The sequence below is a fragment of the Sorex araneus genome, chromosome 11, assembly GCF_027595985.1.
Source record: "Sorex araneus isolate mSorAra2 chromosome 11, mSorAra2.pri, whole genome shotgun sequence".
NCBI lineage: Eukaryota > Metazoa > Chordata > Mammalia > Eulipotyphla > Soricidae > Sorex > Sorex araneus.
Window position 1 is genome coordinate 46,034,534 of NC_073312.1, and position 126,123 is coordinate 46,160,656.

Genomic DNA, 126,123 nt, shown 5'->3' on the forward strand with positions numbered 1-126,123 from the left:
TAATTTTTTTTATCTTCCACATCCAAGTGGAATCATAAAATATTTGTCTTTCTCCATCCAACTTATTCCACTTTCTATCCACAATTTCTGTCTATATTGTCACAAATGGCAAGATTACATTTATTACAGTTGAATAGTAGTCTTGTGAATGCGCACGTCTTCTTTATCCATTCATTTGTTGATGGGTATTTGATTGTTTTCAAATCTTGGCTATTGTGAATAATGCTACAGGGAACATTGTGTTTGTATATCTCTTCAAGTTAGTGTAGCTTAACAAACTTTTGATGCCAGAGTAAAGTTGATGGCTGTCTATTCTAATCAGATCCCAGGCAAAGGGTTAGATCACTTAAGAGGAAAATTGACAAACTAGAGCTTTCCCAGAAGGGAAAAAAAGACATCAAGTTAACTCAAAATAATAATATCGGATATCATGTTTAAAACCCAGGAGAAGCTTCTTTTCACAGAAGACTAAGTACATATTGTATCTGACCTCCAATATAATATGAAATTGTTCTGGGTAATTTTAGAAAACAAAACAGATTCCGTGGTGAATCTTCAGTGGAAAAGAAAAATGAAAAATCTTTTAATCACTAAAACTTTATAAAGACAATATAAATCCAGAGAGATAGCACAAGTGTTAAAGCACTTATCTTGCTTGTGGCTAATCCCAGTTCAATCCCTGGTCCCCTGAGTACCACCTGCACTGATCCCTGAATACAGAATCAGAAGTAAGCTCTTAGCACTGCTAAAAATAATAATAAATAAATAAATAAATAAACCACAAAAATTATCATGTTAAGCAATGAGATCATCATTTCAGGCATTAAAAAAGATGGTAAAAAATGAGAGGACTTTCTCTGTGTGCCCTAGAAGGAATACAGGCAGCACCCAAGGTGAGCAGGAGCAAGGTTATCCTACATACAGATAAACTCTTTAGCCCTTACTATGAAGTTAAAGTGAAGGGAGAAGAGAAGAGATGAGGAGAGCAAAGCTGAACTGTAAAAAACTAAAGAACGCCGAGGGGGCGCGTGCACTCGTGGGCTCTCCGGGCGGCTCTGTCTCACCACCCGCGTTCGGTGCTCTGGAACCGCAGTGTGTGGACTGGATCGGGACGGCCGGTGGTCAAGGACAGGCGAAGGAAGAACGAGGACTAAGCTGGTTGCTGATTAGTTACCGTTTATTCAATCTTCAAACTTTCTCATCTCCCGCACTCCCAGCTCCGGCCTCTCTCTGGATCTACTGCTCAACTGCTGCCTCTCTCTGGCTTCTCTCTCTCCTCCTACTTGTCTCTCCCACCTTGCCCTCTAGGCTACAACCAGCCAAGTAGCCAAATCAACATAAGAAAGCCCTTCCTGAGGGCAGGGCACTCCAAAGCCCTTCCTCACTCTTAAGGTTTTTTTTCTTTTCCTTAGTCCAGGAACTTATTAACATCTCAATACTAGTTATTTTTGTATGGACATAGCAAGGGATACATTGAGGCTTGCAAGGCAGCTCTCCTGGCAACATCTTGCCACAGGCTCAGACCACAGCACTCAGGCCAGATTAATCATTTCTCACCTAGCAGGGTCCAAATCTAGTATCACTGTTTGGATCATGACATCATTTGTCCATGATCAAGCTCTTAACTTATAGTTAAGCATTAGGCACTTTGGCCAGGCCCATCTCGATGCCAGGGTAGCACACAACTCACCGCTTGCCCTGGGTCCTTCTTGTCCCACGTCGGGACCGTGCTTTGGGGGTGCTAGGAAGTAAGGGCAGCTGAGGCTTAGGTCAAGAGAACAGATGCCCTGGAGGAAAATATCATGTAGCGTCAAATGACTCCCAGGTTACAAAAGCATAACATTTGTTAAGTCTTCCTGTGTCCATACAAAAAGGACTTGCTCTGAATAAACTATGCAAAGGACTCAAGGAGAAGAGAAAAACAATATTTACAAGTCAACAGAACACTAAGAAAGAAGCTACAAATAAACAAAGAGGAATAGGAGCAGTGTAAAGGGAGTAACCCAATAAACCTAAACTACTGAGGCTGTGTTATCCTACACTGAACCTTCTTACAGACCTGACCAGTCTGCACACCTATATCAATAGAATGGTGCCTGTCAATTGTCTCACAATATTCAGAACGATTCTTTTTGTACATTGCAGGAACTCGTGTGTCTTTAGGCAAAATGGTGAAGATTTTTATTATAAGCACATGAAAGTTTTGTGAAAAGTGAGATGCGGGGAGGCATTTCTCCATCTCTCTAGTCTCTACCTTTCCCAGACATCTCTCTTTCTTTCTGAAGACCATTTGATAATATTCTCCTGAACCATCAGTTTGTGAGTTTCAAATTTATCCTGCAGTTTTATCAAGTTTTCTTGAGGTTCATAATCATCTGGAGAAGGGGGGAAAGAGATAGTACAGTGCATAAGACACATGCCTTGCACACAGTGGGCCAAGGCTCAGTGTCTAACACCTCATGTCCCTGAAGACCCACCAGGAGTATTCCTGAGTACAGAGCTAGCAGTAAGCCCTGAGCACCGCCGGGTGTGGCTCCTGCCCCCAAAGCAAAGGATCACCTGAAGAGTTTGTTAAACAGACTCAACATGAGACTCAACATATAGACTGGTTTGGAATTTCTGTGGGAAAGTCCTGGCAGTCCGATGATTTGAGTCAGGAGAGGAATTGTAAGATTTTTCAAAGGTCGCTGGGAGTTGAATGTCGAATGTTGTGTATCAAGGTCATGGCATAATCAGTCTTATTTCTGAAATGCTAAATGACTCTCTGGAAGTTTTACTGTCAGCATGAAGCTTTAAGAGTCTTTAGGAAGGAAACCTAGAGTGGTATCTATGACGTGAGTTTTAAAAGGAATAAGAAGACATGGGCCCCCACAGCTATGTCTTTCTCTTATGATGCCCCATCCCCAATGACAACTAATAGATACAAAATGTGTAAGGGACAGAGGTGGCAACAATCAGGAACTCTCCCACAGGAATCCAGAACTGAGCGTCTCCCAGGTCCAACCCTGCCCCAAGAAGAACCCACTGCACTGACACCCTGAGCAGACAATAACAACCTGTGAAAACTCGTGTCATCTGTCTGCGACCTATTCGTGTCATCCCACCGCACCTCTAATTACTGCCTCCAACCCTTCATCAGGCCTTTATGAGTCTACTTTACCATTAGACAACAAATTCTATGGAGAATTGAGAATCTACCTCATTTGTCTTTGTATCAATCCAAGAGTCCATGACATATTCTACAATGCATTAGCCTAGGCAAACAAAAGTATTTCCTCGACTGTTACAGAAAAGGTACCATGGGAAAACTACTGAAAGAAACAAAAAGGCCTATCTCCTGTTTCTAAAGAGCACGGGGGCCTTGAGACTCCAGTCCAGGCAGCCTTGCAGTTATTTACTCCCTGATAAAGAAAGGACTTAGGAAAACCAATTCCAGCAAGCTGCTAAAATAGACTCAGTGGCTATAATCCTGACCCTATTTCACTCTTCTCCTCATAAAACCCAAGATATAGGGGCTGTAGAGATAGTATAGTGGGTAGGGTGCTTACCTTGAACGTGGCTGACCCAGGTTTAATGCCAGTTCCCCATATGGTCTGGTCAGAATGGCACACAAATAAATACAAAAATAACCAGTGTTGGCAGGGTCATGGTGAGAAAAGACCACTCACACACTGTTGTGGGGGATGTCATCTGTTTTAGCTTCTGTGGGGAACAATATGAATAGAAATAAGATAGAACTCCAGAAAATAAGAATAGAACTCCCGTATGACCCAGAGATACTACTCCTTGATATCTGTCTCCCAAACTCAAAATCATTCATTCTAAAGGATGTGTTCCCAACTGTGTTTATCGCTGCACTGAGTACAATAGCCAAGATATGAAAACAACCCTAACACCCAACTCCAGATGAACAGATCAAGAAGCTGTGGTATATATAAACAATGGTATATATAGACAATAGAATACTGAGAAAGAACAACAATTATATAATTCACAGCAACATTGATGGAACTAGGGGAAATCATACTGAGAGAATTCAGTCATAAGGAAAGGGATAGATACAGAATTATCTCTCTTATGTGGGACTTAAAGGAGGCAATAAAAGGCCAACATAATTGATCAACTGTGTTGGTTGGGGGTTGAGAGGGAAGGGCTTAGGGGTTCTTAGGGGAGAGAAGGGATACAATGGAGATGAATGTGGTGTCAAAATTAAGTGCATGAGGAATCATCATTAATTGCATTATAAACTACAGAATGTCCATTAAAAAAGTAATAAAGCTCTTTCTAGATAATGCTTAAAGTGGTCAAGAGTTTTCCCACACGAGCCTTGAGATGAGACCTCTTAGCTTCCATTAAACATCTGCAATTTTTTTTTGTCATTGGTAGCTTTTACAGCAGTATCTCAAAAAAAGTGGAGCCCATGTCTCAATATCCAACAAAACCCTGTCACTGCCCAGTAAGCACCAAAGCTCTTAGCCAATGTTATTCAAAGTCTCTATTCCTAACACTCCCAATTTCAAATGTAGCTTTGTCTTTTCTTTGACCCACAAAGATACACTCAACGCATTCATTCATTCAGACTAAATGATTCTGCTTTATACCAGATGTACAGCTAAAGAGTAGGTGGTCATAAAAATATATGCACATGCAGATTCACTAACTTTAGGGCTAAGACATCTGCTGAAAGGATCTGAAGTGAAGAACATGTTTCTTGTAATCCCACCTAACTCCACCCACAGGGTCTCTTGGCCTGAAGCCAGGCACAGTGCGCATGATGCTCTCTACCCACACACTTCGCTTCCCAACGAATTGATGTCCAAAGAGATCCTAATGCCTCTCTCTCTGAAATATCCAGGGCCAAACCCCACCTCCAGACAATCCTCCATAGCTTAAGACTGTACTAGCAAACACGGAATGAATATCTCCCCACACACATAGTACACAGACAAAACCCTCCACAATCCTTCTTGACCTTATATATACACCCTAGGGAAGTAACAAGAGAGTTGTTAAAGGACTTTCAACAGCATGAGTTGGGGATCTCAGAGCATTCATGAGAAGTAATTAGATTGTGCAATAACATTAATCCTATTTTATGAAGGAGGCAAATGAGACTCAGTGAGGTCAAGAGCTACTCAGAACTGAAGGAATTGGATGTAGCTTTTGAACACAAGTCCTCTGCTCCTATCTGTAGCACTATAGCACTGTCATCCCGTTGCTTATCAATTTGCTCGAGCAGGCACCAGTAATGTCTCCATTGTGAGACTCTCTACTATACTTTTTCCCATCCATCCTCTCTGGGAAAGAAGAATATCACTGAGATCAAGCATCTGCTACATTCTGTTATTTTATTAGCTTGACCTCACCTAATCCCTACAGCAGTTCCATTAAGTAGATGCCATCACCCCAGTTTTATAAATGAAGTGGCTGAGTTACAGAGAGAAGCCAAGGAACTTGCCAAGGCCACCCAGCATAAAAGGGATAGGTTCACTATTCAAATTCCGATCACCCACACCTTTGCCTCTCACGACAAGGCCTTGCCTTGTAGAAACTCCATATTCTGTGACTGTCTCATTAGAATCCAGCCCTCATACTGCTGTAGCTGAAGCAATTGTCATAAATTAATTACCTCCCTAATCAATTAAATAATGAGCAGCAAAGTGTGCTTTAATTCTCAGGCTTCCAACCCAGCACTGTGGGTAGTTGGTTGATTGGAACTGTCTCTGTGCAACACCACACCAATTCCCAGCTGAATGACCACAACATTGAAAAACTGTAGCAAGTACATTTTCCCAAGCAAGGACATCTTGATGCATATACTGAATGCCTCTTCCATATCATGAAAACATTTAAATCATCAAAATTCCAGCAGGTTGGCTGAAAGTGGAAAGGTCCAATGTGAAATCCTTTCTTTAGCATCTGTATTACAACACACGTTGTAATACAGATTCTAGCCCAACAGGGCTTCTGGCTCATTCTTCAGATGAGCAATGAGGCATAGTTTGATCTTCCTTCCTGCCATCTGACTTTCCCTACCAATGTCACGGCTTTCCCATGGGAAGAGAATCAAGGGTGAGGAAGTGAAAGTGAGGTAGACTTGAGATCAACATGGGGTCCACAGTGGCTAGAGTGTACTCAGGGAGTACATAAATCCAGCTCTAATTTGGGGGTCACAGGTGCACCTCCTGATAGCTCCAAACACACTCTCCCTTGCCTTTCTCCTCCAACTTCCTCTTCTCATTCACCATCCCCCATCCCACCCCCAGAGGTTAGTACCCTTGCCTAGTGGGGACAGTGGGTAGACTTTGGGGACACCAGTCAACCTGGATGCCCTCTTGAAGAAATTACCCTCCTCCAGGAGTGGGACACAGGCCAGAGTTCCCCCATTTCTCAGTTCTTTCCTCCAAAGTTTTGACTGTGATTTCCGCTGTCCATAAGATCTTCCTTGTCTTGTGATTTGGAGACTCCTCAGGTCCTATCTTCTGAAAGTCCATTTAATTTCCTGAGGATTTGAGCAGACAAATGCTCCCAGGCTGCCTTCTCTAGCAGCTCCCTAGCTCCAGGCACTCTTCTAGATCAGGAAATGTTTGAAACTAAGCTGCTAGGATGAGCCAACAGTAGAGGCAGGTAAGAGACCATTGTCGTCTAGACCGGTCCTATCCAAACCAGGACAAGATGTGAGTAGTTAACAAAAGACACTGTCAGCTTGGCAAGCCCCAAATTAAATTCACTGTTTTTCCCCACTGCTTTGTCCTGATTAATGGCCTCATCATTCATTCAGTCACCCTAGAAAGCTGGAGTTGACCCTGAAGTCCTATACCCAATCACCAATCAAGTGCTGTCAGTTGTGTCTCCTCAATGTGCCTCTAGCCTACCCTCTTCTCTCCATCCCTCAATGATGTTACCTGAATCCAGCCCTTATTATCTGTCACATGGATGATTACAGCAGATTCCTGGTTGGCTCGCTTGTCTGATTCCCCTTGAATAGCCCAATTTCCCTTCAACTCTGATGCCCCACTCTGATAGCTTTAGATAATTAAGATGAAAATCTCTGAAAACACTGCATTTACTAATGTCCACTTGTGGTAGTAGATTGACATGACCCCAGAATTGCCCAAACTGTTGACATTTCCAAACCGTTTCACACTTATATTCTTCAGCATAAGTTCTTCTCTCCATATAAATTTCCCTTCCCACATCTATTGGGGCTGGAGTGATAGTGCAGTGGGTAGGGCATTTGCCTTGCACGCGGCTGGCCCGGGTTTGATTCCTCCGCCCCTCTCGGAGAGCCTGGCAAGCTACCGAGAGTATCTCACCCACACGGCAGAGACTGGCAAGCTACCCATGGCGTATTCGATATGCCAAAAACAGTAGCAAGTCTCACAATGGAGATATTACTGGTGCCCGCTCGAGCAAATCAATGAGCAATAGGATGACCGCGACAGTAACAGTGATGTCTACTTAGAACAATTCCACTCATCAACCAAAAAAATCCCTGTTCCTACTTCCTGTACAGTCTGATGCACAAACACTAAATCATAGCACAAAATAATCTCACATAGCACTAATTAGTTCTTCCCCGGTGTGTTTTACCTACTTCAGCAAACTTCTTTATTTGCTTCAGGTCTGACCTCTCCCTACACCACTCAGAAACTGAGGCCTTGCTTTGCTTTCCATGGGCCCCAAAGGCCTATTCCATCAGAATGAAGGGAACTAAATTCAACCAGCTCATTCCCTGCAGGAAAATTGAAACTCATCATTTTGTTTACAAATCATGAGTATGCATATTCTCCTTGAAAATGGTACTTAAAGTGAAGCCCGAGAGATAGCATGGAGGTTAAGGTGGTTGCCATACAAGAGGCTGACCCAGGTTACATCTCACCAGCACTGTATTTGTACCCCCGCATAGTACCACCAGGAGTGATCCCTGAGGATGCAACCAGGAATAAGCCCTGAGCATAACTGGATGGGGCGAAAAACCATCTAAAAAAGTAAAGAAAGGGCCTGACTGATAGAACAGAGAGTAGAGCATTTGCCTTGCACTCAGCAGGTATCCCATATGGTCCCCTGAGCACTACTGGGAGTGATTCTTGAGCCCAGAGCCAAGAATAACACTAATTATCATCAGGTATGTCCCAAAAAAAAAAAAAAGAGGAAAGAAATGATACTTCACTGTCATACAGTAAATTAAGTTAAGATAATTCACTTCCATCCTAGATAGTGGCAAATGGCACATGGTACCCTGAGACTAATAAGAAAGGGAAAAAATTAAGGAAAGTAGGGGGCTGGAGCGATAGAGTAGTAGGTAGGGCGTTCGCCATGCACTCGGCGGACCTGGGTTGGATTCTTCTGCCCCTCTTGGAAAGCCCGGCAAGCCACAGAGAGTATCTCACCTGCACGGCAGAGCTTGGCAAGCTACCCGTGGCATATTCGATATGCCAAAAACAGTAACAACAAGTCTCACAATGGAGATGTTACTGGTGCCCGCTCGAGCAAATCGATGAGCAACGGGATGACAGTGACAGGGAACTTTTAAAAAGATAAAGGATAGGGGCTGGAGTGATAGCACACCGGGTAAGGCGTTTGCCTTGCACACGGCCGACCCAGGTTCAAATCCCAGCATCCCATATGGTCCCCTGAGCACCGCCAGGGGTGATTCCTGAGTGCATGAGCCAGGAGTGACCCCTGTGCATTGCTGGGTGTGACCCAAAAAGCAAAAAAAAAAAAAAAATAGATAAAGGATAAAGGAAAGAGAGCTCAGTGGCATAGCATCTGCCTTGCAGGTATAAAGTCAAGAGTCTGATCCCTGGCATGACCCCAGATGCACTGAGTTCCATCTTAGCAGCACTATCATTTGGGATCTCCAGCGCAATGTGGCACATCACAACCAAGTATGTACAATGAACTCAACCAAACAGTGTGACCCTTGGTGTCACAGCTAAAGTGTTCAAGTTCAGCATGTTAATAAGCACCCCAACCAATATGTAATCCCACAACCAAGTGTGTGAGCACCATATCTAAGTGTATTGCATCTCTGATTAACACCATACAATACAAAACAAAAAATTGGGAAGGAAGAAGAATGTTTTAAACAATTTTTTAAGATAAAGGAACATGATTGAGAGGCCAGAAATCTTGTAAACGTCACCTGGTGCCTAAATATAATAAGTTTATGAGAAATATTGTGGATGATTATTCTACAAAGCTGAGTATTATTTCTCAACACAGGAAATAAAGGAAAAGGGTTAACAGCATATCAAATGTATTTTATACAACAAGCATATTGTTTAACACTTTTCAAACTGTCTCACAATAGTAATGCAAAATTCATATAGTTTGCCATTTTCCAATAAAGAAATTGGTGTAAAACTAAAAGAATTCTTATTTTATGCTAATATGCAGAAAACTGGAATTCAAACTCAAATCTAACTAACCTTTAAAACCAAATCAAAATAAAGACCATAAAAGTCAGAAACTAAAATGATTGAAAAAAAGAAATGAATATCCCAAGGTATGGGGTGATAGCACAGCGGTAAGGCATTCACCTTACATGTGGCTGACCGGGTTCGATTCCTCTGCGCCTCTCGGAGAGCCCAGCAAGCTACCGAGAGTATCTCGCCTGCACAGTAGAGCCTGGCAAGCTACCCGTGGAGTATTCGATACGCCAAAAAACAGTAACAAGTCTCATGATGGAGATGTTACTGGTGCCCACTAGAACAAATCGATGAGCAATGGGATGACAGTGACAGTGACAGTGACAGAATATCCCAAAATCCTAAAGAGAGCAGTTAAGATTAAACTCAACTGTAATGAACAGCAACACAAACCCATGTAGGTCATTCTTTGTCTCATTTCAAAAGCTGAAGATAACAAGACTCGGTCTGGGTTTGTTTCTGTAGAATCACCAATCTTTATCTTTCCTACAGCACATAAAATTCCAGCCATTGCACCCATATTCTAAGACACAAAGGAAGAAGAAATGACAGAAAGGAGAAGCCACTCTATAAGATATTGTACATCAATGTTATTTAGTTCTATATCCTAGTCCCTAACTGCACCTAAAAGCAAAGCAATATGCAAAATGTAGTCTTTAGTCAATAGACTCATCTGCCCAATAAAAAATCAAGAATTTTACAAAACAGAAATGAATATTAGCTTAAGCAACTCTGTCTGTGCCATAAATGATAGAGTTACTATAAAATATATATGAATACATTTTCATTTTATTATACAAATATACCACTGTTCCTATGAAAGAAAATGTATATATTTACATTCTAAACTGTGTCTATTCAGGAGAACTCCACCAGCCTACCAAGTAAGAAATTATGAACATGAATCACTATTCAATTTCATATGCATTGGGATAAAGAAAGGAGAAAGAAAATTAGTTTTATCTTTAACATAGATATGTTGTTATTCATAGAATATATCACATTTAATGGGGGGAATTGTTGAAGACATTTGCTCCACTCACATATGAGAACATTCATTTTTACTATTCTTACCTAATTCTACTGGAGAAGACAGACAATTCAATTATTCAAGTGTGGGAAATCACAGTAAAAAAAAAAATGGCTTCTTAGTTCATACAAAAGTCAATGACAGGGGCTGGAGCGATAGTACAATGGATAGGGTGTTGCCTTGCACGCAGTTGACCCGAGTTTAATCCCCAGCATCCCATATGGTCCCCCCAAGCACTGCCAGGAGTAATTCCTGAGTGCAGAGTCAGGAGTAATCCCCGAGCATCACTGAGTGTGACCCAAAAAGCAAAAAGCAAAAATTTTAAAAAGTCAATGACAAAGTTAAAATAAAAATACATGCAACAAATGGAAAATATGACAAGGTGATAGAAACAAGTTCTAATATAAAATTTAAAAATCAAAATGGGCTAAATTTACTAATCTAACATGTGGAACCTATATTTGGATTAAATAAACCAATATCCACCAGTATGTTGTCTTGAACACATTTCAATCATAAAATAAAAGTTTAATCCAAAAAATAAAGTATAAAGGAACCAGAAATGGTTTGGGGGCTGGAATGATAGTGCAGTGAGTAGGGCATTTGCCTTGCACAGGGCCGACTTGGGTTCAATCCCCGACATCCCATATGGTCTCCCAAGCACCACCAGGAGTAATGCCTGAGCATTGCTGGGTGTGACCCAAAAAACAAACAAAAACTATGGTGTGGGATTAAGGCACTTGCTTTACATGCAGCAAAACCCCCTTAGGTTTCTGGGACCACATATGGTTGCCTGAGCACACCAGAAGTGATCCCTGGGTGAGCAAAAGTAAGCCTTGGGTACCACTGGGGATGGCCCAAAAATGAAAAAATAAGTTTAAAAATCCACAAAAGCATTCAGTAAGTGTGAGACACAGTCACAGTCAAGGTAACCTTAGAGGACAATGAAATGCAATGTGATAGCCTTGATGGGACCCTGGAACAAAAACTGGACAGTGTTAAAAACTCAGGAGGGGATGGAGTGTTAGTACAGTGGGTAAGGTGCTTGCCTTGAATACAGCAGGCCCAGGTTGGATCCCTGGTACCCCAGATGGTCTCCTGAGCACTGTGAACAGTGTCCCCTGAATGCAGTCAGGAGTAACCCATTAACACCACTGGATGTGACCCCAAAAAAATAAAAATAAAAAATTTTGACAAATAAAGGCTAAGGAAATCTGAGTGAAGTATAGGCACAGTCAATAATAATGCATAGGTATTGGCCATGCATAGCATACATCCACATGTATATAAGACATGAACAACGGAGGAAAATGGAGATTTGGTCATCCTTGGCTCCATCTTAACCATTTTTCTGCACATCTAAAACTATTCTAAGAATTAAAAGTGATTGTCACTGTCACTGTCATCCCGTTGCTCATCGATTTGTTTGAGCGGGCACCAATAACGTTTCTCATTGTGAGATTCATTGTTACTGTGTTTGGCATATCCAATATGCCACGGGTAGCTTGCCAGGCTCTGCCGTGTGGGCTAGATACTCTCGGTAGCTTGCCGGCCTCTTCAAGAGGGGCGGAGGAATCGAACACGGGTCGACTGCGTGAAAGGCGAACGCCCTACCACTGTGGAGGATGGAACCCCATTCAAATGACACATTGCCCACCCCATTTTTCTAGATTCAAGTCTCTTACTTGGGAAATGCAACCCTTTACAAGGTGCCTTCCTAGGGGGCAGAGACCAGGACCATGTCAAGAAAAAAGATATGGAGGGCCAGAATGATAGTTCAGTGAGGAGAGCATTTGCCCAGCATATGTCCTGTCCAGATTCAATCCCTGGCACTCCGTTTGGTCCCCCAAGTAAAATCAGGAATGATCCTTGAGTGCAAAGCAAGTAGGAAACCCAGAATACCACGCAGAATGCCTCCCCCTGTACCCCCTCCCCGCCCCCTCAAAAAAAAGGTAATCAATGAAGCTGCTTTTTATCTTGTCCCAGAACTAAGGAACAGAATGTCTGGTGGAAACATTTAGGTAGACAAAGCCCAGCCAAGAAAGAAAAGAGAATTCTGGGAAATGGTTTAGGCTTTGAAAGAGCCCTGATTTCGATCAACAAAAATAGTCTAAAAGTTTCCCCCAAATAGAATTTTGGCACAACTGGGAACACATTCCCTCCATATCCAGGAAACCCCTGCTGCTCTTCCCTAAGGGAGATATTTGGGCCAAAATTTACCTAAATTTTGAACCTCAAAATTTACCTTAATAAGGGGTCCCTCTACAAGACACGGTCTGTGGGCATGGTATGTCATGATCATTTGAATCTAAATATCTCTGGACCAGATGACACTCCCCATCCCTTCGTCCAAAGATAATTTTCAGGTACCACCCCCAATCCTTGGGCCAGGCCTAGCCCTGGGCAACAGCCCCATGGGTCTGGGCCCAACCTTGTCTTTACATTCAGGTTCCCAGAGCTCTGTCCATACAAATTCAGAAACGGCTGCAATTTTATAAGGTGGTACTAGACCAAATAGATGCCTTTTAAGAACTTCTTTGTCAAAAATGGTGAAGTGGACTACAAATTTCCTACTTCCTCCTACATACTCGTTTTCAATTTCTCACTAGTCCTACTGAATGTGCATGAAACCCCCACCACAGCCTCCAAGAACCTCCAGCTTTTGCTCCACCTGAGCCCAGGAGAAGACCACATCTATGCCTGAAGACCCAACATGTGTCATCAGGGAAGTGCCAGTGGGGCCACACAGAAGCTACTTTGCAAGTGAGAGATTGCATTTCCACCTGTATACCCCCCCCCCCCAACACACACACACACACTCATGGCAAAGAGAAGAGAGAAGATTAAAAATGAGGAGGACTCCATAAAGTCAGGCAAAATTAATTAGCTGCAATTTCACCGCTAAGCTGCCAGACAAATTTCACAGTGTGATCACTCTGAGCTCCTGCATTAACACGGCAATAACGCCTTACAAGCATTCAAGATCCCATTTTCTTCCATGCCTGGGCGAGCCTAAGAATTAGGTACTTGCCCAGCTGCCATGGTTGATTTGAAATCTGTGGGTAATCAAACTTTGCAAAATGTTTCTCCTAGAGAAACACAAGAGCTGCTGTCTCCATCCACCCCCCGACCCCCACCCCCACCACACACACACACATCTGCCCAGCAGGAGATGTTGAGCCAGGAGTTAATAGATAGATTATTTATCCAAAGCTGTGACAGACCAGAAAGCTCATGGGATTTCTCATTCGTCAACTACATAACTTGAGCAGTTTAGTCAAACTCTTAGGGTTTTAGTATCCTTGCATGTAAAGAACAGATTTCTTGGTCCTGAGACTGTAGTTCAGTGGTCAGAGCACCTTGAGAGAATATGGTCATGAGTTCAAATCCCCAAGGCTCCACATGAGCCAAGAAAGATCCCAACAGCTCTGCTGTCTGCAATTCCTGATGCTGGCTACAATTTCTGGTTACACTGCAGCCAAGTGTGAGTAAATACAAAACCCAGTGAGCACAATAAAAATCATTGTTTTAAGAGTGCAATGATGTACACCGCCCCCCCCCCGCCTGCCATCCCCCTGCAAGCACACGTGCAAACCTCAGTGAGCAATGAGGCGACATGTGCAAGCATCACAACCTGATGTGCCACCCCACAGAGCGCCACAACTTAAAACTACGCATGTATCAAAGACAGGCATGTGTAAGATGCCTGGTCATCACATCAACAACAAACAAACAGGAAATGAAGCAGGAGAGGGTGCACAGAGAGAAGAAGAGAGGAGAGGGGCAGGGAGAGGAAAGGAGAGAAGGGAAGAGGGAGAATGAAAAGTAAGGGGAGGAGACCACAGGGAGGGCATGGGCACTGGATAGGGACCAGAGAAAAGGGAGAAAAGTGTTGGGGAGAGTTGGAGAGGGGAGGGAAAGGACGAAAGAGCTGGGGAGGGGAGAGGAGAGGAGAGAGAAATGTGGGGGCTATTTCTGGCTCTGCTCAACAGTGACCCCTCGTAGCACTCAGGGAACCACTTGTGTGCTGAGATTTCAAATCAGTGTTGAGGCTGATGCCTCATGGCCAGAAAGAGCTTTACCTCCTGCACTATCTCTCCTACCCAAGAAAAGAACAATTTTTAGCATGGCTAGTAGAAGCATAGGAAATCTAACTCTGCACAGTCTTTTCTTCCTCCCAGACTGCTGGGAGGATCCCATAGATTTAGGGGTAGTTTTTACCACTTTGCCAGTTGAACAGTGCTCTAGCCACCAAAAAAAAAAAAAAGCATTAACTAAAATGAAAGCAAAAGCAGAGACTGGATTATTTAGAAATGAGTGTTCACTCACTCATTCCTCACATCTGCCTTGCATCCTGAAACCTGGATGAATGTCAAGGTCAGCACAAATACCACTGGCCATGGACGTGGTATTGCCCACAGTTGACGTCCAGGGAATAGCCACAATACTTCTCAGCTGCTGTTCCTCAGAAACATCTAAGCTCTGTGTTGTTGAGCCATCATCAAAAGATCAATACCTAGTTGTTTATCTCTAATGGCTAACAGGGGATGAAAGACAGCAACCCCATAATTAGCCAATGAAGTTGACAGGACAGCTTCACAGCCTCAAGTAATGTAGCCTAGACACCCTCAAGGAATGTAGCCCCAAGTTCTGGTTTGTTACACACAGGAGTTTAGTGGATATGCTTTGGGGCAAGGCCAGCTGGACTCTTGAGACCTCCTTCTACAACTTCGCCTTCCTGAAGTTTCCCCCACACTTCAATGAAAAAGATCATTACAATCTCATTGGGATAGTACCACACACCCACCCCAACACCTAGCACATAATTAGTGCACAATGCAAATCAGTATAGCAACGACCTTGTGTAGAGACCCAACTTCAGTTTATTGATTGATTGCTTGCTTTCCCTGTAAGAAAAGAGAAGAAAGCAAGAAGTCATGAGGGGAGGGGGTTATTTTGTTTTTTGTTTTTTTTTTAATTTATTTATATTTAATTAGAGAATCACCGTGAGGGTACAGTTACAGATTTATACACTTTTGTGCTTATACTTCCCTCATACAAAGTTCGGGAACCCATGCCTTCACCAGTGCCCATTCTCCACCACCAGTAAGCCCAGCCTCCCTCCCATCCTCCCCAATCCCATCTCCCCCCACCCCACCCTGCCACTGTGGCAGGGCATTCCCTTCTGTTCTCTCTCTCTAATTAGCTGTTGTGGTTTGCAATAAAGGTGTTGAGTGGCCGCTGTGCTCAGTCTCTAGCCCTCATTCAGCCCGAAACTCGGGAGGGGGTTATTTTGATACCTGAACTATATTTCTGGGCTGTTTACAGCCCAGAAACCACAGCAAGAAGCAACGCTAAGATTCTCCCCACCCCCATAGCTGGTTTCATTATGAGGAGTAGTAGGGTGAATTGGGAGCCATGGCTCTGTGGCCCAAACAGCTCGTACACCATTTGGGCCGAGCCTGAGAGCTCTAGCTCCTAGGAAGCCTTCCCTGTGCCAAATGAGCTCTCAGCAGACCAGAAGCCCCACCACCATGCCGGTCTGTCCCTGCTGTTTGAGAGAGCTGTCCCACATCTGCTTCTAGATGGTGGCCCTGCAGGAAGCACCTCTGTCTCCTCTAAGAACATCCCGTTCCTTCCTAGTACCCACTACCCAGCAGGCCTCGGGCACTTAGACTTAGCACTTACTTGCAAGGTTCTCTGGAATGAACACTGTAGCACTGTAGTACTGTAGCACTGTCGTCCTGTTGTTCATCGATTTGCTTGAGCAGGCACAAGTAACGTCTCCATTGTGAGACTTGTTTTTACTGGTTTTTGCATATCGAATATGCCACGGGTAGCTTGCCAGGCTCTGCAGTAAGGGCGGGATACTCTTGGTAGCTTGCTGGGCTCTCTGAGAGGGACAGAGGAGTCAAACCCAGGTCGGCCACGTGCAAGGCAAATGCCCTACCCACTATGCTATCTCGTTCCAGTCCTAATATGAAGTCATTAGGACTGGAGTCAACAGTATGAAGTAAATCTATGTCTGTACTCTTTACTAACTTCCCTCTCCAAAGACTTAATGCCTCCTCTATAAAAAGGAGAATGTAATAGAGAGGGCAGCTCTTGAATTTTTTGCATAAACACCAGTCTTAACACATATAAAACACTCATTAAATAGCATTTTTCATATAGAATGTAAGAACAAGGCTCATCGTGTTTTATATGCAACATGTATTACTTTCTTTGGATAGATCGGAGGTATACTGGTAGTGCTCAGGCTCAGTGGGGGTCACCAGGGCCATACTCAACAGTGTTCAGGGGTCAACAAAGCTACACCTCAGGGGTGCTAAGAGGATTATGAGGTGCTGGGCCTTCAACTCAGGTTCTTGCACATGTACGGGATGTGTGCTACCCATTTCCATTATTGTCTGGGTAGCAATTAATGGGTGCATTATACCCATTTACATCATTAAATGTTCTATAAGAACTTGTGGGACCAGGAAAATAGCATAAAATTCTTGAGTACAAGCTTCACATGTTGAATCCCCAGATTCAGCTCTCTACACTTCCTGGTCTCCCTAAGCACCACCAAGATCAACCCTGGAGCACTGATGCAGCAGCAGCACCTGAACAGAGTGGTGACAAAACATAACAATTATTAGAAATATGATAATTACTTTTCCTTCGAACTCCTGTTTTTATTATTCTGATACCTTTAGTCATTTGAGAGAAATATATATGTATGGTGTGTGTATGTGTGTGTGTGTGTGTGTGTGTGTGTGTGTGTGTGTGTGTGTTTGAGAGGGAAGAATGGAGCAGTCTCCAAAAGTGTGCAGCTTTCTCCCACCTGACTGCTTGATAACTGTTCAGGTTCTTGCTTGATTCCGTCTATTTGGACGCCACCACATGGTGGGCTTTGTCTTGGTTCTTATGCTTTCTTCCTCTGTACCTGGCTTTGAGCGACTTCCCTCAGCGTACAACCTCAATCATTTTAGTGCTAGTTCAGACATTTGCGTTGCACTCCAGACTCATATATATCAACAGCTTCACATTTCCTTTTGGATATTGTGCAGTAAAGAATTTAACCTTGCCAGAAAGAGGTCTACTTTTTGCCCTTGGCTCCTGGGAGATTATCTCTAAGCCCTTGGAATGACATGCCTGATTGGAATGTCTTTATTTGCTGGAGGGGCCTTGGATCACCACAAATAGTCTAACAAAGTGATTTAGGGTGGGGGATTTGAGTTAGTGGTATCAGCACCACCAGAGAGATTGGAAATTAAGATCAGCCACATGAGCAATCAATCATTCCTACATGATGGTGCCCCAATAAAAACTCCAAAGAGAGGCCAGGCTGCGTTTCCTCTGCTGGCAGTATTCCAGATGTGTGGTCACACTCTGATGCCCAGGGAACAATGGAATCCAGGCCACAGGAGGAAAGGATCATGCAAGCTCTCGGCTTGGTGCTTCCGGTCTCCTCCAAGCTTCCCTTCACTGGTTTTAAACAGTATCCTTCCCTGGCAGAAAGCCATCCACAGGAGAAAAACAGGTTTTGAATTCCGTGAGTCCTTCTAATGAATCATCAGGCATGAAGATGGTTTAAAGCTTGTAGTTGATTCTAACTTGCAGCCTATGTCACAGGCGAGGGTGGTCTTGTCAGCCTCCACCTTCTGACTTCACAAGGAACTTTGGTGGAGTCACAAATTGATCAGATCCAAAACAGGAATCTTGAGCTGTCCTTCAAAAATTTGAATGGCATTTTGTATCACTGTCACTGCCATCCCATTGCTCATCGATATGCTCGAGTGGGCACCAGTAACGCCTCCATTGTGAGACTTGTTGTTACTGTTTTTGGCATATCAAATATGCCACGGGTAGCTTGCCAGGCTCTGTCATGAGGGTGAGATACTCTCGGTAGCTTGCCGTGCTCTCCGAGAGGGGCAGAGGAATTGGACCCAGGTCAACTGTGTGCGAGGCAAACGCCCTACTCACTGGGCTATCGCTCCAGCCCCTAAACACAATTGTCATTTGTCATCCCATTGATTTTTTATTTGCTCGAGCAGGCGCCAGTAACGTCTCCATTCATCCCTGTCGCGTGCTAGTGTAGCCCAATGGTACCTGCTCACTCCGGGAACAGAAAGAGCCTCAAACTGTTCGTTCAGGGTTTTGACAAAGAAGTCTGACCATCTCGTAGGTGGGCGGCCATGCGGTCTTTTGACCTCCCATTGAATCCAGTTGGTAACAGCTCTAGTCCAGCGGTTCTCTCTAAAACGCATTACGTGTCTGGCCCATCTGATTTTCGACACCTTGGCAAACAAGACAGTGTCCCTGATTTTTGACCGTCAACGGAGGTTGGAACTCCAGATTCCTTCTCTCACTTGAGTGAAATGTGATACTCCAAGCATAGCTCTTTCGATTCCTCTTTGGGATACCCAAATAGCATTCTCATCCTGTTTTCATAGGGTCCAGGTCTCTGAGGTGTATGTTAGTGCAGGAAGAACAGTGAAGTTGAAAAGATGTGCCTGGAGCCAGAGGTTCCTCATCCTCTTAACAACTTCTTCGAAGCTCTTGAAGGGGTTCCACACTGCTCTCTTCCTCCTGCGCAGTTCTGGCACCAAGTCATTCCTCATGTTGAGTTCTCGATCCAGATACACATAGCTGCTGCATTTGGAAATGTTCGTTCCGTTGAGAGCAAATGGAACTTCAGGGACTAGTTCGTTTTTCATGAATATTGTCTTCGTGAGATTCAGCTGCAGTCCGACCTGACATTTTTTAAATCTTCCAAATACAGTACCTATTGCAGGAGCAGATAATACAGGGAGTAGGTGGCCCTGAGGAATGACTGCATGGCAGAAGTGAGCCTTGATGTGGTTTGAGGTGGAAATCTCAATCCCCAGTGCAGCCCATCTGTGCCAAGCAGGGTTGCAGCAGCTCTGAGGCTCAGGATCCCGACACTGCAACAGAGCAGGTGATTTCTAGAGCCCCTGGGCCAAGTGTGTGCCAGCACTGCACTGCAACAGAGGTGCCTACAACTCCCATCCCCCTGAAATGAAAGATGTAGGAGCCCAGGGGCTGAGATAGAGACCATAGCGTCACCACAGCCAGAACCTGAGAGAGCACCACAGCTTAGAGAGTGATTCCCAGTGAGCACGACAGCAGGTGTGTGACCCCACTCCATGCCATCCTCACGACAGTAACAGCAAAGGAAAAGGAGGTCTCATCGAGTCAGTACATAATAAAATACAGGGAGGTTATTACACAGGGATTAAGGCACATGCTTTGCATGCAGCCATCCTCGGTTCAATTCCCAGCATCAACATGGGAATCAACATGCTCGCCCCCCCCCACCCCCACACACACACAACCAGGCATCAGCACATGCAGCCTTGGAGGCTTGCTGCTCACCACCAGGTAAAGCCTAGCATTGCTGGGCCCAGAAACACCGCACTCTCGGACTCTCCTGTGCAGCTGTCGGCCCCGTTAGCCCAGGTGGCCTCAGAGCCCCTGAGCACCTCCCGAGCTAATTTATTAATCAAAATTTTAAAAATAACTGTATAGAATGCATCCACATAACATATAATACTACTCATCATCATCCCGTTGATCGTCAAATTTCTCAAGCAGTCTCAGTAACGTCTCCATTCGTCCTCACCCTGAGATTTTAGAAACCTCTCTCTACTCATCCTTCCCAACGATGCCGCATTGAAGGCTCTTTCAGGGTCAGGAGAGTGAGACCCAACTTGTTATGGTTTTGGCATATTTGGCATGTATATTATATAACATATATAGTAATATTATATTATTTTTAATATTAATATGATATTACTATAGATGTTATATGATAACTGTTTATATGCATATAGAATGTTAATTAACTCATTTCCTCAAAGCAACAAGAGCAAAGTGGACTCAAATACACAGACATGGTGGATTTTGACAGACCGGGACTAGATGTCACACTGATTTCCTGTACTCACATTCCATCAGCTGACTCGGTGCATCAAACACCCAGAGTGGCTAGAAAGTATATACGACTTGGGTGTCGGAGGCAGCATAAAGCTGGTGGGTAGTTAACCATGCTCGCCTCGCTACCATCAACCTAGAAGCAAGGCCCAGTGCCTTATTTTGTGCCGTCTCCTACGGCTCCCTTTGCCCGCACTGTGGCAGGGCTGAATCCTTCACATCATCTCAACTTCAGCTCACAAATTTTCTGGCCATCCAAAGGCACCTTCACTTACAAATCACTTTCTGAGAACCTGTTTCTGTTGCTTCACATATTTACTCAGCATCTAAGTGGGTCTTACTGTTTCTGCTCTGGTTTAGTATCAGGCTCAACATTAGATGAGGAAATGCAGGAAGGCCTGGGCTTGGTGCTCACAACTATACCACTGAAATAAGAAGTAAATGAGGGGCCAGGGAGATAGCACAATGGTGAGCACTTATTCTCCACAGACAGGTGGGAGAGAGCTGTCTGTTGGAATATCTAGCACCTCATGGTGCTAGAGATGGATACGGGAAGACATTTAAATGTATTTAAATGTATCCTGCATCCTGCACAGTAGAATACAGCCCCTGAGCACCACTGTGATGCCACCTCCCCCACCCCAAAATAAAGATTGATTATAAATGAATGAGTGCTTTCTGTGCAAACGCTGGCCAGACATCTGACCAGTCAACCCCAGATGAAATCTCTGTAGAGCAAATGCTGCTTCCACCTTTCTTCTGTTTCTGCAGTTTCTCCTAGCAGCGGCCTCCTCAGACAGTTCTCAGCCCTGCTGATGGGACAGACCTAATAGTCAGTTGCGAAAATACATTTCGGCGGACCCAGGTGCTAGAGTTTGCCTCTGAGGGTCTTTTCATCAATGCATTGTTTCACTTTTCCCATTCAATGGGTTAATACATAAATTGACCCACTCCACCCAGAGAATGGGAAAGCAAAACACACTTGTTCTTAGTAAAATGGGGTTAGAGATGCTGATCACTGCCACACACACACACAAACACACACATACGCACAGCTGGGGGGGACGGGGAAAGAGGGGGAGGGAGGGAGAGAGGGAGGGAGGGAGGGAGAAAGAGAGAGAGAGAGAGAGAGAGAGAGAGAGAGAGAGAGTTGAAAATCTTATATAAATTTTAACTCCACGAACACAAAACCAGAGTCAACTTTTGGTATTTATGGATGGTTGTGAACACCCCTCTGGTGGAGCTGTGTAAATTCCTTCGCTCAGGGGTTACACGTTAATAGGTGTTCGTGGGCTCCCTGGGCAGCTCTGTCTCGCAGCCAGCATTCAGTGCTCTCTGGCTGCTTCCCCACTCCAGACGCCTGTTGCCTTGGACGGATGAAGGAAGAATGAGAGCCAACCTGGTTGCTGATTAGGCGCCATTTACTCAGCCTCTCATCTCTCCCAGCTCTCTCCAACTCTCTCTCTAACTCGCTCTACAACACTCTCCATGACTCCTCTCCAATCTCCCCACCCACTCTTACTCTCTCCTCTCAGCCTTCTCTAACTCACAACCTTCTCTAACTCTGTGTCTCTTCTCTCTGTCTCTGTCTCTGTCTCTTCCTCAATCTTCCTTGAATTCTGTCTCACTCAATCTATCCTTCTGCCTCTCTCTGTGTCCATCCTCAATCTCCTGTCCTCTTCTCTCTCTGTGTGTGTCTATATCCCTGTCACCGCAGCCGTTCCTTTTCTTCTCTCTCACCACACCTCCCCAACCATGCCTCCCCATGGGAAGCAAACAAAATGTTTTCCCAGTCTTCCGACCACCTACAGCTCACAAGGGCAAAACAGCCCTTAAAGTGTATTTCTCCTCTCCTTAGACCAGCAACTTAATTAGCATCTTTAATTCTACTTCCTAATATGTACCATTCTGTATGGGCACAGTAATAGATACTTTTAAGCTTATAGGGTGACTCTCCTGGGGACATCTCACCACAGACTCAGACTTAGTGCTCAGGCCGGATCAATCACTCCTAACCCTAGCAGGATCCAAATCTAGTTATTACTTTTTGGATCATGACAGACAGAATTTGTCCATGACGATGCTCTTAACTTATAGTTAAACATTATGGCCCCTTGGCCAGGCCCATTTCCATGCCAGGGTAGCTTGCTCACCGCTTGCCCTGGGTCCATCCAGTCCCTCGTCGGGACCCTGCTTTGGGGGATCTAGGAAGTAAGGGCAACTGAGGCTTAAGTTGACAGAGCAGATGTCCAGGAGGTATATTATCTGGAGTCAATCATCTCCCAAACCACAGACTTGTCTTTTTAACTCTCTTCCTGTATCCATACAAAAAGCAACTGCTCTGAAATAGTGAACCATGCAAAGGACAGTAAGGAGGAGAGAAAGACAATATTTACAAGTCAGAGTCTGATCAGGAGACAAAGGTAATTGACAGGTTGAGGGAGAAATCAACAAACACAAGCTCCCAGAGGCCAGGGAGTAAGGGCAAACCAATATTATCCTACAGGGGATTGTTTCAGGACCTCCCTGTGGATACCAAACTCCAGGGCTGTTCGTATCCTTTATATACAGTGCTCCAGAGTATACACACCCAAAGGTGCCACAAATAAAGAGTCAGAAGATAAGCAAAAAGGTCCATGTGTAAGTGGACCTGTATAATTCAAACCCTAATTGTCCAGAGTCAACTGTTGCATTTCTTCCATCAGTCTTGCCCCAAACAACAGGCCAACCCCACTCTTACTCAACTAACTGTAAACTGACCCCGTCCTGATCTAGAAGTCACAGCAAGTCTCTGACCTGGGGGCTCCATCCTCCTGACACCACCTGGCAGGTCCTGCCTACATGATTCCCCTCTCCCACCTCTGCCTCATACGCTCTTCGAGCCACTGGGTTTTGCCCTGGATGAACTTTGCAGTAAACATATCAAGATTGTGATCTTGGCCCCTTCCCTTGCTTATTGTCTGACTCAGGCCTTATTTCCCCTTCTCGAAGATGGGGTGATCATACTCAGCCACCAGCCACACATCTCTGATGGGACACCAAGACACACACACACACACACACACACACACACACACACACACACACACACACACACATCTGACCCCAGTCTACCAAATCCTTTATGGTGCACTGGAGCCCTGGATGGAGTCAGGGAGATGGTATAGCAGCGGGGAAGACATTTACCTTACACACAGCCAAACTGGGCTCCATCCCAGTATCCCATGTAGTCCCTAAACCAACCAGGATTGATCCCTGAGCATAGCACAGAATAATCCCTGAGCACCCCCAGGTATGAAAAAAAATTTTTTTAAACTATATCTTCTTGTATTGTCCCTCCAACAGACATGATGGAGGGTGTTAGGAGACCCTCTTATCACCTCTAACACATCGTGGGGTTCAGTCCTGCCTAGGTAAGGGCCCTCGGAGCTGGGAGATGAGAACCAATAAAACTATAAAGCCAACCCAACTCACCGGACCTTTCTCCCCTCTGACCTATAGACCTGCCCCACATCCAGTTCCACAGAGCGAGCAGAATGACCAGCTGCCTGACCATGGTCCTGTAGGTAGTCCTGGAGCCGCGTTCTGGAAGGGGGAACAGCTGCCAGAAGCCGGCTGTCCACTCTCTCACTCAAGAGCCTGCAGGCCTGCGTGTTGGTTCGGCTCAGCGGGCAGGAAACCTGCCCCTCTGCCCTGAGGGATCCCCTTCTGCTCAGGTGGAACAAAGGGCAGCTCAGATACTTCCTCCAGGAATAAAGAAGCAGGAAGCCAAAGAGGGAAATCCTATTCTTTCCACTGCCTCCATTCTCCCTTCTCTTATAAGTCACTGTCTCTGAAAGGTCACTGTGAGGCAGTGGCTTTCTGAGGGATGCACTTTCCACCTCATCCTCAGTCACGGGGTCTGCCTGTCACAGACAGGCTGATGCAGTGGCTACTCTCCTGAAATCCTACCCGGCCAACACGGGAAGAGCAGAACTGAAGCCTCCCAAGGCTCTGAGGCTTTGGCCTTTTTGAGAAATGGATTTATGGGCTGTTCTGCTTTCAGAGGTCCCTCGCCAATTCTGCTTTGGAAAAGATCCATCAGAAGACAGAGGTTCTATCTCCACCACCAGTCCCCTCCTGCAACCCCTACCCATACCATGCAAGCAACCAGGCACACAACGATACACGCAGTCATCCACACAGCCACACACACAGTCATCCACACAGCCACACACACAGAGGCATCCACACAGCCACACACACAACCATCCACACAGCCACACACACAGCCATCCACACAGTCACACACACAGCCGTTCACACAGCCACAGATGCAGCCACACACACAGAGCCATCTACACAGCCACACACGCAGCCATCCACATAGCCACACACGCAGGCATCCACACAGTCACACACAACCATCCACACAGCCACACACAACCATCCACACAACCACACACGCAGCCATCCACACAGTCACACACAACCATCCACACAGCCACACACGCAGGTATCCACACAGTCACACACAACCATCCACACAGCCACACACGCAGCCATCTACACAGCCACACACGCAGCCATCCACACAGCCACACACGCAGCCATCCACACAGCCACACACACAGCCATCCACATAGCCACACACACAGTCATCCACACAGCCACACACACAGAGGCATCCACACAGCCACACACACAACCATCCACACAGCCACACACACAGCCATCCACACAGTCACACACACAGCCGTTCACACAGCCACAGATGCAGCCACACACACAGAGCCATCCACACAGCCACACACGCAGCCATCCACATAGCCACACACGCAAGCATCCACACAGTCACACACAACCATCCACACAACCACACACGCAGCCATCCACACAGTCACACACAACCATCCACACAGCCACACACGCAGCCATCTACACAGCCACACACGCAGGCATCCACACAGTCACACACAACCATCCACACAACCACACACGCAGCCATCCACACAGCCACACACAACCATCCACATAGCCACACACGCAGCCATCCATACAGTCACACACACAGTCATTCACACAGCCACACACGCAGCAATCTACACAGCCACACATGCAGCCATCCACACAGCCACATACACAGCCATCCACACAGCCACACACACAGCCATCTACACAGCCACACACGCAGCCATTTACACAGCCACATACACAGCTACCTATGCACAGCCACACATGCAGTTTTCTATACCACCACACACACAGCCACACAGATATACACACAGCCATCCACATGGCCATACACACAGCTGTCTACACAGCCACATACACACACACAGCCACACATGCAGCCACCCACACAGCCACACACGCAGCCACCCACACAGCCATGCATGCAGCCATGAGCCCATCCACCCGCACCCGCAGTGGTTGGCTGGGCACTGTCTCCTTCCCGTGAGCAGGCAGACAGCAATGAATGCTCAGGTATGTTCCCTGGTCTCAGGGAACAGGCACTCAAAGTAGATATAGACAAATTAAACGTGTTGCAGCAGGATGAACTGTGAGAAACAGACTAAAGCCTGGCGGAGGAATCACACTCTGAACTCCTGCAAAGCAGGAACGCAGGCTTTTTGCACCGTAGAGGCTGGGTTTCGTCTGCCTGCAGAGTTAAGAACAGAGTTAAGGCCTTGGTGGCCCCCAGCATGGCCAAACCAGAGGTCCCTGAGCACTTCTGAGAGGACCCTAAAGGTCCACAAGCACTGCTGGGTGGCCCAGGAGGTTCCCCGGCAGCGTAGGCAGGAGCAGCTCCGCATCCTCTGGTCCTGGCACTGGGCCACCAGCCCACTTGGCCAAGGATCACTGGCTTCCTCTGAGCATCTCTTGGGAGGCATCCCCACAAAATCTGAGGTGAATGGTGCCAGTATAAACTGGCCTGGTCACCCCCACAGCCACTGTTTCTAGTCTGCAGAGGCTTTACATGGGTGGGTGGGACCCCACACCCTATGCTGATGGCAGCCAGCCCCCTCTGCCACGGGCTGCTGGGCACTCCTCTAGGTCCAGTGAGGATCAGTTGGGTCAGCAATTCCTCCCAGCCCTGGCCAGGGAAGGGAAGAGCCCATGTCATCCCCGTGAAGGGAAGCAGCTTCCCCCCGTACTCTCTCGCCAGCCTTGAATTTCTCTTCTTGACAACAAAGCCCAGTGTTCTCCTAAAGCATATGGTTTTAAGAACCTTCCCTTGTTTACTGTCGACTGTATTTTATAGAAATAAAAAAATTAAAAGAAAAACCTCTACACTGGTTTTCTCTGCTGGCGCGGCCCACACGGAACAGCTGGCAGCTTTGTAAATGACTCCATTAAATCGCAGCTCCGTGGTGGGGCGGAGATTTCCACTGCCCGGCGCCTCCCCACCTCAGCGGCAATCACAATCATCTGCTTGGATTTTTTATAACTAACACGCCAGGGTCCCCACCCCACCCCTGAGATGTTGTTTTAATTGGCTGTGTGTGAGGGTTCGCTTGAAAGGAGCAGGGAGGCGCTAATGTGGAGCCAGGCCTGAGAACCCCAAGAGCCAGCGGCCTCCTCTGCCAGGTCGCCTGCCTCATCCTGGCCCTGAGGAGCTCAGCCCACCTCTCTCCCACCCACCCCCCCAGGGGGCTTCAGGCTCCCACCTGGTGCTCCCACTTGTCAGAGGCCACCCCAGAGATGCAAACTTATTTCCCAGGATGAATTACTGTTGCCTACTGGCCTTTTCCTTTAGCAAGGCTTCTCTGAGCAGAGAATGAGAGGCGCCCAGCACACATCAGACTCCCCAAAAATGACATGAGTAAGGCCAGGGAAGCTAGCAGAGGGGTCAGGAGCATAAGCTTTGCATGCACCGTGACCTATTCACATCCCCAATACCACATAGTCCCTCCTTTTAGCATTACCAGATGTGGCCCTGGGACCCTTGAACACTATCAGGCCCCTGAGCACTGGCCCAGGGTGGCCCTGGTGGTCCCTGGCACGGCCAGGTATGAGCAGTCCAGCATCTTCAGGATTTAGCAGGGAACAAGCCAGTCTGATTGGTTACATGTTGTCAGGAATGACCCCAGATCCTCAAAGCACAGATCAAGAGATTTCCCCAAATAAAAGGGACTTGAGCTACCACTATGTGAATAGTAGCAGTGTTTACAATGGTCAAAGCAAGGAAACAACCTACGTTGTTTCATCAATAGATGACTGGATAAAGAAGCTGTGGTGTATGTACTGTGTGAAATACTACTCAGCTACAAAAATTGAAAAGATACAACCCTACCCTGTGTAACAATGACAGACCTGGGGGTATTGTGCATAGAGAAAGACAAACTGTATGATATCACCCTCGTGTGGAGAAACCAAACAAACATGCAAAACCAAGCCAGGCTTTTAGATTAAAATATCAATTATGGTTGCCAGAATAGAAGGGGGAGGAGACGTGTTATGTAACAAGGAGTGAAATCGGACTTTCAGTGGTAATTTTGTTGTTGTTGTCCTTGTTGTTTGGGGGCCACACCCCATGGTTCCCAGGGCTTACTCTTGGCTCTGTGCTCAGGGATCCCTCCTGCTAAAGCTTGGGGGGACCAAATGTGGTGTTGGGGATCAACTGGGCTCGGCTGTGTGAAATGCAGGCCTCTTCACTCCTTCATTATCTCTCCGCCACCCCTCCTTAGTGTGAATGTAATATAATAATATATACAAATGTTGGTTATAATAATGTATACTTGAAATTTAGAATATTTTAATGCAGTGTTACTCTGCCCCTCTCGGAGAGCCTGGCAAGCTACCGAGAGTATCTCGCCCCCACAGCAGAGCCTGGCAAGCTACCCATGGTGTATCCAATATGCCAAAAATAGTAACAAGTCTCACGATGGAGACGTTACTGGTGCCTGCTCGAGCAAATCGATGAGCAATGGGGTGACAGTGACAGTATTAATCCAATAAAAGATTACAATAGGCTGCCAAGATGTGATCCCAGGGGCCACACATGTGTGCGGTCTCTCCGCAGCTGCACGAGCGTGACTCCAGATGCCAGCTAAATTTTTCGGCATGGGCAGCTCCTCGCAAAATGTCTCCAAACTGAAAACTAAGCCGAGGCCCCATGCCCGCCCAGGAGGGGAAAGGTATTTCTCTCTCTCGCCTCTTCCTTGCCGGGGGTGAAGGGCGTGGTGACCGCCATATTATGACGACCACAGATGGGGTTTACAAGCTTGCAATGATCCAATATCTGGAAGAAATCTCCCTGGACCTAGTTGCTAAAGTACAGAAATACAAAACTGCGTGGCCACTACTGCGGCTGCGCAACCTCATATCTCTTCACAACAGGTCTGACTCCAGTGGGGTGCTCCTAACAATGATGGTGAGGTTTGTGTTGAAATATTGAATGTAACCAAAGTAAAGGGAAAGTAAAGTGAAATTTATAAGTTACAAGGCGGCGGGGTGTGGGGGGCGGGATGGGAGGTGTACTGTGTGTTTTTTTTTTAAGTGGTGGGATATGGGCACTGGTGAAGGGATGGTAGTTTCAGCATTGTATAACTGAGACTTAAGCCTGAAAGCATTGTAATTTTCCACATGGTGATTCAATAAAATAAAATTCTTTAAAAAAATGATTAAAATGGGGGCTGGAGAGATAGCACAGCAGGTAGGGCGTTTGCCTTGCACGCGGCCAACCCGGGTTCAAATCCCAGCATCCCATATGGTCCCCTGAGCACGGCCAGGGGTAATTCCTGAGTGCAGAGCCAGGAGTAACCACTGTGCATCGCCAGGTGTGACCCAAAAAGCAAAAAAAAAAAAAAAATGATTAAAATGATATAATGACCTGTTGGAGAAAAAAACATGGATTGTATACAATTATAAATACACCAAAACTTTTCTCTGTATTGATGAGAATTGAGCAAAATTGTCACTTTCTTGAAGTTCCTGTTTGAAAAGCATAATTCTGGAGCCAGAGAGATAGCTCAGCATTTTAGGATATATACTTTGCATGCACAAGACTCTGAGTTCAATTTCTGGCATCACATGCCTCCACTCCCCTCATCCACCCACCCACCCACTCAAGAACCACCAGGTATAGCACTGGGGGATTCCAAGTGCCATTGGGAGTGGCCCTTTTAACCCAGAACTGTTGAGTCCAAGCAACAGTGCCCTGAAGGCCAGGCTATGATAACCTGTAGTCTGGGAGGATGCCTCACTGAGTGCTCAGCATTGCTTGGGAGGCCCCTTCCCTCCTTAAAAGAAGAAACATATAATCCTATAATAATTCAACAAGCAATAATAACATGTGGTCTGAAATCATAAATATCCAAAATATCAAAACAAAACCAGTTTAAGTCTTAAAGAAAATGAATTCCATCATTTTAATTCACAAATTGTATTGAACATGTTGTAAAATTACAACTGCATAAAGAGATGATTGAGGATTATAAAATCGAATAAATGTAGGAAGATGGAAGTACTATAGAGGTGTGTTGGGCATTTATTTAATAAAAACACTATGCCATCTTTGGGGACTTGAAGATGTTTGTGGTATCTTGCACCTTAAACTTATGTTTGGTTGTATTTTTTTTTTCATATTTTCAGTATCACTTATATAAGAAGAAACCTAAGTAGAAAAAGGTGAAAGTAATAAAATAGATGTTTAAGGAGTGATAATTAGCTACGCACAGTTTGATTTAACAAAAAAGTTCTTCTAGGACTTATTCTCCAGAGGCATTTTAATTATTACTGCATAGAATGTTAGGGTTTAAAAGTCCTTTGAGATGATTTTATACGTCCTATTCCTCAGATAGCTGAGAAAGCTAAGACAGAGAAGGGATCAAGAACCAAAATTACACCCAGAAAGTGTGACTAAGGCAGATTAAGAAATCAGATCTTCCACTTCTATCCACACACATTTACCTACATGTGCAAACCTGCGGACTAGGGGTATTTGCAAAGGCTTAGTCCTAGTGTGTGTGCTCAGAAACACACACACTGACTAAAGCACACACACACACAAACACACACACACACACACACACACACACACACACACACACACACACACACACACACACACACACACAGCCCTTGCACCACATAACTGCAAAGCCAGGTACCCCGGGACAGGCAAACACAGAGCAAGGCAGTACTTGTGGCAGTATCTTGAGTTACCAAAGGTATTCCCTGCCGGGGTTTGAACTTCCCTGCCTCTTTCCTGGTACTGGAGCAACCACAGAGGCAGATGCTGCAGGTGTCCCCTGCTGGTCAACCAGAAAATCACAGTCCTGCTGACCTTCCTTTGCACTGCAGCAACTTTCAGAGCCTGCACATCAGACATGGGTCTCAAGTGAAACAGTTCTGGACACACAGGAGAAAGGAAATGTTATATGAGATTTGGTTTCTTTCATGCTCAGTTGAGACTATGGCCATCAGAATTCCATGCACAAGATCCAGCAAAGGTGGAACGCAAAGCAGTGTGCCTTGAATGTAATGTAAACAGATATCCCCTGGAGAGCTTGTTAAAATGCAAATTCTGCTGAGCTGGATGTTGGGTGGAGCCTGGGATCTCAAGTTACTAACAAACTCCCTGGCAATGCTGCAGCTGGTCCAGGCACCACACTTTGAACAGCAAAATTCTAGAAGAAAGTGCAGGACTTTGGGAGTCAGAATGGTCTGAACCCCAATTTTCCACTTAGTTGCTGAGTGAGGAGACAAAAGACAACCCAGAATCCCAATCCCCTTTATGCGCATGCCAGCATCAGCATGGGTGTGGACTGTATAAGTGCCATACGCAGTGGGATTCTCCTTGGAGGAGCACTTCCCCCCCCTCCCCACCCCCGGGAAGTTCAGGTCCTCCTAGTTCACCTCTGCAGGATTCTATAAAAGCCTTTGATTTGCAAGTGCATGTAAGTAGCTCAGACCTAAGAATGTCATCATTTGGACTGTCAGCCCCTCACTGCCCAGGTGAGACCCCCCCCTAGGGCTACGAACTACGAGGCTCTCAGTCAGTTAGGGTTGAGTCCCCCTCCGTGTCCCAGGCAGCCCTGATGAATGCTTGTCTTCTCTCACTTCCAATAGAAAGACACAAAGGAAATTAGATTGATGCCCCATCACCAGTCTGGAGGGGAGCTGTATTTCCCGTGTCCGCGAGGCAGATGCCAGAACGTGACCTGCACACAAAGCCTTCAGCTAGCACACAGGGAAAGGCTGGATGCCAGTGGCTGAAAGACTCTTGACCTCCTACAGGCCAGTGAGTTCTGTCGCTGAGTCCCTCCATAAACTTATCCTCGAAGCCTCGATTTCCTTGTCTGCGAAGTGAGGTGAGAAAAATCATACATCTGAATTCAGTATGTGTCAGGCTTGTTTCAAAATGATCCCTTGGACTGGAGTGATAGTACAGCAGGTTGGATGTCTGCTCGGCATGAGGCCAACCCAGGTTCAACCCTTGGCATCCCATATGGTCCCCCAAGCACCACCAGGAGTAAGTACAGAGAAAGGAGTAACACATGAGTGTTGCTGGATGTGACATATACACACCCAAAAACAAAAACAAAAAAAACATCAAAATGATCCCTTGCCTTAGATCTGAGACCAAGGAGCAAGAAGCTGGAGGCAACCAATGTTCAGATATCCTCATTCATACATAAGTAGACTGAAAAGTATTTTCTAGCTGAAGAAGTAAGGTCACCAAGTGTTGAAGGTCCATCCTCCCAGCTGGGTTGCATTCTGAAGCAAGACCTGTTGAACCAACCCAAGTCATTTCTCCCATAAGCTGTTTTTGCTTCTCCCCCCCCCCAAAATCTCCATGGCTCCACAATCCTGATGCCCCCTTTTGCTTCTGTGCCTTTTCGGGAGGCCCTCCATTGCCCTTTCCCACAATTTTCTAATCTTCTAAACTTCTGTCTGTCTCACAGAGAGAACTCTGTTGCAGTGGGGCAAATCAGCCTTGCCACAGGTAGTGAGGTGCTCACAGCAGGAGCAGGGAAAACTGGAGAAAGGAAAAGGAGTCAGAACTGCAATCAAGGCTGCATGCAGAACAGCCCAGGGCTGACCCCTCTGCCACCCACTGAGCCCAGGAGCTTAAGTGCAGTCTCTGCCAATGAGTGTCCTCCACCCTGCAGGCACCCCCTGCCTGCCGCCATGATGATCGGAGAATGACACTCATCAGCATTCTGAGTCCCACACAGATCTGCCACTGGAAGCAAACCTGGGGATCTGCCCTTCTTTACCAAAGGGACTAGGAATGGAAATGCTGTGTTTCCAACCTCTACAGAATGGGACACAGCCTAAATTCTAGACAGACTCACTCAGATAAGGGGACTTAGACAATGTGAGGCAGCCTGAAAGGTAACAGGCATTGCAACTCATGCCAAGGCACATCCTAGCCAAGTGGTTCCAGTTGGCCCAGTGCAATTCTCCAGGAAGAGCAGGTGCAAGCTATTGAAAGCGAAGCAGCGACAGCAGTGATGGTAAAAATGGGGTCCGAGGGGATGAACTAGGGGGTTGATGCTGTTGGCGGTAGTATCCCCACTATACTGGGGCCCCTTTTGAAAGGAGTCCCTGAGGTTGATTTGTTCTTGTGTTTCCAGCACCCAACACGGGGCAGGGGCTTAGCAAGGCATCCAAACTATGCTCAAAATGTGAACAGAGGCTGGTCAGAGGGGCCATGGTGCTTCTGGCAGAGACTATGAAGCTACTGGAACATGTGTAGATGCCCACAGGAGGCAAGTAGGAAAGGCTCCTTCATGACCTTGCTCGTCCAGGCTGCTCTGTCTCCATCAAAGGAAAAGATTCACGGGGTTTCCAGGGACAAAGGGCACCTATTGCTAGGAAGAATCTAGAGTGGAGGGAACACTTGTCTCTGGAAAATGAACAGGCGTTGGAGTTCTCAGACACCACCTGACAACAACTCTCTGTGCCCCTGGGAAGAAGACAGAAGCTGGAACAAATGCCTGTGGCTTCCAGAAGTCACATAAAATACCCGAAGGACATGGACAATTTGCTGCGGCGTCTCACTTCCCTTCACCTGCTAGCAAGGGGATGGCAGGCTTGGACAGGCTGGGGCGCCCCTGACTGATGTGCTTTCACGGCCCAGTCCCCAGAAGGATTCATCCAGACTGGCTCTGGAGAAATGGCTATTTTCAGTCCTTTGCCTTCAAATGGGCCAACCTCAAAGAAAAATGGAGTCTGAGAGACACTTTCTGCTCTTTGGGAATGAGGATACAGACGCAGAGGGGAGGGATTTCAAAGCAAACACTGGTTTGGGGTGCTAGAGAAATGCGGATCTGAAAGGGGGGAGTATCCCCTGGATTGGGGCAGACTGATGAGAGACAGCATGAAGTAAGGCCCTACCAACGGCTACCGCAGCCCAGGTACTGTGACCAGAAGCCCGATCTGTGATACCTCCTGCCTTCAGAGCACTTGTATCACTTGTATCACATCATCCCATTGATCTTCGATTTGCTGGAGCGGGCGCCAGTAATGTCTCCATTTGTCCCTGTCACATGCGAGTGTAGCCCAATGATATCTGCTCGCTCCAGGAACAGGAAGAGCCTCAAATCATTCATTCAGGGTTTTGACAAAGAAATCTGATCATCTCATTGGTGGACGGCCACTCAGTCTTTTGACGTCCTGTGGAATCCAGTCAGTAACAGCTTTAGTCCAGCAGTCATCTTTGAATCTCATTACGTGTCTGGCCCATCTGATTTTCGATGCCTTGGCAAACGAGACAGCGTCCCTGATTCTTGGCCATCAACGGAGATCGGAACTCCGGATTCCTTCTCTCACTTGAGTGAAACATGATACTCCTAGCATGGCTCTTTCGATTCCTCTTTGGGATACCCAATAGCGTTCTCATCCTGTTTTTGTAGGTCCCAGCTCTCTGAGGCATATGTTAGTGCAGGAAGAATGGTGGAGTCGAAAAGATGTGCTTTCAGAACAAGATTTAAAAAAAAAAAATACCCATTTACAGTCTCCGTGAGGACTGTAAAATATGGTGGGGTGGTTGGAATAGGGGGACAGTGGGTACTCTGGGCATTGTGAGGACCAAGTGGGGGCAAGAAGGGCAAGGGCCTGGCCACCGCTCACTGCTCAGCCCCCAGATATACCCTCACCACCCCTACCACCTCTGGGACACTAACCAGAGTTCACACACCCTGACTTTAGGCTTACTGAGCCCAGCAGAGTTTCAAAGGAGGGAGAGGAGAGTCTCTAGGGCAGAGTGTTCATTTATGGCCCTGCCTGCTCCCTACAAGATCCCACTGGCTTTGCCCCTGGACACCGTCCTGATCCTCTTGAAACAGCCAGCTCTAACATGGACTCTGTTGTTACAGGAATCAGCCAAGAGTTTTCTCAGGAAAGTAAACAGATGGGCCAGAGAGAGAGTACATTGGGGAAGACGTTTCTCTTGCATCTGGCTGAGCCAGGTTCTATCCCCAGCATCCCATATGGTCCCCTGAGCCTTCCAGGAGTAATTCCTGAGTGAAAGAGGGAGGAGCAGACCCTGAGCACCTCTGAGTGTGTCCCAAAAACAAAAAGGAAAAGGAAACAGAGACATACTATATTTGATACAGTAATGTCACTTCTGAGCATTTGTTTGAAGAATATGGAAATACAACTATAAAGCAAAAGTAAAACCAAAACAAATTAATTTAAAAACCACCATATGTGCATTTCCGTCCCTTAGTCCTTTCAGGACCCAGGGTGGGGCTAGGATTCTGCTAAGACACAATGGTACTTTCATTACCGATTGCCTGAAGCCCAGCCTTTGTAAGTGAAACCTCATCAAAATGCCCTTTCTGAGCCTCCTTCCTCTTTCTTATTAGGGACCTGACTAACATAGTTACCAGCAGCCCCAAGATATTCTTTGTCCGGCCATTCTCAGGTATATGTGAAAAAGACAAATTACATATGGAATGAGACAGAATAATGATTCCGGCTGAGAAGTAAAAGACAAAAACAAGAGAGAAAAAAAAACTTGTAAGAGCCCCTGAAATGTGTCTCTAATACTTTCTGAGACCTCACTGTACTGCTGAGAACAACTGGTTAAAATTTAGTATTGAGGGGCTTTGAAAATTGTTTCGAAGATGGTACATCCCTGAAACCCATCGCCGAATTGCTTAATTGAGAACATAAATCTCTATCGTGAATCCCGACACGGCTCCTCTTAACTGGCTCCCTGCTCCACCCCCCACCCAGCCTGGGTCCATTGTTTCCGAGATGGGGCAAGTAAGTGCTTGTCATTCCCAGCTTTCCTCCCCTAGTAATAAAAAGTGGTGCCTAAAATTATTTTGCATCTCTGCTATGAGTTAGCATCTGCTTTTTCAGGTTGAGAATGTTTCTAATGCAGAGTGTCATTAATTAGTTTCCCGATGGCCCATTTGTTCAGCCATTTCGTGTCTCTTGGACAAATTGCTAAGCTGCTAATGGAAAGCGATATTTAGTGAGGCAATGGGGGGGGAGGAAAAGGCATCTGATTTGTTCCTAAAACAATGTGTTTGAGCCAGGCTGTGGGCTACCAGCTCACAGATGTTTTTATGAATTTAGTTACTTATCCGATACTAATTTTTATGTTTCAGTATAATATTTTGATTGCTCTGTTTAGTAGTGTTTACTTGTTTGCCCCAAGTGTTCTTTCCTTTACATATTTCAATTCCTGGGAAAAAAAAGACACAGGCTTACTTATCCTACTCACTTTCTATAGTCTTGTTCACCAGCCACTCGCCAGGAGAAATAAGAGCATAAAAGGATATACATGTCATAGGGGCTTGAGTATAGGTGCCCAACCCCTAATCTAATTGCCCAGTTATTACCCAGGAGAATAAAGAGTCCTTACAGACTGAAACATGGAAGATAAGCATTCCTTCCAACTGGGACATGCCAAATGAAAAAACTGCACAAAACCCATGAAGCCATGAGACTAAAAGGGAAATTAACTGGCTTAAAAGTAGTCAGCAATAGCCAGTATCTGGGGGAGTTCTCCAAAAAAGAGTCAGATGATACACAAGAAATAAGTCAAGTTAAGGAAGCTCTAGACTAATTTTCTTTTTGGTCAGCATCCAAATTTTAGGTATAAATTACTGTCACCTTATAGGTTTGTAGAAGCTACCCAGACCCGTGACTAGCACCTAACACTGTGTGCAGACTGTGTCTCTTATGATAAATTTGTGCAAATATTTAGTTTGTGAGACTAGTCATGCAAACACAACACATGCACACACACACACACACACACACACACACACACACACATACAGCCACTGTCATACTTTCTTGTCTCCATACCTTTGCTTAATTATGCTAAATTATTTCCTCTTCATGGAAGCCTCCTCTGTTTTCCTTATGCCTTTGGTTTATTTGGATGGTATAGACTGGCAAAGGTATTTATAGTCACACCCAACAGTGCTCAGGGGCTACTTCTGGCTCTATGTTTGGGGTCATTCCCAGCGGTTCTTAGGGAACCGTGCAGTCCAGGGGATAGAATGTCGGCATGCAAGGCTTCAGTCTCTAACCTTCTTAAAGTTTAAGATTTTTTAAGAAAAGAACCTCCTTTTTGGTGACTAGAGATGAGATGAGGTGAGATGAGATTCAAATTTGATGAGAACACACCAGAAAATGCAGTTCCCTTTTAGATTTCTCTAAAGAATAAAGAGAGTTAGAACCCTGCCAACGAGTACTTTAGAAAAAGCAAGAAGTTCTTCTGAATACGTGCACCATCATTCCAAGCAAGAGTGAGCAAATTGTATCCATGAAGGATCAATAGGAGAAAGTCCAGGCTTTGCAGGCCAAATACCCACCAATGGCTATGTGCCAATAAAACTTTATTTTATGAATGTAGGCATTTGAGTCTAATCTCCACCATCCATAAAATATTGTTCTTATTTTCATTTTTTTCCAATCATGTGAAAAGGTAAAAATCACTCCTGGCTTCCAGGCTGTAGAAATACAAGCAGCAGACCAAATTTGGCCTGTGACTGTAATTCACTGGTCCCCGATTTCCTGGCTTGAATCTCATGACTAGCAGCCTAGGTCACACCCTGTGGGACTGTGAGAAGCTCAGACTCTGAAGCCTCACTCCAGACCCACAGCAAGAACACTGCAGGGAAAAGTCCCCATGGACTGATTTGCCCATCCCAATTTGAAAAGCATTGATAGAAGTGCTATCAGGAGACCAACCAGACCGCCAAGTCCCAGCTCTATACATACCTTCCCAGAGAAAGTTCTGGATTGCTCTTTCTCAGTTTCCCTATCTACAAGGTGGAGATAAAAGCGGTGTCCTTCCCAAAAGGAGAGAGAACAAAAGGGAATGCCCTGCCGCAGAAGCAGGGTGGGGTGGTGGCTGATGGGGTGGGGGGTGGTGAGAGGGATACTGGGATCATTGGAGGAGGTGAATGGGCACTGGTGGAGGGATGGGTAAACGATCACTGTATGAGTGAAATGCAAACACAAAAGTTCATAAGTTTGTAACTGTACATCACAGTGATTCTCTAATAAAAAATTAAAAACACACACACACAAAAAGCAGTATCCTTGGCTCAGTTGAAACAATGTAAGGAGAATTACACATACTCACCCCTATACATGCAGAGAGTCCAAAATAGTGGTTTCAGAAGTATTATTTTATTTTTATTATTTTATTTTCAGAATCGTCCTCTTAGACAAGCATCCTTTCTTCCACAGAAGAAAACATGGCCAGAAGAAGTAGAGAAACTTGTCTGGGATTGCAAAGCAAAGGTCGTTCTACTTTCAAGTTTAGTCTGAATGATAATGGAGGGTTCAAGAAGACAAAAGTGGGATGTGCCCCTGGGTGTCCAAGGCTTGCTGTCTACCTATGTCTGTTAAAGCAGCATTCTTCAACCTTTCTACACCTACTGACGTACACCTGTCCTGCAGCCAAGTCCTCACCTGGCAGTAGTTTTCAATCTTTCTACGCATGCACAGGTGCACTGACTGGTGATTGAAAACCATTGTTCTAAAGGTCCACTCTCAGTCACCTCTTTCCACCCCTCCGTAACTATTCTCCCAACTCCTCCACACAGATCTCCCCAAATCCGTACCCTAAGTCAACCTTACAAGCCTTGGGAATTTATCTTCTATTAAGTTGCAGTGTTTTTTTATAACTTCTTTTTGTAGCTAGAGATTGTAAATTTTCCTCTGCTGAGCCCTGTAGCTGACTGCCTGTTTTTCATTATATTTGTAGGGCTCAGGGAGGGAGAAAAAAAAGTCAATTCCTTTATTTGAGAATCCTGACATTTATTAGCATAATAAAACTCTCAAGATGAAATTGCAGTTTTCCAGACAGTAATTTCATTTGCAGGACAACTTACAAGGAATTTATTTTAAGGCCAGGTAAAACCTAAAATATATGAGACATGGAGAAAGTGCAAGTCCCAAATAAAATGAAATAAATGTGTTAGGCCTGGAACACCCAGCTGTTGTCTCTCACATGTTAATTAGGGGTGACAGGAACAATAGCCCAGAGATTGAAGTTCTCAGTGCGTCTTAGGCTACTTTCAAAGCTGTTTTGGAATGAGAAGTTTCTTCTTGTTAGTTTCTTCTAACACCTTAGGTATCATCATATGATAGGTACCTTTCCCCTCCCAATCTCACCCCACATCACTGCAGAGCACAAAATTGGTGTTGCTGTTGATGGTGGTGGTTCTGAGCAGTCTCTCATTTAGACAGGGCTTTCTGAGCCATCATTAGCTAGGGAAGGTCATCCACATGCTCCTCTCCGTTGTACTGAGCTTTAATGAGGTAAAGCAACTTGAACAAGGTCATATGGTTGGTAAGTCGCATAGTTAAGACTCAACTTCCATGATGCTGGGAAATAACAAAAGAACTGCAATAATAAACAGTTTTGGTTGTTTTGAGTGGTAGGGGGGCTCCCCCAGTAGCACTTGGGTTAGAGGCCCCTCTGTGGTTCCAAGACCTCAAGGAAAGTGCTCCAGCCCTTTTAGCATCCTCTCTAGCCCAATCAGTTAGAAATTTAAGCACTTTACAGACCCAAAAGCAGATTCTCACCTTTTCTTCATTTTATCTATTCCAGTGCCTGTGAGATAGGGTCATAAGCCAGGCTGCAAAATTGGATCTTCCTGAACATATTTGTGTGGTGGCTCCTTTCTTGGATTCCCCCAGAGGTAAAGCCTACAGCAAATGTGTATGTGCTGCTATTTTATATCAGATTGCAGGCCCATCAGAGGAGGAGAGAGGGGCAGAGGAAGGCAAGGAAGACAAACAGGAAGGTGTGGCAATGATCTGCCACTGCTTTGGCTTCACTGTGCCTGCTCCACTGGCATAAAGCATAAGAGATGCTTGACCTGATAATGTGAAGGACTGTCTTCTCAGAGAACTACATCTCAGAACTGTCCTTCCAGCAGAAAGGAAGAAGGATTGGCCTTCCAGGCTCTGTCTCCCATTGATCAAAGTTCTGCCACATGGGAAGTTAACTTCTTCACACTCCTTAATTGCCAGGTGTATTATACCTCCACAGTAATGGTGGGTGCAGAGAGGACCATAACACACATGTGGCAAGGAACACGTGGTTGGTTCTCATAGGAAAATAACCAACACAATGAAGCAGGAGAGTGTCCAGGAAAAATTGGTTATAGGGATGGCACCTGGGTGATACAAGTGGCCAAGGATCTGAAGAACAGGTGAGGCAAGGGTAAAGTAAATCGTAAGAGATGCTTCACCTACCAGTCAAGTAAGATTGTAACCCAGTTTAGTCTCACTCATCCACAAAGCCATCCATCCTTTCACTCTCACCAAATCCAGTGCTGTTCGAATTATAGTACTTATAAATTCCCATGTGGGGATTTGAACCCAAGGCTCTTAAACTTGCAATATTCCCATCGTAATATGTGTATAAGTTCATAAATATGAAATACAAGTATATGCACATAGATATCATCCCTGAATGTTGTTGAGAAGCTATTGGGAAATTTTTCTTCCTTTTATAAAGAGAATACTGAAACTAAGTAGAAAATAATCCCAAAACCAACAGCAATATGAGGGTGGTTATCATTTGACTAACCTGAATAAACAAGGAAAACCCTAGTGGAAAAAAGTCTTACTAACAAGCTACAAACCATTCTTATATTTATAATTCCTTCGCAGGTCTTAACACAGGTGTAGGATTATATAAACTCACAGCCTCAATATCACCAAGGGCAGAGGAGGCAGCAAATGAAACAAATGATTAAGGGAAGGTAGTGTCAGCTTCCTGGAGTTCAAAAATTTAAGGAATTCCATTGATGAACCAATAAAGAAAATAATGACCATCATAAATAGATACAGCATCTATATATTCCATATAAATCCTTGACAATATTTCTTCTATGATCTCCATGCCTTAAAAACAGTAACAATTAGGAAATAAGTTCCATTACTGACTGGTGTTGGAAAACGTTCAGAAGTCCATTCACTTTACCAAACACTGGCTTGACGGTCTACCTCAAGTTAACTTTAGGTTCGGCACTGGTATTATTTTTCATTATTAAAATATGATCCATGTACTCAGTTTCGGGCAGTCATGAAAAACAGACCATCTTCTTGTGTCATATCTAAATCCTTCACAAAGAACTGCATTAGCTATTAGTAATTTTGTCCTGGCTATTAGGTCAGGAAACACTAACATATATACCTGTTATTTAACATCCTTAAAATAGTCTAATCTATTTGATCCTCTTGATAGTTTAGGGTCTTCAAAAAAATCACATTGGAGCTGGGAAGTTCTTAAGTTGAGTTCAGGGCAAAGAATACTCAAGGTCATCCAATTGCTGAGGGGTAAAAGAAAATTATTCAAACAACAAATGGTAGTCTGGTGGGCTGTCCTTCTGTCCGCAGGGTTCCTGCAGCAATTCTCCTCCTGAAACAGTGATAATTTCCTCCTAAAAGGTGGAGAGAAAGGTAAAATTACTAATAATTAAAAAAGTAAATTGATATCCACCAGGGAGATTGGTTTAAAACTTAAAAACCTAAAAAGACCAAAAGGAATTATTCCCGCTTCATTCTCATTCAAATTTCATAAATGACAGAGAAGAATGGCTCTTAGAACAAAATAAACCTGCAAAATAAAAATGAAAGCTACTAAGAAAGCAAAATTTTAAAACCAAAATGGCAAAAGAGGATGAGGGGAGCCCAGAGCAATAGTACAGCGGAGAGGGTATTCGCCACGCACGCAACCAACCCAGGTTCAATCCCCTATACCACATATGGTCCCCCGAGCCCTGCCAGCAGTGATTCCTGAGCATAAAGCCAGGAGTAAGCCCTGAGCACCATTGGGAGTGCCTCCCAACTCCACAAATTAAAAAAAATAAAAGAGGATAATATCAAGGAGTCCATGTGGGGCAGTGGCACGAGCAAGCATAAGTGTTAATGTTTAGGGAGACCTCAACATCAAGGATCTTTACTCCAGAAGATAAAAACAATGAATCTTTGGGAGCCAAAAGATCCCAAAAGTTCAGACACTTGTACATCCAAAATATGCCACTCACTCTCAACTCTAATCCGATATGGAGAGAAACAGGAACTGATGGAGACAGAGGAAATTCAAAGTTTAATGATCACCATGTAGCCCAAAATTTATTTAAGGAAAACTATAACCATAAAAGAAAGACAACAAACTCAACAGTAGAACTGACTCCAAGAAAACATCAAGTTTGTAATGCAGACAGAACCTTTAAGAGATGTGTATTAATAGGCTCAGCAGAATAAGAAAATAAATCATTCATGAAACAAGAATGGGCTATTATTTCCAAAGAACCAATTATAGGCCCTAGAAATGAAAAGGATGCCCATTTAAAAGAGAAGAAAATTTTCAACACAAGAACTGAGGAACTAAACGGGCATAACTAAAGAGCAATATAGTGGCTGAAAGAATTGGTCCATCAATAAGAAAGAGACATGTAAGTAGAAAAATGGGCAAAGGAGATGAATAGACAATTCACAGGAGAGGTCCAAGTGGCTATTAAACATCTGAAAAGGTCCTCAGCTTCCGTAGTAATCAGAGAAAAGCAAGCTAAATAATGGGCGGCCTATTTGATGGGTCAATATTAAAATGACTGATAATCCCCAGCAGCGGTGTGGGACAACAGTTTCATATAGTTTTGGCAGGAGCATAACTTGGCGCTACATTTTTGGAGGGCAATTTGGCAGGGATTTTCAAATTAAAATATGCATAGTCTTCCATCCAACTATTTCCAGTTCAAGAGCTCTATCCTAGAAATATATTTACACTGTGTCCAAAGTTACATACAAAAAATTCTCTGCAGCACTATTTGTGGTCAAGAAAACCTCAAAGTGACATCAATGGCCAGCAAAGGGACAATGGATAACTAAATTATAATATATCTATCCATACCATGCCATCTCTTATGACTCTGCAAAGATGTGGTACATTGATTGGGAGAAAAAGATCTTTCAAATATATTTCAGTTACACTCAATATGTCCTGAGAACACTCCAATGTCTGCTATATTATCTCTTTTCACTGAGATCTTACAGAAGCCTCTCAGTGACCCTAAGAGTTTGGGGGCTATTTATTAAATCTTTTTTTTCTAAAGAGTAAACTGAGGCATGGAAGTTCAGTAGTTTCCTAAAGTCACTACCATGAAGCTGAGATTTTAAGTCTGGCAGCCTTGTCCCAGGGGCCATGACCTTTTTTTAATCTATTTTTAGCTATGTATGGGTTTTTTTTTAAATTAGTATCTGAGATACTGATAAAGGATTACTCAGTCTTATGAAAAATAACAAAACTATGGGGTTTGGGGAATTGTAGAGAAGTTAAACTCATGCCCGGCTCACACCTAACCCAGGCTTAATTCTTGGCACCACATGGTCCCCAGAGCATCGCTGGGTACAGCCCTAGAGGCCTATGAGCATCTCTGATGTGGCCCTGAAGGTCCCCAGAACCACAAGCAGCCTGATATACTCAAGCAATATTGCACCTGTAGGCCCTGTTGGCTGAGAGTAGCTAGTAAGGTTTCTGGATCTTCTGCATCCAGGGAGGCCCCCCAAACAAAATATAATTTATGTTTTTCCAAATAATGAGACTATGCATTTCTTAAATTTTTATGTTAATGCATAGGAAATACCCAGATACTACCAAATTAATATTTCAAGGTAGAGAGTAGCTATGAAATTTGAAACGAATGATGCTTCCATTTTATATTATATTTGACTCTTCTTAGAGTGCAAATTAATTACATAATTAAAAACCTAATTTATAAAAGCTCATCAGATCTCCACATGGGCCTTCATGAGAGCTCTCCTTGGTGCTAGAAACTATATTGACAGTTTCAGACCTTAGACTGCAGAGAGAGTAAGAATCATCAAAGACATCTGGTCCATGCTGGAATCTGTCCAAAGTGCCTCAGAAACAGACAGTTACCTGTAGTTGGACACTTCCAGACAGAAGAAACTCATCACTAGTCATGTCTTGGATGGTGAAAGTAAGCCATGTGTCAGAAGAGGAAAACCACAAACTTCAGGATAACAAAGCCTGACCTTGTTGGGACCAGCCATTAAAACTTAGACAAACTATTCAAGTCCCCAGGCCCCGCTTTTCTGATCTGTGAAAAGAAACTCTCTGTCTCTTTCACAGAGCTATGACGAGGATTAAACATAGCACGTATACAAAACAATAGGCAACCGAAGGCTTAGCTGAGGCTTGAAGGCAACCCTGTGATTCAGGAAACTGTTCCTGGAGTCGTACCTCATAGCTTTACCCCTGGATATCTGTGTTACTTAGTCTGTGCTTGACCCAGAGAAGCAGCCAATATCCACACATTCCTCCACATTCTCTTCCCTGCAGTTGTGAGGCAGGAGACCTAGTAAGCTCTGTCCAACACCATGGAATCTGCCTTGATCCAGCACAATGCAGTTTTCCAGTGGCACTTTTTACTCAGTCCCATCCCACTGGACAGTTCAAGCCCTTCTGAGTGACTTGCTCCCTCACTGCTTGTGGGATCTGAACTGAACATTGGCTCCAAGTCCCCCTTTGGAAATCAGATGAGGGGCTCTTCAGGGAGATGAGGTGTGAAAGTCACACACATGCTAAAGCTGCAGTATTGTTAAATGGTCCCCTTCTCTGTGCTTGACTTATAAAGCCAGATCAAAAACACTCCCTAGGAACCCATGAGAAAGTACAGAGGTTAAGGCATGGGCCTTGCATGTGGCCAACTGTGGTGAGATCCCTGGCACCTCAGGACCTGAGCAACACCAACTCCTCAGGCCCTATACTGAAACATTGGCCATGTTAGGAGTACCATGCTATGTGAAATGAGTCAGAAAGAGAGGGACAGATATAGAAGGACTGCACTCATTTGTGGAGTATAAAACAACATAACACAAGACCAACACCCAAAGACAGTAGATAGAAGGGTCAGGAAGATTGCTCCATAGTTGGAAGCCTGCCTCATGAGCAGGCGGGGAGAAGGACAGCTGGAATAGAGAAGGGATAACTAAAAAAATGATGGTTGGAGGAATCGGTCAGGATGGGAGATGTGTGCTGAAAGTAGATAAAGGTCCAAACATGATAACCTCTCAGTATCTGCATTACAAGCCATAATGCCCAAAAGTAGAGACATAGTATGGGGAATATTGAAGGCAGTGGTAGGGTGGGAAGGGAGTGTGTGTATACTGAGGATATTGGTGGTGGGGAATGTGCACTGGTGAAGGGATGGGTGTTTGATCATTGTGTGATTGTAACTCAGACATGAAAGCTTGTAACTATCTCACAGTGATTCAATAAAATTAAAAAAAAGAAAGAAAGAAAAATTGGCCATGTTGGGTGACAATAGCCAGGACTGGCCCCCAGGTCCCATGAGCACTGCTTGGGAGACCTGTACCCCCTCCCCCCAAAAAAGAGTTTTCTCTAAAACCCTGAGTATAATTATAAACATAAATCCATACAAACCCAAGTTTCCCTATAAGAAGAGCCAAAGTCCACTGAGACAGTCCCATAATTCACCAAATCTCCCTCCCCCTGCTGACCTCAGTTTAACCCTCAACTACCACCACTGTGGGACTCCCCAGGTCCTGAACTCCTGGACGAGTGAGTTTTACACTTGGCTTTCTCCTGGTTTTAATCTGCCATAGTCCCATGAACACAGAAGACGCCTCTCTCTTTCTTTTTATTTTTTTGGGGTCACACCTGGTGATGCACAGGGGTTACTCCTGGTTCTGCACTCAGGACTTACTCCTGGTGGTGCTCAGGGAACCATACGGGATGCTGGGAATTGAACCCGGGTTGGCCACAAGCAAGGCAAACGCCCTACCCTCTGTGCTATCGCTCCAGCCCCAGAAGACGCCTCTCTCGATGTATGCTGTTCAAAAGGTACTATGTCTCTCTCCATGTGAGGTGCACAGAAGAAGAACAAACAATCAAGTTCTGAGAAAGAAGCACTGCCATCCCACAGGGCAGCTCAAGCCCTGCTGGGAGACTTGCTCCATCACTGCTTGCAGGGTCTGAGCTGAACATTAGCTCCAAGTGCCCCTCTGGAAACCAGACGAGGGGCTCTTCAGGGAGAGAAGGTGTGAAAGTCACACACATGCTAAATCTGCAGTTGGCGACACAACAAGAATGTGTCTCTGGCCATGAGTCTCCTGCTGAACTCCAACTGAATTTACTGAGTCTTGAGAGTAAATGGGGATATGAAATGTGGACCTGGACAGAAGGCCACTCAAACAGTCCCTAAAGACTGAGAGTAGGGAGAAGGCAGGCACTCCGTGGAGAGAGAACTGGGGGCCAAAGTAAAATCTTCATGTGAGCCAGAGAGGAAGTCAGAGAGCATGAGAGCAAAACCCAGAACCTGGTCCCACAATCTTTCATGTCTATATTCCGTGACTAAGTTCTGGGACCCTAAAGCCCTTCTGGGCTGTCACTCTGCCTCCTCCAATCCCCTTCCTTACAGTGACCACAGCCTGATTCACCCCCAACTCAAGTCTCTACCGTCTCCTGCCCCCAACACCCCAAAGAGGGCTACCTTGTGGAAATCAATGAGGTCTGTGAGCGTGGCATGGCGATTGGGGTCCACTCCTAGGAAGCTGTAAAAGTCCCCAGAGGCATCCACCAGAAAGTGCTTGAACCCCTTCTGCAGGCGGTAGGAGAGGGTGTAACCCCAGATTTTCTCACTGACCCGGACCAGAAAGGCTCCCTCAGTCATGTTCTCCAGGAGATCTTCTGCATCTTCTCGGCTGATAATTCCTGATTTAAATAGAAAAGGGAGATGTCAACAGCTCCTGTATGTTCTCCTCTCCCCCACTCACCCCTACCCCTGAACGCTCGGGGAGCCATGGGGAAAAAAGGGGCCTCAGTGTGCCCTGCGCTTGCCTCCTCCCCACTGTGTGTTTGCCTGGTGAGGCCCCTCAGAGCCCAGACTGAATGAGGCCAGGACGACTCTGGTGTCACCTCTGTTGTCACTCAGGTCTCTGTGAACACCACTTCCTCTCAGGAAGTCAAAGTTGTCCTCCATCTGCCTGTGCACACCAGGCCAAGGGTTTTCTTCAGAAGGGCACATAACCAAGCTTCATTTCAGCTCAAAGGACACACACAATTCTCAGGTCCTGTGGTCCAATACAAGTGGGGTCTCCATGGTGTGTCAGTCAGTTCTTGTTTTTTAATAAATTTATTTTTTACTGAATCGCCTTGAGAACAGTTACAACACCTTTGGGTTTAAGTCTCGGTCATACAATGATCAAACACTCATCCCTTCACCAGTGCACATTTTCCACCACCAAAACCCCCCATTCCACCTACTCCCCCTACTTGTGTGGCAGATAATTTCCACATTACTCTCTCTCTCCACTTTGATTACGTTCAATATTTCGACACCAGTCCCACCATTATTATTTGGACTTTTCCCCCAATGCTCAGACGTGCTGAAAGGCAACATTAGACAATTTGTTTTCTATTGCTGGTTATGAATAGCATATGATGTCACGCTTAGAATTCTGAAATTTTAATAATTAAGTCTGGAGAGATTTCTGCCAAAGCTGCTGGGTTCTGAGATTCATTTGTGTATCTCTGGGATCATGACCATTAAGGAGCTTAAGAAGCAGCTGGAAGGGCCATCCATAGGCATATCTCGGGGTCTTGTCAGGGTAGGGGAGAAGAAGGAGGGGCTCCACCCCTATCCCGTGAGGCCCCTCATGTCTTGTCACTGCTGGTCCATACCTGACTGTCCAATGGGGTGACAGTCAGTTCTGGCCTTGAAGTTATTTATGTGTCTGTGGGACTTCCCCTGAAGTCACTGGGGGAGCTGATGTGTTTGCTGGCCCATGCTGGGGAGACAGGGTGGTAGGGAGAGCAGAATGGTGGGAAGATAAGAATATCAGACCCTCTCTGTCTCGCCTGGCTATGTAATCCTCAGCTAAGTCCCTAACATTGCCCATTGTTCTTTGCCAGTTAAGTGATCATCTTAGAAGCTAGAAACATGACCTAAATGGTCGAGCATGTGCCCATCATAGGGGAGCCCTTAGATTTGATCTCTAGCATGCTTCCTCCCACCAACTTCCAGTACTATCCAGTATGGCCCCATCACAAAAACATTAACAGCAAAAGCAACAGAAAGTTATCCCCTGAGCTTTAAACTGCTTCTTATGGCTTTCATGTCACATCAAGAATCTTGGGAGCTGGAGCAATAGTACAGCGGGTAGGGCATTTGCCTTGCACGTGACCGACCGGGGTTCGATTCCCAGCATCCCATATGGTCTCCCGAGCACCACCAGGAGTGATTTCTGAGTGCACAGCCAGGAGTAAGCCCTGAGAATCACTGGGTGTGACTCAAAAAGAAAAAAAAATCTAAAATCACCTGGTACCTGGGAAAGAGTTGGGGATCCAAGACTAACAGGTTGTCTTCACATGGGGAAGAGTGCTAAGTTGCAACACCTCAAGCCTGTACACAGTGGCTTATTTACCCTTCTTGAACTCTGTAAAGTTGTTACCTGCTGCCCAGGTAGATGGGTGGAGGCAGCAGGAGGAGTTTGGGTTGAGAGAGTCACGTGTGACTTCTACCTGCATGCAGAAGCACCCCGCAGCTTCCCAGGGGAGTCACATCCCTCCCTTCCCTTCCCTCCATGATGGACCTCACTCTAAGACAAAGCAGGAAGATGAGGTGACCTTCAGGATCACAAATGTGCCAAAGCAGCAGTTGGTGATATGACTAGAAGGCGTCTGCAGCCATGGGTGGCCTGCTGGACTTCAGCTAAGTCTAAGAACAGGAGCATTTCTTCAAGCGAGTTCTTCTGGGGATGAGTTGAGAGGTGAAACGTGGACTTGTATATTTGTCCCTACCTTTCCAAACAGCCAGCAGGCACTCCTTTTTAGAACCCCCTGCATCCAAACTCCAGTGTATAGTTTATGTTCTTCCTTCTTTCTCTTCTCTCCTCTCCTCTCTCCTTTCTCTCACTCTTTCTCTCTCTCCTCTCTCTCTTTTTCTCCCACCCTCCCTTTTTCTCTCTCCTCTCACTTTTCACTTGCTCTCCTAGTTCTTAAATAAAATATTTTACTACACAAAATAAAATTGAATTAAAGATGTTTGCCAACAGACTGGGGGCACTTCTTCCCACTCTGCCCAGGACACATGAGAAGGCTACTGAGGCAGGCATTCCCACCCCAAGTAGGATGTGTAAGAAGAAATGAGAGGAGACAGAGGAGGGAAGGAAGTGGGGCATCGACCTAGCACACAGCACCTGGGGAATAGCAATTATGTCTCCTTGGGGAGGGAGGATACATCCTGGCCTGGTGATTTTAGCCAAAAAGACTGTTGACATGACATGCCTAAGGCCCATACAGTGATAGAGTCAGAATTTGTACTGAGGTTCTGGGTCTTCCAGATAAGTGCTGTTTGCTCTATAGGCATTCCTCATGCAGAGGACAGTGAGTGCTGGGAAAGAGACAGTGAGAGGCAGACTAAAATGAGACTCTTAGGGATCTGAGCATTGTATCGAGGTGAAGAAAGGGGGTGTAAAGACAATCCTGTATAAGTGGAGTGGTGAAAATTAAAAGAGGAGAAGGGACAAAGTGAGTATAGAGTCAGAATGAAATGCTAAGAATGACGTGTATACAAAAGGAACATCAGAGAAGTTTAGTCTAAGTCTCAGGAGATTAGGACAGGGAGAGGAGGCAGGAGAGGTCTAACATATGTGTAATCTAAATATTAAAGAGCAGAGAAGGTATAGGATAAGAGGCAATATCAGAGTGACTGGTACAGAATTAATTAGACACAAAACAGTGAAACTCTACAAAACCATTCTATGTCTCATTTTGTTGATCAAAGTATAATCAAATGACTGATGGAGGAATAACTTCTCCATTGCAACAACAGAAGTCAGAGACTAGTATGGTAATATCCTCATGTATGCTGAAATATAATTAGGTTTTCCAAAACTCTCTTTTAAGGAGAGAGCAAATTAAAGTTTTCTTCCCCCCCCCCGACCCCCGCCAAAAAAAAAAAATGAGGGCTGTCTATTAAGGAAACTCTAAGAGATTTACTTCAGGAAGATAAAGGCTGATCCTGGATAGAGAATCTGGAATTCTAGAAGTCCTGGTGAGTACATACAGAGTTGGACAATTGAAAAATATATATTGACTTATGGCCCAGAGGACTAGAGAACATCTGCTATGAAAGGATATGGTCATGAGTTCTATCCCCAGGGACCCACATATACCAAACATGGTCCAGGCAAGCTGTGTGACTAAAAACTGGCTGTCCTGCCCAGCACTTTCCAGCTACATCACAGGCAGTGGGTGTGGAATGTAGGGGAGGTGGAGGGGTGTGTGCATGCACACACACATATATGTGCACAAATGTGCACACCACAGAAAAGGACTCAATCCCTGCTGAGCACCACAATTGAAAACAGATGTGCAAGTGCTTCATCAGAAAATTCGACTTTGGAGAGTGCTGTGTGAGCACCACAATGACCCCGGGCAAACATGACTTTAATATATCTCTCAACTAAAAGCATGGCCCTTAGCAAACACACATGTGGGCATGCCTCAGTGAGCAGTCCACAGTCTGATGGCAAGCCTGGCTATCATCATGGTGAGAAAGGTGAGTGCACCACAGTAAGGCTTGTGTGTGACCCAAAGTCATTACAAACAGCATCACCAACATCGGTGAAGGGGAGAGAAGAGAATAAAGAGGTGTAATAGTTAATAAATTTTTTTAAAAAAACAGTAATGAAGGAAACTTTGAGGATTTTGAAAAATGATAGACCTATAATATTATTCAACATCTAGTCAAGGGGAAGTAAGATGATTAAGGTTTAAAAACTCAATATAGAGGGCCTTGGATGTAGCTCAGTGGTAGACTATTTGCCTAACAACATATGTGAGACCCTAAATTCAATCCCAGCACCAACATAAAAGGATTTTTTCATTTTTGAAGAAAAATTCGGGGCTGATGAGATAGTACAGTGGGTAAAGTGCTTGTCTTGCACTCACATGACCCGAACTTGATCCCCAGCATCCCACATGGTTCCCCAGGCAGTGCTAGGAGTAATTCCTGAGTGCAGAGTCAGGATTAAACACTAAGCAATGCCAGTTGTGATCAGGAAGGAAGGAAGGAAGGAAGGAAGGAAGGAAGGAAGGAAGGAAGGAAGGAAGGAAGGAAGGAAGGAAGGAAGGAAGGAAGGAAGGAAGGAAGGAAGGAAGGAAGGAAGGGAGGGAGGGAGGGAGGGAGGGAGGAAGGAAGGGAGGGAGGGAGGGAGGGAGGGAGGGAGGGAGGGAGGGAGGGAGGGAGGGAGGGAGGGAGGGAGGGAGGGAGGGAGGGAGAGAGAGGAAGGAAGGAAGGAAGGAAGGAAGGAAGGAAGGAAGGAAGGAAGGAAGGAAGGAAGGAAGAAAGAAAGAAAGAAAGAAAGAAAGAAAGAAAGAAAGAAAGAAAGAAAGAAAGAAAGAAAGAAAGAAAGAAAGAAAGAAAGAAAGAAAGAAAGAAAGAAAGAAAGAAAGTTAGAACTGGGGATGTAGCTCAGTAGTTGAGCTTTATGAACCTCATTATGTTCATTTTTTCATCGCTGGCACTAAAAACTTCAGCATATGCCACATCTACCAGCCCTGCAGTGTGACAAGGTCCACACATGGTGAAGGACATTCAAGGAATGTTTCTTCTTGGAACAAGACACCGATCTCTCATCCCCCCAGTTCTTGGAATCATTGTACTTATACATGTGCAATGTGGTTGATCTGTATGTTTAGTCCTGGGAGTTCCAGAAAAATGATGATTGGAGACTTGGCTCTTGCAAAATATGTGACAGGATATAAACTAGATGGATCAGTAAGGAAATTTATGGTGGCTTACAGAAATATGAATTAACATTTACACAAACACCTAAAAATGTGTTAGGCACCCAGAAAGGGGAAGATAAAATAACTAAAAATGCCCCCTACTGTCCCCGAATTAGAAAGAGTGTAGTGCTCACCATAATGACTAAATATATGACCCATTGAACCTTTGGCAAAGGATAAGGTGCAGTAGGCCATTGAGGTGCTTGTTAAATATAAAACAAAAGGTTGATTTCATAAGGCAAATTAGAACCTGGAATCATTGGTGGGGAAAGAGTTGGTTACAACTTAATGAGAAAGAACTAAGGGACCCGGATATCCTGAAAGCCTTATAAAGCATCCTAGGATATGGAATGAAAAATATTATTGAGAATATAGTTAGATATAAATCGATGTCTAATGAACCCATTGTGCTAATTTGATGCAATTTATGAGTTGTATTTGTGAACCCTGCATGCTATGCTTGAGCAACTTATTTTTAATTCTGTGCGACCACAACAAGCAAGACAGAAAGATTTTTGCCTAATGTCCTGCTGTAATGAAGTCATATGTTAGATGCATATGGAGAAAATGGATATAATTATAAACACAAAATGGAATAAAGCAGAGATCTCCCTCAACACCTGAAAAAGTTTGTTCGTGCTCTTTCACTAACTCTACCGGCCCACCTTCAGGGGTACTGAACCTTTGCCGCAGCTGGACTGTGGCAAGCATGACTTCAGAAATAAGGGGAAAATTGTATAGATTTTAGAATATGCTAAGTATACATGTTAAATTATTTAAATTAACCACTAAAATACTGGCTTTGAGAGTGGTATAACCTCCAAACACTGGTGGTAAAAAAAAAAATGCAATGACAAAAAATATTTTACACACACAAATTATAAAATAAAGACACAGTGGTTCCAGTTATATAAAATTTAAAAATCTCACAAAGCCAGACAGTATAATATTTACAGACTGATAGATAAACAACACATAAGGCAAGGAGATGATGGGCAGAATGTTCAGGCTGGGTATCACCTCTGGAAGAAGGAAGCCAGCTGAACCATGTGAAAGGGCACACACATTTCAGAGCCAGTGACTGCGTAAAGGTTTTCTTCAGGCCTGCACCTATGTAAGTGCATGCACTGGGTCTGTGAAATGCTTCACAGTAAACATCACTTTATACGGCTGCTCCACAGCTCCACACACATGGCTGCTATGATATTTATTCCAAACCAGTCTCTGTCCTTTGGGGCTGAGATACCGATCAGCTAGGAAAAAAGGCCACTAATGAGCTCTAAATGTCAAGGGTGGCTGTCTGGAGTCTCTGGAGCATGGTTTGCATTCCTGGCCCCTTCTGGGAGAGCCTTGTTTCATTCACTCGGGATTATACCAAGCACTGGTAATATTTAATACCTGAAGTCATTCTAATCTGTAGCCAGCTTTGAAATTCACTGAGCTGGAGAGCAAAAATCCGTTGCAGGCCACGAATGGCAGCGACAGTAAAAGTGAATCTCACATCCTGGAAACTTCTTTACTCGGAGAAACACCTTGAAGTAGGAGCCCCGAGTTTTGCCAGCTACTCCTGAGGACGCACAGCGTAAGACTTATGAGAAAACCCTGCACAGCAGCAAAAAGCAGGAGAGAGCTTTGGTGCAGAGAAAACTAAGCAGGTGCCTGCACCCATTCTTCTGTAGCCCAAGTCCCAGACAAATTAAGAAGACAACTAAAAGAAGAGAACATTCTACACCCCAAATTTTGTTAAAGACCCCGCAGGTCCCCTGCATCTGCATGTCAAGGGGAAATGGCAGTGTTTGGAGAGAAGCCTAAAGATGAGGCAGGCGAAGTCTGTATGCCCAAGTCACTGTGAGGCGTGGGTGGAGAGGTTCAGATCTACAGCCACATTCCGGGGCAGGGTGGGTCATGAGAATAGAACAACTCTCATGTGCGATTGCAGGGACAGCCACCGGATCACCCTCCTGGAGAGCCATGGGCATCCCTGGTCCAGCTGGATGTCCCTTCTGTATGTTCTCTGGCCCATCAAGTCCAAAGTGGCTGCAGCAGGGGAAGTGTCCCCGGTTGGCAGAGCAAAGTAGTCCAGGCTTGTATCTGCTCTCCCGGTACCCGCCCGTCAGGGTCACGGGGCAGATGTACTCCTTGGGCAGGGGCGTGGGGGGGTGGTCAGCAGCTCCCGCTCCCCTGCCACTGCTCCCTGAGCACAGACCCCCCCCACCACCACCCCAATCCTCCTGACACCTTCCCCACTTTGCTCCCTGCCTTCCTGGCAGATGCTCACAAACATCAACAACTTCATGTTCGCTATCAAAATATTTACTCATCGGCACTAATCGGTGGCAGCCCCAGAAAGGAAAGACACTTCAGGCAGCCTTTGCAAAGGCGCTCTGCTCTAATGGACCCATAAATCCACCCGTTAGCAAGCCGAAAGCAGCCGCAGCATCCAGTTCCGGGCAGCCCACCCCCACCCCGCTCCAACTCCATACTGCTCCCCTGAAATCATTAGCACAGAATTGAACCTGAGTAACCAAATGAGCTCCTTTTATTTGTCTGCAAGGGCTTCTCCCGACAAGAAAGAGAAGCAGGCAGGCCAGACAGGACGTGTTACTTTTTTATGGATCTCCATTTATCTGATGTGCGCATTCCTTAAAGCTTTCACTGCAGCTACGCCTTACCAGCAGACAACTCCTCCATTACCGCAGAGCGATTCCTCATTCATTTTTGTGACTTTCCTTTCTTATTGCCATACTTTCCCAACGACATCATTAAGGAGGCTGGGATTATTAAGCTCTCCATTATCCACAGTTATTCAAAGCACCTGAAAGCCGCCGAGATCATGATGAATGCATTAAAAAGTCTTCATCTTTTGGAACTCAGATGAAATCTAACCATGGTCAACGGCTGAGACCAGGTTCGCTGGACAAGCTTCTTGGTCCCAGATATATTTTTTCACAAGAGGCAACCTCCAGTGTCCGCAACAGTCTACTCCCAGCTGACCTGCCAGATTCGAATCACTAGCGCTTGCCGTTCATGATGGAGGGTTTGCACACCCAGGAAAATGACCTCGGGAACAGGCTGTGCAAGGTACCTGTGTAGCACGGGCCGCAATTGGGTGGATAAATTATTTAATTCACGCTTGTCTTGCTGGCTGCGCTGACAGCTGCATGGGGACAGCAGCAGCATCTCTGTTCCTCCGGAGACAGCGACTGCGCTTGTGTTCCCCGGGGGTGGGGGCACCTTCTGGTGATGGAACAGGGCCTTTCTTTCAGGAAGTCACCTCCTCACTCTGTGCAAGTGTTGGTGAGGCAACAGGATGGACTCAAGCCCTTCATGTGGGTTGGGGGGACTCCAGCCGAGCCTATCAGAGCGCTCATCCCGCTGGCCATGACTATTGATTGGGGTGGGCCATGTAACTACAGTAGACTCAACCAAGCAGAATGCCAGGTCTGATTCTGGAACGGTGGTTGAGGGAAAACGTGCTCTCTCATCCGCTAAATGTGAACCTAGGAGAACGCAGGCATGTGAGCACAACTGGTGCATTGCCAGAGAATCAAAACTACGTGGAGTGTAACAAAGCTGAGAGCTAGAGAGAGAGATGAGAGATTTTAAATGGAGCTAAAATCGTAAGCTCCCTGGATCCAGCAAAGCCTAAAGCTGGTCATGCCTTTGGGTTTTTCAAACCATCGTATGAGTGAAGACATTCCCTTTTTGTTTACACTCATGCATCACTTAACAAGGGGGATTTGTTCTGAGAGACACATCATTAGGTGCAGCCATTGTTGTGGGAACGCAGCATTAGCCGCGGATTTTCTACACTTGCAGGACACGAGGAACAAAACAATATGCTATGGGAAAGCGATGCTATCAAGAGACTCAGTCAACACAAGGTGGGCACGCCACCGCTGGTACTAGGCACGGAGACATTTGCAGGGCAGCACCGTCCCTAGGTACTGGGAGAACAGAGGTGTGCCAGTGCTCTGTGGCTGTTGAAAAACATGCAGGACTGGGTCTCACTGTGAACTTTGTGTTACTTCAAAGTTCATGAGAGCAGGAAAGTTCTCGGCTTTGCTCACCACCACATTCCCTGTGCTCTGTACATACAAAAGAGCTCAATCATTATAATCAACCTTTAATTATTTACACAGGGACCCTGCCTCCTAGTGCCTGTACCCCAGTAGCCCAACAATCCCCCTCAAACTGGCAAGTCCCTGTTGCGTTTGTTTGTTTTGGGTTTTGAGTCCACACCTGGCAGTGCTCATGGGGTTACTCCTGGCTCTGCTCAGGGGTCACTCCTGGTGGGGCTTGGGCACTATATGTGGTGCCCGGGATAAAACCAGGCCTGCTGCATGCAAGGCAAGCACCTTACTCCTATACTATCTCTCAAAGAATGTGCTGTTTTGGGTTTTGTGTTTGTTTGTTTGCAAGTCCCTGTTATTACTCCATTTATTACACAGAGACTCAGAGGAATTGTGTGGTGACTCAGAGGCTTTCTCAAGGAATCCTACAGAATAGTGGGGCTCGCCTCCGGAGCAGACAATTGGCCCAGCCAGAAATAAGAGCCTGATAGCTGGCCCCAGAACCCAGACCCTGCTAGGTGTCTCGGGAAGCAGTTGGCTCCAGGGAGTGTTCTGGGGTGGGAAGGAACCATCCCTCTGAGCACTATGTGGGAACACAGCATTAGCCATGGATTTTCTACTCAGTAGAAACTTAGTCTTTGCTACCTCTAGTGCCTCATGCGGCTGCTAGAGGAATTGCATCAGAGTCATGGGCGCTGGCTCTAGAGTCAGACCACCAGGATTTGGATCCCACCTCCCTTGCATTCTAACAGTGAGTAACAGGTAAGCCTCACTTCTCCAGACCTCCCTTTCCTCAATGGTAAAAGGGTGTTGGTGTTGGAACATTGCACGCCTGAAACTCAGCCATGAGTATCTTTGTAACATGATACAAATCACTTGATATAAATCCAGGGCACCGTAAATGTTCAATAAATTATTTGCTAAAAAAAATTCATTCAGCATGACCCCACAAGTGAGACCAAGGAGCCCTATCCTGTGGAAACCCACTAGCCCACACCTACAGGGCAGGACACCGCAAAATGCCCCTGCCCGAGGGTGCTACTGGCTCAGGGTGCCTCTGAGTATCCCCAGGTGGACTTAGCAGGGTGTCGGGCCTGGAAGCAGAGTGGAGATCCAGCTTCTCTTAGCCTCCCTGCCCCATTTCCTCATGCAAGACAGAGACTGTATATCTGCCTGGCAGTCTTGCTTTCACCACCTCCCCACACATGAAAGGAAGCCCCCAAACCTTCAGATGTCTTCTTGAGAAGAAGCAGTGGAGGAAATGCCAAAGACCTAGTCTCCCTAAAGGGAAGGAGTAAACTTTAAAGGGTCTATCACTGGCTAGGGTAAAGTTAAACCTAATGGATCAGAAATTAATTTTCCATGGTCTACCTAGAAGTAAAAAAGTGGGGGTTGGGGTGATAACTTCATGAGTTAGGAAATGTTGTAGAGAAGCAAAAGGACTGCATTTTCTTTGGACATTTAGGTCTGAAACGTGGTTACACCAATGTTGGTAACAGCCTACGACTGTCTGCAGGAGGCAGACTGCATTGTGATTAGAAGCAAACACAAACATTAACTGCAAATCGAGCTCCCCCCTTGCAGGAAAGTCTTTCTAGACTGCCTGGTCCCTGAGAAGGGGACACCTTCTGGCTCAGTGCATTCCTGGGGGCTGCCATGATGGGAGTGTGAATAATCCGGCATGCAAGCCAAAAGCATCATTGTGTTAAATGAAACCAAGAAGACTTTGGGTTAGGACTCTACAAAGAGCTTAATTACTAAAGAGAAGGCAATTTAAGTCTGATATGTCTTATAATTTAATACCAATATTTTATGAATTTTCCTTTTCAGAAAAAGACTTCCCAACTACTAGCCACCATATCTGGTTTCTCAGATAAATATCCCCCCACCACCACCCACCTTTCTCCACCCCTGCCAAAATGCAGCTCACTTTGGGAAGGGAAGTCATTTAATGTAACTTCATCAGACTAGACAATCCCTGCTCTCACCATATTGACTGAGGGGCTGACTGGCTTCTGCTTACACCCTTCGCAGTGGGAGCTCATTAATCCTGAAGGCACCTATTCTATCTCATAGCCAATAACTGCTAAAAAGTGTATCAGATTGGATCAAAGTTCACACTTCACAGTTTCCAACAAGTTCTAGCCTTGCATCCCTTATATTTTAAGGAACATTCATACTGTGAAGACAGCATCTGTGCCTTCCACCAGAGTCTTCCTTCCCAAATCCATGCCAACCTACCCTCATCAAATTGTGAGACCTAGGGGCCAAAGAGACAGAACAGTAGGTAGGGTGCTTGCCCTACATGAGGCCAACTGAATGCAATTCGAAGCATCCATATGGCCCCCTGAGCACTGCCAGGAATTACTCCTGAGTAATTCCTGAGCATTTCCAGATGTTCCCCAAAAGCAAACAAACAAACAAGATGTCATGAGACCCAGAGTTCCGGCATAAGTTCCTGGAAACCACATCTGGGATAATCTTGGAGCTGGAGATTGGTGGAAAACTAGCCTTCCATGTTTCAGTCAAAATTATCCAAAGGCAGCATCCCACAGTTTAAGAAGAATCTAATATTTGAGGAAAAGTTTCTATAGCAAGGAGGTAAGAAATTTTGGAAACTCTGAAAGTAGGACACAACCATCTGAAGCATATTAGCTAAATTATATCAAAGAAATTACAGTTTAGTTCATTATTACTCTGTTTTTTTAATTCAGATATAAACTTTAAATGTCAATTCTATTAAGTCCAGGTTTATCTGGTTCACCCAAACCCTGTCCCTTCCAGATATTTTAGATACCACAGCAAAGGGTCAGAAAACAAAGATGTCAGCAAAAAAAAAAAAAAAAACAGTAAAAAAGCATTGCCTACACAGGAAGCAAGAAATAGAACTATAAATAAGTAAGAGCTAAAATACTGGAGATACCATTGTAATTTAAGCTTTCTTAAAGCAAAAATAACATTATTTTCTCTTTTTTGTACTCCTTTTCTGAGACAATATAGCCAATGCACAATTTTTTAAGGAAAGAAAAGATGTCTTTATTTCTTAGTTGAAACAGCTTAAGCAAGAACTTAAGTGGAAAGTGGGTCAACTAACCTACTTTTTTTCTTCTTTAGAAATTTTTGTATTTTGGAGCAGAGTTGATGAAAATTTTCCATTCCAAATTCTGCCCAAGAAAAGTAAATCAGCCCTCACACTTGACATGGTAGAGTGTGACATGCTAATCATCTCCCAAATAACCCATGTTACAGTTCACCGCTTAAAAAAATAATAATAATTTTGAGATGAGTATGATATTCATTTTTTAAAAAAGAAAGTTGAGGGGGTTGGAGTGATAGCACAGCAGGTAGGGCGTTTGCCTTGCACGCAGCCAACCCAGGTTCGATTCCCAGCATCCCATATGGCCCCCTGAACACCGCCAGCAGTAATTCCTGAGTGCAGAGCCAGGAGTAACCCCTGTGCATCTTCAGGTGTGAAAAAAAAAGGAAAAGAAAATAAAAAGGAAGAAAGAAAGTTGAGTTGTACTTATTTTTATTTTGAAGGCTAAATAAGTATTCTCTTCCCGTGGCGCACAGTCACATGATGTCTTCTTTGTGTTTACTTCTGATAGCAGGAGATAATAGTCTAATTTTACTTTGAGGTCATAGCAGATGGTAAGAAGACTTCCTACCTTATGGGCATTTATGGGCACCAAACTCTGATATGCATCTCCCAAGGCTACCATGTTCTTAATTCCATATGACAACTAGAAGTATTTCTTGTGTGCCACTTTTTTACAAATTAAATATTCATTCCTTATAAAAGCCACCATGAAGTAGGTATTATGACTTTCTTCCCCTCTGGTTACCTCAGCTATTCCTTGTTCATTATGGATTTGATTCATTGGTGCTTGGAGATACAAATCAGGGCTTCATACACCAGAAAACCTTGAAACCAGGATTTCAGTGCATACTTGTCAGGCCCTCATTACCCTACCATGGCTGCTGCTTCTCAACAGTTTCCAAAACCTTTTTTTAAATTTTTGTTTTCTTTTTGGGTCACACCTGGCGATACACAGTGGTTACTCCTGGCTCTGCACTCAGGAATTACTCCTGGCGGTGATCAGGGAACCATATGGGATGCTGGGAATTGAACCCGGGTTGGCCACATGCAAGGCAAACACCCTACGCACTGTGCTATCGCTCCAGCCCCAGTTTCCAAAGCCTTAACGCAGTTTCTTACCCTCCTCCTCATCTTGGAATCCAAGGACCAGGACTTAGGCTCGCTCACTCACTCCTTTTCAGCCCCAGAAACTCTAGCGTCTAAGACTTCCCAACACCATCCAGGGCTTTCCCAGATCTTCCCTCAAACGGGGCCAGGAAGCAAGAAACAGCTCCACAAAGTCACGGAATGAGGAGGCGTAGGGTTTAAACAAAGAACTCGGGCTGTGAGTGAGAGTTCAACGGAGAGGCCAGAGTGACCACAGTGCAGGGGTTAAGATGCATGCCATTCACTTGCCTTTTATGCTGCCAACCCCCACACTTTGCTGGGACCGACCCCTTACCGAAGAACTGGGAGTACCCCTCAAGCACTATGGGTATGCTTGAGGGGTACTCCTCTAAAAAGAGTTTGGATGAATATACAATAACATACAATAAGGGGTTTCTAATCCAGAGGAGACACTTTTCCTGGACCGTGGAGTACTCTACGGTAGAGAAGCCCAGTGTCTGCCCATCCTGGCTGCCATGTGTACAGCTGGGTATGTTATGGTTGATGACTCAAGGATTCTGGACCTCAGTGCAGTCACACACACACACACACACACACACACACACACACACACAAAGCCAACATGACTATCTCAAGGAGCAAGTGAGATTGTCCACGAGAGGGTACACACAAACCTCTACGACTATCTCAAGGAGCAGGTAAGATTGTCCATGAGGGGATACATACAACCCACTCAGAACATCTCCATCGCCACACCCATGACCTCGGATGCTGGGATGTTCTCCAGTATGGCTTGCAGAATGGGCTCATCAGAGAGGTCAGGGCACCCCACAGAGTGGCCAACTCTATTCCCACTCAACTCCATGCTTGCAGGGCACAGACCCCAACACCTCCCTTCAGGCCGGTTTGTTGGATCCAGCCCTCTCCCCAGCAGGGAGACTAGGGAGATCCTCCCGGAGGGAATAACACCAGCAACAAAGCAAAATGAAGAAGCTGATAGTCCTTCTGGGGATGGATACCCCAAGTCTTCAATCCGTATCTAGCTTCCCTATGAAACCCTATAGGCCAGGTCAGGGCAAGGGCTGCCCTCAGAACCACACTGCACCCCTACAGGACCTTTGGTCCCCCATCTGGGGAGTTCACTAGCCTTCCAGACTTTCCAGTGGCAAATGGCAACCCTCACTGGAATCACCAGCACTCCCAGTCCTGAACCCCATTTCTGATCTGCTCAACAACCCCCATTCTCACGAGCCAGGACTCCAGAGACTGCAAGCTGTGGAAATTTCCACATCCATCCCATCCCACTTCTTGCCCTAGACAAATGTTATCTGGGGAACCCTAAAAATGGCTCCTGGGGCTTTCACTTCCTATCTGCCCCTCAGACTCACTTGCAGCTGTGGTGATCAAGATCAAGTGGAATAGGAATCCAGAGGTGGGGATGGTACTCTAGCACCCCACCACCTTCACCACCTTCCCTGCCACGCACGCTCAGGAGAGCCCATCCCACTCGGGAGCCTCACTCCCCAGGGGAGAATGACCCCCGCAGTACCGTCCACCTGGGCGAGGAGCGTTCCTCCCTGGGAGCCCGCCACTCGAGCTGAGTAGGGGTGTAACCATGCTTGTGCTCCAATCCTGGACCCTGAGCAGGTCCTGTAGGAGTTACTGTCCATGGTCCACTGCAGCACCCACATTTTTGCACCATCCCCTGCCAAGTCGTAAGCACTAGCCACAAGTGAGCTAGGGGCCAAAGCAAAAGAAAAAAAAAACAGAGCCATGCTGAGCCTGTTTTCTAGAAGCAAAGCTCAGAACGGATTCCAACCAGGCCAATGTTCAGAAGAGGTTCCTAATTTTAGCTATATGTTGAAATCCAGAAATAGATCGTTTTTCTCCTTATGTCAAACTTATATGCATCGGTTTTTCTCGGTACTATTTTTGTGTAAGAAGAAGTCTCTCTTGTAATCTTGGAACATTAAAACAAACAAAGGGAATTGAGAAATAACTCTCCCGTTACTCCAGAATGCCGTGGTATAGGGCCAAAGATAGTACAAGGGTTAAGGTACTGACCTTGACTGTGGCTGATTCTGGTTTGAGCCCTGGCATCACATATAGTTCCCTGAGCACAGGACAAGGTGTAGATCTGAGCACTGCTGAGTGTGGTCCCACAATAACAACAAAAACAGAATTCCACTATGCTAGCTGGAAGCCAGTGCGTCCGCCTCACCCACTCTGTGACCCAGAAAAATTGGGGTACCTGGTGAAGGACCAAACTCCAGAGAAAACCAAGACACTCACACCAATAGGGCTCACGCTGGTGGACAAACATGTATTTTGACTTCGTCTTGCTGCATGTCCTGTGAAGTAGACATTAGTCCCAGTTTCACAGCAGTGAATTAATAGGACACAGCCAAGGTCACAGAGCTGGTAGATTCTAGTGTGGGCCTGAGAGATCCAGACTCCTGTCCACTTTACTCCTTGGGCCACACAACATATCTAAGTTGTGTTTAGAAGGAAAGAAATGAGAAGAAAATGGGAAGAAAAGAAAAGAAAGGAGAAGTCACAGCAGACATTTCAAACCAGCTGCTTCAACAAGGAATGCTTCCCCATAGAAAAAAAAAAAAAAGACCTTGTGAGAGCTTGCACTCCTGACTCGAATTCCTCTCCCCCTCAGACCCAGGACTCCCTAATTCCTCACACAGAATGAACATAAATTTCCACCCCTCGACTCTGTGACATGTTCTAGTCAGACACATGAGGTGAAAGAGATCGTGTGCCAGTTCGAGGATGAAACTTCCATAGTCCTGCCTGCTGTGCCCAGCACTTGGGGAGCAGTGGGGCCAAAAAGCGCCCCATGGAGCACTGGGAGGTGACCCAGCTCAGGTATCCACCCAAAGCCCCAGTAGCAGCAGAGCCTCAGACAAGACTCCCCAAGAGTGAGACTGGTGGGGGGGTGCAGTGCCCCCAGCAGGCGAACCTGTACCTGTGGGGCAAGTGCATCAGCAGCCTGATGATGCCTTCAGGCTTCTGATACTCCAAAATTGCCACTGTGCCTCTGGCCGGACCGACAAGTCGGGACCAAGTTTCCCAAGCCATTAAATGGCCAAAAGTTAGGTATGTGGGAGCCACACCCACAAACCACCTCCAGCTCAGCTATACAAGCTCATTTATCGGCCTTGCTTCAGAGACCCATAGATAATCTCAAAAGAGATCAAAAGCCGCAGTTCATCTCAAACCCACGCATGGCTGTACAGACCAGGGTAAATCAGAGGGGGCAGGTCAGCCTGGTGGACCTCCCCGATGCAGAGAACCCCACCCCCGGGCAGCCACTTGCTTCCACACTCCAAAAGCACCACCATGTCTCAAGACAGACCTTATTGAGATATAATCTGCTGAAAATTCAGGCTGGAAGCATTGGATTTGGGAGCAATCAACCTCTGATTGAAAGTGACTGGATTAAATTCTAAAATGTAAATTCACACTAATAGACATCAGCTCCGTGAAGGAACAGTTTCAGTCTGTTTTGTTCCCTGCTATAACAGACCCATAGTCAGGGTGCAAATAGCTGCTGCATGAATAAATAGGCTACTTTGCTGCAAAAAAAAATAAAAATAAGAAGAGTGAGACTGGTGGAAGCTGCCTGTGGCGTAGCGGGGTCCCCGTCCCTGTGAGGATCCGTCTAGAGAAGCCCTTCCAGGAAAGCTGTTTGGAAAGAATTAGGAGCCTACCAGGAAACTGGAGTTGGGATTCGGAGAGGAGCCAAGTGAAAGCAATAGGAAGCAACTTTGCCTTTCATGTTTCAGAGCAAAGGTGACATCAACAAAAGACTACTGCTTACTCTCCCCCTCCAGAGAGGACATCTGAGCATGCAAACCTGTGAAAGGATATCGCCTTAGAATACAACGCCATCCTTTGCACGCAGAGGTGGTCCCCTCCTCCCTCCCCGCGTGACTGTTTCCCTCTCCCCTTCTGTCACAGATCAATGAAAGCTTTGTCGCTGAAGAGCTCCAGTCTGTGAATTAGCAACCTTCCCCGTGCTTCACTGTGGAAGTGTCAGAGCAAAGGAAAGTAGTTACATAAATTGTGAGGCCTAAATCATGTTTCTGTTTGTTCTGTGACAGTATAAAAATTACATTTTTTTCAAGACAGAAGATAAAGGAGAGAAAATCAAGCTAAGAATAAATGTAAGCACTTCTGTCATCATTTCTCTTTTTGACCGCCCCCCCCCTCCACCCCACAACCAGGCAGCACAGAGCAGATAGCACCTCCTCCCGGACTCCCAGCCCCCGAGCCCCTGAGTTGCTTTCACACAGGGGCCTGCAGTGCTTGATGCGTGCCTCGGTGACTGTCAGAGTACATCAGGGGGAAGGAAAGCAGCGACTCCAACTCAAGTTCTCCTGCGGGCTGCAGGGACGCGTCAGTGGTACAAAAGTGAGAGGCAGGGAATCCCTGGAGCAGTTCCAGGGACACATGATTCTGTCGCCCAGAAATGTGTACTGTCCTCTTGCCAAGCCATCCTTCTGGAGGAGGCGTCACAGCCTGGAAGCAGTGTGAGGCCTAAATATGTATCGCGGTGATCAGACTCAGTCAGAATTCAAAACTCTGGTTTTCGTGTATGCCATGCCGGCTCTGGCCATCTGAGACCTGCCACGGAATGTGTCTGGTCCAGGCATGTGTAGGGCTAGTATGTAGCTGTCATGACCCACTTTTCTCTCTCCTCTTTCAAGGAGACCATCAAAGATTCTAGTAAAGCAGCTCCTTCAGCCTGAGATCCAGAAAAATGGCCAAAATTAACTCCCAAAAGGCTTGCAACATGGGTCAAAAGTAAATCTGTGATTGTAGAAGTCACTTGCAGGGGAATCTGACCAGCACTTGAGTGCATTTGATGAGTAGCAAAGGGGCCGAAGTGATAGTATAAAGGTAAAGCATTCGGCTTGCAGGTGGCCAGCTGCAGTTCAATTCCCAGTACCGCATATGGTACCCTGAGCACCACCAGGAGTGATCCCTGAGCACAGAGTCAGGAGGAAACCCTGAGTACCACCAGCTCTGGTCCATAATCCTCCCCCTGCCCACCCCCCAAAAGAAACTCAATGGAATCAGAGACAGACATGTCTTCGAGGTTTTCTGGGCATAGCCCCTGGGCAGATGAGAAGCAGAGGTGAGAATCAAGATATAAGACCCTGATACCCAGGAGCTCAAGGCCAGAGGGAGGCACTCTAGCTTCTCATATGTGGACCAAGGTTTCCTGTCTGCACCCAGGTTTGATCATCCTGAATCAGGCCTCTTTCTGCTCTGAGAGAATTCACACACCAACAAGGACCCGGTGCAGACCAACCAAGTGTGGGACCCAACCCCAGCTCTGACACATTGTATCCACCTTCAACTGTCATTCCCTTAGAGGTCTATTATGGCAGGGATAAGAGACACGAACAGATCTTTTACTTCATAGGCATACATCCAGGTCGAAAATAGAAAAATAAGCCGACAATAAGTTAAGTACCAATGGAGTAAGTACTCTTAAAGAAAGAAAAGGGATACCCTGAGGGAAATTGCAGAAGACTGCTATAAGAGGCTTGTGAGTGACCTTTCAGATGGGGAAATATGAGATAAAATGAAAAAATTCAAGCCGTAGAAGAGGCACAGTGGAGACTAGTTCACTTGCCAGGAGGCCAGCAGGAGGGAAACAGGCAGGGAAGGAGCATATGGGCAGGAGGGCTCAATTATGACCCAGGAACTCCTTGGGCAAACCCCAGCCCAATGCTGGTGAGGGAGGAAAGATTCAGAGATCAAGGCCATGCTTATCTGGGGAAAGTCTCGACAGACTGCTGGAGAATGAAAAGCAGAAAGGAGTCAGTGCCATACGAACCAGCCCCCAGATGGCCTGCCAGCTGCCTGGCTCAGACTGTCTGATCCTCGCCCGGTTGAACTGCCCAGTTGATTCAGAAACTCAAAATAAGTAACAAACGCTTTTCTTTCTTTAGCCACCGAGTGTTGGGGGGGCGAGGGGGGATTGGTTAGGCAGCAATAGCTGATACGCAGGGGTCTGCAATTCTCACTTCCCTGTCTCTAGCCCTGCTGAAATCACAAAGCTGTTTTCCCGTCTGAGGCCACCACAAGTTCCCCTCCTTGGACAGAGGCCGTGAGCCTTGGGACACACAAGCCTTGAACTTGACTTTGCATGTCTCTTGCTGACTTTATGAAAACGCCCTTGCCTCTCTGGGGCTGTTCTTAACTTTTGAGGGACACCCAGCCCTACCGTTGGGTGTTTGGGTGGCAATCCTGCACCTCATCTACAAGGATCTCTGCTCTGTGTCCCGTTGCTAAGGATGCAGTTCAGAGCAAACTATTTTAGAGGCCTTTGCACCAGGAGCCTGTGTCCACTGAAACTTTCGTGGCTTGGTCAGTCCAGAGAAAATGCCTCTGAGGCACCTTCAAATGCCAAGGAGACAAGGAGACGGGGAGGTGAGGGCGGTGGGCAGGAGCGGCGGCCAATGCATGTTCCGATCCCCAGTGATTTCAGCCTCCTGCTGGACCCCGCTGTGTCCGGACAGCACAGCACCCTAAGAACCTGGACAAAAGTCACCCTCCATCTTTCAGCCCTGGGGAAATCAAAACCAGTGCCTTAAACTGAACCAATCATTAAACAAGGTATCTGTGTGCTGGGGGCTGGAGCGATAGCACAGTGGTAGAGAGTTAGCCTTTCATGCAGCCCACCCGTGTTCGATTCCTACCCCCCTCTCAGAGAGCCCGGAAAGCTACCCAGAGTATCGCGCCTGCATGGCAGAGCCTGGCAAGCTACCCGTGGCGTATTGCATATGGCAAAAACAGTAACAATAAGTCTCACAATGAGAGACGTTACTGGTGCCCGCTCGAACAAATCGATGAGCAACGGGATGACAGTGACAGTGATCTGTGTGCTGGAGGGTGGTGTGTGCTGCTTCCATAATCCTGAGAGATGGCCTGAACTTTGCGGGGGGTGGAGTCCTCCACGCCCCTCGATTAGAGCGGCCTCCCAGGCCTCCTCCCTAATCCAGACACCAGCTGAGAGGGGCAGTGCACTGCCCCGTCCTACCGTGGAACCAGGGGGCAATGCATCTGGTGCTCCTCTCGAACCCGGCCCGGCGCGGCAGCTGCTCCTCCTTAAACCAGCGGACAATGACGTCTCTGGAGAGAGGCCGAAGTGGACGCTCCCATGACCTGCTGGGAAGAGAGAGGGAGGGGGGACGGGAGGGAGGGAGAGAGGAAGAGGGCCAGAGTGAGAAGAACAAGCGCCAAGCCCAGACTCCTGCCCGGGGAAGAGATGAAGCGAGCTGAGACCTGAAGGCACTTCACAGATTCGAATGTAACAACAGTTATTATCTTTCCCAAGGGAAAAACGGTTATTATTTATTTGGGGGGGAAAAGCCGCATAAGTGGGAGTGAAGAGAGAAAAGGAGCGGGTGTTTCGGAGGACAGAGGAGGCCTGTTTCCTCTCTGAAATGGCCAGCCCCTAACCCCCGACCCCCATTCGTGAAAGGTGCAAATGCAACGGGAGCAAAATGGGAGTGTTCCCTGTACCCCGCCAAAACCCCTTGAGGAAGAAGACACTGACTCTCCCCATCGCTGGCCTCCTAAGGGGACAGCTAGCTGCCTTTGTCACCAGCTTCCACACTTTCATAAGGCGGAATCTGGACTGCAGACAGGGAGAGGGGACAGAGTTGCTCAGCTTGCTCCCGAAAGGCTGAGCTGCCCCTCTCAGAGGGAGAAAGGACAAAGGAGCAGAGAGAGAGAGAGAGACAGAGACAGAGAGACAGAGAGAGACAGAGAGAGAGAGAGATGGGCCAGACACAGCCTTTGGGAGGGGCTGCCAGGGGCACTTCACGGGAGGTGTGCGGTGAGGGGTTTGAGGATCCTGAGAACGGAGATCTTGAGAATCAAGAGGGGCCCTGGAGGAGTTTCCAAGTAAGAACTGGGATACGTATCCATGTTTTCTCACAAGGAAGCCACGATTTGTACTGCTTTTGTGTCCAAACCGTGAGTTCTGACTGCACACAGACACTGGTCACGTGGGAGGCATTTGAGCTGCGCACCCAGGCAGGAGCACGTGGAAGGGTCCCCTAGCGCCTGAAGCCCAGGAGAACCCCAGCAGCTCTTACTATGTGTGGAATATGTAGCAAGAGCACATGGGGAGGGGAAGTGTGGCTGGGGGGTGGGGGCACAATTGTGGATCAAGGGACCAAGGAGCCACTCCTGGCAATCCTCAGCCTTGCAGGTGGCAGTGTGGCACTTCTCAGGCCCAGCAGTGCTGGAGCCTCCAGGGAAATGCCTGGCAATTTTCAGAGACCCCTGCAGTGCTGGGGATCAAACTCGGGGCCTTGTGCATGGAAGGCATGCACCCCTGCACTGGAGCTCAGGGTACCCCCCCTGGAGCTAGCTCCCCAGTCCCTGCATGAAAATACATCACCTGAGGAGTGAAGACCTTCAGCCCTGCTGGGTGCTGGAGCGACAGGCAACAGGGCCCCTTCCTCTGCCACGAGGTGCCAGCCTTTAGCACTCACCATCGTTGTCTTCCTCACTGATCAAGCCAGCGTCGCCTCCCCACATACGCCGCCTCCATAGGTGCCCTGCTCCCCACCCCCTCAGCGCTGAGTTCACCACTCGCTACAGACCCCCAAACTGAGTCTGTGAGCGATCTCTCACCTGCCCAGGGAAGAACCTACCTACATGCATGTACACAGGAGGGGAGACATTGGGAAAGCTGCCACGCCAAGAAGGCAGAGGGTCCACTGCCTGGCTCACCGCCACTGTCCATCCGGCCTGTTTTCCAAACCCCTTCTTCTTCCCCATCGCTTCCTCCCTACATTGTCCCTCACATCCCTCCCCCACCCCAAATCAACTCTGCTCACTACTGTCTCTGCTTTCTAGAATGCCCCCTTTGCAATAACCTGAGAGGCCATTCCCCCTTACTCAGTAGCACACAGCAGAAGCCAGAGCCATAGTACAGTGGGTAGGGCATTTGCCTTGCATGCGGCCAACCCGGGTTCGATCCCCAGCATCCCATATGGTCCCCCAAGCACCGCCAGGAGTAATTCCTGAGTGCAAAGCCAGGAGTAACCCCTGAGCACCGCTGGGTGTGACCCAAAAAGCAAAAAAAAAAAAGAAAAGAAAAGAAATGCATTCATTCCCATCCCTCTGTTTCTAAGCAGAGAGTCTGTTCTCAAAAAATACACACTAGGGCAGAATGATGTAAAGAGGGTAGGGTGACTGCCTTGGGCACAGGCAGCCTGGGTTCAATCTCCAGCACCACCAGGAGTGATCCCTGACCATGTAAACCCTGAGCACCAATGGACGGACGTGTCACCCTAGAAAAAAAAAAATACACTGGATGGGGTGCTCCAAAGAGTCATCTGGCCTCCAGACCTGTACCCAACCTGTCCTCAGATTAGCAATATGTGCTTGCCCTCAGCATACGGAGTGAAGGTGGGGATGCCCAGCAGAGGTGCTGGCAGTGAAGTTACAGGGTGTGACCTTTGCAGATGTGGCTGGCAGGAGGTTAAAGCATGGCTCCAAATGAGATGGCTTAGGGGGTCTTTGAAGAGGCATATTTTGTTTTTCTTTGGTTTTTGTTTTTGCTTTTTTTTTTTTTATTTTTAGATCACACCTGGCGATGCACAGGGGCTACTTCTGGCTTTGCACTCAGGATTATTCCTGGCAGTGCTCAGGGGACCATATAGGATGCTGGGAATCGAACCCGGGTCGGCCACGTGAAAGGCAAACGCCCTACCCGCTGTGCTATTCCTCCAGCCCCTGCAGAGGCATATTTTGGAGAGAAGAGGCAACTCAGTTTCTTAAGCTTCTGAAAAAATAATCTTGGGGACCAGGAAGGTTAAGTCTCCCAGGTTTCCAGGAATATTAGAAATTTCAGAGCCCTACTGCTCTCGGGCCCATTGTTGTCCTATTACTCAGATTGGCACACTGAGGTTCACCTAGGGGAAGTGATGGGTCATCAGTTTCATAGAAGGTCAGAGCAGAGACAGAGGGACTCTGAGCTGCCTTCCACCCCCCGCCCAGGCACTCAGGGACGCATCGTCCTCTTAACCCACCTAACAGGCAAGGCCAGCGGGGACAGTGGCCCCGGGCTGGACGGGTGCTGACTGAGTCTCGCCTCCTGCTCCTGGCTCTGTCCCAGCTCTTGGAACCTGGAGCTGAGGCCCGCGACGGTGCCCTTCTGGATGGCACGAAGCGAGTGTCTCCGGTATTCGTCCCGGGCACGCTGGGCTCGGCGGCTCCTCTCCTCATCGGCCTCCTTGGAGCGACGCACTGGAAAGGAGGAGAGGGGGGGTTTGCCCAGCCACAGCCCTGCACCTCCCGCACCCCTCTCCCGGCCCCGAGCTGACCCACATTCACCCATGGGGCCTTCAGAGAGGCTCGTGGCAGGGCCGACCCAGCCTTGGGGTCACCTGTCCCTGCACGAGAAAAAGCCTCTTGAACAGTTCCAGGCCTCCTGGCGAAGCCTGCGCTGGGTGGGAATTTACCCTGCAAACGGGTTTCTCCCTAGGAGAGCCCGGCTCAGTCCAGCTTCTTGGTCCCTGGCCCGCTGCCCCGCCTCCTGGGCACCTGACAAAGCCATCACAGCTGCACACACCACGGCCACCCCCCATGACGACGGCAGCTTCCTCCGGGCTGAGCCCCGGCTCTACGTCTTCCCTGCCAAGTTCTTGCTGCAGACTCTGGCCCGGCCACTCCGGGAAGAGGGACATCACTGTGCAGCAGAGCCCCAGCCACCAGGAATAGCTTGATCAAGGCTAAGGGACAATTCCAGGGCTGGACCGCAGGGGCATGGGACACTCAAACCGAGCTACAGACCTCGTACCAGCACAAGCAAACGTCTTTCTCAAACGTCTTTCCTTTCCCAACCAGGGGTTCATAGAGAGCTAAAGGAGCGTTGGGACCCTCCAGACCCTCCTCTCTAATCACTCATGTGTAAACTGAGGTTAGGGAAGAGCAGTGGCTTGTCCCCCAGCCCGGGTCAGGAACCAAGGAGGTCAGGCGTCACCTTTCTGTCCATTAGGGCTGTCAGAGACCCTGAGGTCCCGGTTCACCCTCACTCGGGTTTCCTGTGGCCCTGACAGCTGTGAGTGTGAGCGCTGGATGGGGCAGAGAGAGGACTGTGGTGACTCCTCTTCCTCTACAGCTAACAAAACCCCAAAATCCCGTGTCCCCCCCACCTCCCACCCTTCAGACGAGGTCCTGCCTCGCTCGGCACGTGGTTGTGGAAAGACTGCTGTGTGACGCTGCTTCTAAAATGAAAGGGAAGTTCTGGAGCTGAGAAGATGCAGAGTGAAGTAAACCAGAGAGACAGGAGGTCTGAAACAGACACTTGGACATCATCTCATTGCATCTCCTCAGGCCGTTTTCTGCCCCTTAAAGCCAGCGGGTGGGTAGAGAGCCATTGACATTGATCTAGTTCCAGCTGCACACAAACTAGCCATTGTTCTGAGCCAAACAGGTCACCTTCCCCTCCTGGAATAAAAATCTAGCCTGTTATTCTACCCCCAAACCCCTCTCAAGACACCTATAGCAACTCAAATGTCCAACATCAGACACACCTGTGTTGCAGAAGTTCCAAACGAACAGGCCAAAAGCCCCCGCCTGGAAGCATTTCTACCTCACCAGGTGCCAGAGAACACTGCCTTTGAAAACATAACAGCCCTGAGGCCTGAGTCTGTCCCTCAGAAGGTCTCCTGGGTGTGGAGTCACTGCAGGAGACTCAGTCGGCTGTGAGCTCCATGAGGAGCACAGGGTTTCTCTCTGGTCCATTTATTCCAGAACGTGGCAAGCAGGTGACAAGTGCTCCTGGGTGACTGTGCGCCTTAAAGGACTGAACTCTGTGTTGGGCCCTCAACCGGATCTAGAAATCCCAGAGAGGGGATATGACCTTGTGTCCCTGGAGGCACTCAGACTCAAGCTGGGGAAATCAAAGAAACCCATCTCTCTAACACAGTGCAAACAAGGATGACACCATCTTGTCAGGGTTTAGTGCCGGCAGCAGCCCTTGAGACCTGCAAGGGAGCAAAGCCAAGCAAAGGTCGAGAGGAAAGGCAGGAAGACGTCCTGGGGGACCAGCAACCTGTGGGTGCCCCGTGGGTGCCTTGTTAGCTCATCTGTAAGTTCCTGACACTAAGAGCACTGTGATGTATGTGCTCATCTCACTGTGATGAGCTACTGTGTGTGTGTGTCTGTGTGAGAGTGTGTGTGTGTGTGTGTGTGTGTGTGTGTGTGTTGGAGGCCAGGGTGTTGTAAGCACTGGACAGAAAACTAAACACCAGAGGCCTTGTCCTGCTTGGACAATGACCTTGCAGGGACAGCAACATTCAGTACCAGTTCCAGGAGGAAGGAAGGCAGGCCCTGAGCCATTTGTCATATAGACTAAACCGCCTACAACCCAGCTCCCGTCCTGCCATTCTCCTCCTCAAAAGCCTTCAGGGATTCCCTTTACACACGCAGATAAAGGAAAGCCCCTTAGACTGGCAGGTAAGGCCCTTCCTCAGCTCCTCCCCATAGCCTGTTCTCAGGCACCGCCACACTCCCCTCCATCTGCAAACCCAGCTCTCTGCTGCTGCCTGCCCAGTCCACCTTGATGAATGGGCAACCTGGCAGCTCAGAAATGCCAGGAAATGGCATTGAGGGTGCTCAGAGGTGAGGAAGTTGCTGCGGCTGCGAGCAGGAAGCATCTTCCTGGATCTTCCAGACACAGCACCCTAAAGGTAGCTTGGCCAACCCTGCCAGCTGACCGGGAACGGACCAAAGGCAGAGGTGGTGTCAGCCAGACGCAGGGTCAAGGGGCCGTTTCACACTAATTTTTGTCTATTTTTCTCTCTTTGCAGTTCTTATTCTATGTAATTGTGCATATTAAGGCATATACACTATGTTGATTTGATACATTTACAAACTACATTAAGATTATCACCACGGTAATAGCTAACACCTACCACATCCCATAATTAGCATTTGTTTTAATTTGGGAGAGTGGGATCATACCTGGCCCTGCACGCACGGATCACTCCGTGCTCAGGACACCATACTGCAATGCTGGGGATCAAAGCAGGGTTGGCCATGGGCAGAGTCTTATCCACTGGACTCTACCTCTGTGCCCCACCATTTATTTGTTGTGGTAAGAACAAATAAGATCTAGTCTCTTGGCAACTTTTGAAGTATATAACACATCACCACCATAATCATGAAGCTGTGCACGAGATCTTCAGAACTCATTCACATACCAACTGCTAGTACATACCCTTTGCCCAGAATCTTTCCAGACCTTCCAGGCACACAGCCTGGTCCCCAGGAGCCACCTATTTCTAAAACCTTTGTTTTACTCTGTTTCTAAAAACTCCGTTGGGTTAGAGTCCACTTATAAGTGGTATCACTTGATATACTTTTTTTTCTCTGTTTGACTTATTTCAATCAGTTTGATGCCCTCAAGCTTCAATCCATGGAGTTGCAAATGGCAGGATTTCCTTTTACTCAATGCTAAATAATTTCCATTGCACAGAGAAAGAGAGAGAGAGAGAGAGAGAGAGAGAGAGAGAGAGAGAGAGAGAGACAGACAGACAGAGAGAGAGAGTCATACCCATTCACCTTTTAATGGATCCTGGAGCTATATCTCTATCTGGATGTTGTGACTAATGAGCACAGGAATACAGTCAACGTGGGAATGTTAGTATCTCTTCAAGATCCTGTATTATTACTTGGAATATAAACTCATAAGTGGAGTCGCTGTATCATACGGTAGCACAGGTTTCACTTTTAATAACCTCCATACCATTTTCATAGTGATAACACCAATTTACACTCCCACAAAGTGGACAGGACATACTCCGATTTCTCTTCATATCACATAAATCTTTTGCCTTTTACAAAGTACACAGGGCTCCCTTTGCCCACCTCCTGTCAACAACCTACTCCAACTTCCAAAAGTCCCTAAAGGCCTGTTTCCATCTCTATCAAAATGAGGGGAGAAGGCAGCTGGGATAGAGAAGGGATCACTAAGTCAATGATGTTGGAGGGATTGCTCGGGATGGGAGATGTGTGCTGAAAGTAGATAAAGGACCAAACATGATGACCTCTCATTATCTGTAACACAAGCCATAATACCCATAAGTAGAGAGAGAATAAGAGAGAAATTGTCTGTCATAGAGGCAGGGGGAAGGTTAGGATGGGGAGGGAGGGATACTGGGGACATTGATGGTGGAACATGAACATGGTGGAGGGATGGGTGTTCAATCATTATATGGCTAAAACTCAAACATCAAAGTTTTGTAAATGTAACTCACAGTGATTCAATAAAAAAAAATAACTTTTTTAAAATGACAGTGACAAGTCTTCCATGCTGAGCTATTACAAAGGTTAAATTAAATCTAGAAAAAACACTAGAAACAGAAGAATTTTGGGAAAGCTTTATCAGATTAAAACAGGTCTCTGAGCTTGACCCTTTCTTCAGATCTCCCAACACCTGAATCTGGAGACAGGCTTCCTGGGTACCAACTCCATTTACAGCCGTGTCACCCAAATAAGTTAAGAATCACCCTAACTGGACTTCTATCTGCTCATAATAAAATGTAGATAGTGCGGGTGTTAAGGCACTTTCCTTGCATGGGTCCAACCTCAGTTTCATCCCCAGAACTGAATATGGTCACCCAAGTATAGCCGAGTATAGCACTGGCTCCAGAGAACCACTGGGCACAGCCCAAAATAAAAACACAGGGAAGAGTACCACCACGATTCCCCTCTGAGCAGTGAGTAGAAAGCACTCTTCTAATTTCTTCTTCCGCTCTCCCTCCCAAGTTCCACTCTGACTCACCCCAGCTCCAGTGTTCTCCACCATCAATCCCTTTCTATTCCGTCTTTCCCAAGCACACAGTGTCTTAGGAGCACTGGTGGCAGAGTTGGACTCCAGGGCACACAGCCCCCACCCCTGCTGGGAGGGAAGAGAATAGAGGCCCCCATGACTGGCCTCAGAACTGTGCCTTGCTGCCTGTGCCTTCCCACTGGGTTCTGACAGCAGCCTTGCGGGGCCCAGACAACCAAAGCACGGGGTTTGAAGTGGTGGTTGCGGGAAACTAGGCAGGTCAAGAAGCTGGTGGAGGCATCAACGATCGTCTGGTGACAGCTACAAGCCACTATTTCCATTTCTAACCATTGAGTTAGAGAGAAAGGGGGAGAAGAAGGTAGGCTGGGACTTAGCAGGTGCTGAGGGCTGCTGGTGGTGATGCTCAGAGCACCATGGGGAGCCAAGGATGAAAGCAGCCTCCTGCATTCAAAATATGTGCTCAGTCCTTGAAGCTATGTTTCTATTAACTGAAAAATAATAATAAAGGTCAGGGAAGGAAGAAGGTCTGTAATGCATCTGTATACCTGTGAGGCCCCAAGTTCAATCTTCGGCACAGCAGGGGACCCCAAGCACCACCAAGTTCCAAGCAGCACTGACTCACTGAGCCAGACATTGAACTGTCAGGCTCACACACCAGACTATCGCCATGATTGACTCTTGGCCAGCTGAGCACTGCTTGAGAGTCCCCTCCAAACCAACAATAATAAAGTTCCAATATTTATAAATAATAGCATCTACCAATCCATGCTGACTCATCTCTAACTCTCTGGGCAACTGAATAGTACCTAACTTCACACTCCTACAAGTTCATGGTTGTTAAATGAATTTAAATCTTTAAATGAATTTCTGCCTCATATATTCTCAGAAGCTAGAGCCCGCTTTTCTGCTCGAACTGGATAACTAACTCTGTATTCAAGTGATACTAAAGGGAACAATTCTCTTTTTTTTCTATCTTGGAGAATTTAATTTAGGTGTTTTATCAAAAACGGCTGCTTCCTGGTAGATTAATGGCCCACTATATCTTTCATATTAAATTAATTGAGTGCAGAACTGCTTTACTGGATTTGAATGACAGGCTCCTGGATTTAGCTCATCACTCTTTAAGAAAGCATAAAATGAGGAACCAAAATCATGGGAACTGAATGATCACATTTTTTCTCCGTGTTTTGGGGTTTCCATTTTCAGTTGCCACACGGTACATTAATTAGCAATCAGTCAGCACTTGGGCCAGATGATTTTCGCTCTCCATCCCGAATGAACCACCAGCCCAGCCCATCACAGGGAGAGGAGACCTGCCCTGAGTGACAGCCTTTCACAATGGGTGAGCACTTCTGCTCCCTCCTTCTCATTATGGCACCCTCCCAAACAACCATCTCATGTCTAACCCGGTTGTGTAGAGGAAGACACTGAGTTGTATGACCTTCCATTCCATCCCAGTTTCTGTTCCACATACCCTTGGGCAATGTGAATGATCATCCTGTCATCCTGTACTGACAAAACACCTTGTCTGTACATGGGGCTCATTGAGGGGCTGACTCAAGGCCACGTTAGTAACAGAGCTGGTACTTCTTCCCACACACAACCTTAGATGTGATTTCTCTGTACTCCTTGACTTCAGTCCAAACCTCCCCTCTGGTTCTTTGTTCACTTCTTTTATTCTGATTATTTTTCAATTGCCAGGGATGGAACCCAGGGCCTCACGCATGCACAGCAAGTATTCTAGCGCTGCACTACTTTTTCTTTCAACCCTGATCTTCACTACTTCTGCCTCATTTTTATCATGACCCACCAGGAACCCCAGGATGCACCATAGAAAACAGACACCATGTTCTGTGTCGGCAGTGCCCAAACTTCTGCTCAGTGCTGCCATGATGCCCTGCCCGCCTCTCCCCTCGCCACTCTCCCAGGCCATTCCCTAGAGGGGGTGTTTTCAAATGCTCTCCCTTCTTGGATGGAAAAGGAAGTTCCATGCAAATGGAGACTGAAAGAGAGCAGAGGTAGCTGAACTTCTATCAGACCAATGAGGCATTGAACCGAAGATGGAAAAAAAGAATAAAGAAGGTCACTATGTACTAATAAAGGGGACAATTCATTAAGTAGGTACAAGAATCATAAACACATGCACACCCAACATTGGAGCAACTAATTGTATAAAACAAATATTAATCGCTCTGAAAGGAAGGACATAAAAAAAGACAATAACAGTAGGGCATGCCAATACCCCACTTTCAATAATTGATTACCCAATCAGAAAATTGATCAGGAAACATTCAATGTGATTACACATCCAGAAACTTTTTCCTGATAAGGGCCATTTGGATATTTATATCATCATTCACAGTCAGACAGTATTGGCAGATGGACTCAAGCAGCCAATAAGAAGCAGGTGAGTCTATCCTGTCATGTACCAGGACCAGACCACACAATTTTACTAGCCTTATGTGGCTGAAGGGCTGGACATCCCCTCCACACACACACACCACAAATTCACAGATGGAGAAAACACTCTATAGCAACAATGCATTATTTGCTCCAATTCCCATGGGACATTTTCTAGGATATACCACATGTTTGACCACAAAACAAATCTTCATACATTTAAGAAAATTGAACTTATAGCAAGTATCTTCATTCATCATAATAAAATGAAACTGGAAATAACTAAGACATTAGTTCAAAAATAGGCAGAAATTTTTTTGGGGGGTCACACTTGGCAATGCACAAGGGGTCACTCCTGGCTTTTGCACTCAGGAATTACTCCTGGCGGTGGTCAGGGGACCATACTGGGTGCTGGAATCAAACTAGGGACAGTCGTGTGCAAGGCAAATGCCCTACCCACTACACTATTGCTCCAGCCCCAATAGGCTAAAAAATTTTATTTATTTTTTTTTTGGTTTTTTGGGTCACACCTGGCAATGCACAGGGGTTACTCCTGGCTCTGCACTCAGGAATTACTCCTGGCAGTGCTCAGGGGACCATATGGAATGCTGGGATTTGAACCCGGGTCGGCCGCGTGCAAGGCAAACGCCCTACCCGCTATGCTATCACTCCAGCCCCATAGGCTAAAAAATTTTAAAACATCTTGAATACCCAGTGGTTTAAAGAAGAAACCAAGAGGGACAATTTTTAAATACCCTGTGGTAAATAAAAATGGTAGCAAAGCTTATGGGATACAACAAAGTTATGCTAAACAGAAAGCTTATGGTGACATTGCTCACATAAAGGAAAAAGAGGGAGATAAGCAGTAAGTAAATAACCTAACCTTATTATTTTTTTTTGGCTTTTTGGATCACACCTGGCAATGCACAGGGGTTACTCCTGTCTGGGGTTGGAGCGACAGCACACTGGTTTTGCACTCAGAAATTACTCCTGACAGTGCTCAGGGGACCATATGGGATGCTGGGAATCGAACCCGAGTTGACCATGTGCGAGGCAAATGTCCTACCCACTGTACTATCGCTCCAGCCCCAAACAACCTAACCTTATATCTCAAATAACTAGAAAAATAATAAAGACTAAAGTTAGCAAAAAAATGAAATGAAATGAAATGAAGTGAAATGAAATAAAGATTAGAGCAGAAAATCATGAAAATAAAACAGCAGGAAAAAATTAACAAAACTACATTTGAGTCTTTGAATATATGAATGAAATGGTAAACATGAAAAAGTAGATATGCACTTCTGGAAATATACTCCGGGGGTCCAAAAGCACAGCAGAAACACCATCTGCACTTCTATGATCATTGCAACCCTATTCAAATTAGCCAGAATCTGAAAACAACCTGAGTGCCCGAGAACAAACAATTGGATAAAGAAATTATGGTACATTTACACAATGGAATACTACACAGCTGTTAGGGGGGTAAAATAAAGTCATGAAACCTGTCTATAAATTGATGGGCATGGAGAGTATCACGCTGAGTAAAATGAGTCTGAAGGAGAGGGGCAGATAGAGAATGACTGCATTCATTTGTGGGATATAAAAACATAGTATGAGATTAATATCCAAGGCCAGGGGTCAGAAGGACTGATCAATGGTTAGAAATTACCACAAGTGGGGGGGGAGAGGGTAATTAAGATAGAGGAGGGTCCAGTATGACAACAATAGTTGGAAAAGATCACTCTGGACAAGAACTGAGTGTTGAAGGTAGGTAAAGGGATATACATGATAACCTTTCAGCATCCGTATTACAAACCTAAGATGAGAGAAAGAAAGAGGAAGGAAGGAAGGAAGGAAGGAAGGAAGGAAGGAAGGAAGGAAGGAAGGAAGGAAGGAAGGAAGGAAGGAAGGAAGGAAGGAAGGAAGGAAGGAAGGAAGGAAGGAAGGAAGGAAAGAGGGAGGGAGGAAGGAAGGAAGGAGGGAGGGAGGGAAGGAAGGAGGGAAGGAGGGAGGGAAGGGAGGGAAGAAGGAAGGGAGGAAGGGAGGGAGGAAGGGAGGAAGGGAGGAAGGGAGGGAGGAAGGGAGGGAGGAAGGGAGGAAGGGAGGAAGGGAGGAAGGGAGGAAGGAAGGAAGGGAGGAAGGAAGGAAGGAAGGAAGGAAGGAAGGAAGGAAGGGAGGGAGGGAGGGAGGGAGGGAGGGAGGGAGGGAGGGAGGGAGGGAGGAAGGGAGGGAGGGAGGGAGGGAGGGAGGGAGGGAGGGAGGAAGGAAGGAATAGACAGACAGAGAGAGAAGAGAGAAGAAGTTTCCTGCCATAGAGGCTGGCTGGGTGGAGGGGACTTGGTGGGGGGTGGGAGTGAAACTGGGGACGTTATTGCTGGGAAATTACAGTGCTGGAGGGATGGGTGTTGGAACATTGTATGACTGAAACCCAATCATGAACAGCTTTGTGATGCTCTATCTCACAGTGATTCAATAAAAAATAATTTTTAAATTTAAAGAAAGGAAAGAAAAAGTTAGATATGAAAAAGGTAAACAAACCTTCTTACCAGACTTAGAAAAATCAAGAGAAGACATAAATTCAGAACTCAAGAAGAGCTATTTTAAGTGATACTTTTGTTAAAGGACTGGCTGGAGCGATAGCACAGCAGGTAGGGCATTTACCTTGCATGCAGTTGACCCAGATTTGATTCCTCCATCCCTCTCGGAGAGCCCAGCAAACTCCTGAGAGTATCCCCCTGCATGGCAGAGCCTGGCAAGCTCGCCGTGGCGTATTCGATATGCCAAAAACAGCAACAACAAGTCTCACAATGGAGACGTTACTGGTGCTCGCTCGAGCAAATCGATGAACAACGGGACAGCAGTGCTACAGTGCAGTGCTACTTTTGTTAAAATGCAAGGAAAATCCTATAAGTTGTATCCCACAAAGTGAGCAACTGGAGCAAGAGGGATGCCATACCGCCTGTTTCTGAGAACCCAGGAATGGAACCTTCTTCCTGCCAAACTGTCATTTCCACATCTTCGTGCCTTTCTGCCCTGACTAAAGCCGCATCCTGAGGGATACTTCACTGCCACCCTTCGCTCCTGGAGCTGCTGTCCCTTTCCCATCTACGCTGTCATCACATCATTCTAGCACTCTGCAAACTTCAGAGCCACACATGCACGCGTGCGCGTGCGCACACACACCTCTCCAGCTCTCCAAGCACACCACATTCCAGTGGCCTGCGGCGCCCACATGCTGTGTCCTCCAGCTCAAGGACCCTCTTCAACCTCTCTGTCACTCCTTCGCCAAGCTCAAGCCTCATTTGGCAATCCTTATTTCCAGAACTCCACTGGGAGAGCCACTCGGGGCTCCCTGGTCGTGTGAGACCGTATCTCTCAAGGCTGTCCGTCTCCTGCAGGACGGTGGATGCCTCCGTGCTCCTGCACCTCTGGGTCCCCAAAGATCAAGAGAGAGCCAAGAAAGCAAGGTCTGAACGGGATCGGGCACGTCAGCGCCTTGAAGACGATCCCTCACTGCAACCTGCTGAGACCTGGGTCGAGAGGCGTCTGGACTGAGCGAGTGAACCGGCGGGATGACTGAGCAGAGAATTACGTGAGGGGTGGGTGCGCCCCGTCCCCGAGAAGCAAGCTGGACTTACGCTGCTCGGCCCACTCCCGCTCCTCCTTCTCGCTGGCATGGCTCTGCAGCTGCGCCTGCTTCAGGGACCAGTAGAGTTCCTTCGCCCTCTGCTCCTCCTGCAGGCGAATCTGCTCTTCTCCTCGCTTCCTCTCCTCTTCCTCTTTCCTCTGAAGTATGGGGGGGGGGGGGGGAACATCATGGTTTCAGGTGAGTCTGACAGTAACGTGAGTGTTCTTAGAGGGGGCCCTGTGATCCCCCCCAGCAGGGCAGACAGGCCAGGTGGCCAGGCAAAGGAGGTGGCCATTGGCGGCCACTCCAGTCTCAGTTTCTACACCTGGAAACTGTGAGCCATACACCCGTTGAAAGGTCAGCGGGGTTGAAATAGGAGATGGATTTGAGAGCACTGTTTTTGCACAGCTAAGAGGACTCTGGACTGTTCTTGATCACACTTTTCCCATTTAGGGGAGCCGGGAGAGGAGAGGTGTATGAATGGGGAGGCACAGCTGGCCTTCGTAGGAGCCTGTTAAATAAAATAGGATCATGTCTTCATCTTGTGGCTGGCTAAGATAGTTCAAAGAGAGAGGGTTAGGGTCTCCAGATCTCTGGTTTTGTGTTCCCTTTTAAACTTCAGAGTTTTACATCAAAGTAATATGCATAATCCCAGTGCGTATTTGGTTAGTTACAGAGGCTGGGTGGAACTCCAGAAAAAACATTCAGAAATAAGATTTGCATTCAAATGCTGAAAAACTCTAGCATTCCACTGAGAAATGCCATTGAGCAAAAGCAATATCCCTTTCTCTTTCTCTGTAACAGAAATGTCAGCTAACCTTTGGGAAGCCTTTTCAAACAGGTTCATGCCTCTCCCTTGATGAGGGGTCTAACCACTGGTCTTCCAGTTCATCCTCTGTTTTTCTCTAAAGTGACAACTACTATTATTCATACCAGTTTCTCTCAACATATTTAGAAATTCTGCATGAAGGCATGTAAGTCTGCCTTGCCTCTCTGTCAATATTTATTAAAGGAATGAATAAATACTGAATAAATGAGTGGTTCCAATTTTCAAAAAAAGTAGCATGCATGTGTCAAATAGCCATTCTAAGCTAACAGTGTACTTAAAAGGCAGCAATTCTGAAAACCACCTCACTCTGCCATCCGGTGGGTCACAGAGGCCACCAATTCCCATTATTTCAGCTGTCCCTGCCTGTGATAACATCTATGTCTGGAGAGTGCTGCTAGTGTTTTGATGTCTCCATTCCAGACATGTGCTACACCTTTATTTTGGGGACAGGAGTGGTTAGCGTTTATGTTTCTTAAACAAATATCCGTTCATGTTTCGCCCCTCCTCATCCTCAAAGTAAATGTAGGTCATAGTTTGTGGCTAAGACAATAATCGGTGAAGAACATGTTTTGACTTTTTAACATCTCCGAAATGTGGGTACCTTAAAACTTACAAATTAACTTTTAAGTAGACAACAAGGACTAGAGAGCACGCTTTGCCTGCAGGAGGTCCATGTCCAGTCCCTAGTAACACATATTGTCCCCTGTACATTGCCAGGAGTGGCCTGTGAGTAATAAGCTGGAGTAGCCTCCGGGTAATGCCTGGTGTGGCCCTCCTGAAAAACACTAAATTAGACAGATAGGTAGATAACAGTTTCTTCTTTCTTCTTAAAATGCTACATTTTAAGGCTGGAGAGAGACGATAAAGGTTAAAAACTATGCCTTACATCCCAACAGGTACTTTACACCCCCCTACAACCACCAGGGGTCACTCCTGAGCACAAACCCAGGAATAACCCCTAAACATTACCTAGCATGGCCTAAACCACCCCACTTACATCCCCTCCACCAACAACAACAAAAATTCTTCAGGGACTGGAAGGATAGTACAGGGTTTATGTGCTGCTTTGAGTGTTGCTGACCTTGTTGGATAATGGGGCTGCATATGATCCCTCAAGCACTGCCAGAAATGATCTCTGAGCCCAGAGCTAGGAGTAAGCCCTGAGTCCTGAGTACTACTGGGTGTGGGGAGAAGAAAAAGAAGAAGAGAAGAAGAAGAAGAAGAAGAAGAAGAAGAAGAAGAAGAAGAAGAAGAAGAAGAAGAAGAAGAAGAAGAAGAAGAAGAAGAAGAAGAAGAAGAAGAAGAAGAAGGAGGAGGAGGAGGAGGAGGAGGAGGAGGAGGAGGAGGAGGAGGAGGAGGAGGAGGAGGAGGAGGAGGAGGAGGAGGAGGAGGAGGAGGAGGAGGAGGAGGAGGAGGAGAAGGAGGAGGAGGAGAAGGAGGAGGAGGAGGAGGAGGAGAAGGAGGAGGAGGAGGAGGAGGAGAAGGAGGAGGAGGAGGAGGAGGAGAAGAAGAAGGAGGAGGAGGAAGAGGAGGAGGAGGAGGAGGAAAGGAGGAGGAGGAGGAGGAGGAGGAGGAGGAGAGGGGAGTGGGAGCGAGAGGGGAGTGGGAGCGAGAGGCAGAGGAGAAGCAGTGCAGGTAAGGTTCTTGCCTCACACACTTGAATATTGCTTAACCAGGTTTGATCCCTGATGTTGTATTAGTCCTCCAGGTAACACCAAGAGTGATCCCTGAGCACAGCTGGCTATAACCCAAATTATTATTATTATTATTATTATTATTATTATTATTATGTGGCTGGAGAGATAATACAGTGGGTAGGGGGTTTCCTTGCACATGGCTGACCCAGGTTAGATTCCTTGCCTCTCATGTGGTTCCCTGAGCTCCACCAGGAGTGACCCATTAATACAGAACCAGGTATAAGCCCCGATCACTGCCACATGTGGCCCCAAAATAAAAATAGTAATAGTAAATCATGATGATGATGTACTTTAAAATTAACTATATTAGATTTGGCACAATATGGTTCTGATGCTTTTTATTTAATGTCTTTTTAAAATTTCCGCCCCTCCCAAAATAATTGTTTACTCTTGAAGGTGAGTATTGAAGATTGGTAGTAAATTCTGCCATGCTTAACCGAGTGCTCTCTGACTCTAAACGCAGCTATGTTTTGGAAGGCAGCCCCTTCTCCTCCTCCCCCCCACCCCCCACTGCTCTTCTTCTTTTGTTCAGTTACCAGGACACGTAACTGGTGTCCTGCCTGCATCTGCTGAGGTTCGCCTCTCAGCAGCCCCCTGAGACAGCCCCCGGCTCCTGGCACCACAGTCCCTCCTCGGGCAACAGCAGAGCATGCAACGGGTTCCTGTAAGGGTGTGCAGCCACTGTCTCTCCCTCCCACCTGCTCATAGCTATAAGCCACCCTCCAGTGCTCATTTGGCTGAGCACAGAATGTCATCAAAACCCATTTTCCTGGGCTAGGGTGATAGCCCAAAGGACTGGAGCACTCACAAATGTTCCTAGTTCAATTCCAGCACAAACGCCCCCCAACACCACCAGGAGTAGTTCTCGTGGCCCCCATCACCCCTGAGCAACAGCTGCATGGCAGAACCACAGCACAGAGCCACCACGATACTACCCAGCCAAGTGTCGCCAAGAGTGACCCAAAGGCCCCTGGCACTGCTGGGGAGGCTCCTTCCCCGGCCAAAAAAAAAAAAAAAAAATCATTTCTTGCAGAACTTTGAAGAACTTCAAAGTTTTACTTCCTTATCCTCTCCACATCCAGAAACAGCCCCTGGAGCCAAGGCTACAGCTCAGCAGCAGGGCACTCGCCTCGCAGGGTTGAGGCGCTGGGTTTGATCCCCAGCATCAAACAGCAGTCACTGGGAGCACGACCTGCACGCTCATTCTTCTGCATAAGGCTTTGATTTTTGTCTCTATCACTGATGTGCTGGATTTATTTAAATGCTATGAGCCTTAGTGTAGATCTTCTTTCATGGATTGTGTTAGGCACTTGGGGTGCTTTCAGCCTGAAGCTCAAATTTTCACACTCCAGTTTTTACACTCTGTTTCTGTTAACTATTGTTACTTCTCTCTATCTCTTTCTCTGTCTCTCCATCTCTCTGTCTGTGTCTCTCTGTCCTTCTGTCTCTGTCTGTCTCTGTCACTGTCTCTCTGTCTCCCTCTGTCTCTCTGTGTCTGTCTCTGTCTCTCTGTGTCTCTCTCTATCTCTGTCTCTCTCTGTCTCTCTGTCTCTGTCTCTCTCTCTGTGTCTTTCTATCTGTCTCTCGGTCTCAGTCTCTCTGTCTCTCTGTCTCTGTCTCTGTCTGCCTCTCTCTCTCTCTCCCTCTCTTCTCTCTCTCTCTCTCTCTCTCTCTCTCTCTCTCCAATTTTGTTTTGGAGCACACCCATAAGTGCACAGGACTTAGGGCTTACTCCTGACTCTGTGCTCAGGGATCACTCCTGGCACTGCTTTGGAGATCCATAATGTGGTGCTGGGTATTGAACCATGGTCAGCGGCAAGCAAGGCAAGCGCCTTAATGCCTGCACTGTCTCCCCACCCTGCTTTTGCTCTGTTTCACGGTTGATTTCATGGACTTTCTCTTCCAAAGCTTCTCCTAAATTTTTCATTTCAGCTATTTCACTTGTAATTCCCTGCTCTCTTTCTTATTTTTGCAACTAAAAGACTCCTTTTGGCTTACAGAGGCCCAAACTTGTTTCACAAATACAACCGTTTCTCTCGGAGGAGCAGAATGCTTTTACTTTCCACAAACATATTCTCGTTCAGATATGTTTTTTGTTGTTGCTGTTGTTTATTTTTTGTTTCTACTAAAGTTTCTTTTACTGGGGGAGTCTGTTCTTCAAATTGGAGGCTTCACTTGGACACTTAATCTCTGCTGTCTATTCCTGTGTAACAGAGAAAACAGGTATCTGATGGAGACTCAGCTTGTCTACTCAGGGCTCCCCTGATGGGGGAGTGGGAGAGGAGCTTCTGTCCAGGACGACAGTGGAGGAGCCTTCCTCAGTGTCAGCAATAGAAGGGCAATGCCAGTGTGCATACTTGACTGGTATGCCCAGGATAAGTGGCACCTGGCCACCCACTTCAAATTACAGAGCAGAGTTCCTTCTCCGTGCAGCAGAGGCTAACACGGAAATGGAAGTTACATGGCAGTGCCAGTTCCTGCACCGCCAGCCCCAGCAGCTACACTTCTGGCCGCTCCACTGAGTTAAACAATTTCAAACTTCACAGGTCAATGAGATCATGACTATTGGTTTCCCTTGAGTATATTTCCTTTGCAATAATATCCCCTAGATTCAAGATTTATCCATGCATGTTGTCACAAAGAGTAAGATTTCCTACTTCTTTTTTTGTTTTTGTTTTGTTTTGTTTTGCTTTTTGGGTCACACCCGGCAATGCACAGGGGTTACTCCTGGCTCTGCACTCAGGAATTACTCCAGGCAGTGCATGGCGGACCATATGGGATGCTGGAAATTGAACCCGGGTTGGCCTCGTGCAAGGCAAATGCCCTACCCACTGTGCTATTGTCCCAGTCCCAGATTTCCTTACTTCTTAAAGATGGAATAATACTGCATAATATATGTATACCAAGTTTTTTTTTAATTATTATTATCTATTCATCTGTTGGCAGACCTTCCGTGGGGTTTAGTGAATGGATACAAAATCCAGTTAAGTCACGTGAATCCATTCTGGCAAGATTGTACAACTTGATGACAAGAGTTAAAACTGTACTGTGTATGTGAAGTTGGCTAAAAAATGTAAATCCTGAGTGTCCTTCCGTGGAGGTTGGTGAAAGGATATGAAATCAGTTACACAGCATGAATCCATTCTGGCAAGATTATACTTGATGACAAGAGTCAACACAGTATTTTAGATGTGAAGTTGGCTGAAAAAGTAACTGGCCATGTACTATGACAAATCCTGAATATCCTCACTATTCAAAAGCAGGTAATTAGTTGACATGATGGACATGTTAATTTATATGACTGTGGTCATCATTTCATAATGTATATCAAAACATCACATTGTATACTCAAAAATATGTATACTTTATACTTGTGATTCATACACATTAATAAAGTCAGGATGAAATGACTACAACTTAATTCATTACTCCATGCAGGGTCACTATCTACTCCAGTTTTCTCACCCAAGGGCGGGGTAACAGCCAGGAAACCAGAAATCTGCAGAGACGCCATCTCAAAGGAAAATAACTGGCCATTTACTATGACAAAGCAAACTCCTCGCCAGGATGGGAACAATAAAAGAAAACATTTTGCAATTACAAACAAAGAGTATTGCCTCTTTCTCTCCTAGTCTTGTTAAAGTAACTCAACCCTCACAGCAAAATTGCTTAAAAATTCTCATTGTTGCTGCGACTGTCAAAATCCTGCAGCCCATCTGTGATCACTGAAGGGAAATGCACCTTGCTTAGTTTGGAAGCAAACAGCTAAAGTAACCAAGGAACAGATATGCAAATTTCCCTTGCACCTCAGAAATCAACTGCTTTTTTTTTTTGGCAAGCCCAGAGCCCTCTGCTCTGTCCAGCTTATTCAATCCCCCTTCTCCTGATAACCCATCAGTAATAGACACCACAGAAGCCCACAGGAGCCCAGGTCCACCTCATCGCAGTGGAAAATGTCAGTAAGACAGTTGCTTTTTCTGGAAGCTTCTTGTGAGTCTGGGCCCCATAGCACCCCTAGAGAATTCACTCCAAAGGATCAGCTGGTGTCCTTAGTTCCTCCAGGGCTCGGTTCCAGCACAGGCCAGCAGACAGTAAGAGCAACATGAACTCAGACCAGAGAGGCAAGTGAGGTCGTGAGCGGACAGAGGTAAGACAGGGTGTAAGGAGCTCCATGAAAGGAAAACCACAGAGCACTTCACCCTCTGTCTTGCTGATGCCGGCCCGGTCCAGAGACCTGAGATAAAGACCACCATACTGGAGACAAGATTGGGCAGTAGAAAGTCTTCCCACCACTTATCTAACATTAGCGGGAAGAAGGCAAAGCTTAATTCTATAGCTGTGGAGAAATTCAGTATGTGGCCAAATCAACTCCATCCTCAAAAAAGGAAAAACAAAGAAAATGGTCTCGAATAGAAAATGGAGAAGAATTTAGACCAGATCCCTAGTCCAGAAGATAGGATGCTTGTCTTAAATGCAACCGACCTGGTTTCGATCCCCCGCACTCCCTCTGGTCCCCTGAGACCTGCCAGGAGGTATTTCTGAGTGCAGAGCCAGGATGAATCACTGATCACCACTGGCTGTGGCTCCAAACAACAACAAGTTTTAATGGTGAAAAATTAAGTGGTAAATTCACTGTACAACTCTCTGGGCCTTATCAAGGAACTGGAAGGAGGCTGGAAGGGGGAAAAGAAGGTCATATGACTGGAAAGAGAGGGACAGAGCAAACGGGATCTTTACTGTCCAGATTCTGCAGTCATGAGTCAAGAAAGGAGCATTCCAGAACAGTTTTATGAATGAAGAAAGGGGCGGGGGGCTGGGGGAAATACAAGCTTCATCTAATTTCAAAAATCCATTTTTTTCTAAAGGAATTTTACATGCTCATTTGCAAATTGCATCCAACACCAGCCACAACAAATGGTTCTAAAGAAGAGATTTCCATCTGTCTGCATCTTCTATTTTTAAAGTTCTCCCTTTAACCTGCCGCAAGATGCCCAGACTCTCACCCCCTACCACCAGCATTTTTCTAAAAGTGATTTTCAGTATCCTCTCTCCTCCCACCAGGAGAATTAGCAGAACCTGCCCCTAAGCGTGACACAGGCTGCCCTGAAGCGAGTCCTGGTGACCTTCCTCCACCATCAGCACCTCCTCCAAGTGCCTTCTCGCCACCGGCACCCCCTTCCCTCTCCTCTTCTGGGTGAAAAACCAGGATGCAGCCATTCCCAGCACATTATCTTCCCTCCGGCTCTGCCCCTCCTTCCCAGCTCCACACGGCAGGACGTGGCAGCAGCCAGCCATTTTTCAGCCTAGGGTGGCTTAGACACCTTTGCCTTCCCTCACTGACATCTAATGAACACCACCTCTTGTTGATCTCACCATCACTGTTTCTCTAAAAACATATCCTCCATCCTGCTCCAGCCAGGAATTCCAGCCAGAGTCTCTACAAGTAACTCTCCACTGACCTCACTCCCCACAATCACCCATCTCTTGACTCATACCATTGCCTCCAATTATCCCCATAAAATTTCAACTGACCGGGGCTGGAACAGTAATACAGCGGGTAGGGCATTTGCCTTGCACGTGGCCGACCTGGGTTTGATTCCCAGCATCCCATATGGTTCCCTGAGCACCGCCAGGAATAATTCCTGAGTGTAGAGCCAGAAGTAACCTCTGTGTATGGCCGTTGTGACCCAAAAAGCCAAAAAAAAAAAAAGAAAATTTCAACTGATTGAGTCCTCCTCCATATCTAGGTCCTGGCAGCTCTATCCTAGGTCTCTGCCCTCAGAGAACAATCCTCCTCCTTAATAGTAAACCCACAGGCTCTACCGTCTTCCCAGTTTTATTCTGGCACCCCTCATTATGTGCTTTTCTCTCCCCATCAAACCAGTCATCATCTCATACAGCTACTTTCCACTTCCGATCTTTGCCCATGTTTATTCTCCCAGGTGTTCTCCTTTGCCCTTCAAAGTTGACCTTAACATGTGGTTTGGCCAAGGTTGCTACCAAGTTCTTTCTCTCTCCCCACCCCCAGATGCCCTGGAAGTTTTTTAAGAATGGCACGTATTTTGCTACCCCCAAGAACCTCCCTCAAACAACCTGCACAAAAACAAACCCCCCAAATCATTAAGCCCAAAGAATTTTGCCAGTGCCATCCTGCATGCAAGACTCACGTGATGTTAGAATCTCAGTGTTGACCCTCTTGACAATAAAGCTAACCTCTAACCCAGTGCCTACATTGGTGGAGCTGTTTCAATTCTCTCTTGCTCAGTAGCAAACTACATTCTTGAACAAAAAGATTCAGTGGCTCAATATTATAAAATGTCTATCCTCCAAAGTGCAGCAATAACATTGATGCGGTTGTAATAAAAATCAATGTGTAGGCATTTTTGTTGTGGTGGGGGAGGAGAATAATGACACAATAATTCAAGTGTGTCTCTAATAGGAAAAAGTGGGGGAGATTAGTCAAAGATGTTCTGGAAATGAAGCACCGTGATAGATTCTCACCTTAACAGAAGTTAAACTTCATTTTAAAACTATAATAATTAAACACATACCTGTTGCTCAGGAATCATTGGTCCAAAATGACAAATCCACGGCGATGCAGAAGGAAGGTGTTAGAATCCAGTCCAGTGAGAGGAGAGACCAGATGAACAAAACGTGTTGGGACAATGAACAGGAAATTCGGGCAGTGGGGCACAGAGATAGGACAGGGCATGAGCCCAACTCAGATTTGATCTTGGACACTGCAAGCCCACCCTGCCCCCTGCAGAGCTGGCACCACCTTGTGGCACCACCACAAGGTCTGAGCAACATCACACATTCCTGTCCTTATATTGAGCCGTCAGGCCTACCTGGCCTAGTATTGTCAGGAGTGGTCCCAGGACCCTGAACACCAGTTAAGAAGCTCAAAAGTACATAAGTAAATAATAAAGGAAGCCCCCTCTTCTGGGATGTCACTGGAACTTTGATAGTAGAAGTGGTGAGACATACAGTCTCACAGACACATGTAGCATGGAATCTCAGGGGTGTGAAGCTAAACTCTTGAGATTCCATACTATCATGAATGATAAATAATAGAAATGTTTTCATTCAAATTATATCAATAAAGTTGGAGCTCTAGATCATACTATCCTCCAAATGAAAGAAAATCAGAATCAGAACATATATCCATGAGGAGCCAGAGAGATAGTCCAGTAGGTAAGGCACATCCATGGCACCCCTTGTGATCCCTCAACCCACCAGGAGTGACCCTGAGCACACAACCAGGAGTAAGCCCTGAGCATAGCCACGTGTGGCCCCAAAACCAAATATATGTAAAGTATATACAAAATTATATACAAAATATAGATTCACATATTTTGGAGGTCTTCTTAGTAGTTTTTATAGGGTCCAGGAGTCACTCCTAGTGATTCCCAGTCATCCAGCTCAATGTAAGACCCCCTAAAACTGCAAAGCAGCTCAGGTCCTGTGGTTCATGAAGGCTACCCCAGAGGGCTGCTGGGGTCTCCAGGGCCACATATAGTGATGTTCAGGGGACCACGTGGTCCCAGGGATAGAACCAGGGTTGACTACATGCAAGTCATGTACCTTAATCCCAGTACTATCTCTCATGTTTTTATAAGCCTATAGTAGCACACTTTCTTTTTTTTTTTTGCTTTTTGGGTCACACCCAGTGATGCTCAGGGGTTACTCCTGGCTTTGCACTCAGGAATTACTCCTGGCAGTGCTTGGAGAACCATATGGGATGCCGGGGATCGAACCCAGGTCAGCCACGTGCAAGGCAAATGCCCTACCCGCTGTGCTATCGCTCCAGCCCCTAGTAGCACACTTTCTAAGTATGCAACAATAAAGAAAAAGATTGATACTGTTGACTAATAAGTTTTTTAATTAGTGCATACCCAAAAGCATTATAAACAGAATTAATTTTAAAAATGAGAAACTATTTCAACATAAATTATTTTAAAGGTCCAATGTCCCCCATTACATAATAAGTGTGAAAAAGAAGGGTATTTTTAAAACTTCAGTGAGAAAATGTCATGAAAATATAATTCATAAATAAGATAATTGTCAAATGATTATTATTTAGTTCATTTTGCTTATATTTTCTGAGTTTTGTAACAAAACTTTTTTAAAGTCTTATTTCTATAGTTAAAAACAAAATCTCAAGAGGGTCCAGCTAAAAAAGTATTTTTTAGACACCCAATTCTTAGCCAAGATTGGTAAAGCTCTTTATCTAGCTCCAAAATCCCAGTACAAGAAACTATGCAAGATTGCCAACCATTTCCTATCCTGAGGCAGAATATATGCATTCATTTTTCATCTCCTCGGATCCTCCAAACATTTTGAGAAAGGTGTTGTCACTATCCTAGTTTCAAACAAGAAAGAAAAGGCGTCATGAAGGTCAACAAGCTTCTCACGGCCACACAGCAGTAAGCAATAGTGGACCCCAGGCTGGCTGGATCTGCTCTTCCCATACTTCTTTTCTGGACTCCTGGTTTGGGATGCCAAGGTCTACGTTTTGACCCTAGCTTTGTCCCCACCTACGATTACACATGACCTGAGCAAACCCCTACCCCTGTTTAACCCTAAACTTCCTCCTGTGTACAATAAGATGAGAACTGGTTCCCATGGAGTACGAAATTCCTTCCTACATGCCAAAGTTCTCCTCATAAAGTACTCAATACCAACCATTAACACATCACTATTGTCAACCAGAGATCTGGTGTGTAACGTGGGAGCTAAAACAAGAGGCTACACACTTGTGCCCCAGTCATGGGTTCACCTTGAATTCCTCATGGATTCGTTCCTCCAGGATTTTGGCAGCCTTGCGGTCCTCCATCTCCACTTTCCACTTCTCTGCCAGGATCCGGGCTTTCTCATTGGCCAGAGCATCCCGGAACTTCTTGGTGATCTCTGCCTCCTTCTTTCTCCTTCCAAGACAACACCATAGGTATAAGCTCATGAAGAATCACATACTCACACAATTTTTTGTAAAGACAATAAGCAATCCCCTCTTGTTCTATTTGAAGTCAACAAAACTCAAAGTTGGCAAAGGTGGGGAGAAATTGGCATGCTCCTATTATGTTCGTAGAATCGTTCTGGAAACCAGGAGTAAAAAATACAAAAAAGCCCATTTCTTTCTAAAATTTGAAAAACTACAAGTACAAAACATTTACAGGATGATTTTTTAAATGTTATAGGGACTAGAAAGATATAGTAAAGCAGGTAGGGCATTTGCCTTGCATGCGGGCAACCAGGTTTTATCCCTGGCATCTCCTATGGGATCCCAAGCACTACCCGGAGTCATTCCTAAGAACAGAGCCAGGATGAACCCTTGAGCATTGCCAGATGTAGCTCAAAGAAATGTTATAAATAATAAACAACCTAAATGTCCAAGAACTACAACAGTAAATTAGGTTTCTCGTATAAAGACGTATATTGTCACCTTGAAATAGTATCTTGATCTATACTAAGTCCTTTATCAAGATGCAAATAAAGCCATTTACAATGTACATGAATGCCAAGAATAGTTATCTTAGGTACTGGGTGGTTGTTACAATTTTACAATTAAGACACTGTCATTAAATATTGGAAGATGAAGAGGAGACATAGAAGTAAACTTCATATGGATTTTCAAGTTCAGCCAAAAAACTGTTCCAAGTTGTTTATGGAGATAAATGACTCCAAATCTCACCTGGGACTCAACTGTTTATCTTGTGTGAGAAATGAGAATAACATGAAGAGGAACAAGCAGATCACAAAAATTGAATCCAGACTGCTGTCCTGTATCAGGAGCAATATGATGAAGAAAACAGCTGACACACATCACAGGCCTAAGCCAGTGACTCCAGATCCCATCCACAGGGAAAGGGGGTTATTTGCTCACTCTATAGATATGATGACTAAGGCCCCCATCAGCTTCCAAGAATGGGACGATCCAGGTATCAAACCCCTAGTCTCCCAAATGGAGATACTGATCCCTTGAACAGGTATTTGCAGAACTCAAAAATGCCAACCTGGGGCTGGAGTGATAGTACAGCGAGTACTTTTGCCTTGTATGCAGCCAACCCGGGTTCGATTCCCAGCATCCCATATGGTCCCCTGAGCACCACCAGGAAAGATTCCTGAGTGCATGAGCCAGGAGTAACCCCTGTGCAACACCGGGTGTGACCCAAAAAGCAAAAAAAAAAAAAAAAAAAAAAAAGCCAACCAGCTGCCTGGAACGTCCTTGCCCCACCCACCGAAGCCTTATTCCCCACCCGCACCTCTGGGCACCTCTCACCAAAGCTCTTCTGCTTCCCTCTGCGCCTGCAGCCGTGCCCTCTCTGCAATCAGCTCCTCAGAGATCTCTTCGTAGGGCTTGTCACCAGGGCCTTCTCCCATGATCCAGACCCAGACCTCGCCATCCGCCCCCAGGAGCCACTGGATGTGCTTGTCACTGGCTGCCTCAGAACAGGATGGAGAGAAGAAAGAGATGTGAGCTCTTGTGAGAGGCCCGGCTTGGGCCAGGGGGCATGACCCTCCAGCAACTGTGCAGAACACTGTCACCTATGGAAGAGGCCAGGAAAAAGAAAAAGAATGAAATCCCAGCCCTCTAGGGGAAGCAGCAACCAAGCCAGCCTTCTTGAGCTGGTGCCCACCACTGGCGTCACCGGAAGCCCCCTGATACCACACCAAGCGAAACAGCTCAGCTTATTCTGAAGGGAGAGACTGAGTCACCTCAGGCCAAGACTGGAGTTCTTGGAGTAGCCGTCCCCCCACCCATCCACCTCCCATCCTTTGCACTAACCGGAAAGAGGGAATTGGAGCTAATGGAACTGCAAGATGTATCGGTCTGAGTGCCTGAATTTCCCTGACCCAGAGCAAACGGCAGCATGACAGGGAAATAGACCTGTGTTGCAGTAAGCTTCTGAGTTGGTTTTTTTTTTTTTCAGTTTGCCTCTTGCAACAGATTACACTAATTCACTCTATCACTGTCATCCTGTTGTTTGTTGATTTACTCGAGCGGGCACCAGTAACGTCTCTATTACACTCATTATTACACTAATTATTTCAAGTAAAATGGAAATCTGGGTGGGAGAGCTGGTATGGGGGTGAGGGAGGGGGTCTTGCACACAGTTGGTCCCGTTCACTCTCCAGCACTGCATAGGACCCCCACCCCCAAGACCACTAGGGATCACTCCTGAGCATGACTATAACTGGGGATGGCCCCCAAACCAATAATTAAGATAAAATGCAATAAAATGTCAGTCTATTGCCACAGTGAGGAACTGCTGAAACAGAAGCAGAGCCATCACGTCCTACCTCAGCCGTGAGGTGAGAATGACACTTAGCAGGCTGAATGGCAGGAGATCCATGGGACGTGGGATCAAGACAATTGGGAAAGTTGTCAGACACAGTAATTTGAAAAGCAAGCCCCCATATCTTCTGGACATTTTTCTTGAAGGGAAGAGGTTGGTAACTAGAACACTGATAGGGCAGGTTGGTAGCAAGCAGCTGCGTTTGGCAGGAATGCTAAGAATGAGGCGGGGAAAGTGTTCAATAGGTACTGAGTGCTTCACATGAAGAAACAAAGAGGATGGGGCTGGAGCGATAGCACAGCGGGTAGGGCGTTTGCCTTGCACGCGGCCGACCCGGGTTCAATTCCCAGCATCCCATATGGTCCCCTGAGCACCGCCAGGGAGTGATTCCTGAGTGCAGAGCCAGGAGTAACCCCTGTGCACCGCCAGGTGTGACCCAAAAAGCAAAAAACAAAACAAAACAAAAGAATATAATAACTGTAATAAAGAGTAAACTTTAAAAAAAAAAAAGAAACAAAGAGGAATGGAGAAAATAGAGAAGTATGGGGCTTCATAGGATCAGAAAAACCACCTCCCCCTAAGGCCCAGGTTTCAAGAGATGGGATTTTTTAAGGGTTCACTTGATAGATCCCTAAGAAGGTTTTCAGGTGAATAGTGTTCTTGAACTGGAGCGATAGCACAGCGGGTAGGGTGTTTGCCTTGCACGCAGCCGACCCGGATTCGATTCCTCTGTCCCTCTCGGAGAGCCCAGCAAGCTACCGAGAGTATCCCACCACCACGGCAGAGCCTGGCAAGCTACTCATGGCGTATTCAATATGCCAAAAACAGTAACAACAAGTCTCACAATAGAGACGTTACTGGTGCCTGCTCGAGCAAATCGATGAACAACGGGACGACAGTGCTACAGAGTTCTTGGTTGCCACAGAATGTACACAATGGGGCTGTAGTGATAGCACAGCGGGTAGGGCGTTTGCCTTGCACGTGGCCAACGTGGGTTCAAATCCCAGCATCCCATATGGTCCCCTGAGCACCGCCAGGGGTGATTCCTGAGTGCATGAGCCAGGAGTGACCCCTGTGCATTGCTGGGTGTGACCCAAAAAGCAAAAAAAAAAAGAATGTACTCAATGTTGTATGATCAAACCCAATCGTGAACAAATTTGTAACGGTGTATCTCATGGTGATTTAATTTATATAATTAATATTTTTTTTTAAGAAAGGAATGTACCCAACAGACCTCTAATGGGGGGAGGCAGGGAGCATCAGCGATGAGTCTCCAACTCCCTGCTTCTGTGTTGGCCCAAGGCCATGCTCTTAGGAGTGGTTCCAAGCCTTTGAGCATGGCAGGCTCATTCCTGGGAGAGCTGGATGCTCTGATGAGAAACTTAAAGAGCAAGAACCTTCCCTAGACAGCATGACGTCCCAGAACCCCTGCACCCTGCTGCTTCCTCTTCTCCACGTTGCAGGGCATGTAGATTCTCCCAGTCCCTCCAGTGCCCTGGCCTTCCTCCCCCAAGCATCGCTAAATAAACCCACCTGAGATTAATTCCATCCTTTTCTCTGCTCCCCAGAGAAGCTAGGCTGCCACAAACACATCAAGAGAGGGAGCCATGTAAACTGCTACCAAGAACCCTCCATAGAAAGAACCTTTCATTGAAAGGATGTGTACATGGGTGAAGAAGCAAAGAAGTTCAGTTCATTTATGAAATATTGCTATGAAAGAATTTTAGAGGTTGTTTCTGGAACATGAAAGTGAACCAGTCAGGAGATTTCAAAGATTTTGAGTCTGGACTGAAAAAGTCTCTGCATGTTCAAGACTGAAACAATCCTTGGTATCCAACTTAGTAAGAGAAGCCTGTTCCAAAAGACTGTCTTCAGCGCTCACTCCGGCTGAGAACAAGGGGAAGGAGGAACAGGAAAAGCGCCTCCATGGCCAGTGGCCATCACAATTCCCTTCATACCAGCCGAGAGACTTCTCAGGGCCTGATCTACCGGATACAGGAAAGCCATGAAACTGTGGGGCTCCCCATTTCCAAAGTGGATATTCTGCTCCTACCCCATCACTGACAGTTGTGTCTAAAGGCATGGGATGCTTAGAAGTTATGTCCTTTTAACCTTATCTACAGAATTCTTGTAGAGACTATTGTAGAATTCTTCAAACCGTGGGAGTGCAGAATTCTTCAAACCAAGAACTTGAGGCCTTGAGGCCGAATGCAATGACTAAAGGAGACTTGGAAGTCTTGGAGATCAGGGGTGCATGCATCACATATTGAAAGCCTTGAGTTTCATCCCTGGCAACACACAACAACCCCCAGTATCCTGTAGGTACTGCCCAGTATGGTTTTGGAGGCCTCCTGCACCTCTGGACCCAAGCAAATCTGTACCACCAGGCTCCAGCATTGAACTGTCTGGCCCAATGGTCCATTATCACCCAGAGTGACCCCTAGGTCCCCTGATCACACACAAACCCCTCCCCCTAAAAAAATGAAGTGGTGACATCTATGGAATATAAAGTAACAGAATGAGAGACTAACACCCAAGAGTAGTAGAGATAAGGACCAGAAGGTCTGCTCCACGGCTTGTAAACCGGCCTCACATGCTGGAGGAAAAGGCAGCTCAGAGAGAGAAGGGCACACCAAGTAGAGGATTTTGGGAGGACCCATTCGGGTTGAAAGATGTGTGCCAAAAGTAGACTATAGACCGAACATGATGGCCTCTCAATACCTCTATTGCAAACCACAACACCCAAAAGGAGAGAGGGAGCAAAAGTCAATGCCCTGCCACAGAGGTGAGGCAGGGTGGAGGGGACAGGGTGTGGGTGGTGGGAAGGATGCTGGGACCATTGGTGGTGGAAAATGGGTACTGGTGGAAGGATGGGTACTCAACCACTGTATGTCTGAAACGCAAGCATAAAAGTTTGTAAGCCTGTAACTGTACCTCATGGTGATTCACTAATTTAAAAAAATTTGAAGTGGTGAATATATCTATAGGAGGGAGAAGAAAACATGTAGATGACTAGCATGATAATTTGTGACAATGATTGTGCTATGTCCTGCACCCCATTTCCTATCCCTCAGCCCACCAAAAAACTACTTCTCTCTACTTCCCTTAGTCCCAAGGGACCATACAGCTGAATATAGGTCCACTGAACATCAGAGGAAATAATTTGGGCCACTTTCCAGTGAAAGCAGTGTGCAGCTACATTTCCATAATCGCCCGCTCATTCACACAGTTGAAATAAATAGCTCCAAGATGGTAGAATAGAAAAAAACAAAGCAAAAGCATTTTGATCCATGAGACATTTGAAAGAAATCCACACAGAAGAGCAACTCAATTCACATCAAACTGAGATGTAATCAAGATATAATTATTCATTGTATTAACCCACTAAAATTTCAAGATTTATCTACTGCAGATGGCAGCATTCATCCCCTGACTAATAAATGTATAAGGGTATTGCAATTTTTTAGTATGTTTAAGGCAATATAGTAACAGAGGAACACAGGTTTAATTATGACTGCTAGAAGCAGAAAGGCAATCATGACTCGAATTCTAAAACTTCCAAATTAATAGGGGGGAAAGTAAGTGATAAATACCAATGAGATTAATTCTATGAAAAACAAGTAAAGGGAAAAGAAAAAACTAAAAAGACAAATCACTATTGCATCAGATACTGGGAGTTATTCATTCACTATCTATTCCAGCCCATCTTCCTTTCTCTTTTTATTTTTAATTGAATCACCGTGAGATACAGTTACCAAGCTTTCATGTTTTAGTTTCAGTCATACCATGATCACCCATTCCTCCACCACTGCATATTCTCAACCACCAATGTCCCCAATATACTCCCCCTTTTCCAACCCTTCCCCTGCCTGAAAATTACCCCCATACTCTCTCTCTATTTGGGGGCATTATGGTTTGCAATACAACTGAGAGGCTAGCACGTTTGATCCTTTATCTACTTTCAGCACACATCTCCCATCCCAACCAATTCCTCCAACCATCATTGTCTTAGTGATCCCTTCTCTAGTCCAGTTGCCTTCTCCCACAAATCAAGAGACAGGCTCCAACTATGGGGCAACATTCTTGACCCTTATGTCTACTGTCCTTGCCAGCCCATCTGTCTCCCTTAACAAAAAAAAAAAAATTCACAGAACAGAGAGATAGTCTGGAGGTAAGGCACTTATTTCTCTTGCACATGATCAACTCCATTCGAATCCTTTCTACCATATATGGCCCCCTGACCACATATGACCACCAGGGTCACTCCTTTGCACAGAACCAGAAATAGTTCCTAAGAATCACTAGGTGTGGTCCTAAGAAAACAGAAACAGGAGTGGGGGGGAGGCATGGATTCTCATTTAGGGAGTAATAGAGTTATTCTATGTTAGGAAAGGCAAGGGCTAGAGTGATAGTACAGCAGGTAGGGCATTTGCCTTGCCCATGGCCAACCTGGGTTCTATTCCTCTGCCCCTCTCAGAGAGCCCGGCAAGGTACTGAGAGTATCCCACCCACACGGCAGAGCTTGGCAAGCTACCCGTGGCATATTCAATATGCCAAAAACAGTAACAAGTCTCACAATGGAGACATTACTGGTGCCCGCTCGAGCAAACTGATGAACATGACAGTGATACAGGAAAGGAAAGTTTATCCCATCTCAAAGGACAAATAGAACTGGTCTAAGCCCATTGTGCAATATTATTCTCCTTGGCAAGTCATTGATCTAGAAGGGACCCTATGTCCCCATTTCTGCCAAAGGAGTCCCAGCAAAGAGCTTTTCTTCTCCAAACCAAGATGAGGACTTCCTAGAAGACAGGCCTCCATCTTTACCCCGTTACCTCAACTCCTATTTTTGTTTTTATTTTTTGAAGTTTTTTGGTTTGGTTTTTTTTTTGCCCAGACTGAAGTGATGACTGGAAGAATTTTGTAGCCATGAGGAAGAAATCCACAGGCAAAACATGAGAAAAAATTTTCACCTGGGACAGAAGAAAATGGATCCTGCACGATCTCACTGAGCACTGAGGCCCACACCACCTACTAGCAAATAACACAGATTTGGGGTTTGAGTGTTTTTTTGGCAGTGGGAAGGGGTGTGGGGGAAGACCCATAGATGTTCAGGGATAACTCCTGGCTCTGCACTCAGGAATTGCTCCTGTTGGGCTTGGGGAACCATATGGGATACAGGGGATCCAAGCCAGGTTGGCTGCATGCAATACAAGTGCCCTACCAGCTTTGCTATCTCTCCAGCTCCTCAGATTTTGCATCACATAATAAAAAATAGGGAGCCGCAAGGAATGAGGTTCTAGAACTGTTCAAGTGAATGTGGCCACATTGGTCATGGAAATAGGCCCCTGTCCTCATCATGAAAATACGAACAGCCTGAGAAATGAGAGCTTCCAAAGATGGATGGCTGCATCTGGAGGGGCCGGAGCAATAAATAGTACAAGTACAATAAATAGTACAATAAATAGTACAAGCAATAAATAGTACAAGCTAACCTTGCACACAGCTGACCCAAGTTCCAATCCCAACACCCCACGTGGTCCCCCAAGCATGACCAGGAGTGATACCTGAACACAAAGCCAGGAGTAAGACCTGAGCATCACCGGGTGTGGTGCAAAAACTTAAAAAAAAAAATATTAATGTGTTCCTTGAGCTAGTCCTTCTCACTCTGTGACCAGAACATGCTCAGTATCCTTGATGTGGTCCTGACCCTGCTTTGCAAATAACATGCTACAGAATTTTTGCTTCCGTACTCTCCTGCCAGCTGTGTGCAAATGCCCGTCCCCCCATCAGATGCCCCAGAAAATGAAACCTCTGGTCTATTTCCAGGCCCAGCTTTTGGATTGTGAGCTCGGCTCGGACCTCCAGTATAATAAACCTGAGTTCTCTCAACTCTCAGAGAAATGTTGCTTGGTTTTCCACGGGCACTCAGTAAGAATTTTTGCAACAACATCCATAGGAAATATTTCTTTCATGAAGCAACTATTACTCACATTTCTTGCTCCTAGTAGTACAGCACATCCCGGAAGCAGACAGCAAACACAAAACAACTTGGAAGCCCAAAATCCCAAGTATGTTTGCAAGCATAACAACGGGAACAAAATGCATTCTTCCTATTTGAAATCTGGGGCTGTCAGGTAAAAATGTTTAATATTTTAAAGACCAGACAGGTAGTATAGGGTCTAAACCACTTAGTCTGCACGCAGCCAACCCAGGTTCAATTCCCATCTCCGCAAGCACCACCAGGAGAGATCCCGGAGTACCAGGCCAGGAGTAAGCCCTGAGCACCACCAGATGTGGCCCAAAAAAGGGGGAAAAAAAGTATCTGTTTTACTTAACAAGAAAACATCCACTTTAGGGCTGGAGCAATAGCACAGCGGGTAGGGCTTTTGCCTTGCACACGGCCAACCCGGATTCGATTCCCAGCATCCCATATGGTCCCCTGAGTACCGCCAGGAGTGATTCCTGAGTGCAGAGCCAGGAGTAACCCCTGTGCATCGCCAAAAAAAAAAGCAAAAAATAATCCACTTTTTAAAAAAAATTTTTTTAAGGTTAAAAATGAAGGGCAAAGCAGTAGCAACCCATGGAGCGGTGGGGAGGGGAGGGAATGCAGAAGTAACTATGGCAGACAAAGCAAATTCAAGGATAAACGTGTTGAAACAAAACAAGGACATTATGTGAGCATAAAAGATGCTACCCACAAAGAAGATGTAACAGCGTAAAGCCTGATACCACACAGCAAAGCATGAAACAAAAATGCCTACTAATAAAGGAGAATTTGGAAATGCTTATGTGCTCATAGTGGGGAGTTTCACTATATTTATCTCAGAATATAGTGGTGCAAATGCTCAAATAGGCTTTTTTAAGTAATAAGTTGGGGGGATCAGGGATATGACTCAAAGATGGAGTATATGTCTAACATCTATGAGGCCTTGAGTTCAGTCCGCGGCACTAAACGTTTCTACCCTTTCCCACCAACCATGTGTGGCCCCAGTCAGAACACTGCTTGGTGTGATCCTGTTTTAAAAAAAAATTAATTTAAAATAATGTGGTGGGCCAGAGCGATAGTATAGCAGGTAGGGCATTTGCCTTGCACATGGCCGACCTGGGTTCAATCCTGAGCTTCCCATATGTTCCCCCAAGCCCACCAGGAGTCATTCCTGAGTACAGAGCAAGGAGTAAGCCCTGAGCACTTCTGGGCATGGCCCTAAAACCAAAACAAATAAATAAATATTTTATTTAAATGCAAGTAGCATTGTCATAGCATTGTCTCCCATTGTTCATCAATTTGCTTGAGAGGGCATCAGTAACATCTCTGTTGTGAGACTTGTTGTTACTGTTTTTGGCATATCGAATATGCCATGGGGACCTTGCCAGGCTCTGCCATGCAGACGGGATACTCTCGGTAGCTTGCCGGGTTTTCTGAGAGGGACGGAGGAATCGAACCCCAGTCGCCCATGTGCAAGGCAAATGCCCTACCCGCTGCAATACAGCAAGTACTGTGCTATTAATAAAGGATTTAAAAAAAGAACAAGATACAGCTACCACAGTTAGCTGAGGGTGGGGAAGTTGATTTGGAGTTCTGACGGCACTGCCCAGCAATGCTGTGGAAGCCAAAGAAGTAGCACAGCAGGTAGGCTTGCACATAACCAGGGTCAATGCTCAGTACCACATACGGTCCCTGAGCACCACTGAGAAATCCCTACGTGCAGAGCCAGGAGTAAGCCCTAGAACAACTGTGTGTGGTCTCAAGAAAAAAATTTGTAGAATAAGGCAGGTGAAATATGTTGAACCATGATTAAAATATATTAGTGGGGGGCTGGAGTGATAGCACAGCGGGTAGGGCGTTTGCCTTGCACGCGGCCAACCCGGGTTCGAATCCCAGCATCCCATATGGTCCCCTGAGCACCGCCAGGGGTAATTCCTGAGTGCAGAGCCAGGAGTAACCCCTGTGCATCGCCAGGTGTGACCCAAAAAGCAAAAATATATATATATATATATATTAGTGGTTATTATTGCTATTATTAATTGCTATCGCCATCTGACAATTATGTGTATGAATTATCTTCTCTGTTGGTGGCTTCGTTCTAATTGTCCTTCTAAATTGAGGTTTAATTGGCACATAGCATTATATTAGTTTCAGGTAGATGACATTATGAGTCTATATTTATACACATGGAAGATGATAAACACAGTAAGTTTAGTTACCACCTATCATCCCAAAGTTTGAATTTTATGCGTGGGATGACATTTGAGGGCTGCAACAGGGGGGGAGGGGGGGAAAGAGACTACTCCAGCTCTGTGTTTGGAAAGCACCTCAAACCACGTCTTATACCTCCTGTCCTGTGATGTGATTTTTTAATATTGACTCTCCTGGGGCCAGAGAAATAGGACGTATGGCAGGTAAGGCACCTGCCTTGCACACAGCTGACCTGGGTTTGATCCCTGGCATCACATATGGTCCCTCATCTCACCTGGAGTGACTCCTAAGTACAGAGCCAGGAGTCACTCCTGAGCCCTGTTGGGTGTGGTCCCAAAACAAAACAAAATAAAATATTTACTCTCTTTCTTGACAACTTTCAAATATGCACTGTCACAAATATCATTAACTGGGGCTGGAGAGATAGCACAGCGGGTAGGGCGTTTGCCTTGCACGCGGCCGACCCGGGTTCAAATCCCAGCATCCCATATGGTCCCCTGAGCACGGCCAGGGGTAATTCCTGAGTGCAGAGCCAGGAGTAACCCCTGTGCATTGCCAGGTGTGACCCAAAAAGAGAAAAAAAGAAAAAAAAACAAATATCATTAACTATAGTTATAATTTTATGACCTTTACGATAGCCTTAAATTTTTGTGTGTATGTTAGACTCTATTTTTTTTTTTTTTGCTTTTTGGATCACCCCTGGCGATGCTCAAGGGTTACTCCTGGCTCTGCACTCAGGAATTACCCCCAGTGGTGCTCAGGGGACCATATGGGATGCTGGGAATCAAACCTGGGTCAACCGCATGCAAGGCAAATGTCCTTCCCGCTGTGCTATCACTCCAGCTACAATATGTTAGATTCTTAAGCTTTAATCTGCATTCAAATTTAGCAACCTAATCTCTTGCAGTTTATTCTTTTCTGTTTTACAGAAGAAATCCTTTCCTTCCTCAAAGTTAGAATGATGCACGTTTACATTTTAAAATTTCCAAGTGTTCCTTTCCACAAACTCAAGCAAGCACTCTAGCTGGACCCACCAGTCAGCCCCATGTCACAGGGTTTTGTGACCCACACGCAGCCTTTGTCCATCGGCCACCAACAGCCTTTGTTGCTGTCAGTTTCCCCTTGAGTCCTTGAATTCTCTCTCCCCCAGGCTCTGGAGATATTGTTGTCACTGAGTGTTTCCTTAATAAAAATAATCTTGTAATGATAATAATTACATTTTATTATTGGGCTGGAGCGATAGCACAGCGGGAAGGGTGTTTGCCTTGCACATGGCTGACCTGGGTTCGATTTCTCTGTCCCTCTCAGAGAGCTCGGCAAGCTACTGAGAATATCCCGCCCGCACGGCAGAGTCTGGCAAGCCACCCATGGTGTATTCTATATGCCAAAAACAGTAACAACAAGTCTCACAATGGAGACGTTATTAGTGCCCGCTTGAGCAAATCAATGAGCAACGGGATGACCATAACAGTGACAGTGAGTATTTCCTGCCTCATGGGCTGTTTGCCTCTCCTCCTTCCAGGTGTTGGGGTGTCCTGAGCTTGTGTCCTTAGGCCTCTTCTCTCTGCTGTCTACACACACACACACACACACACTGCCACTTTTCACCAATTCCACGGATTTAAGGACTTCAGCAATTGATGATGCCAACATTTTCTATTTTAGCTTCAGCCCTTCTGAATTTTTATCTAATTCAACTCTTTTTTTTTTCTTTTTGGGTCACACCTGGTGATGTACAGAGGTTCGTCCTGGCTTTGCACCCAGGAATTACTCCTGATGGCGTTCAGTGGATCATATGGGATACTAGGAATCGAACCTGGGTCGGTGGTGTGCAAATGCCCTACCCACTGTGCTACTGCTCCAGCCCTAATTCAACTCTTTATTGGACATCTACTAAGCATCTCAAACTTAATTTGGCCTAGACACAATCGACGATTCCTCCAAGCTGTTTCTTCCATATCACCCATTCCAGGAACTTGAATAGTCATTTAATTTCTTATGCTGAAATACTGACAATAACTTGTTCCCTTTCTTTTACAATTTACATCTAAAATGTTGCTGCCTACTGCCTCCCCACTCCCATGAATATAAACCTCAGTCTTAATTACTTTCTACTTCCTTTGTGTGTATGGCAGGTGGGGGTGAAATTTGGCAGCCACACCCAGCAGTGCTCTGAGGCTACTCCTCTCTCTAAACTCTAGGATCACTCCTGGGAAGGCTCCGGAGACCACATAGGGTTCCGGGGATCAAACCTGGGTGGGACAAGTGCCAGGCAAGTGCCCGACCCTCTGTACTATTTCTACAGCCCCACATTTAGAATTTTTAGTAGCTACTTTCCCCCACTGATTGAGAACTTGTATACTAATCAAGAATAAGATATGCAGCATCTTTTATTATTGCAAGCTTAAAGGGGGAAGAACACAATGTTCTTTTTATTTCAATGTTCAAATAATAAAGTTTTATAGTTGTTAAATATAACTTTGTTGACCCTATAATTCAAACTTGTCATAGTATTGGAGGGAGGGGGACTTTTGAGCTACACCCAGTAGTGTTCAGGGCTTACTCCTGGCTCTGTGCTCAAGAATCACTCCTGACAGGACTCGGACCTTATGTGGTGCCGGAGATTGAACCCTGGGTTGGGCATATGCAAGGCAAGAATCTTGTGAAAAAAAAAAGCACTGTGATGAGTACTTTGATTTATTTTTCTCATTCTCCTGAGGGTGGTATATAGAAGGTGGTATGTAGTAGTCTACAGTGTGAAAAAGCTAACTCGCTCCATATAATAAAGCCTTTACAACATAATTACCAAGTAATTAGGTCCCAGGATCTCTCTATACTCTTTAAAAATATTGAATATCTCAAAAAGGTTTTGTTTATGGGAATTATATTTATGAATATTCATAATATTAAAACTGAACATTTTAAACATGTTTAAAATAATGTTAAATCATTACACAATAATACAAATAGCACTTATTTTTTATAACAATATTTCTGAACAAAAAATGTAACTGAGAAATTGGCCTTATTTTACATTCTGGTCATCTCAAATTCCTAGTAAGATGTCTCCAGAAATTAACAAACTGACTCTAAAATTTATTTGGAGAAGCAAAGGTCTTCTAATAGCCAAAACAATGTCGAAGACGAACAAAGTTGAATAACTCACACAATCTGTGTAAAGTCTTACAACAAAACTACAGATAGGCCCAGAAGAGCTCCAAGCTCAGGAGTACATGCCTGGCAAACTCAGGGTCTCAAGGTCTCACCCCAGAACTGCCTGGTCTCCCTGACACCACACAGGCATTGCCCTGGTGGCCCCAGCAGTGCTGGGGGATCCCCAAATAAACAAGCTTCAGTTAGTGTGGTGTAAGAAAAGATGAATGCATCAATGAAACAGAATAGAGTCTAGAAATTAGCCTACACATATATGGCACATTGCTTTTCAAGAGTACTTGGCAAGAAGAAAACTACAAGGAAAAAGCATGTTGTTTCCCATCAAGTAGTACTGGAAAATTAGACAATCATATGCAAAAAAAATAAAAAAGCAAAATACCGGAACCTTGACTGTATTTTGCTCTCGTTCTATGTCCACATTCTCACTCAAGAAGAATAAGAGCTTTGTCTTTACCTCCCAATTTCCCTCTAGGAAATAGGATCTCTAAGTGCTGAGCTGCCTGAGCTATCAATCCCTACCACACTGTCTTTTCTGGTTTTCCTCCAAGGCCCAGACTCAAGGTGACTGTCCCCAGGATTAACCTGGGAAGACTCCCCTTCCCTCCTCACTCCTCTGCTCGTATCTGTCACCCACCAGTTTCCTATTCCTTAAATCCACCTCTACCTGAGGACCTTTCTGCATGAGAATACTAGTGTACACACACAACAGACACCAGCATTTCTAGTCTGTCTGGAACTGGGGAGATGCAGAACTTTCGTATTGTCAAACACAGAAATTCTGGGTAAACCAGACAGACCATTCATCCAAGACAGAAATGGCTTACCATACAGACCCCAAACAAGTTGGATTCCAGTGTGGAATAAAGTCTGATTCCAAACAAGAAAGACCTAAGAATCTCTGTTCACATGTTTATTTTTTCTTTCCGGGTCACACCCAGCGATGCACAGGGGTTTCTCCTGGCTTATGCACTCAGGAATTACTCCTGCCAGTGCTCAGGGGACCATATGGGATGCTGGGAATCGAACCCGGGTCGGCCGTGTGCAAGCAAACGCCCTACCCACTGTGCTATTGCTCCAACCCCTCTGTTCACATATTTTATTTTCAGGTCACACCCTGGTGGTGCTCAGGGCTTACTCCTGGCTCTGTGTTCAAGGGTCATTCTTGGTGGTGCTGGGTGGGGAGGTTGTTAGGGGGCAGGTGGGTAATGCAGTGCTAGAGATTGGCTGATCCGTGCAAGGCAAACTCTTAGCCCTCATACCTCATCTCCAGTCCTGCTCATTTTTTACGTGAGAAAAACCTGGAAAGCAGTAATGCTAGCCACTGGGAGAGATGGCCAGGATAGCCGCTCAGGCAGCCAGGACTTCAGCCCAGCGCCATGGGCTCAGGTTACGAGGCCCCAGCAGGCAGCTGCAGCCTCTCTGGAAACCATCCGGTGGGCCTCCAGGCTGAGAGAGGAGCAGGGAGGGCGTGGGGGGAGGATGATTCAAACATGGCAGCCCCTCTTGGTTTATGATACTCTACCCATGCTTTAGCCCTTCATCTAGGAAGTAGTAATAATGGTGTTCTAATTCTAAAGCAACAACAACCCTATTAAGAAATTTTTAATATTTCTTTAAAAAATATGTGTTAGAAGACTAATATACACAGCCAAGAAAAACAGGGGTTAGGAGGACTTGGTCAATGGTTGAAATTAACCACAACTGTGTGGGGCGGAAGGTAGGTAAGATAGAGAAGGGACCGGTAAGACAATAATGGCTGGAAATGATTATGCTAGACAAGAACTGGGTGTTAAAAGTAGGCAAAGGTATATTCCTGATAACCTTTCAGTACCTGTATTGCAAACCACATTGCCCAAAAGGAGAGAGAGAGAGAGAGAGAGAGAGAGAGAGAGAGAGAGAGAGAGAGGGAGAGAGGGAGAGAGAGAGAGAGAGAGAGAGAGAGAGAGAGAGAGAGAGAGAGAGAAAGAGAGAACAGACACACAGGCAGGGGTGGGGTGAGCCATGGAGGTGGGAGCTGCAAGAAAGAAACCTTCCATGGGCTAGAATAAGAGACAGAGGAGACAGAGGAGGGGACCCTGACACAGAGCTGTCCTGGGGGACAGTCAGCTGCGTGCCAGCGGGGCCACAACGTGGCTGACATCTGCCACAGCAAAGGAGAAGCCAAGAAGGAAGGTGGAGGAAGATGCATGACAAAGCACGCCCAGGTGGCACAGAGGGTGGGCACAGAGAGCAGGGGGGGCTGGGGGTAATGGGAGGGAAACTGGGGACACTGTGCTGGGAAATGTACACTGGTGGAGGGATGGGTTTCGTGCCAGAACACTGTATGACTGAAACCTGATCATTAACAGTATTGTAAGTGTCTATCTCACAGTGATCCAATTAAGAACAATCTTTTTTAAAGAGATAAAGTTTAAGATTTCTTTCCAACTCTTTTCATTCTTGGGAAAGTGTTAAGGATGGACTGGAGAGATAGAACAGCAGGTACGGCTCCTCTTGCTTAGCATGCAGCAAACAGAGATTTGATCCCTGGCATCACGTATGAGTGGAGAGGTTTTCTCGGGGCCTCATCTAGTGGTGCTCACGGGCTATTCCTGGCTCTGTGCTCAGGAGTCATCCCTGGTGGTGCTTCCAGGAGCCCAACTGAGATTGCTATGTGTAAGGCAAGTGCCTTAACTTCTATACTATCTCTCTGGACCCTTGAGTATTAGCAGTTTGTTTGGGGTTTTGGCTTTTTGTGCTTTTTAAAATTTTATTTATTTATTTATTTATTTATTTATTTATTTATTTATTTTGCTTTTTGAGTCACACCCGGTGATGCACAGGGGTTACTCCTGGCTCTACACTCAGGAATTACTCCTGGAGGTGCTCAGGGGACCATATGTGATGCTGGGAGTCAAACCCGGGTCAGCCTCATGCAAGGCAAACGTCCTACCCACTGTGCTATCACTCCAGCCCCTGTGCTTTATAAAAAAATTTATTTTCTTTTTTGTATATGTGAGGCCAAGAATCAAGCCTTCCACTGCAGTGCAAGTGTCAGTGCAAGTGTTTTATCATTGTGCCACATCCCATCCACAGACCCTGAGCTGATACTTTCATCCCTGTTTTTTGTTGCTGTTGTTGTTCGGTTGGTTGGTTGGATTTTGTTTATTTTAGCTTTAGTTTTTGGATCACACTTAGAGATGTTCCTGGCTCCACACTCAAGTTATTCCTGACAGTGCTCACAGGACCATATGGATGCTGGGAATGGAATGAGACCGGGTCGGGTCTCATGCAAGGCAAGCCCCTTGCCACTGTCTTATCTCTTCAGCCCCTGAGGAAGGAGCATACTGCACAGCACCAAACCATTTCATGAAAAAAATTAATCTCTTAATTACTTACTAGCCCTCAAGCCCAAGCCGGAGTCTTTGCAGCCCCCTGGCCCCACAGTCATGCACCTGGGCCTGGCTCCAGAGGCCGGGACAGAAATAAGGCAGCGGCAGTAGCAAGGTCTCCCTGCTATTAGGTCGGGGAGGACACAAGCAAGCGAACAGTGGGAAGCGGGCAGGGGAGAGGGGCAGGAAGGAGAGGAGGAAGAAGAGAAGGGAAAGGAGTAGGAGAGAGAAGAGGAAGACGGGGAGGAGGCAGGTATGGAAAATGACTGCTCAGCAGACTCAATTTTCCTGGTGAGGCAAAGGAGAATGTTCTGGAATGCAATATGAGTGGTATTTGCACACTATCTCAAATGCACTACGTCACTGAATGATACACTTCGAAGGCCCAGGATAGAATGTTTTTGTGTTGTGTTATGTTATGTTATGTTATATTATGTTATGTTATGTTATGTTGTTATGTCATGTCATGTCATGTCATGTCATGTTATGTCATGTCATGTTATGTTATGTACTTAGCCAGTATGGAAAAAAAAAATTTTTTTAAGGTCCTTTCAGAGCCATGAAGAAAAGCAGGTGAGGGGCTGAGCAAGAGTTCATCGGGTAGGGCACTTGCCTTGCATGCAACCAACTGGGGTTCAATCCCTGGCATCCCATATGGTTCCCCGAAAACTGCCAGGAGTAATTCTGAGTGAAGGACCAGGAATAATCCCTTGAGCATATCAAGGTGCGGCAAAAAGGAAGGAAGGAAGGAAGGAAGGAAGGAAGGAAGGAAGGAAGGAAGGAAGGAAGGAAGGAAGGAAGGAAGGAAGGAAGGAAGGAAGGAAGGAAGGAAGGAAGGAAGGAAGGAAGGAAGGAGGGAAGGAGGGAGGGAGAGAGGGAGGGAGGGAGGAGAAGAAAGAAAGAAAGAAAGAAAGAAAGAAAGAAAGAAAGAAAGAAAGAAAGAAAGAAAGAAAGGAAGGAAGGAAGGAAGGAAGGAAGGAAGGAAGGAAGGAAGGAAGGAAGGAAGGAAGGAAGGAAGGAAGGAAGAAAGAAAGAAAGAAAGAAAGAAAGAAAGAAAGAAAGAAAGAAAGAAAGAAAGAAAGAAAGAAAGAAAGAAAGAAAGAAAGAAAGAAATAGAGAGAAAAAAGCAATAATGAGCGGGAATCGGGAATAGGCGGGTGCCCCTGAGCATTTAGCTGAGGAGTGAAAGATGGGAAGGAAGCAGGCTGCTGAGGCCCTGGGGTGAGAGAGCATCCACACACAGCCGCCGAGTGGGGCAGGCAGGCTTGTGTTTTCTTTACTTGCAGTGAGGGCTACTGAGGCAGGAAGCTGCATGAGCTGAGGAGAGCTCAAAGGTTCTTCGGCTACTGTGTGGAGAGAGGGCCGGAGGGGCGGCCATGAGGGGCCATGGAGAACAGGGCTGTGGAAGAAATATCACCTCTGGGTCGGTGAGAACTTCCAGGCAGGGCCGGTGACCCCTGTCAGGACATCCAGGCCCAGAAAGGGCCCGGACCAAGGCTGAGGGCCCAGGCACCACAGGACAGGCAGCCCGGAGGCTTCCTCAAAGGCCCAGGGCGAAGGGCAGCATCCAGCACCCTCATGGCAGGAGATGCCAAGTGCAACGCCAACAAGCAGCCAACAGCACAGGGCTGACGCGGAGGGTGTGAAGGAGGCACTTCCTCCAGCCTCGGCAGGGCTGCTTCTGTGGGCGCACAGGCAGGGGTGGGTGAGCCGTGGAGGTGGGAGCTGCGAGGAAGGAGCCCTCCAGGGGCTAGAATAAGGGACAGAGGAGGGGACCCTGACACAGAGCTGTCTTGGGGGACAATCAGCTGCGTGCCAGCGGGGCCACAACGTGGCTGGCATCTGCCACAGCAAAGGAGAAGCCAAGAAGGAAGGTGGAGGAAGATGCATGACAAAGCACGCCCAGGTGGCACAGAGGGTGGGCACAGAGACCCAGAGTCACCAGGGCAGAAACTGTTCCTCAGGACGGAATTGATAGCAGGGGCAGGAAAACGCTCTGGGTCACAGGAGTAGGGAGCGTGTCCACGTGTCCTGGCTCCCGTGTTCCGGGCATCACCCGACTCAGCCCAGGACCCTGGAGGAGCAGGGCAGGCAGAGAAGGGGGTGGGGTGGGGGGGTGCATGCAGGCTGCAGCTCCTGGCCAGGTATGGAGTCCTGCTGCAGGGAGAGGGGGCTCACGGGAGGACACGAGGGATTCGGGGGACGAGACTGCAAAGGCTCCAGCAGGGCTGTCAGGCTTGGCTGTCACTCCGCATGACGTCCCGCAGTCCCGGAGGCACAGCACCATGACTCGGATTCCCACTGGACATCGCGTCTTGTCCGAACATGATAGAACAGCAGACAAGATGGCAGCTGAGAAACAGCCCGGGCTGACGATCTCCAACTCCCGCAAGGAGATTGAAACTATTACAATTTTTTTTTAATAAAGTGAGAGAGAATAAGGAAGACACGCCCGCGTGGCGGGGAGGGATGTGTGCCCGGTTTACTCCTGTGTGAAGCCAAATGCATGTCTCAGCGTTGTTCAAACCCCCAGGGTCTGTAAACTGCAACGATCAAACTGGAGAGAGAGAACGGTGGGCGGGGAGCTTGCCTTCGCACAGTTGACCCCTGTTTGATCCCAGGCACCGCCAGGAATGATCCCTAAGCACAGAGCCAGGAATAAGCCCTGATCACTGCCAGATGTGGCCCAAAGTAAAACAAAACAGAAAGCGTGGAGTAAGTGGATGACTGAGTGACGAATAAATGGGAGTGGGTGGATGAGTGGGTGGATGAGTGCATGCATGAGTAAGTGAATGCACAAGTGAGTGAGTGAATAAATGAGTAAATATATGAATGAGTGAGGGAACATGTGCAAGCACAGGTCATTCCCTGAGCAGAGGGTCAGAAGTGAGTGGATAGAAACCCAACAACTCCCCCCAACCCCCAGGTCAATATTTCATGGTATCTCCTCTCCAATTCGAGCACAGAGGGACTTTGGCTGGATTGTGTCACTTCTGTGTCATGGTTCCTTGTGTGAGACAGATCTCCAGGCTCCAGAAGCATTTAGGGAGGGAACCATAGCGTTCACGGACAGGCTGGGGTAGGCGGTGACAAACCTTCCCCATGATCCGGGTCAGGAAGCAGGCTGTGCAGGCTGGACACACAGCCGGAAACTCTTTGCAGGCTGAAGGAAGCCCCAAGGAGTCCCCCCAAAAGGCAGGCCTACAGCACACAGCTGAATCCCAAGTGGGACCCTGACCCAACCCACACAGACCCATTGCTCTTTCGCTGCCTCCTCCTCTCCATCCTTTATCAATCAGGAAATTAATTACCTGCAGAAAAAAACCTTCTGCACCAGAAACCCAAAAGAGTTCAGTGTGGGGCTGGAGCGATAGCATAGCGGGTAGGGCGTTTGCCTTGCACGCGGCCAACCCGGGTTCGATTCCCAGCATACCATAGAGTCCCCTGAGTAATTCCTGAGTGCATAAGCCAGGAGTAACCCCTGTGCATCGCCGAGTATGACCCCCCCCCCAAAAAAAAAGAGTTCAATGTATAATTTATACAATGACAATGTGGATGTCAACGTGTGACAAATCACCATAAAAATAGTTTCACAGTTAAAGTTTCTGGCATCTGGGAAAAGCCACCACACTGATAATAGGAGGTGGCCTCGGGGCTCAGGTGACCATGTCAATGTGGCAACTGCTAGGAGGGGCGGCAAACGGGCAGCTGCAAGGCGAGTCCTTCCTGTTGCTAGAAGCACCCCCAAAAGACCAGCGAGCCCTGCCGGGAGCTGTCCAGACCGGAAGACAGGCTACAGTGCCAAGAGGAAAACGACAGAGGCAGAAGCCCGAGCAAGCATGTGCCCACGGTGCGGGGATGGCCGGCAGCTGGAGTGGCCCGAAGGAGCCCATCACTAAGCAGCTCGTGTGACCAACCCAGAAACAGGACTTGAACTGAAGTTCCCCACTGACTCCATCTGAACGTCACCTGGGTGTGAACACCACGAGGCCACAGGACAGGGTAATGTGGGGCATGAACGAGACATGGTTTTGCAAACTGGGGTGCAGCACCTGTGGACAGGAGATCCAGTTCGGGGGTTAAGGCGCTGGCCTGAAGCTGACCTCAGTTCTAACCCTGACACCCCATTTGGCCCCCTGAGCACCTCCAGAATGATCCCTGAGCACAGAGCCAGGAGTAAGCCCTGAGCACTGCCCGGTGTGGCCCAAACCACAAATATTAAGTGGCTTCACCCCAAAATAGAGTGCAACTTCCATATAAAGCATCGCACCCCCCAGGAGGATCTTTGAGTCCTAGGACAAGCCTCGGGGGTCTTTGTCCGCCACGACCCAGCGATGCTGATTCCCACCTTCAGGCCCCTGAGCACCCATCTGAGATGCGCGACCAGCAGCCTCCAACCAGGAGGAGCCAGGCTGAGCCCTGGCTTCTCGCCCGCAGGTGCCACTACCAGGTGGGGCTGGTCACTCGTGGCACGGGCATATGCCCTGACACCCGCTTTCCAGGGGTGCCGCCACTCGAGGATGAGAAGGACAGGAACGGTGCCCGTGGTCCCGGCCAGCGCACCGGAAGTTCCCCGGGCACAGGAGAAACAGGTGCTCGTTCCCCGACCCCACCCGGGTCCCTGGGTAACGTGTCACACAGCCCAGGGCTGATCAAACTTAGACGCCCTGGGCCAGCGGCTCACACAGAATAAGGGGTTCAGCCCCCAGCCCTGAGAACACTCCCTTTTTTTTAAAAAAAAGGGGGACCGAGCCCTCTTCCACCTCCAAGGGAGGGGGTCGGGGGTCTACCCCTCCCGGGGCACGCGCGCCCATTACCTCGCTTGACCTTCGGGGGCCTGAGGCCGTCCGCCTCCGCCAAGGCATCCCACGCCTCGCGCTCCCGCCAGCGCCGCAGCTGCTCCTGCCGCATCTTGTAGAAGAGGATGTGCTTCTGCACGTCACTCAGCTCCGCCAGGACCTCGGGGTCGATGTACATGTCCTGCAGGATCTGGTGCAGCATGGTGCCACCGGGCCCCGCGCCCTGCCCCGCGCCTCACGCCGGGGCCCCTTCCAAGCTCTGCGGCACGGCCACGGGGCCGCGGCGGCCCGCCAGCCCCGGTCTGCTCATCTCCTCCTGCAGCAGACGCTGCCCCCAGGGGGGAGGGCAGCAGGGAAGGCAGGACCCTGGCAGGGGGGGTGGCGGGGGGGGGGGGGCAGGGGAGAGGGACGGTGGAAAGAGGGAAATGTACCCTCTGTTGGGGCGCCTGTGTCCTGGCCTCCCCTGGGGTTCCGGGACAATGCAGAGGAGAAGGTCAGCGGCACTGCCCAGGGCCGGTCCTGCTGGGCGGACGGGTGTCGAGTGATCTGCTAGTGGAACGTAACCGTGACACCAGCTATATCGATGACACTGCCCCGGCCAGTGGGAACCGATCTCTCCTCAGCCGTAAGAGGAGGAGGGGGCGGCGCCTCTGCCTGCTAATTCCATGGCTTTTGAGCCAATTTCAAGCAGGCCAAAGGAACCAGCCAGAAGATTCTAGGCTTCCTCAGCCTCTAGCCCGGCCGCGTCCTCGCCAGTCTTCTTATTCTCCAGGACACTTGGCATTGTGAGGTGTCATCATTTTTTTCAAGGCCGGGGGGGGGGGGGGCGGGGGAGGAGAGCACTTTCCGCCCGGCTGCTTTGCGGTCCCAGCAGATGGGTAGCAGGAGAGGGCTTTCCCCGGGGATCCAGGCTCAGTCCTGACCCTGTACAGAGGCCCTACAGGGGGGCGTGGAGGTCACAGAACGGGAAAGAGTGTGTTGCTCTGGGGCACGAGGTCCCCTGAGCACACCTGGCGTGACTCCTGAGCACTGAGTGGGAGCAGCTTCTGAGCACCTGCCAAGTGTGGCCCCAAAAACAAAGGAAACAAACAAGGCTGCGGCCAGAGAGATGGTATAGCAGGTGAGGCTTTTCCTTGCAAGCTGCTGACCCGGATTCGGTCCCCAGCCGTGCACACGGTCCCCCACGCCCCGCCAGGCATAAGCCCCAAGCATCTCAGAGTGCGGCCCAAAACCAAAAGGTAAAGTAGGGCCAGTGCTGACCACCGGGTCCTCCAGCGCTGGGGTGGTTCTGATCTCCTTGCAGCTGGTCACCAGTGTCTGGGCATCACCAGAGAGAAACTGCTGCTTCTGGTGCCCCGACTCTAAAACAGCCTGGACAGTGCCAGCTGCTGCTTCCTCCGAGCAGACACCTCCCCTTCAGCCCCGCCACCTGGACGCAGAGGCACCGGCCTTCCCTTCCTTGGGGATGACGACTCGGGCTTGGGAGAAGGTGAGTTGCCAGGTCTGTGTAAATGGCCATACAGTGTCTCCACACAGTTTTCCAGTTTCACAAGCCCTGGCAGCCGGGAACGGGGCACCTTCTGCTGGTTGGGAACGGAGCCCGGCGGGGGAGCAAACAGGGTTGGCCCATCTCTCCATAACAGAGACCAGCCCAGAGCTGGGGGCACTGCATCCCGGAGGGTCAAGAGAAGGGGCGGCTCCTGGAGCTGATCTTAGCACCATGGGTGGGCCCAGCCACCTTAGTGCACCTCGGAGTCTCTGCACAGGGTGGCCCGGGCCTCTTTCCTCCCCTCTGTGGGCCTTTCCGGTGCGCCCCTCATGGCACCCTGCCACCCTCCTCTTCTCAGAGGGCTCCCTTGTTCCTCTGACCTCCAGCACAGCTCTTGCCCTTCTCGTGGCAGGTGGGGGCTGCATCGCCTCCAGCCCCTCCTCATATCCCCACCTCCCAATAGTCTGGCCTGCTGGCTGCATCCTTATTTCTTGCCCAAGTGAAGCTGCAGTCTGTGAGAGCACTGTGCAAGGAGCAGCAGGGTCTGGGCGTGAAGTCTAACCCTCTGGCAGGATAATACACGTAGTCCTTATTGAGGACACTTGAGGGAAGGGGAGATCACGGCTAGAGGAGAACTGCCCCTGAACCCAAGCAGCAGGTTGGGGATTCCAAGGAGGATCTTTCTGGGGTGAGGTGCCCTGTGGCAGTCCCTGGTAAGTGGTGCAATAGGTAGTGACCACTTTCCCAAAGAACACGGTGGTGGCAACATACACACACAGCGAGACACACACACACCGACACACACACACACACACACCCCTACACACACACACACACACACACACACACACACACACACACACACACACACACACACCCGCGCCCCCTGGCGGCTCTGCATTCTCGGTTGAAAGCGGCGCGGCGCGCCCCCTGGCGGCCGATAACGGGCGCCGCAAGGAACGGGGGAGGCTGCGGGGCGGGCCCTGAGCGCATCCAGTCTGAGTGCTCAGACCTAGGTAGAGGGAGGTGGGGGGAACCTCTCCTCTCAACCCCCTGCACTGCGGACCGGGATGCTGTAGGCTGCTACTAGCCAACGCGGAGCGGTTCCAGCCCAGAGCCTCTAACTCAAATCAAGTTGGCACAGCGCCCTGGGGGTTCTCGGAGACGGATTTCGGCAGCCTTTGCACCGTTTTATTTTTGCTTTCGCTCTTCATGAGCGACTGTGATGCGCCGAGCGTCGGCGTGGCTCCCGGGCTGCACGCACGCGAACACTGCTGTTGTGCAAGCGAGTGGAAATCACCTAAATATCCCTCACCGAGGGCGTGGGGGGCGCCCAGGAGGGAACATAGCAGGGTCACAAGGAAGCCGGCCCATCCATCTGCTCCCGCCTGTGTGTGCTCCGCAGACAGAACGCAAAGGCGACCTGGGGAATCGCCTACACAGCGAGCTCTTACTGAATTTTCCGCTTTTATGATGACTATTGTGTGGACAACGGGAAGATGTGGAAGAGGGCACACGTGGCTTCCTGTTCTTGGGAGGGAGCCACCAAGGGGGCAATTCTCTATTATTTAGCCTAAAGAGTAACTTCATTAAGAGGACGAGGATAAGTTTGAACATCTGACCCCCGGAATTGCCTCTGGAGGCCCTGTGTTGGTGGGCCAGGGGTCTGCACCCACCCCCAGAGCAGGCGTGAAGACACTGGTCCCAGGATCACTAAGCTGGAGCAAGGTTTGGCGACATTGCTCAGCCCTGCCACGTGTGCTGGTGTGGAGAGGTGGTGGACGCTGGCCTTGTGGCAGGCCCTGCTAAGAACTGTAGCAGGTGGGGCCGGAGCGATAGCACAGCGGGCAGGGCATTTGCCTTGCACGCAGACGACCTGGGTTCGATTCCCATCATCCCATATGGTCCCCTGAGCACCGTCAGGAGTAATTCCTGAGTTCAGAGTCAGGAGTAACCCCTGTGCATCGCCAGGTGTGACCCAAGAAGGAAAAAAAAAAAAAGAACTGCAGCAGGAGACAGGCTTGTGGGCTCTTTACTGTGCAACCTCCGAGGGGAGTCTCTGCTCTACCTAAAGCCCACGCTGGGGTTGGGGGTGGTGTTGGAGGGGGGAGAGGTTTGCAGGGGAGACCTGGCACCTCATATGATGCCCTGAGCACAGAGCCAAGAGTAAGCCCTGATCGGAGCGATAGCACAGCGGGTAGGGTGTTTGCCTTGCACGCGGCCAACCCAGGTTCAATTCCCATCATCCCATATGGTCCCCTGAGCACTGCCAGGAGTGATTCCTGAGTGCAGAGCCAGGAGTCAGCCCTGAGCATCGCCGGGTGTGACCCAAAAAGCCAAAAAAAAAAAAAAGAGTAAGCCTTGATCACAGCCATGTGTGATCCCAAAATCTACCCCCAAAAAGAAAGAAGAGCTAAACTTCACTGACAGCAAGCCCAGGGCAAGAGCGGGGTGAGGAGTGGGGTGAGGAGCGCCTCACGTTCAGCTTCAGAGGAACCGCTCCCCTGGGAACTGGGGTTTCACCTTCCAGGGTTCGGTTACACTCACCCATGGTCAAAAACATCCACACAAGATCATCGAGAGAAAACGCAGGCCCGGCCCCTCGTGATGAGACCAGGGCTGCAGCTGACCTGTCCAGGTCTGTTGGTCAGCTCTTCGGGGCCTGATGGGTAACCTTGGTTGGTCACAGGGCTGCAAGGACAGGAAGGGCTGCCTACCCGGGCGCCAGGCTGGGTGGGGTCTCAGGGTATCCCCCTGAGGAGGACTACAGGACTGTGAATGGTCGTTCCTGCCAGAGGGCATTCATGTGTCCCCCACCCTCACCTCCCGGTACTCAGGACACTGGGCAGCCCCGCACAGATACTCACCCTCACCCTCACCCCTCACACTCACTCACATGCACACTCACCCTCTGTGATGTCACTTTTGAGACTGTCGTGAAAAACATTTCAGCATTTCTCTCCTCTTTCCCTTTGTCCTCTCCTCTCCCTCCTTCCCTTTCTCCCTTTCTCTTCTCTCCCCTCTCCTTTTTTCTGTCATTCTCTCTCTCTCTCTCACTCACTCTCTCTCTCTCTCTCTCACACACACACACACACACACACACACACACACACACACACACACTCCGAGAGAAGCAGGCTCTGTGGATCTTGTGTGTTGGAACTGCAGCTTCCCAGAGGGGCAGAGGGTGAAGCTGGCAGGTAGCTGGTCCACTGAGGGCCATGGGGCTGACATCAGTGTCATCCCATGGGAGACCCTAAGCCACAGTCACCCACTAGGCCACTACTGAAACTCCTCAGTAGTGCAAGCCGCGTGCTCTCAGTAGTAGAGCCGCGTGCAAGCTCCTCAGAAAGGGGATCTAGTACCTTAGCATTATTTTAAATGACTAAACTCTGGGGTCTTCTGTGACTAGCTGCTAACTAACACCATCTCAGATTCGTCAAGCCCCTTACCACAATTCAAGTCCAGGGGTTGGAGCGATAGCACTCAGCTGACCTAGGTTCAATTCCCCGCATTCCATATGATCCCCGGAGCACTGCCAGGAGTGATTCCCGAGTGCAGAGCCAGGAGTAACCCCTGAGCATCACCGGGTGTGACCCAAAACAAAAAAAAAAAATGTTAAAAGTCCAACCTAAAATGAATGGGGGTGGGGCTGGACTGATAGTACATCAGGTAGGGCACCTGCCAACCCAGGTTCAATTCCAGTATCCCATATGCTCGGGGGGAGCACCATCAGGAGTGATTCCTGGGCACCAAGCCAGAGTAACCCCTGAGCATTCAGTGCTGGGTGTGGCCCCCACCCACTAAAAAAAAAAATGTCTCATGGGGATGTAGAGGAGGGCTGGAGAAATGTGTCCTTTGTGAGCCCCCAAATGAACTTGTGATAAACGTCTAGAAAACACGAGGAATGTTAAACAAACACTGCATTTGAATTTTTCATTTGGATTCAGAACAGGCAGCCCAGACAAATAGGCTTGTGATTGTTCATTGTATGCTGGTAATAGGGGCGAAGGTAGTAATAGGGGGAAGGAAGGCTGCTCTGTGGGATAAGGACCTGGATGCCCGCCCGGGAATCATCCAGGACTTACTTCCCTTACGGGCCATGACCTTGGGGGATTTCCAGTCACAAGGACTGCCACAGCAGAATGGGTCAAGGTAGTAAAACTCACCAAATCACCGGAGTAAAGGGAGAAGTGGCCGTGATGTCTGCAGCGTTTGCTGGCAGGAAAGGGTGCACGGAGTATATGGCAAGGGGGAACACGGTCTTGAACGTGACTGGCCAGGGCGTCCCACTTTTGTCTCCGGGAAACTGGCGACTCAAACCCCACTGCCCTCTAAGGAGAGGATGTGGGTCCTTCTCAGAGAGACTAGGTGCGTGCCACCAGCCCGGCTGGATTTGGATGCACCCATGTCACAGGTTACGCGGGGCCGAGCTGAGCTGCTCAGGCCTGGAAACCAGGGCTCCTGTCTGGGAAACTGGGGAAGAAGAAAGGGGACCACACAGCCAGAGGCTGGGGACCACCCTGATCCAGATCTTCATCAGAATGACTTTTCTCCCTACTTAAAAAAAAAGTTTATTGTGTACGTGACAGGGTTCAATAATGTTTAAGTTTCGTGTGCTGATGTGGTTACTACCCAATCCAACCATGGAACTTCCCAGAAAACGCTCCCTTCCCCCAGCCCTGGGTCCACTCCATCACTCCTCTCCCAGCCCTGCCCCATTATTGAGTGATTGACAGCTCTGGCTTTGGGACACGCAAGTATCACCCACATGCTCGAGACCCCCCACTGCTGTTCCCCTGTGACTTCCCAGCAGCCTGTTCATCCCCTTCATCCCTTCTCCCCAAAGTGATTTTAACATTTGCTGTGGGGGAGAGCGCCTACTTGGCGGAGCGGGGGCGGGAGGGAGGGCGCGAATTCTTCTGAATCTTCCAGCACAACCAGGAACAAACAGGTGGCTGAACAACACAGGAGCGGGAAGGAGCAGGAGCCAAGCGAAGGGCCATGGGCTTTCCCTCATGGTGGGGTCTGGGTGCCTCTGAAGGGCCAGGCCACCTACGCTGACAGTTATAAACAGTCTAACAGGACACACACATACATGCACATTATTTTTTTTAGGTTTTTTTCTTCATTTTTATTTTTGTAAAAATCCGGGTCCTCAAGACCGGGCAGAGAGTCTCTGGCCTGTGCGCCTGGCTGTCTTGCCCGGGGCCCCTCGGAGGGGATGGGCTCCAGCTTCCCTCCCCACCCCGAGCAGAGCTCCTGCAGCCGAAGAACTCCGGAGTCTTAGCCACAGCCATGCTCAAGGCCCCTCTCCAAATGTTTGGACGAGTCTCACAAATGAAGATACCAGCAGAGGAACCCAGGTATGTGCGACTAGGGGCTGAGACCTCCAAGCCTGCTCAGATCGGGACTGGGCCTCTTCCACCCAGATTCCCTATTTTCCAGTAGCTAGGCAGTCACACCCAGGGACTGCCCCTGGTGCCATGTAATCCCACCAACAGCCAACATCCAGAGACTATAAAAGCAAGCTCCCAGAATTGACATCCTATAGCTTTCTTCTCCCTCTGGGAGAACCAGCAGGCTACCAAGAGTTTCCTGCCCACATGGGAGAGCCTAGCAAACTCCCTGTGGTGTATTCATATGCCCAAAACAATAACAATGCTGGGTCTCATTCTCCTGACCCTGAAAGAGCCTCCAATGTGGCACCATTGGAAAGGATGAGTAAAGAGAGGCTTCTAAAATCTCAGGGCTAGGACGAACGGAGACATTACTGAGACTGCGGGAGAAATTCAACAATCAACCAGATGATGATGATGATGATTTTTGTAAAGTTGTTCATGCTGATTTATTACATTCAGTATTCCAACACCAATCCCACCACCATTATTTCCAGTTTTTCCAGCCACCACCCAAGCAGGCCCTAAATGATTTATTTCATATTGCTTGTTATGAATAAATCACTATAAATGATCAAAAAAAGATTGAATTACTAGAAAGTATATGGAGAATGTTATATCTCACTCTGGAGCCATGAAGCCCTTGTATAAGAGATTACTAACATACAGTTACAGGTTGAGCCTTGTGTGTTATTCTTTTCTTAACCAAGATTGGTTACCTTCTACTTTACATACCATCCAGTGTGGTGTACTACTCCTAGTGTGTCCATGGTGTTGAGTTTGAGATGTTGCATGGTCCAGGAATTGTAAAATTTTGATTGAGGTGATACTGCTAGAGTTTAATTTTTAACTGGACGGTGACTTTGGGGTCCAGAGGCATCTATCTCTGCAGCTTGTTGATCTCTTTCGAGATTTATGAGTCTCTGGATCATGGCCAGTTAATGAGTTTAGATGGCACCAGAGGTGGTTCAGTGACTAGCAGTAAGTTCAGAACTGAACAGGCAGTTCAGTTCCTCTGCCAGGCTCCCAGAAGAATGGGGTGATGGGGGGAGGTTGCCCAACCCCAACTCTGCGAGAGCCTGGAGATTTTGGTCACAAAACCTGCATACCTGAGTTCTTCAATAGATCCATTCCTGACTGAGGCTGGTTCCAGCCAGCCATACGTGCCCACATTATTGATCACAGTGGCTGTGCCCAGCACTGAACAGCCTCCTCACCCCCCGGGTGGCACCTGCACCCAGGACTCGTTCCTCTCCTGAGTGTTGGACTCTGGCAGTCCAAGAGGCTCTCGGCATCCCCCCACTAAGCTGTGGGGGGAGTCAGGCCGTGCTTCCTTGCTGCCACCAGGAGCAGGAGTGGTGAGCAGATGCCAGCACGCTTCCCCACACTCCTCCTGGCAACAGAAGATCCAAGTGGATCCCTGAGGGGCATGAGCCCGGGACCTGAGACTGACAGTGGAGCAGGGGCCTGGCGGGGGGCTGCTGGACTCACGTTTCCCTGTGGGGAGAGGGTCTGCATGCAGAGGAAGCAGATTCCACAAAGGAAGAAGCACCCATCCCTCGTCCTGCAGCCCAGTCTGCCCCCCCATCTGTACAGGGTGATGTGTGTCCCCGGCCTGGGCACCCGGCCTTGGTGCCTCTGCCTCGTGAACGTCCCCCAACTGCAACAAGCCTGCAGACCCCTTGACTCAGTAGGTGCCTGTCTGCTCGCTGCCCTGAGTCCCGACATCCGCCTGATGCTAGCTGTGTGTGTGTAGGTGTGTATGTGTCTCCACCCCCATGGTGCTGGCTCTGTGTGTGCGTGCGTGCACAAGTGTGTCTACATCACATGGTGCTCTGTGTGTGCATGTGTGCATGCATGTGTGCATGCGTGTGTCTACATCTCATGGTGCTGGCTCTGCGTGCATGCATGTGTGTGTGCATGTGTGTGTGCATGTGTGTATATGTGTGTCTACACCCCATGGTGCTGGCTGTGCGTGCATGCGTGCATGTGTGTGTGTGTGTGTGTGTGTGTGTGTGTGTGTGTGTGTGAGATGCCCATGTATCTCACTCTTCTGCCACCTTCTGCCTATGGATCACAGGCAGCAGGGGTGAGGGAGGCACTGGGGGGGAGGTGTTTCTCTGGTCCCACCCAGGAGAGCCCCACCCTCACCAGCTGCCCACCTCCTGACACCACCTCAGCCCTGAGGGAGGTGGGGGAGGGGAGGGGAAGAGGTTCACCACAGGCAAATTTTCCAGTTTTCTCCTTTGCCTGGCCAAGGTCAGGGCTGGTGGAGGGACTAAGCTGTCCTGCGGAGCCTGTCCTGGGGGCTGCTTTCCCACGGGAAGCCCTCCTGGGCTGGAGAGGTGCAGGGGGGCAAGAGGCCACTGCAGGAGCTGCCAAGGCAGAGCCCTGGGGCAGGCTGCCCTCGGACACAGATGGCTGCCCTGTGCCAAAGCCCCCCTCATGCAAATGCTCTCTGCTCCCCTGAATCCCCACAGCCAGGCCACTCGGCACAGGCACAACAGACTGGCCCGGCCGCCGCCCAGGACTGACTCTATTAAGGCTAGAGGGCACGGATGGACGGGCTCCAGCCGCGCAGCCCTGCTCCCCGAAGGCAGGACGAGCGCCCACAGCCCTCACCCCGCACCAACCAGCCGCCCTCTCAGGGCCTCACCCGGGATCCCCCTGACCCGCAGCATAGAGGGAGCAGGCCTGCTTCTCGGACCCAGGGCCCCGCCCAGTCCTCCGCAGAGGGGTGACACTTCCGATAAGACCTGCTCCTGAGTAGCACCCAGGCACTGCCCCTCCTCTTCCTCCAACCAGGATCGAGGTGGCTTGCATTGGCTGCCTGACACGCAAACCGAGAGCACCCCAGGCTGCCTCGAGCCCCCTCCCGCACCCCCCACGGCTAATCCTTACCCATGGCACCAGGGAACCCTCTGACTTCCAGGCTCCCCATTTTATGCTCCTTTGGCTTCCCAGTCAGGGTTCTCCTTTGAAAGTGAGCTCCGGGGTGAGCCAGAGGGAGAGAACAGTGGGCAGGGCATTTTTGCCTTGCATGCGGCTGACCCGGGTTCCATCCCGAGCACCCCATAGGGTTTTCCTGAGCCCCACCAGGAGTGGCCCCTGAGCCAGGAATAAGTCCTGAGCATCGCCAGGTGTGGCCGCAAAGCAAACAAACAAGAAGCGAGCCCTGGGGTCCTAGCAGGGCTAGGACGAGGCTCTAGGGGAGCTGTGTGCAGAGACCCTGCGCCATCCCGGAGGCCTCAAGCTGAGCACAGCCCGGGGGACCAGAAGTCCTGGCACCACGGGGACTGAGCCACACATCACAGCAGCAGCCAGTGACCTCCCAAATAATCCCACCCAACGAGCACATAGTGACCGGAACATGTGTCCAGCCCCTACCTGCCTCATGGCCTTGAATCCGAGACACACACCCCCCATTTCCCTGGAAAACTCCCATCAACTCATTTGCCCAAAGGTTGTAAGGCAAGCGAGGAGCAGACGGGAGATTCGATTCACCGTCCCTACCGCCCTGCTCCCGCCCCCAAGGTGACCCTACCCTTTCACCTACAGGAAATCAGTCCAGGGCCCTCAAAACCTGAAATCAAAGTTGTCTCCACCGTACAAATCAATCGGGGCGCTGGGGTCAGCGAGCTGGCACTGCATGTGGGGCACTGCCTTGCCTTGCACACACACAGCTGCCTGGTTCCACCCCCGCATCCCATACGCTTCCCGCAACACAGATGGAGCACTGAGCACAGTCAGGCCCCCAAAATAACAGAAATAAAAAATAAACGGAGGCATGAAACCGGTTTTGTGGAATGAAACACAGGGAATTCCTCTCTCTTCCTTGGCAGTCGGTGTGGGACTCCCCCCCCCACCCCCCCCGCCCCATCCCTGCCGTGGTGGTGCCTCAGATGCCTGGACGCTGTGGGCAGTCGGAGAGCCGAGAGCCTCACCGGGCTCGGAGCAGGCGGGTGAGGCTGTTCCCTGACGTGGCAGAGCCACACCAGGCCCGTCAGTCACATCCGGCTCTGCCGCACCCACCGGGATTCTGCGGCTCCCGGGCATGTGCCCTGTCACCTACACAGGAGGCTGGCACCTGACCTCCCCGGGGACCCTGTGACCTGGCACATCCCAATCCTGGAGCCCCACCATGGCCCCCAGGGCCCAGAGCCTGCAGCCCCAAGGGCTGCGATGTCAGCAGACCTCCCTGGGGAAATTAAAGCCTGGTATTCCTATAAACCCTTCTGGGAAGTAATTCCAGTAACAAAGACATGCAGGGGGGAGGGGAGGGGTTTGGTCTATGGCCACATCCGCTGCTACCTCTAAGAAGTAGGATGAGAGGTGAGTACCAGGGCCCCCCTCCACGCCCCCACCAGCCCCCACTTGGTTTGCGCCAGAGCACAGGGTCTAAGCTGCAGAGGTGTCCGCTCCCTGCAGATGGTGACAACCTGGAGGCAGAGAGGAAAAGCAACCAGATCCTGCTGGCCGGCGTCCAGCCAGAGCCACTCGGCTCCAAGCTCGACCTCGCCCCACCTCTGGACTTTCCAGTTTCAGGAGCCAAAACCCTCCCTCCTGGTCCAGGCCAGCTCGAAAAGGGTTTTCTGTTACCTGCCACAGTAAACATGCGCCTTCCCAGAGACCCCCTGCTGAGTTGCCCAGGGGGAGGCGGCAAAGGGGCTGGCCCCTGGGGGGGTTCATTCCCAGGTGACTTGGTCAAAGCGAGCACCGGGGAGTCCCACGTATACACCACCTGGGGCGCGTGGCCGAAACACCTGACCGCACCAGCATGCCCCCTGCCTGGACAGGCGCTGGAGGGAGGATGCTGCAGGGGCAGGACACAGTTTTCGCTTTGCTGTCTACGTTCAGACAGTTTCCACTCATGCGTAGACGGGTTCAAATGTCACCTGAGGTGATATACTTAGACCTGAAGGAAGGCGGGACTATTTCGGCGGTCTGGAACCTCGTGTTTGAAGCTCCTGAGGAAAAGAAGATGCAGAGGCTTGGAGGAGCAGAGGCAAGGGCCATCTCAGTGCCCCTTCCTCCTCTTCCTT

The 126,123-nt window shown here is 47.5% G+C and overlaps 1 protein-coding gene across 2 annotated transcripts; it reads right to left on the bottom strand.

Moving 5' to 3' along the window:
• Positions 1–41,136: 41,136 nt before the first annotated feature.
• SH2D4B (SH2 domain containing 4B) lies at positions 41,137–114,395 on the bottom strand. Of its 2 annotated transcripts, XM_055119592.1 has the most exons (9): positions 114,212–114,395; positions 113,886–113,888; positions 93,632–93,791; positions 92,132–92,279; positions 80,837–80,984; positions 70,030–70,246; positions 67,020–67,147; positions 46,371–46,591; positions 41,137–41,273 (listed from the first exon to the last, which is right to left on the bottom strand). In XM_055119592.1, the coding sequence occupies exons 1-9, from the start codon at positions 114,393–114,395 to the stop codon at positions 41,181–41,183; spliced, it is 1,302 nt and encodes a 433-aa protein (XP_054975567.1). In that variant the 3' UTR covers positions 41,137–41,180. The 2 variants fall into 2 exon arrangements, with proteins under 2 accessions (XP_054975567.1, XP_004607484.2); XM_004607427.2 differs by lacking the exon at positions 46,371–46,591 and having other exon boundaries at positions 41,185–41,273; positions 67,020–67,144.
• Positions 114,396–126,123: the final 11,728 nt, after the last annotated feature.

Coding starts and splice junctions, on each gene's coding strand:
- SH2D4B (XM_055119592.1), bottom strand. CDS start 114,395: ATGCTGCACCAGATCCTGCAGGACATGTACATCGACCCCGAGGTCCTG. Junction 80,985..92,131: donor GAATCCATGAGGAATTCAAG/GTGAACCCATGA, acceptor CCCATACTTCAG/AGGAAAGAGGAAGAGGAGAG. Junction 67,148..70,029: donor CCGCTGGCCTTGCCTGTTAG/GTGGGTTAAGAG, acceptor CTCTCTTCCCAG/CAGGTCATGGGAGCGTCCAC.